The 141,828-nt window shown below is 43.1% G+C and overlaps 9 protein-coding genes and 2 long non-coding RNA genes across 22 annotated transcripts; 5 read left to right on the top strand and 6 right to left on the bottom strand.

Moving 5' to 3' along the window:
- The first annotated feature begins 3,682 nt into the window (after positions 1-3,682).
- Positions 3,683-13,494, top strand: LOC129858426 (myelin proteolipid protein-like). Of its 2 annotated transcripts, none has more exons than XM_055927640.1 (7): positions 3,683-3,847; positions 5,422-5,608; positions 7,187-7,343; positions 8,000-8,168; positions 9,841-9,914; positions 10,121-10,186; positions 12,619-13,494. In XM_055927640.1, exons 1-7 carry the CDS (start codon positions 3,844-3,846, stop codon positions 12,793-12,795), a joined length of 834 nt encoding a protein of 277 aa, XP_055783615.1. In that variant the 5' UTR covers positions 3,683-3,843; the 3' UTR covers positions 12,796-13,494. The 2 variants fall into 2 exon arrangements, with proteins under 2 accessions (XP_055783615.1, XP_055783614.1); XM_055927639.1 differs by lacking the exon at positions 12,619-13,494 and adding an exon at positions 10,595-12,291 and having other exon boundaries at positions 3,698-3,847.
- A 73-nt stretch (positions 13,495-13,567) lies between these two features.
- On the bottom strand, positions 13,568-32,188 carry LOC129858427 (ras-related protein Rab-9B-like). Its single transcript, XM_055927641.1, has 3 exons — positions 31,952-32,188; positions 20,882-21,214; positions 13,568-20,337 (listed from the first exon to the last, which is right to left on the bottom strand). The coding sequence occupies exons 2-3, from the start codon at positions 21,029-21,031 to the stop codon at positions 19,879-19,881; spliced, it is 609 nt and encodes a 202-aa protein (XP_055783616.1). The 5' UTR covers positions 21,032-21,214; positions 31,952-32,188; the 3' UTR covers positions 13,568-19,878.
- A 5,111-nt stretch (positions 32,189-37,299) lies between these two features.
- On the bottom strand, positions 37,300-65,789 carry LOC129858428 (zinc finger protein 185-like). The gene is made up of 20 exons (XM_055927642.1): positions 64,404-65,789; positions 62,476-62,763; positions 62,005-62,122; positions 61,473-61,580; positions 59,969-59,995; positions 59,797-59,859; positions 55,963-56,013; positions 55,733-55,813; positions 54,477-54,557; positions 54,161-54,223; positions 53,444-54,028; positions 53,117-53,167; positions 51,040-51,099; positions 50,843-50,920; positions 46,775-46,840; positions 45,516-45,584; positions 43,824-43,898; positions 43,438-43,569; positions 38,654-38,759; positions 37,300-38,400 (listed from the first exon to the last, which is right to left on the bottom strand). Exons 2-20 carry the CDS (start codon positions 62,483-62,485, stop codon positions 38,302-38,304), a joined length of 1,923 nt encoding a protein of 640 aa, XP_055783617.1. The 5' UTR covers positions 62,486-62,763; positions 64,404-65,789; the 3' UTR covers positions 37,300-38,301.
- A 351-nt stretch (positions 65,790-66,140) lies between these two features.
- On the bottom strand, positions 66,141-75,974 carry LOC129858429 (sterol-4-alpha-carboxylate 3-dehydrogenase, decarboxylating-like). The gene is made up of 8 exons (XM_055927643.1): positions 75,879-75,974; positions 75,629-75,655; positions 75,314-75,475; positions 75,024-75,170; positions 74,694-74,822; positions 69,629-69,771; positions 69,194-69,296; positions 66,141-67,272 (listed from the first exon to the last, which is right to left on the bottom strand). The coding sequence occupies exons 2-8, from the start codon at positions 75,647-75,649 to the stop codon at positions 66,940-66,942; spliced, it is 1,038 nt and encodes a 345-aa protein (XP_055783618.1). The 5' UTR covers positions 75,650-75,655; positions 75,879-75,974; the 3' UTR covers positions 66,141-66,939.
- LOC129858430 (uncharacterized) lies at positions 70,225-74,464 on the bottom strand. 5 transcript variants are annotated; one of them, XR_008760026.1, is made up of 8 exons: positions 74,390-74,464; positions 74,138-74,309; positions 72,903-74,100; positions 72,231-72,865; positions 71,979-72,150; positions 71,646-71,941; positions 70,826-71,264; positions 70,225-70,788 (listed from the first exon to the last, which is right to left on the bottom strand). It is a non-coding gene; the product is annotated as an uncharacterized LOC129858430 (long non-coding RNA). The 5 variants fall into 5 exon arrangements; XR_008760030.1 differs by lacking the exons at positions 74,138-74,309; positions 74,390-74,464 and adding an exon at positions 74,101-74,112 and having other exon boundaries at positions 72,903-73,894; positions 73,977-74,021; XR_008760028.1 differs by lacking the exon at positions 74,138-74,309 and having other exon boundaries at positions 72,903-74,021; positions 74,390-74,458.
- Positions 75,975-76,350: 376 nt separating the features above from the next.
- Positions 76,351-82,943, top strand: LOC129858434 (uncharacterized). The gene is made up of 5 exons (XM_055927651.1): positions 76,351-76,687; positions 77,288-77,449; positions 77,916-78,044; positions 80,966-81,103; positions 82,040-82,943. The coding sequence occupies exons 1-5, from the start codon at positions 76,685-76,687 to the stop codon at positions 82,127-82,129; spliced, it is 522 nt and encodes a 173-aa protein (XP_055783626.1). The 5' UTR covers positions 76,351-76,684; the 3' UTR covers positions 82,130-82,943.
- A 5,791-nt stretch (positions 82,944-88,734) lies between these two features.
- On the bottom strand, positions 88,735-104,993 carry LOC129858432 (germ cell nuclear acidic protein-like). Of its 5 annotated transcripts, none has more exons than XM_055927649.1 (13): positions 104,842-104,993; positions 104,567-104,679; positions 104,249-104,426; positions 103,866-103,932; positions 102,604-102,653; positions 101,147-101,210; positions 100,984-101,063; positions 100,215-100,607; positions 98,280-98,445; positions 96,995-97,145; positions 96,660-96,795; positions 95,594-95,798; positions 88,735-89,806 (listed from the first exon to the last, which is right to left on the bottom strand). In XM_055927649.1, exons 2-13 carry the CDS (start codon positions 104,654-104,656, stop codon positions 89,575-89,577), a joined length of 1,812 nt encoding a protein of 603 aa, XP_055783624.1. In that variant the 5' UTR covers positions 104,657-104,679; positions 104,842-104,993; the 3' UTR covers positions 88,735-89,574. The 5 variants fall into 5 exon arrangements, with proteins under 5 accessions (XP_055783624.1, XP_055783623.1, XP_055783621.1 ...); XM_055927648.1 differs by having other exon boundaries at positions 100,185-100,607; positions 100,984-101,039; positions 104,842-104,992; XM_055927646.1 differs by having other exon boundaries at positions 100,185-100,607; positions 100,984-101,057; positions 104,842-104,992.
- LOC129858433 (gastrula zinc finger protein XlCGF57.1-like) lies at positions 104,975-107,072 on the top strand. The gene is made up of 2 exons (XM_055927650.1): positions 104,975-105,270; positions 105,558-107,072. Exons 1-2 carry the CDS (start codon positions 105,081-105,083, stop codon positions 106,808-106,810), a joined length of 1,443 nt encoding a protein of 480 aa, XP_055783625.1. The 5' UTR covers positions 104,975-105,080; the 3' UTR covers positions 106,811-107,072.
- A 2,101-nt stretch (positions 107,073-109,173) lies between these two features.
- Positions 109,174-117,535, top strand: LOC129858435 (uncharacterized). Of its 3 annotated transcripts, XR_008760032.1 has the most exons (4): positions 109,174-109,894; positions 110,248-110,383; positions 110,701-111,545; positions 116,909-117,535. XR_008760032.1 is itself a non-coding variant. In XM_055927652.1 (3 exons), exons 1-3 carry the CDS (start codon positions 109,702-109,704, stop codon positions 117,173-117,175), a joined length of 1,068 nt encoding a protein of 355 aa, XP_055783627.1. In that variant the 5' UTR covers positions 109,181-109,701; the 3' UTR covers positions 117,176-117,535. The 3 variants fall into 3 exon arrangements, 1 of the variants encoding a protein (XP_055783627.1); XR_008760031.1 differs by having other exon boundaries at positions 110,248-111,545; XM_055927652.1 differs by lacking the exon at positions 110,248-110,383 and having other exon boundaries at positions 109,181-109,894; positions 110,938-111,545.
- Positions 117,536-122,971: 5,436 nt separating this feature from the next.
- LOC129858437 (uncharacterized) lies at positions 122,972-131,974 on the bottom strand. The gene is made up of 3 exons (XR_008760033.1): positions 131,497-131,974; positions 128,405-130,377; positions 122,972-128,301 (listed from the first exon to the last, which is right to left on the bottom strand). It is a non-coding gene; the product is annotated as an uncharacterized LOC129858437 (long non-coding RNA).
- Positions 125,175-139,426, top strand: LOC129858436 (lysine-specific demethylase 2B-like). Its single transcript, XM_055927653.1, has 4 exons — positions 125,175-125,574; positions 132,416-133,020; positions 134,124-134,265; positions 134,726-139,426. Exons 1-4 carry the CDS (start codon positions 125,379-125,381, stop codon positions 134,860-134,862), a joined length of 1,080 nt encoding a protein of 359 aa, XP_055783628.1. The 5' UTR covers positions 125,175-125,378; the 3' UTR covers positions 134,863-139,426.
- The last annotated feature ends 2,402 nt before the right edge of the window (positions 139,427-141,828 follow it).

A 141,828-nucleotide genomic window follows, 5' to 3' on the forward strand; every position in this document is an offset into this window, starting at 1 on the left:
TTCTCACACACAACGGCCTAATGTTCTCACACAGCGGCCTAATGTTCTCACACAGCGGCCTAATGTTCTCACACAGCGGCCTAATGTTCTCTCACACAGCGGCCTAATGTTCTCACACAGCGGCCTAATTTTCTCACACACAGCGGCCTAATGTTCTCACACAACGGCCTAATGTTCTCACACAGCGGCCTAATTTTCTCACACACAACGGCCTAATGTTCTCACACAGCAGCCTAATGTTCTCACACAACGGCCTAATGTTCTCACACAGCAGCCTAATGTTCTCACACAACGGCCTAATGTTCTCACACAGCGGCCTAATGTTCTCACACAGCGGCCTAATGTTCTCACACAGCGGCCTAATGTTCTCACACAACGGCCTAATGTTCTCACACAGCGGCCTAATTTTCTCACACACAGCGGCCTAATGTTCTCACACAACGGCCTAATGTTCTCACACAGCGGCCTAATTTTCTCACACACAACGGCCTAATGTTCTCAAACAGCGGCCTAATGTTCTCACACAGCGGCCTAATGTTCTCACACAGCGGCCTAATGTTCTCTCACACAGCGGCCTAATGTTCTCACACAGCGGCCTAATTTTCTCACACACAGCGGCCTAATGTTCTCACACAACGGCCTAATGTTCTCACACAGCGGCCTAATTTTCTCACACACAACGGCCTAATGTTCTCACACAGCGGCCTAATGTTCTCACACAGCGGCCTAATGTTCTCACACAGCGGCCTAATGTTCTCTCACACAGCGGCCTAATGTTCTCACACAGCGGCCTAATGTTCTCACACAGCGGCCTAATGTTCTCACACAGCGGCCTAATGTTCTCACACAGCGGCCTAATGTTCTCACACAGCGGCCTAATGTTCTCACACAGCGGCCTAATGTTCTCACACAGCGGCCTAATGTTCTCACACAGCGGCCTAATGTTCTCACACAGCGGCCTAATGTTCTCACACAGCGGCCTAATGTTCTCACACAGCGGCCTAATGTTCTCACACAGCGGCCTAATGTTCTCACACAACGGCCTAATGTTCTCACACAGCGGCCTAATGTTCTCACACAGCGGCCTAATGTTCTCACACAGCGGCCTAATGTTCTCACACAGCGGCCTAATGTTCTCACACAGCGGCCTAATGTTCTCTCACACAGCGGCCTAATGTTCTCACACAACGGCCTAATGTTCTCACACAGCGGCCTAATGTTCTCACACAGCGGCCTAATGTTCTCACACAGCGGCCTAATGTTCTCACACAGCGGCCTAATGTTCTCACACAACGGCCTAATGTTCTCACACAGCGGCCTAATGTTCTCACACAACGGCCTAATGTTCTCACACAGCGGCCTAATGTTCTCACACAGCGGCCTAATGTTCTCACACAGCGGCCTAATGTTCTCACACAGCGGCCTAATGTTCTCACACAGCGGCCTAATGTTCTCACACAGCGGCCTAATGTTCTCACACAGCGGCCTAATGTTCTCACACAGCGGCCTAATGTTCTCACACAGCGGCCTAATGTTCTCACACAGCGGCCTAATGTTCTCACACAGCGGCCTAATGTTCTCACACAGCGGCCTAATGTTCTCACACAACGGCCTAATGTTCTCACACAGCGGCCTAATGTTCTCACACAGCGGCCTAATGTTCTCACACAGCGGCCTAATGTTCTCACACAGCGGCCTAATGTTCTCTCACACAGCGGCCTAATGTTCTCACACAACGGCCTAATGTTCTCACACAGCGGCCTAATGTTCTCACACAGCGGCCTAATGTTCTCACACAGCGGCCTAATGTTCTCACACAGCGGCCTAATGTTCTCACACAACGGCCTAATGTTCTCACACAGCGGCCTAATGTTCTCACACAACGGCCTAATGTTCTCACACAGCGGCCTAATGTTCTCACACAGCGGCCTAATGTTCTCACACAGCGGCCTAATGTTCTCACACAGCGGCCTAATGTTCTCACACAGCGGCCTAATGTTCTCTCACACAGCGGCCTAATGTTCTCACACACAACGGCCTAATGTTCTCACACAGCGGCCTAATGTTCTCACACAGCGGCCTAATGTTCTCACACAGCGGCCTAATGTTCTCTCACACAGCGGCCTAATGTTCTCACACACAACGGCCTAATGTTCTCACACAGCGGCCTAATGTTCTCACACAGCGGCCTAATGTTCTCACACAGCGGCCTAATGTTCTCACACAGCGGCCTAATGTTCTCACACAACGGCCTAATGTTCTCACACAGCGGCCTAATGTTCTCACACAGCGGCCTAATGTTCTCACACAACGGCCTAATGTTCTCACACAGCGGCCTAATGTTCTCACACAGCGGCCTAATGTTCTCACACAGCGGCCTAATGTTCTCACACAGCGGCCTAATGTTCTCACACAGCGGCCTAATGTTCTCACACAGCGGCCTAATGTTCTCACACAGCGGCCTAATGTTCTCACACAGCGGCCTAATGTTCTCACACAGCGGCCTAATGTTCTCACACAGCGGCCTAATGTTCTCACACAGCGGCCTAATGTTCTCACACAGCGGCCTAATGTTCTCACACAGCGGCCTAATGTTCTCACACAGCGGCCTAATGTTCTCACACAACGGCCTAATGACAGATATCTGTCAGAGAAAAATCAAGAGGAAACAGAATCTTTCCCGAAAAGTAGACTGATGATGTCACAGTGTATACACTCCCCCCCCCCCCCCCCCCCCCCGTCTCTGTTCTTCAGTCCATATGTTCCAAAACTAAACTTTCCAAACTCCCATCAGCCACTACGTCATCTGGTCAGTCCAGCAATCATGGAGCTAGAAGAGAACCCAAACTGTCATTTTATACAAGATGTCAATAGCCTTTTATAGGCTCCATTCCTGTAGACTGTTAGCCTTGTACGAACCATCCTGATCTCTCAAGCTTACATTCTGTTTCGCTACATATATCCTTATAGCCGAAACAAAATGTATGCTCGCGAGATCAGGGTGGTTCATACAAGGCTAGTAGGCTGTGGCCTATGCCTGTCGATTCACATTGCACAACACAATAATAGGCTATTGTTTTGTTTATTATCCCATGAAACAGTAGGCCTACATCACTACTACTAGGCCTATTAGACTAGGCTACACTTGAAAACGAAAGAAAGAGAGAAAGAGAGAAAGAAAGAAAGAGAAAGACAGGCAGACAGGCAGACAGGCAGACAGACAGACAGACAGACAGACAGACAGACAGACAGACAGACAGACAGACAGACAGACAGACAGACAGACAGACAGACAGACAGACAGACAGAAAGAAAGAAAGAAAGAAAGAAAGAAAGAAAGAAAGAAAGAAAGAAAGAAAGAAAGAAAGAAAGAAAGAAAGAAAGAAAGAAAGAAAGAAAGAAAGAAAAAGAGAAAAATGAAGAAAAATAACATGGAACCTTTTCTGACAAGAAATCTTGGAGATGCTACCAAATGATATGCAAATACACATGGTGCTGCTTACCAACAATGAACTGAAGTAAATTTTTCCAAATTGCTACATTTCCTTTGAATAGTACAGTTAAATATTACATGTTACAATTGACAATACGGCAAGTATAGCCCTTCATAGACCTCCTTCATTATCCTCCGTCTTGAACCGTAGTCCATTGAAAAGCGACCTTGTTTCTTTAAGATTCGACTGTCAGCCATCAACGGGTCTGTCTGTTCATTGTTGAAGAGAGAGCGAGTTGAGGTTGATGTTTTGGGGACTGAGGACAAGTCGTGCATAATATCACCCGAGCAGCTGCGGTGGAAAGCAGCACAGATCGCCTCTGTTGAGCGCACATCCTACCAGAGACAACATGGGTGAGTTATCTAAGTTTGTTAAGGTACCTCTAGTAGGCTATTTATAGCCAACCAACCACAAACAAACGATACGTTTTCTTTGGTATTCTTTGAATGATTTTCGCATTGTAACATATAATATTAGGCAATGGCTGGCATGGAAGGGTAAGATTGCCTATACTCACTGGTGATGCCAGTACTATGTGATTAATTTAATGCTTCTAGAGGCACATACTGGCCTACTTTTCAGAAGTGCCTTGTCGCGTTTGCGTTCACTTACAATTTCTTCATTTTTTACCGAAATACCGTGTTCTAAGTAGTATTTGTTTGAGGAAAGTAGCAAGTGAATTAATTATAGGTCACTTTGCAACAATTTGAACAAAATGGGCTTCGGTTCCTAAAAATGTTAAACTTGCTTCCTCGGGCCTACAGGGCTGTGGTGTAACTGAGAAGTTAATTGAGGTTCCTAATAGGTCCGTATCTTTATTAGGATTGTTGAGGGACTTGAGGTCAGAACGGTGTAAATAGAGACAAGTGGAAACTGTTTAAACTAGAGCGAGAACCCCTGCACCTGTTGCTGGGGGACTATGCTATTTTCCTTCCTATGTGTACAGAGAAGTACTGCTATTTTGTCAAAATAACAAAATTGCTTGAACATAAGTATTGAGACTATACAAGTAAAGTGTTGATTATCAAGTGTTGGTTATCACTGCATGTGATGGCGGTTAGTCAGTGTTCTTTCATTGGCAAACTTTTTAATTGGTTTAAAACTAATTTCCACACTGGTGTTGTTATGCAACCTGGAAGACAGTCTGATCTCTCGCTCACACACACAACCCTGGAGTCGCCGAGTGCATGTGTATGCTTCTCCTTCCTGCCATCTGTGCCGACTGTTATAATGGTACCAGCTCCAGCCAGTCTTCTGAGATCTTTCCCCACTTCCACCACAGACTAGTGGATGTCCCTCTGGTTATCACAAGCCTCCTTCTGCTCCTATAAACCCCAGTGTGGGTGCTGGAGGTGGCTCTGGCTATTGTTTGCATGACATTGGTGGCCCTTGTCTTCCCAAACTGCACCGGGACAAAGAACATTGTCTCTGCAGTCACACAAGCAGCCTCTCTCTTCTTCGTCTCTCTTTCGCTGTCCTCCATCTTTTCTCACTGTCCCCATGGTGTGAGCGGTGATTGGAGCTGGGGTTAGTGTTGGGACAAACAGACAGATCCTCACGTCCTGAGGACCCATTCACAGCACTTGACTCTGGGGAAGAATGCCACGTATCGAGCAGACAGACCAAACACTACTGTACATAGAAAACAGTCCAAGGCCTCAGAGTAACTCAGGGATGAGCTATTTTACGACCACAGCTGGATAGTGTAATAACTGTAGACAGATCCTTCCAGTATACAGTTGTTTATCCATCCATGTAGTCACAGTGACGTTATGTTAACATTAACACTCCCCTGGTGTTGTTATAGCCTGTCTTGGTTGTTGTGACTGCTGTAGTAAGTGCCTGGGAGGATTGCCCTATGCTTCTCTCGAGGTAAGCCATACGTAACCCTACATTAACCCCTATGTCGTTCTGTCCTGTCCTATAGGTTGTTATGACTGCTGTATGAAGTGCCTGGGAGGAGTACCATATTGCTCGCTGGTGGCCACTCTGCTGTGTTTCTCAGGGATAGCTCTGTTCTGTGGCTGTGGTCACCAGGCCCTCACTGAGACGGAGAGACTCATCGAGACATACTTCGCCCGTAACCTACAGGACTACATTACCCTGGCCTACCTGTGAGTGGCTCAAAAGCTATTGCTTTACCCCCCCCCCCCCCCCCCCCAAGGAATATCTGTAACTGATTAGAAAATGGGTGGCCAAGACTTAAAGCTGGGCTGGAACAAAAACCTCAATTGTTTTGGTGATCGGCCACCTCTGGTTTAGATGTCCCCTAGGTCTACTGTATAAGTATTTTAAACTAAATGGTAGACCTACTGTTAATGGTAGACCTACTGACCTCTGTACTGATGTCCTAATACTTTTTTCCCTCCTCTTCTCCCCCTGCCCCGCCGCCTCTTGGTTCTCCCCCTGCCCCGCCGCCTCTTGGTTCTCCCCCTGCCCCGCCGCCTCTTGGTTCTCCCCCTGCCCCGCCGCCTCTCGGTTCTCCCCCTGCCCCGCCGCCTCTCGGTTCTCCCCCCTGCCCCGCCGCCTCTCGGTTCTCCCCCTGCCCCGCCGCCTCTCGGTTCTCCCCCCTGCCCCGCCGCCGCTCGGTTCTCCCCCCTGCCCCGCCGCCTCTCGGTTCTCCCCCCTGCCCCGCCGCCTCTCGGTTCTCCCCCCTGCCCCGCCGCCTCTCGGTTCTCCCCCTGCCCCGCCGCCTCTCGGTTCTCCCCCTGCCCCGCCGCCTCTCGGTTCTCCCCCTGCCCCGCCGCCTCTCGGTTCTCCCCCCTGCCCCGCCGCCTCTCGGTTCTCCCCCCTGCCCCGCCGCCTCTCGGTTCTCCCCCCTGCCCCGCCGCCTCTCCCCCCTGCCCCGCCGCCTCTCGGTTCTCCCCCCTGCCCCGCCGCCTCTCCCCCCTGCCCCGCCGCCTCTCGGTTCTCCCCCCTGCCCCGCCGCCTCTCGGTTCTCCCCCCTGCCCCGCCGCCTCTCGGTTCTCCCCCCTGCCCCGCCGCCTCTCGGTTCTCCCCCCTGCCCCGCCGCCTCTCGGTTCTCCCCCCTGCCCCGCCGCCTCTCGGTTCTCCCCCCTGCCCCGCCGCCTCTCGGTTCTCCCCCCTGCCCCGCCGCCTCTCGGTTCTCCCCCTGCCCCGCCGCCTCTCGGTTCTCCCCCCTGCCCCGCCGCCTCTCGGTTCTCCCCCTGCCCCGCCGCCTCTCGGTTCTCCCCCTGCCCCGCCGCCTCTCGGTTCTCCCCCTGCCCCGCCGCCTCTCGGTTCTCCCCCCTGCCCCGCCGCCTCTCGGTTCTCCCCCCTGCCCCGCCGCCTCTCGGTTCTCCCCCCTGCCCCGCCGCCTCTCGGTTCTCCCCCCTGCCCCGCCGCCTCTCGGTTCTCCCCCCTGCCCCGCCGCCTCTCGGTTCTCCCCCCTGCCCCGCCGCCTCTCGGTTCTCCCCCCTGCCCCGCCGCCTCTCGGTTCTCCCCCTGCCCCGCCGCCTCTCGGTTCTCCCCCTGCCCCGCCGCCTCTCGGTTCTCCCCCTGCCCCGCCGCCTCTCGGTTATCCCCCCTGCCCCGCCGCCTCTCGGTTCTCCCCCTGCCCCGCCGCCTCTCGGTTCTCCCCCTGCCCCGCCGCCTCTCGGTTCTCCCCCTGCCCCGCCGCCTCTCGGTTCTCCCCCTGCCCCGCCGCCTCTCGGTTCTCCCCCTGCCCCTCCTCTTCTTCTCTTCCTACATAGTATCCAGTATTTCCAGTATGTTATCTATGGCTTGGCTTCATTCTTCTTCCTCTACTGCATCGTACTGCTGGCGGAGGGATTCTACACCACCAGCGCCACCAAGCAGACCTTCGGAGAGTTCAGGAGCACCCTGTGTGGACGCTGTCTTAGTAGCACGGTGAGAGAGTGGGGGAAATGGTGGAGAGGAGGTGTGACGGTAACAGGGTGGGGTGTGACGGTAACAGGGTGGGGTGTGACGGTAACTGGGTGGGGTGTGACGGGGTGGGGCGGAGGCGTAACGGGGCGGAGGCGTGGCGGAGGCGTGACGGTAACGGGGCGGAGGCGTAACGGGGCGGAGGCGTGACGGTAACGGGGCGGAGGCGTGACGGGGCGGAGGCGTGACGGGGCGGAGGCGGGGCGGAGGCGTGACGGGGCGGAGGCGTGACGGGGCGGAGGCGTGACGGGGCGGAGGCGTGACGGGGCGGAGACGGGGCGGAGGCGTGACGGGGCGGAGGCGTGACGGGGCGTGACGGTAACGGGGCGGAGGCGTGACGGTAACGGGGTGGGGCGGAGGTAAGAAGATAGTTGAGAGGATAGGGTGGAGGTGTGACGGTAACAGGGTGGGGGTGTGACGGTAACAAGGTGGGGCAGAGGTAAGAAGATAGTTGAGAGGATAGGGTGGAGGTAGAGTGGGGGCTGAGGCTAGTGGGGTAGAGGTAATAGAGTGAGGGTTAGTTTGAGGGTGGAGATGAGAGCTCAACAAAACTGATTCATTTCTGGCCTGTTATGATTCATAATACCTAAACATCCATTTCTCTCTCCCTTCATCTCCAGTTTATATTGATAACGTACCTGTTGGTGGTGGTGTGGCTGTTGGTGTTTGCCTTCTCTGCCTTACCTGTCTACTTCTTCTACAACATGGACACTACCTGCCACACCATTACCGTCCTGACTGAGACCCCAGCTAGCATCAACCAGCTCTGTATTGACGCCAGGCAGTACGGTAAGGACATCAAACATAAAGAACTATAGTGAGGTGATATCATCCATTATGTTCATCTATATGGTAACATGTAAACCTTACCTCACTGTAGTTCTCTACACGACCTAATCATCTATATGGTAACATGTAAACCTTACCTCACTGTAGTTCTCTATACGACCTAATCATCTATGGTGACATGTAAACCTTACCTCACTGTAGTTCTCTATACGACCTAATCATCTATATGGTAACATGTAAACCTTACCTCACTGTAGTTCTCTATATGACGTTACCATATAGATGATTAGATGTAAACCTTACCTCACTGTAGTTCTCTATATGACGTTACCATATAGATGATTAGATGTAAACCTTACCTCACTGTAGTTCTATACGACCTAATCATCTATATGGTGACATGTAAACCTTACCTCACTGTAGTTCTCTATACGACCTAATCATCTATGGTGACATGTAAACCTTACCTCACTGTAGTTCTCTATACTACCTAATCATCTATATTGTAACATGTAAACCTTACCTCACTGTAGTTCTCTATATGACCTAATCATCTATGGTGACATGTAAACCTTACCTCACTGTAGTTCTCTATACTACCTAATCATCTATGGTGACATGTAAACCTTACCTCACTGTAGTTCTCTATATGACCTAATCATCTATGGTGACATGTAAACCTTACCTCACTGTAGTTCTCTATATGACCTAATCATCTATGGTGACATGTAAACCTTACCTCACTGTAGTTCTCTATATGACCTAATCATCTATGGTGACATGTAAACCTTACCTCACTGTAGTTCTCTATATGACCTAATCATCTATGGTGACATGTAAACCTTACCTCACTGTAGTTCTCTATACTACCTAATCATCTATATTGTAACATGTAAACCTTACCTCACTGTAGTTCTCTATACTACCTAATCATCTATATTGTAACATGTAAACCTTACCTCACTGTAGTTCTCTATACGACCTAATCATCTATGGTGACATGTAAACCTTACCTCACTGTAGTTCTCTATACTACCTAATCATCTATATTGTAACATGTAAACCTTACCTCACTGTAGTTCTCTATACGACCTAATCATCTATATGGTGACATGTAAACCTTACCTCACTGTAGTTCTCTATATGACCTAATCATCTATATGGTAACATGTAAACCTTACCTCACTGTAGTTCTCTATACAACCTAATCATCTATATGGTAACATGTAAACCTTACCTCACTGTAGTTCTCTATATGACCTAATCATCTATATGGTGACATGTAAACCTTACCTCACTGTAGTTCTCTATATGACCTAATCATCTATATGGTAACATGTAAACCTTATCTCACTGTAGTTCTCTATATGACCTAATCATCTATATGGTGACATGTAAACCTTACCTCACTGTAGTTCTATATGACCTAATCATCTATATTGTAACATGTAAACCTTACCTCACTGTAGTTCTCTATACGACCTAATCATCTATATGGTAACATGTAAACCTTACCTCGCTGTAGTTCTCTATACGACCTAATCATTCATGTGGATTCCGAGTGCTCTATTCATTAAAATCTACTCTGTTGAAATTTGGAGTGACATTTCCAACTACAAAAGCTGAAAGTTTACAGCAGAGAATCAAAAGTATTTTTTTCCATTTCTTTCAGGGCTTCTACCATGGAATGCGATGCCAGGCAAAGCTTGTGGAATGACACTGTCCACTGTCTGCAAAACCAGAGAGGTTAGTAATACGGTTTCTCTCATGATGAAACTTGACAGACACGAGGAAACAAAGCGTGTCTCGAACGTCTACGTGTTTGTCGAACGTCTACGTGTTTCTCGAACGTCTACGTGTTTGTCGAACGTCTACGTGTTTGTCGAACGTCTACGTGTGTCTAGAATTGACTTATGATTACTCTGACTCATCTCTGATTTGTTCTTTTACAGTTCCGTCTGACCTACGACCTGTACATCGCAACGTTTGCCGGGGCTGGCATCACACTCTTGGCGCTGGTGAGTGACCCTGCCCTAATCTCTTAACTGGGAGCAGATTGGCTACAACTTTACAATAGAGTTGGGTCTCATGTGACAGAGTCAGTGTAGGTGTTCAGGAATGTCAGGCCTCCATGGCTGAGTCGCACTGTCGCTCTCTGTTCTTTCACTTCTCAGCCGATTCTGATCATAGAAACACTGTAATCATGTCATAACGGCTGGTACTTTTCCTGCTGGGAAGATCCCATAGTTACATTGCCATATCAGTACACTGTTAATGTAGCCTACTGTAGCTGCTTAGAATTACACTGAGATTGTCATGGACCTTGATGAACATAATAAGTGTGAAATGGTGCTCAATTCTGTATTTTTTTGTCTTTCCTTCTGTTCAATGCTCTCCTTTCTTTCCCTCTCTCCATGTCTCTCTAGCTCACCTACATGGTGTCCACCACCTATAACTTTGCGTTGCTGCGGTACCTGGGGAGAAAGGGTATAGGCACACGGTGTTAGACTCTCCTCCTCCCCTCCTGTCTCTCCATCCGACAGACACCCAGAGGGGACACTATGACTCTCTAACAACCCTCTACCTATCTTCAACACCACCGGTGGTTGATTCTTTGAACTTAAATGATTGTTACCTTGAGTGAATCCTATTCTGTCCATTTTCCCTTCAAGACCCACCAGCCTTTCCCTGTACTGTGTCATTGCACAACGGGTGGTTTAGTGGATGTGTTGTTGAGAAACCCAGACGTATACTACCTTTTTCTACTGCTTTGTCACTGTCTTTCTCATGTTACATTTAGTATTTTTGTTATTCTCCATGTGTATTTTTGTCTTGTGTCACCAAATGTTTGTAAAGATTGACGTAATCTTCTTCATATACTGAGGTTAGTGTACATGGCATATACTCCTCCATGTTTTATCTTTCCTCACTCAAAGAAATTGCATGTAAAACCTAACTAATCATTTTGGTAACATAACAAAATGTATATTTGACATATCTTCAGTTATAAATGTCACACTGACTCTCATGGTTAGGGACTACTTGCCTAGTTTAGGCTATGGGATTCTAATCTGTTACTATGGGTACCATCCCTCACATCTGGTTGCCATGGTGCCAGACAAGCGTGCATTTGCAGTTCTTCTCTCTGACCTCAGGTCCTTTTCTCACGGGCAGCAGAAAGGCCTCAACAATGGAGGCCGCCCCCCTTAGGACTTCTTAGAAAACTAACCAATCAGAGGGGGTTCCTATGGTCCACCGGCCCTGGGTGGAATGGGGGGGGGGTCTGTGTGACAAGGCCCCTTTGTTACTATAGGGACCTTAGTCTGTGGCAAGGGTCATATTGAATGTCAGAGGGAGAAGGTCTTCATGACAAAGACAAGGAAAAAGGCTGAAGTCTTCTCTCAATGGCCTGAATACAACCCTTCTGTGACGGACCCACTGCTGCACGACAACCCATCTGTTGGAGGTGATGGACCCTGTGAAGGGACTTAGAAAGAAAAGGGTTAACGTTTGTTTGAATTTAGGGATATCTCATCTGAGAAAAGGGACAGCATTTTTAGTGAGTTTGTGTCATAGACTTCTGGTTGGTACAGATGTAGAGAAGTCCTTCATTTCTCAGTTTTTTTAATGTTAAGATGGTAAAGTTGTTACAGCTGCTTATTTTTTTTAGCAACCTTATGTTATTTAGAAGATTTAAACCTCTCAAGATGCTTTACTCTGTATGGCACTACATTGAGGGGATTTTATTATTGCTCTCCCTTCTGGCGGTATTGATGGTATCGTTTGCAAGGGATGAGGTTCCGTTATAGAGGCAAAACGATGCAGTTTGGTCTCTGTAGCTGTCTAGAACATATTAGTAGTTATTGTATAACACCCTACTACTTACTGTAGGTAAATGTACTAATCTTAATTCCAATTTACACTTTGTTTTAAACAAAAGACGGCTTCTTTAACTAACAAAATATCTTGTAACATACTGTGAGTATAGGTTATCCAATTGGATGGAAGCTTTATCCAGCAGCAGAGGTTGGTTTTGTGAATTGACAGCTGGCTTATTCGTTTCTGTGTTTTATGAAACTATGTTGGTTTGGTAATAAAAGATGGCCTCTCCTTTTTTAAAGAAGTTATTCTCTCTCTTTTTGTTACGACCGGGTATCAAACCCATGATGTCCATGCTACTCTTAAGGCTACTACCATGTGTGCCCTGCCAGCACCTCGATGTGGCATTTATTTATTAACATTTATGTAAAGTCTGCCACGGGAAACTAGGCTGCTCATCACACAAACGTAGCTCACTGAAGCAACTCTGTTACACCTCTATCAGTAAATGTGTTGTGAGAAAAGCCTGTTTTTGTGCCTTGCTATTGTTGATTGGCTTGATGCTACTGTAGGCCATGTCCTCCTGGGGCTGGTGTTCTCTGTTTCTCTTATCGCTTCTCTTCCCCCACAGATCCACTGCTCCCTCCAGCTGGCAGTCAGACAGGTGGACCTAAAGGAAGAGCGGAGGCAGGAGAAAGAGAAGAGGAAAAGCTATGAGCTGTACGGTAGACTGCAGAAGGACATAGGAGGGACAATGCTCTCCCCTTATGCCCCCCACATCATATCTGATAGTCTACCGCCTGACTGACTGACCCCCCCCCCTCAATCCTCCATGGTAACCCCTGAGAACGATCAGCTGGAGAGCTGACTCCCTAAACTTGAAGTTTCCCGTACCCAGATTTAAACCTAATCCTGGATTTAACAGCACTTTTTCAGTGGAGAATCTCCATTGAGCATGCTTTTTAATCCAGGACTAAACCTACTAATCTGAGTCTGGGAAACTGTCCCGTGAAAGGTTCCTCCCTAATATTGAATAGAATAATTAGTTTTATATCCTTAGTCTTTAAACCCACACACATTTATTATTGTCTTATCCCAGTGGGTGGTTAAGTTTGGAGAGCTGTTGAGATTCCTGCAGAGTTTACTTCTACTTTGGATCTAGTAGCCGTTTTAGAACCAGGCCAGATCCATTGTCAGGATATTATTCCATGTTAAAAAATATATTCTTTATGTATTTATGTACAGATTATCTGACACTAGCCCATACATGGGCTCTGAAGTCCTATGAAGTTAAGTGTGTTAATTTTGGAGGTTTACATGACTTGCGTTCCACCTTAAATTCCCAGTTAGACTGAGTTGTACACAGTGGTGATATGTTGGACAAAGACAACCCTATTAGGGCCCTGCTTTTTTTTTTCTTCTTTTCTTTGAGGGGCCGAATATGAAAGGTTACCATATCAAATGTGTTTTGCTTTTCTTTTGGCCAAATAAAGAAGATATGCAATAATTACTGTGATCGGATTCTAACAATGCACTTTCCAAAGAATCATGTACTCAAAAGAACCCCAAAACCACATAAGTCAGTTCCTGTATTTGGTATGTTGCATGTTTTTGGTTTTATTAGTTGTCGTACATTATTGGATAGTATTCACACCTACATCAGTCTTTCTGCATCCCATATGGCAACCTATTCCCTATATAGTGCCATCATTCTGACCAGGGGCCACAGGGCTGATTCCCTATATAGTGCCATCATTCTGACCAGGGGCCACAGGGCTGATTCCCTATATAGTGCCATCATTCTGACCAGGGGCCACAGGGCTGATTCCCTATATAGTGCCATCATTCTGAACAGGGGCCATAGGGCTCTGATAGAGCTGTGCACTATATACTGTATTAATAGGGTGCCATTTGGGACGCCGCTCTGTAAAGGGACAGTCTTAACCTCCATAGAGCAATGAAGAGGTTAAGGTTTGATATTGGAGTTACAAGCAAAACAACAGGTATACAGTTATATTCCTATATCAACTCTGACAGTTCTACACCTCAGCTCAAAGCAGGCTAACAAACACTTAGGTGAGGTTAAAAATGCTATTTTAGTCAGTTTGTACAGTAGTATTGAGGATTTCAGATATTGTACAGTTATTTCAGGAATGAAACGAATGCCCTTTTACAATGTACGTGTAGTCATGTCTTTGTGCACTGTGGCAAGCCCAAAGTAAACATTACTGTGTACATTTTTCTTATTCAACATATAGATTAAAAACAAAACAGGTCATCAATATTGGTTAGTGGGAGTGAGACGAGATGGTGAGGAGACGAGAACTGTATGTTAAGAGTATGACAGGTGGAATACATTCTCAGGAATGTAGTTGACATAGCAGTGGAATGTGATGTCTCGTAATAGACGTCCAGCCCTCTTTCCATTGGGTAAAATACATTGTGTGTAGTTTTTCTTCTTCTGGTAATACTTTGTTACATACCATAACCTAGAACATTCCAAATGTACTTGTTATACTGTTTTCCTAAATACCACAGGTTGAGTAAATTGACAAATCAACATCTTCAATAGATACAGGTGTACCACGATATCAGTCAACATAACACAGTGCTAAAGTTTCAGTGAACGGCTGGCTCTTTCACAGTGAACCCCTCTGCTGTACCAGACAGTCATTTCATTTGAATTGAGAGGCAGATTACTTATACCTTCCTTTAGATTGGTACAACACACAAACATCACTTTAAAAGATATATAAAGACATGGAACTTGAATCAGTGAATTTCACATGCATGCAGATAAAATAACAAAGTATTGTAGTAGTAGAGCAACGCCACAATGGTTGATTCATCTGGTAGGCATAGCAACAGTACCGTGTTGACTAGGTAAAATACTGGAAACAGACAACTGAAGTGTCAACTGTGGCTTCAGGCATCAGAAGTATTGTATAACATCAGTAATGCTATTTTCCTTCAAATAATGACCAAATAAAGGTCCTCAAAAAATGTTTCAAACTGATCCTTTGATTTAGGCTACATCATTCAAAATCCAGTGAGGGCAGGAGATCCCTTTCATTTTTTTAGTCGGTCTCTCTTGACACCAATGATAGGGATATAATGTTGTTAATCAATAGTCCTTATAGATGTGACCGTTTTTTAGTTTGGCTTATGGCAGATCTCTTCTTTTCAGAGGTTAATTTAGGTTCTGATATTTACTGTGGGTTTTCTACCATCTACAGTGGCTTGTGAAAGTATTCACACACCCCCCCCCACTCCCTCTCTATTCCATTTGCACAACACCATGTGAAATTTATAGTCAATCAGTGTTGCTTCCTAAGTGGACAGTTTGATTTCACAGAAGTGTTATTGACTTGGAGTTACATTGTGTTGTTTAAGTGTTCCCTTTATTTTTTTGAGCAGTGTATAAGCTTTTATCTAGAACCTAGAATGTTCCAGAACTGTCAGTGTTCTAGAGCAGGGCCATGCAGTAGACAGGCAAGGCAATAGGGCTGGGAAACAAACCATCCCTCTTCCTTAGTGACACACCAACCCAAACATAAGTTACAGTGCCTTGCAAAAGTATTCATCCCCCTTGGCGTTTTTACTATTTTGCTGCATTACAACCTGTAATGTAAATAGATTTGGATTTGATGTAATGGACATACACAAAATAGTCCAAATTGGTGAAGTGAAATTTAAAAAATAACTTGTTTAAACAAATTGCAAAAAAAATGTAACAGAAAAGTGGTGCGTGCATATGTATTCACCCCCTTTGCTATGAAGCCCCTAAATAAGGTCTGGTGCAACCAATTACCTTCAAAAGTCACATAATTTGTTAAATAAAGTTCACCTGTGTGCAATCTAAGTGTCACATGATCTCAGTACATACACACCTGTTCCAAAAGGCCCCAGAGTCTGCAACACAACTACGCAAGGGGCACCACCAAGCAAGCGGCACCATGAAGAGGTCAGGGACAAAGTTATGGAGAAGTACAGATCAGGGTTGGGTTATAAAAAAATATCAGACACTTTGAACATCCCACAGAACACCATTAAATCCATTTTTTTTTTACATGGAAAGAATATGGCACCACAACAAACCTGCCCTAAGAGGGCCACCCACCAAAACTCATGGACCAGGCAAGTAGGGCAATAATCAGAGGCAACAAAGAGACCAAAGATAACCCTGAAGGAGCTGCAAAGCTCCACAGCGGAGATTGGAGTATCTGTCCATAGGACCACTTTAAGCCGTACACTCCACAAAGCTGGGCTTTATGGAAGACTGATCAGAAAAAAATAAGCAAACACTTCTGGTGTTCGCCAAAAGGCATGTGGGAGACTCCCAAAACATTTGGAAGAAGGTGCTCTGGTCAGATTAGACTAAAATGTTGCTTTTTGGCCATTAAGGAAAACACTATGTCTGGCGCAAACCTAACATCTCTCATCACCCCAAGAACATCATCCCAACAGTGAAGCATGGTGGTGGCAGCATCATGCTGTGGGTATGTTTTTCATCGGCAGGGACTGGGAAACTGGTCAGAATTAAAGGAATGATGGATGGCGCTAAATACAAGGAAATTCTTGAGGGAAACCTGTTTCAGTAATCATACTGCTAAAGCAACACTTGAGTTGTTTAAGGGGAAACATTTAAATGTCTTGGAATGGCCTAGTCAAAGCCCAAACCTCAATCCAATTGAGAATCTGTGGTATGACTTAAAGATTGCTGTACACCAGTGGAACCCATCCAACTTGAAGGAGCTGGAGCAGTTTTGCCTTGAAGAATGGGCAAAAATCCCAGTGGCTAGGTGTGCCAAGCTTATAGACACATACCCATAGAGACTTGCAGCTGTAATTGCTGCAAAAGGTGGCTCTACAAAGTATTGACTTTGGGAGGGGTGAATAGTTATGCACGCTCAAGTTTTCTGTTTTGTCTTATTTCTTGTTTGTTTCACAAAAAAGTATTTTGCATCTTTAAAAAATGATAGGCATGTTGGGTAAATAAAATGATAAAACCCCTCAAAAAAAATCATTTTTAATTCCAGGTTGTAAGGCAACAAAATAGGAAAAATGCCAAGGGGGGGGGGGGGTGAATACTTTCACAAGCCACTGTAGATGGTAGAAAACCCACAGTAAATATCAGAACCTAAATTAACCTCTGAAAAGAAGAGATCTGCCATAAGACAAACTAAAAAACTGTCACATCTATAAGGAATACACTATTGATTCACAACATTATATCCCTATCATTGGTGTCAAGAGAGACCGACTAAAAAAATGAAAGGGATTTCACAAAAAAAGGTATGTACCGTAGTAGGTAAAAGTTTGTCAAGAAGAAATTTGTAGAGTGGTTGAAACACTTAGGTTGGAGTCATTAAAACTAGTTTATGAAAACTTCCGACTTCAACTGTACGTACCGTAGTAGGTAAGGGATGAAATTAAAACAGGCGTCTCCTGCAACTCTCACACGTAGACCTAACACTTCTGATTCAGACCTAGAAAGCCTAAAGGACGAGAAACTGTAGCATCTGGTATAGATACAAACTACCTCAAGTAGATATGTACCCACTGTTAACTGATATGACAGAACAGAAACTCAAATAGATATGTACCCAGTGTTAACTGATATGACAGAACAGAAACTCAAATAGATATGTACCCAGTGTTAACAGATATGACAGAACAGAAACTCAAATAGATATGTACCCAGTGTTAACAGATATGACAGAACAGAAACTCAAATAGATATGTACCCAGTGTTAACAGATATGACAGAACAGAAACTCAAATAGATATGTACCCAGTGTTAACAGATATGACAGAACAGAAACTCAAATAGATATGTACCCAGTGTTAACAGATATGACAGAACAGAAACATCTTTCCCTTTGGAGAAAATCAAACAAATAAAATCTAATTCCTCTTTTGTGCAGTAAACATTTGTCCTGGTACAGTAATGTGTGCAATCAATGTTGTCAGTTCTTAAATAAGATGTGTGACTGGATAAAGTCCAGCTTCATGTAGAGGTCTATGTCAGTGTATTAAATTACATTCCCCCAGTCAGCCAACACACCATGTCTATGTATTATATTAAATTATATTCCCCCAGTCAGCCAACACACCATGTCTATGTATTATATTAAATTATATTCCCCCAGTCAGACAACACACCATGTCTATGTATTATATTAAATGATATTCCACCAGTCAGACAACACACCATGTCTATGTATTATATTACATGATATTCCACCACTCAGTCAACACACCATGTCTATGTATTATATTAAATGATATTCCACCAGTCACACCATGTCTATGTATTATATTAAATGATATTCCACCAGTCACACCATGTCTATGTATTATATTAAATGATATTCCACCAGTCACACCATGTCTATGTATTATATTAAATGATATTCCACCAGTCAGACAACACACCATGTCTATGTATTATATTAAATGATATTCCACCAGTCACACCATGTCTATGTATTATATTAAATGATATTCCACCAGTCAGTCAACACACCATGTCTATGTATTATATTAAATGATATTCCCCCAGTCAGTCAACACACCATGTCTATGTATTATATTAAATGATATTCCACCAGTCAGCTAACACACCATGTCTATGTATTATATTAAATGATATTCCACCAGTCACACCATGTCTATGTATCATATTAAATGATATTCCACCAGTCACACCATGTCTATGTATTATATTAAATGATATTCCACCAGTCAGTCAACACACCATGTCTATGTATTATATTAAATGATATTCCACCAGTCAGCCAACACACCATGTCTATGTATTATATTAAATGATATTCCACCAGTCAGACAACACACCATGTCTATGTATTATATTAAATGATATTCCACCAGTCACACCATGTCTATGTATTATATTAAATTATATTCCACCAGTCACACCATGTCTATGTATTATATTAAATGATATTCCACCAGTCAGCCATCACACCATGGCTATGTATTATATTAAATGATATTCCACCAGTCAGTCAACACACCATGTCTATGTATTATATTAAATGATATTCCACCAGTCAGTCAACACACCATGTCTATGTATTATATTAAATGATATTCCACCAGTCAGTCAACACACCATGTCTATGTATTATATTAAATGATATTCCCCCAGTCAGCCAACACACCATGTCTATGTATTATATTAAATGATATTCCACCAGTCACACCATGTCTATGTATTATATTAAATGATATTCCACCAGTCACACCATGTCTATGTATTATATTAAATGATATTCCACCGGTCAGTCAGCCAACCACTGTCATGAGACCTGACAGTGTGATAGAATCGTGTTCTGGTCAAAGTACCTATGAGACCTTAGCAGACTTAGCAGACAGACAGATAAAGAGATGAATGAGAACGTTGCTGTGCCACAAGCAGCCTGTGCTCTTGGAGAGGAGAACAGAAAGGACACATGAATATTATCAGATTAAAATGACTGTTCTGTAAGAGGGCTAGGCCTATATGCTGAAAACATTACACAGGGCAGGTACATGAATCTGGCTGGCTGGATGTAGAGAGCAGTTTTGTGCTATACTGCTGAAAGCAGACCGAGTTGAACAACATGGTGTACCTGTTACATTGTACCTCATTGATAAACTTTAAAAATCAGATGTGTTGATACTGACAATCCAACACTCTTTAAAATCAGCTGCATTGATAGCCTGATTCTCTTCTTATCAGCTGTATTGATACCCGATCATCAGTCTCAGCAGCTTGTACCTGCATCAGGTAAGTAACCATAGAGATCAGTGGAGAGCAGAACAGCTCTCTAGCCCTCAGGATGCTACAGGCTGGACGGAGAGAGAAACCAGTCCTTTCAACCAATCAGCAGCAAGAAGAGCGCGGTACTTTACGGTTGCCGTGGAGATCGATAGTGCTACTCAACAGCGTGTGGTCGATCTGATCCTCTGCCGCCAGAACCTCCCGTACCGCCGCCTCGAACGCCACTCCCACGTTAGTATCGTCCTTAGCACTGGTCTCGAAGTAGGGACAACAGCCGTTCTCCTCGCACCAGGCCCGAGCCTCGTCCTCCCCCACCTCCCTCCCCTCTTTGTCCACCTTGTTGCCCAGGACAACGAAGGGGAACCTCTCTGGGTCTCGTACGTCAGAGTAACACATGAACTCTTTCTTCCAGCTGGCCAGGTTCTGGAAGCTGTGCAGGTCGTCTACAGCGAAGGTGAGGAGGCAGCAGTCGGCGCCACGGTAGAAAGGCGTCCTCAGGGACTTGAAGCGCTCCTGACCAGCCGTGTCCCAGATCTGAAGGGTCACCAGGCGTCCGTCCACCTGGAGGGAGGAAGTGAATGAAAACATGAATTGTACCGAAGAGAAACCTTTATTGCCCCCAAAGACAATTAGATTTGTACATAATATATACAGCCATCATAAAGATATAAAACAGTAGAGTCAATGACAGTAGTACAGCAAAACAATACCTTTATGAAAACACATTTTGTGGGGTCAAAAAGTAATCCACTGCACTAGCCTAAATAGAGAACAGAACAAATTACTGCTCAACATGCCCCCCCAGGAATTTGAATTTACAAACCGAATTACGAACTGTATCCACTGTCCACTGTAATTACTGCATGTACTTATGTATTTATGCACTCACGTGCGGATGCTCTGGTTTGTTGAGATGCAAGACACATTATAATTATTATTATTCAATTCCAGACAGACCTTGGCTCTATCTCCTCGCCGCCTCCTCAATCTTATTGGAGAAGGTCCAAGGTCCCTCCCCTTATTTTACATTTTGAGAAGAAGGCAAGGGGATATAATGCCACCACGAATGAAGAAAAGATTCATTCAGAAAGGGCTCTAATCTGACCTCCAGGTCTCTGTTGAGGAACTCCACCCCGATGGTGTGGAAGGACTGGGCGTCGAAGCGGTCCGTCACGTAGCGGTTCATTAAGGAAGACTTCCCCACGCCACCGTCCCCCAGCAGGATCACCTTTAACAGCAGGCTCTTCCCGCTCATCACAACCCCCCCGCCGCTGCTTGTCTCCGCAGCTCACCAGGCCGTTCCGTGGCAAGGCCCTCTCCCTCCGCTGGCAGGCTGGCTAGCCTGGAGCCAAGCCTCCTAGCTGGGTTACTGACCGCTGTGATCCAGCCTCCACCTCGTGCTAGGCTACTGGGGTAGTACTATCAGGGTCAATGCAACCTGAAGGATGAGCAGAGAGATTTTTAAAAACTATCAAATCAAATGTTATTGTTTATGTTGTTGTTATTGTTGTTGTTATTCACGTACACATATTTGCCAGATTATCGCGAGTGTAGCGAAATGCTTATGTTCCTAGCTCCAACAGTGCAGTAATACCTAACAATATAAAACATGCAAATCCCAAATATTTTAAGAAAATCATTAAGAAAAATATAAATATTAGAATGTCAGAGTCCGGAATATACAGTTGAAGTCGCAAGTTTACATACATTTCGGTTGGAGTCATTAAAACTCATTTTTCAACCACTCCACAAATTTCTTGTTAACAAACTATAGTTTTGGAAAGTCGGTTAGGACATCTACTTTGTGCATGACACAAGTCATTTTTACAACAATTGTTTACAGACAGATTATTTCACTTATAATTCACTGTATCACAATTCCAGTGGGTCAAAAGTTTACATACACTAAGTTGACTGTGGCTTTAAAACAGCTTGGAAAATTCCAGAAAAGTATGTCATGGCTTTAAAACCTGTTTGGGATAGGGAGCAGCATTTTCACTTTTGCATGAAATGCGTGCCCAGAGTAAACTGCCTGCTACTCTGTCCTAGATGCTAATATATGCACATTATTAGTAGTATTGGATAAAAAAGCACTCTGAAGTTTCTAAAACTGTTTGAATGATGTCTGTGAGTATAACAGAACTCATATGGCAGGTGAAAACCTGAGAAAAATCCAACCAGGAAGTGGGAAATCTGAGGTTTGTAGTTTTTCAAAGCTTGGCCTACCAAGCAGTGTCTATGGGGTTAAGTTGCACTTCCTAAGGCTTCCACTAGATGTCAACCGTCTTTAGAAACTTGTTTCAGGCTTCTGCTATAAAGGAGGGGGGAATGGGAGCTGAATGAGTCAGTGGTCTGGCAGAGTGTCTCACGCTCGTGACGTGCGCTCCCGACAGAGGTAGCTCTCGTTCCAGTGCTTTGCTACAGACTATGAAATTCTCCGGTTGGAACATTATTGATGATTTAAGTTAAAAACATCCTAAAGATTGATTTCATACATCGTTTGATATGTTCCTACGACCTGTAACGGAACTTTGAGTTTTTGTCTGGACCTAGTGCTCATGAAGATGGATTACTGGGCTGAACAAGCTAACAACTAGTGGCTATTTGGACATAAATTATGGACTTTATGGAACAAATCAGTCATTTATTGTTGAACTGGGATTCCTGGGAGTGCATTCTGATGGAGATCATCAAAGGTAAGTGAATATTTATCATGTTATTTCTAACTTCTGTTGACTCCAACATGGCAGAAATTTCTTTGGCTGGATTTGGTTGGATTGGGCTCTGAGCGCCGTACTCAGATTATGCTTTTACCGCAAAGTTTTTTTGAAATTTGACACAGCGGTTGCATTAAGGAGAAGTCTATCTTTAATTCTGTGAATAACACTTCTATCTTTTATCGATGTGTATTATGACTATTTCTGGGATTTCTGTGGCTATCTGCAAGATCACCGGATGTTTTGGAAACAAAACATTACTGCACTTAACGCGCCAATGTAAACTGAGATTTTTGGATATAAATATGCACATTATCGAACAAAACATACATGTATTGTGTAACATGATGTCCTATGAGTGTCATCTGATGAAGATCATCAAAGATTAGTGATTCATTTTATCTATATTTCTGCTTTTTGTGACTCCTATCTTTGGCTGGAAAAAGGCTGTGTGTTTTTTTGACTTGGCTCTGAACTAACATAATCATATATGTTGTGCTTTTGCTGTAAAGCCTTTTTGAAATTGGACACGATGGGTAGATTAACATATTGGACTTGTTAATGGTTGAAAGTTATATATTTAAAAAAAAAAAATTAAAAATGAATTTCCTATTCAGCGGAATGTTGACGAGGGGTTCCGCTAGCGGAACGCCTGCGCTAGAAAGGTGAAAAGCTTCTGATAGGCTAATTGACATAACTGTACCTTAGAGACTTATTTATAACTTCTCAGCAATGTCCAGGTCAACGATCTGATCGTGGACTTCAGGAGATAGCACGCCCCGGGACCGCAGTGGGCACGATGGGACCGACGTGGAGAGGGTGAGAAGCTTCAAGTTCCTCAGTGTGCACATCACTGACAACCTGAAATGGTCTATCCACACAGACAGTTTGGTGAAGAAGGTGCATCAGCAACCTCTTCAACCTCAGGAGGCTGAAGAAATTCAGATGCACCATTGACAGCATTCTGTCGGGCTGTATCACCGCCTGGTACGGCAACGGCACCGTCTGCAACCTCATGGCTCTCCAGAGGGTGGTGCGGTCAGCCCAACACATCACCAGGGGCACACTGCCTGCCCTCCAGGACATCTACATTACCCGGTGTCACAGGAAGGCCAAGAGGATCATCAAGGACCTCAGCCACCCAATCCACTGCCTGTTCACCCCGCTACCATCTACAAGGTGGAGACTGTACAGGTGCATCAAAGCTGGGACCAAGAGACGGAAAAACTGCTTCCATCTCCAAACATCAGACTGTTAACTAGTAAATCACTAGCTGGCCTCCGCCCAGTACCCTGCCCTTTTGGAGCAGTGGCTTCTTCCTTGCTGATAGGCCTTTCAAGTTATGTCGATATAGGACTCGTTTTACTGTGGATATAGATACTTTTGTACCTGTTTCCTCCAGCATCTTCACAAGGTCCTTTGCTGTTGTTCTGGGATTGATTTGCACTTTTCGCACCAAAGTACGTTCATCTCTATGAGACAGAACGCGTCTCCTTCCTGAGCGGTATGATGGCTGCGTGGTCCCATGGTGTTTATACTTGCGTACTATTGTTTGTACAGATGAACGTGGTACCTTCAGGCATTTGGGAATTGCTCCCAAGGATGAACCAGACTTGTGGAGCTCTACAATTTTTTTTCTGAGGTCTTGGCTGATTTCTTTTGATTTTCCCATGATGTCAAGCAAAGAGGCACTGAGTTTAAAGGTAGGCCTTGAAATACATCCACAGGTACATCTCCAATTGACTCAAATGATGTCAATTAGCCTATCAGAAGCTTTTAAAGCCATGACATTATTTTCTGGAATTTTCTAAGCTGTTTTAAAGGCACAGTCAACTTAGTGTATGTAAACTTTTGACCCACTGGAATTGTGATACAGTGAATTAAAAGTGAAATAATCTGTCTGTAAACTATTGTTGGAAAAATGACTTGTGTCATGCACACAGTAGATGTCCTAACCGACTTTCCAAAAATGTGTGGTGGTTGAAAAACGAGTTTTAATGATTCCAACCTAAGTGTATGTAAACTTCCGACTTCAACTGTATTTAATGACTAACATGACAAGAGGACAAGAGGAACAGATGCACTAACCAATTTTGAAATTGCACCTTACGCATTCTACTATTACAACTTAAGAGTAAGATTCAGTTCCTTTAAAAAAAACTGCAACCCCCCCCCCCCGGCCGACCCCCCACGTCCCCTCTAAGGGGCGCACCCCACAGTTTGGGGCCCACTGATTTAGTTCAGTTACCTTCGCCTTTGTGGGTGCAGAAACAATGGTGGACATCTTGAAGAGAGTGGGGATAAGAGACTGGGATAGTTTTAATATGTCCATAATCATTCCAGCCAGCTGGTCTGGGCCAGCAGCCTTGCAAGGGTTAAAATGCTTAAATGTCTTACTCATGTCATCAGTGGGAACAACATTCTCTATGCACTTCCTGATGAATTCAGTCACCGAGTCAGTGTATAAGTCAATGATATTCTCTGAGAGAACTCGGAACATATCCTAGTCCGCATGATCAAAACAATCCTGAAGCATAGAATCCGATTGGTCAGACCAACATTGAACAGTCCTTACAACGGGTACTTCCTGTTTCAGTTTCTGCCTATAGGAAGGGAGGCGTGATCTGATTTGATGAAAGAAGGGCGGATGGAGGGCTTGGAGCCGTCCTGGAAGGGGGGAGTAACAATGGTCAATAATTCTTGATGAGCAAGTAGGGCAGGCGATGTGTTTATAAAACTTTGGTTTTCCTTAGGATTTGCTCTATTAACCTTTTATGGCTGCAGGGCGGTGCCAGTACACTTATGACAACAGCCCGTCCAAGTGCAGGGCGCGAAATTCAAAAGATATTTTTTAGAAATATTTAACTTTCACACATTAACAAGTCCAATACAGCAAATGAAAGATACACATCTTGTGAATCCAGCCAACATGTCCGATTTTTTAAATGTTTTACAGCGAAAACACCACGTATATTTATGTTAGCTCACCACCAAATACAAAAAAGCACAGACATTTTTCACAGCACAGGTAGCTTGCACAAAACCAACCTAACTAACCAAGAACCAACCAAACTAACCAAGAAACAACTTCATCAGATGACAATCTTATAACAAGTTCTACAATAAATCTATGTTTTGTTCGAAAAATGTGCATATTTGAGGTATAAATCATAGTTTTACATTGCAGCTACAATCGGAAATAGCACCGAAGCAGCTAGAACAATTACAGAGACCAAATTGAAATACCTAAATACTCATCATAAAACATTTATGAAAAATACATGGTGTACAGCAAATTAAAGACAAACGTCTTGTGAATCCAGCCAATATTTCCGATTCTTTAAGTGTTTTACAGCGAAAACACAATATAGCATTATATTAGCTTACTACAATAGCCAACCACACAACAGCATTGATTCGTTAGGCACGTTAGCGATAGCGACAAAACCAGCAAAAGATATTAATTATTTCACTAACCTTCTCAAACTTCATCAGATGACAGTCCTATAACATCATATTTTTATTTTATTTTTTATTTTTAATTTTTTTATCCCATTTTCTCCCCAATTTTCGTGGTATCCAATCGCTAGTAATTACTACCTTGTCTCATCGCTACAACTCCCGTACGGGCTCGGGAGAGACGAAGGTCGAAAGCCATGCGTCCTCCGAAGCACAACCCAACCAGCCGTACTGCTTCTTAACACAGCGCGCCTCCAACCCGGAAGCCAGCCGCACCAATGTGTCGGAGGAAACACCGTGTACCTGGCCCCCTTGGTTGGCGCGCACTGCGCCCGGCCCGCCACAGGAGTCGCTGGAGCGCGATGAGACAAGGATATCCCTACCGGCCAAACCCTCCCTACCCCGGACGACGCTATGCCAATTGTGCGTCGCCCCACGGACCTCCCGGTCGCGGCCGGCTGCGACAGAGCCTGGGCGCGAACCCAGAGACTCTGGTGGCGCAGTTAGCACTGCGATGCAGTGCCCTAGACCACTGCGCCACCCGGGAGCCCCCTATAACATCATATTACACAATACATATATGGTTTGTTCGAAAATGTGCATATTTAGCGGCACAAATCGTGGTTATACATTGGGAAAACTTAGCATCTTTTTCCCAGAATGTCCGGATATATTTCTGACACTCACCTATTCTAATCAAATAACTATTCATAGACTTTACTAAAAAATACATGTTGGACAGCAAATTAAAGATAGCTTAGTTCTTAATGCAATCGCCGTGTTAGAATTCTAAAAATAACTTCATTACGACATGCAGCTTACGTTATGGCGAGAGAGCGCCCAAAATCTGGGCACAAACTAATAGTACACATGTTCGACAGATATATGAAATAACCTCATAAATGGGTCCTACTTTTGCTGATCTTCCATCAGAATGTTGTACAAGGGGTCCTTCGTCCAGAACAATCGTTGTGTGGTTTTAGAACGGCCTTTTTCCCTCTCGATTTAGCAAGCAAAACTTGCCAAGTGGCGCGAAGCTCTCCATCGTCAACAAACTCAGAGAACGGAACAAGCCAAAACTCCCGAAAAAATTTCAATAATCTGATTAAATTATATTGAAAAAACATACTTTACGATGATATTGTCACATTTATCAAATAAAGTCAAAGCCGGAGCTATTAGCCGTCTATAACAACAGCTTTTCAGAAGCCAATCCGGAAGTCCTTTCCGCCTCTTCCTGAGCAAAGGAAATTGGGGTCCTGTCATTCCAAGCGCTCACTTTTGACCATAGAAAGAGCTAGAGACCCCATTTTACCTCTCACAGCCTATTGACATATAGTGGAAGGCGTATGAAGTGCATGTATACTAATATATATTAAGCAAAAGATTAGGTAGGCCCTGGAACACTTTCTGACAGGAAGTTTGCTGCAAAATGAGTTCTGCTTTACTCACAGATATAATTCAAACGGTTTTAGAAACTTGAGAGTGTTTTCTATCCAATAGTAATAATAATATGCATATTGTAAGAGCAAGAATTGACTACGAGGCCGTTTGAAATGGGCACCTTTCATCCAAGCTACTCAATACTGCCCCTGCAGCCCAAAGAAGTTAAAGTACCCAGCTACAATAAATTAGGCCTAGGATATGCGGTTCCAGTTTGCACAAAGTCCAGTGTAGTTCCACGAGAGCCATAACAGTGTCAGCTTGAGGGGGAATATACACGGCCTAGACAATGACCAAAAATAATTCTCTCTGGAGGTAATGCGGTCGGCATTTGATAGTGAAGTATTCCAGATCGGGAGAACAAAAGGACTTTAATTCCTGTACGCTACCACAATCACACCATGAGTACTTAATCATGAAACATACACCTCTGCCTTTCTTTTTCCCGAAGAGTTCTTTCTTCCTGTCCGCGCAATGTACAGAGAACCCTGCTGGCTGTATGGATGGGGACAATATATCTGCAAAGAGCCATGATGTTACAGTCCCTGATGTCTCTCTGGAAGGAGATCCTCGCCCTGAATTCGTCTACTTTATTGTCCAGCGACTGGACATTTGAGAGTAATATACTCGGAAGCGGTGGATGGTGTGCACGCCTCCTGAGTCAGACTAAATGCCCACTCCTTATTCCTCTTCTCCGTCAGCGGCGTTTTGGAGCAGCCCCTGGGATGAGTGGAAATGCTTCTGGGGGTACAAACAAAGGATCCAATTCATGAAAGTCTAATTTCTGGTCGAAAATGTTGGTGAGTGACCGCTGATCTAATATCCAAAACGTATTTTTATCAGTAAGTAATAATGCAATAAACTTTCTGAACAATTAATATAAAGAAATAACACAAACATTTGAAATACTGCAAAGTTGACCAGGAGCTAGGAATAGGGCGACCCTGTCTATTGGCACCATCTTGTACCTTTCAGTTAACAGCAGCATTACAAACTATATAAAATCACAGACCACACTCATTGACAAGCATTGGCTTTATGTTCATGAAAGGCCAAAGACCTAACAGCAACCTGAGAGATACATGCTGGTAGACACTGACAATGAGCAACACAACTTAGGCCTAGACAGAAAACATCACGTGGCTGTCTTTCACCCAGGAGAAGTGGAGAGAGAGAGTAGCTAGAGACAGAACCACATCAAGTGGCTGTCTTTCACCAGGAGAAGTGGAGAGAGAGTAGCTAGAGACAGAACCACATCACGTGGCTGTCTTTCACCAGGAGGAGAAGTGGAGAGAGAGAGTAGCTAGAGACAGAACCACATCAAGTGGCTGTCTTTCACCAGGAGGTGAAGTGGAGAGAGAGAGTAGCTAGAGACAGAACCACATCAAGTGGCTGTCTTTCACCAGGAGGAGAAGTGGAGAGAGAGAGTAGCTAGAGACAGAACAAGAGAGAGTGGTTACTAAAATGTACAAACTAAAATAGCAGCAGCCTTAAAAATGGTAACAATACTGATACAACAACAATCTCTTCTCACACCCACTGTATCTGGAGCTATTTGCAAGTGATGCCCCTCCTGTATGAGATATGCTGGGTATAGAGATGTGTAAGATCACCGGGGTGGTTGTCCTTAGGGACACCTGATAGGGGTGAATGACCCAGAGAAACTCCCCCTCTAACAAACCCAGGGATTGGTTGAGCTGGAGATTGGAAAGTCGTAAAATGTACTACTGATGAGCTAAAGTTACTCTGCTGTACATCACGATGCCCATGTTGTTGATAACAATGTATAGGAAGCAACCCTGAACCCGTGTACAGTATGGTTGAAAATCACATGGGAGAAATACGTATTAATGCTGCAAGTGACATGGTTGTTGATTTACAATACGGCTTTAGTAAACCGCTTCTTATTATGCCACATATCTGAAATGTGGATGAGAGATCCCAAGAATAGATAGTTAGCTAACTCACAACAACTCAGAATGTACTCTTCACTACCAGAGATTTCCATTACAACAACGATGAGTCAGGAAGATAAGCACACGACTGACTCAGGTACACCTGACACTGAGCCTGCGTTGCTCCATGACTGCACAAGCTTGCTGTCAAAAGGTGTTTCATTGGGTGATTCTCAACAAACATGACAAAAAAAATAAACATTTTCCACCACAATTCCTCTTGGATCACTAATATTAGGATCTGTATTAATCTATTTCATAATTATTTTTATGTTTATTGATCATATATTATGCATTTTACCACAATTACAAACGCAAAAATTACTGCAATAGTTTATGTCCAAGTCCAAAAAAGCTAAACAAATCAATTTCTAATATATATATTTTTTTTTTACATTCCTCACCTAATAAAAAGGCCATGACACTGAAAAAAAATATTTAAAAATGTATTAACATTTATTTAGCCATTTCTCACTACCGCAACACAAAACATTTTCTGAATCTTGTTTTTGTCATAATTACTTGTGTATACATGTTGTTGTTTTTTTATGTACACATTTGTATAAAGAACAAAATCCACACTATCAGATTAAGCCAAAATTACTAAAGTAGACATTTTATTTTCCTAAATATCGGTGCAATAAGGTAATGATAAGCAGGTTTCGGAGATGAGAATGCATGTTTCGTTAATGAGGGTTTTATAGTTTGAAAAACTGTACTGAGCTCTATTAGAGATTCAGTAACCCAATACATCCAACTGTGTCAGTTGACAATCCCAAATGATTTGCATAAAACTAAAATCAAGGATCAAAATGCAATTGACTAAAATACCCCTTATTTTATCCTCAGTATAAGGACTGTAATTACATACATGTATCTTCAAAAGTCAAAAATGGACTTAAGCATTAAAAAAAGTTACTTAAATGTAACATTTCCAAGGTCTTTCCAGGTAATATTGCCGTATTAGTACACGGATGTGTGTGGTTCTTTAGATGTATTTGTAAATTGAATGGGATGGCATAACATGATATGCCTAAAGTATCTACATATGTGAGATATGGACCAAAAACTGTCTTGGGATATCAAACAACAGTATAAGTAAGTGCTAAAACAGGTAGACTTGTCAAAATGGGGAATAACCTCCTTTAAGTGGCGGTTTCTCTTTGCTGAAAAACAAACTCTAGATTGTAAGTAAATGAAATGAGGTTTATAAACCTATATTTCTTGACTACCACCTACCTAATCAAATAACTGTTTTACAAATAATAAATACAATAGGTGCAAGCAATGGTACTAGTAAATAATGACAGCTACCAGCACAGCACACCCATTGATTATACATTAGAATGAGTTTATTATTACTACAGAAATTAAAAATCTCACCTAAAAATGATGAAGTAATGAGAAATGTGTGTTTGGTAATCAAATAAAATGTTATGTGTCACATGTGCCGAATACAAACAGGTGTAGACCTTACAGTGAAATGCTTACTTAATTACAAGCCAACAATGTAGTTTTAAGAAAAATACCTAAAAATTAAAAAGTAACAAATAATTAAAGAGCAGCAGTAAAATAACAAGAGGGGCCCTTAGCTCAATCTTCAAGTAATAGGAGACGGCCATTATGAATCAGCAAATAATTGACCACATCAGTAAAGCCCATTCATGCCTCCATGATGGTAAGGTAAAGGTTCTTCAAGTTTATCCCAATTTTAACATTTTAGTCATTTCGGTAATGAGAAAGGTGAGTATTGTAAAGAGGGTGTTTGAGAATACGATCCTCATTCTGAAGGTATATAAACTCATTTAACGACTGCTCCTCTAGTCTAGATGATGTATCATGGGTGAATAACACTTTATTTTAAGAAATATCTTTTTTTTTATATCTTTTTTTTTACAGCAACTTGAAAAAGTGTTATGGTAATGATTGTTTTTATATAATACATAGTATAGTTTAATGTAAACTTATATTCATGTAAAAAATATATATAATTTATGTTGGAGTGTGCCCCTGGTTCTCCGCAAATAAGAAAACAATAAAATGGTGCCGTCTGGTTTGTTTAATATAGGGACATTTAAATTATTTATACTTTTACTTTCGACACTGTGTCATAAACTAGGCATCTTAGTCTTCAGAAAGATAGAAAACCATGATGCATCTGCAACAAACTAACTCAATTTGCTACTGCCATATGACTAAAACTGGTTTCATGATTATCACCGAATTGATTAGAGGCTAACCAACTACTGTACCTATTAACGTTATATTGTTGTTCTGATGCAATTTTATTGTAGAGAATGAAATCGGAGGGTTCCCATTTCGTAAATGCAGCTAGATATTACACAGGGCATCTAGCTAGATATAGGGATGAATAGCTGGCAAATGAAATGGCGATGATGATAACAAAATGCCAAACAGTAGCCAGCTAGCCTGTTACCGTTAGCTAGCTATCTACTGGGATGGGTTGTGTTGTTGACATCAATTGTTCTGAATTATTAAACCAAACTACGAATAAATAGACCGGTTTGAGCAAACACGCACCATATTCAATATTATTACATGTGACTGCATTCATTTAAGGCGTAAAATCGTTTTCGTTACCTCATTTTGTACGGTGTTATAAATCGTAGCTTGCCCAGTTTTGCATCTGAGATTTGACGTACTGTGAACACTTGCTTGTTGAGGCGTCCCCAGTATTTTCCAGTCCAGGGTAATAATTAGTACAAACGGTTGCAAACAGTTTCATTTTGCAACAAACCCGAAATGGTATATTAGACAAATTCAAGGTAGGTCGCTCCCCGTTTCATTCCGTTTGCTTCCGGTTAAGAAACGTTTTGCAACAGAATTGGCGTAATGAATACACCCCTGAGTCCAGTCGCGACGCTTGGTCCTAAAGCCCGCGTGATCCTGCCCATGACTGGTCCATCTATTTATTTTGCTGTCAAATTTGGTCCATGCTCTGTGAGTCTGGATACTTCGACATGTTCAAATAGTCCTGATTTGATTGTATATATTCTCAATTATTTTTTTCTTCTTTTTACGTTTTATCGTTGAAGAAAATAATGTGAAATTGCACAGTCAGTGTGTGATTCCACTCCAGAACTGTAGATGGTAGTAATGCAGCAAGAGTTTTTCTAATAAATAAAAAGAAAGTGAAATTCATTCATGATTATCCATAATCATGGTAGCATCCACATTAATATAATAATGTTAATTGAAGATCAAGATAAAAAACTTGAGTTTTTGAAAACTCGTGTTTTTAGCTTGACCTTCAATTAATGATTTTATCATTGTTTTAGACATCCTTTGTGTTTTATTATTTGATTAATCTCTTATACAATAGGAATTGAATGGTGAATAATGTACTGTGTCATTTTGGAGTCACTTTTATTTTAATTAAGAATAGAAGATGTTTCTTAACACTATAACATTCGTGTGGATGCGACCATGATTATGGATAATCATGAATTCATTGTGAATAATGATTAGTGAAAAAGTTACAGAGGAGCAAAGATCATACCCCCAAAAAAATGATAACCTTGTCACACCCTGATCTGGTTCACCTGTCTTTTGTCAAGCCTACCAGTGGGATTCCCTCTGTTCCTGTCGCTTGATTGTGCCTGGTTTCTAGTTTTCCCGGTTTTGACCTTTCTGCCTGCCCTGAGCCTGCCTGCCGTTCTGTGCCTTTGTCCAACCTATCTGGATTACTGACCTCTGCCTGCCCTTGACCTGCCTTTTGCCCTCCCCTGTTGGATTAATAAACTGTTGTTACTTCAACATTGTCTGCATCTTGGTCTCACCTGAAACGTGATAAACCTCCCCTGTTATTGATAAAGGTGAGAGGTTAGCATTTTTTGGGGGGTATGAACTTTGTTCCTCTGTAACTTTCTCCCTCATCATTATGCCAAATAAAACGTGACATTCTGTACTCTTGCCTCATATAAAACATTTTATCTCTAATACAAAATACTGGAGAATAGAGTCACATTTAAAATATGGAGGGGAGTGTATATAAAATTTGATTTGTTTGTGGATGAATTTACTTCTACCGGATGAAGACTATTGCACTACGAATTTGAGCTTTGAAGATCCATTCAAAAACGTTTTCAAAAATGTAAAAAACTACAAGGGTGAGGGGGTAGTCACTTCCTGCTTACTTTCATAGCATATTTCATTTCATCGTTTTTGTCTCTTTCATTTCATTGTTGTAAAGTATGAATTTTAAATTCACTTTAAATAAAGTTGGATTTAATTTGATTTGATTTCCTCCAGGACTACATGACAGAGAAGCGATGGCGCCCTCTCCACCAGGGCTGTGTACCAGTCTACCGTAGCTCCTCGTCAGTAGCCGACTGGTTGCCCATCCACCGCGCTGTCATCCTTATCAATGACTTCCCATCACCTCAGGACCTAGCCAAGTTCCCCAAGCCGCTGGATGAGAACGATGAAGAGTACGCTAAGTATTTAGTTTAAGTAGCCGAGCCACGTTGCCAACGTTGGTCTGATGGAGGCTCTGGAGAGCAGGGAGTGGGGCGTGAACGACATGAGCAAACCCAACTACCTCAACGGCTTTGAGTGCTATGTTCTTGACCAGGAGAATACCAGACTGGCAGCTGAACGGGCTTATAGGAAAGCACCAGAGAAGAGCCCACCCCCCCAGCCTAAGCTGGCCAATAATTCTCATAGAGGATGTCCTCTACCCAGCCCAGGATTTTGAGACCGTCAGGACCGACACACCAATGACAGGTAGGCACCACCAGCCTCTGAAACAAAGGGCTTTATCTTTTTGTAAATTGTAGGCTTGACCCTTATAGTACTGTATGACAGTGTACTGTTTGCAGTGAGAGGTATTCCTCCATTGAGTGAGTGTCTTAAAATACACACACGTGTTTTTTTTCTCCTAACATTTCAAATAAACTGCTGTGCTTATTAGCCTGACTTATTTGTGTGTTTTTCCAGCTTGGTCCAGATGTGGCCGCAGGACTACAGGCAGAGCCTAGGTCAGGCTGAAGGATTGGAGTCTCCTATCAGACATAACGAGTCGGAACCTGCACTGCTCTGGCATCACATCCAGGAGATGTCTATGAGGAGGGCCAAAGGAGGACAAGCATAACTGCTGAGGAACCACATACAGGATGAGAGCCAGAGGTAACTGAGAAAGTCCCTTATTGACAGTATCTTTTGACAGGAAGAGGACAAGGAAAGACATGTACAGTTGAAGTCAGAAGTTTACATACACCTTAGCCAAATACATTTAAACTCAGTTTTTCACAATTCCTGACATTTAATCCTAGTAAAAATTCCCTGTCTGAGGTCAGTTAGGAACACCACTTTATTTTAAGAATGTGAAATGTCAGAATAATAGTAGAGATAATGATTTATTTCAGCTTTTATTTCTTTCATCACATTCCCAGTGGGTCAGAAGTTTACATACACTCAATTAGTATTTGGTAGCATTGCCTTTAAATTGTTTAACTTGGGTCAAACGTTTCAGGTAGCCTTCCACAAGCTTCCCACAAAAAGTTGGGTGAATTTTGGCCCATTCCTCCTGACAGAGCTGGTGTAACTGAAACAAGTTTTTAGGCCTCCTTGCTCGCACACGCTTTTTCAGGTCTGCCCACAGATTTTCTATAGGATTGAGGTCAGGGCTTTGTGATGGCCACTCCAATATGACTTTGTTGTGCGTAAGCCATTTTGCCATAACTCTGGAAGTTTTCTTGGGGTCATTGTCCATTTGGAAGACCCATTTGCGACCAAGCTGACTGATGTCTTGAGATGTTGCTTCAATGTATCCACATAATTTTCCTGCCTCATGATGCCATCTATTTTGTGAGGTGCACCAGTCCTTCCTGCAGCAAAGCACCCCCACAACATGATGCTGCCACCCCTGTTCTTCACGGTTGGGATGGTGTTCTTCGGCTTGCAAACCTCCCCCTTTATCCTCCAAACATATCGATGGTCATTATGGCCAAACAGTTCTATATTTGTTTCATCAGACCAGAAAACATTTCTCCAAAAAGTACAATCTTTGTCCCCATGTGCAGTTGCAAACCGTGTCTGGCTTTTTTATGGCGGTTTTGGAGCAGTGGCTTCTTCCTTGCTGATAGGCCTTTCAGGTTACGTCAATATAGGGCTTGTTTAACTGTGGATATAGATACTTTCGTACCTGTTTCCTCCAGCATCTTCACAAGGTCCTTTGCTGTTGTTCTGGGATTGATTTGCACTTTTCATACCAAAGTACGTTCATCTCTAGGAGACAGAACACGTTTGAAGTTAGGCCTTGAAATACATCCACACCTCCAATTGACTCAAATTATGTCAATTAGCATACCAGAAGCTTCTAAAGCCATGACATCATTTTCTGGAATTTTCCAAGCTGTTTAAAGGCACAGTCAACTTAGTGTATGTAAACTTCTGACCCACTGGAATTGTGATACAGTTAATTATAAGTGAAACAATCTGTCTGTAAACAATTGTTGGAAAAATGACTTGTGTCATGCACAAAGTAGATGTCCTAACCGACTTGCCAAAACTATAGTTTGTTAACAAGAAATGTGTGGAGTCACTGAAAAACGAGTTTTAATGACTCCAACCTAAGTGTATGTAAACTTCAGACTTCAACTGTATTTGGACATGTCAAGAGACTTGCACCCCTAAACCAGTGAGTGGGGAAAACCAGAGAGATGTGGACCAGCAATGCTTGGAGAATCTACCACAATGTTAATGAACTGTTACTGAACTAGAGAAGATCAACTGTTACTGAACTAGAGAAGATCAACTGTTACTGAACTGGAGAAGATTCAACTGTTACTGAACTAGAGAAAATCAACTGTTACTGAACTAGAGAAAATCAACTGTTACTGAACTGGAGAAGATTCAACTGTTACTGAACTAGAGAAGATCAACTGTTACTGAACTGGAGAAGATTCAACTGTTACTGAACTAGAGAAGATCAACTGTTATTGAACTAGAGAAAATCAACTGTTACTGAACTGGAGAAAATCAACTGTTACTGAACTAGAGAAGATCAACTGTTACTGAACTAGAGAAAATCAACTGTTACTGAACTGGAGAAGATTCAACTGTTACTGAACTGGAGAAGATTCAACTGTTACTGAACTAGAGAAGATCAACTGTTACTGAACTGGAGAAGATTCAACTGTTACTGAACTGGAGAAGATTCAACTGTTACTGAACTAGAGAAGATCAACTGTTACTGAACTGGAGAAGATTCAACTGTTACTGAACTAGAGAAGATCAACTGTTATTGAACTAGAGAAAATCAACTGTTACTGAACTGGAGAAGATTCAACTGTTACTGAACTAGAGAAGATCAACTGTTATTGAACTAGAGAAAATCAACTGTTACTGAACTGGAGAAGATTCAACTGTTATTGAACTAGAGAAGATCAACTGTTATTGAACTAGAGAAAATCAACTGTTACTGAACTGGAGAAGATTCAACTGTTACTGAACTAGAGAAGATCAACTGTTATTGAACTAGAGAAAATCAACTGTTACTGAACTGGAGAAAATCAACTGTTATTGAACTGGAGAAGATTCAACTGTTACTGAACTAGAGAAGATCAACTGTTATTGAACTAGAGAAAATCAACTGTTATTGAACTGGAGAAGATTAAACTGTTACTGAACTAGAGAAGATCAACTGTTATTGAACTAGAGAAAATCAACTGTTACTGAACTGGAGAAAAATAATAATACAGTATAGTTTTTATGCCATCCACTTGAGGTGTTTGGTAGCCGCATCTGTGGCACCCAAGGGCCTAATGTATCTCCAAGTAACAGTTGATCATTATTTTTTACCCCTCTCTGCAATGAAACACTTTGTGCAATATATTTGATATTGTTCTACAGGTCTCAAACTTGTCGCCATAACTGCTCTTTTCGACAATATTTTCAACACTCAATCATTTACAAAAATATGCTATACTCTATATCATGTTTATGTGAATCTGTTATTATTGTTTATTGTGAGGAAAAGGCATCAGACAATTAAAAATGAAAATTTGAAAACGAATATAGAGTTATTTACTTTGCACAGTCAAGCCTGAAATTGGGAAATTGTACCCAACTGCTAATCTACATAGCCAGTTCCCAGTTAAATCGTGTCCTTACATAATAATATTTAGAGACTTTTACATACAGTTCCTTCATATTTCACAATAAATTCACAAAGTTACGACATTAAAGGTCCAATGCAGCCGCTTTTATCTCAATATCAAACCATTTCTGGGTAATTAATTACCTCGCTAAAATTGTCAAAAAGAAACAAAAATAGCTTCTAAGCAAAGAGCAATTTCTCTAAAAACTATTTTTGTAGGCCTGAGTGAGAGTCCTAACTGGACGAGCCTAATGGGAAGGATATGTAAGATGAAAACCTGTTGTTATTCGTATACCACCTGGTGATGACGCCAGGCTGGCCAAAACTCCTCCCACTAAAACAAGCAGACATTTCTGGCGTTTTTTTTTTCCAAACAGAGCTTACACATTTAAAGAGAATTATCATAATTTTCCCAATTTCGCAGTATTATTCCCGACCTCATAGCATGGAAATACAGTATATGTAAAACATAGGAAATCACGTTTTTTGACTGCACTGGGCCTTTAAGGAGAAAAAAAGACAAAAAAAGTGGTCATTCAAATGGACGGAAGACAATATCAGTAATTTTATCATATTATTCTCTTTAAACCATAAAATAACTGCCATAGAGTTCCAGTGTTAACCTCATGCAATTCAGTAGGATCCATACAAAGGTATGAAAACAAAATCTCACACATGGAAATTCATGTCAAACCCAAGGTGCAGTGTCCCTGTCTGTTAGCAGACGACAGGTCTTGATGGGAAAGAGCAGTTATATCAGCCATCCAGTCTTGTCACCTCTCAGTGGCCATGAAGGAAAAGAGATGAGGAGACAAGGAAAGGAAGCATCCTACAAGACGTTGGCATAGCAGCTCTCACAGTGGACTTTCCCTTTGTGCAGGAACATGTTGGACAGAAAGTCTCCCATTGGCTTACTGCAAACACCACACTGCAACAACAACAACAGCATATTGTTAATGTAACACAGCCAAGACTATATGAAGGCTTCAGCTTACTTCTAGTCTTCAATAACTAACCTGCTGGCAACACAGCTGCTATACCACTGAAACAAACACTTTTACCACTACCGCAGCCACCACAGCTGATACAGGCTCAAAGTGTACAACCAATAACATGAGTGTAACCAGAGTATAACATGTTTATAACCAGAGTATAACATGTTAATAACCAGGTGTAGTTACCTTGAAGCATGCCGGGTGGCAGGAGATGTTGAGGTGCTCGATGGTGATCTTGGCATCGTTGCCCACCTGCTCTCCACAGTATGTACAGGCAGACGTCATGGTAGACCTAGAGGGGGGAGAGGTGTTGAGCATGGGACACAGCTCTAATCGATCAAAGCCTGTATCTACAAGTTTCCAGCCAAGGCATGACAAAATGGTATGTGTGTTGATCAAGGTTATTATAGTTTTGTGATTTAATATTTGTTTTTATTTCTATTTGTATTTTTTTTTTAAATAGAACATCCGGTTTAGTTTCAGTTAGTGTTCAGACTTGATTTACTCGTCTTTATTTAGTTTCAGTTTGATAAAAAAAATGCTATATTATTTCGTTTTAGTCAGGGCCAGTCCTTGTCGTTCTGCTGCTCTAGGAGACCAAAGAATGCAGCCCCCGCAAAACTAGAACACACCCAGTAAGCACAATGACGTTGAAAGACGTGTAAAATACGTATTTTCCGGACGTTGAAATCAAGTTCATTTTCGGTTCTGCATGAAAGTTGAATACTTCTTTTCTGGATATTTAAAATATGTATTTTCCTGATGTTGAAATCAGGCTCATTTTTGGTTCTGAATGAAAGTTGAAAAGATGTAATTTATAGATGTCTATGTTTGGGCCAGATAACGGCTGGTCCAGACCGGACAAAATCTGAACCAAAAATAGACGTCTATGATTGGTTCAGATTTTGTCTGGACCGGACAAAAAACCAATGCCCCAAAAAATATTTTCAAAAGGCATTGGTCAGCTCGTGCTTACTGAGGTATAGCCTACAGTGTTGCCTGAAACTGAATTTTATGAATGCCCATTTATGAATGGTGGGCCTACCTATGTAGTAGGCCCACCATTTGTAAAACATTGGCTTTATTAGTCCTGATTCCTGTGACTTATCAATTTGGCTATTTAAGCTCTGAATATCAGATACTCAACTTTATCAGGAGTTATCGTGAGCCTATTTGCAATGTGTTTACACAGCAGGAAATGCAGAAGTATTTTATTTTTGTCTATGATCAGCTTGTCAAAAATGTATAGATACAAACTTGAAACCACTGATCATGACAATTAAGTGAAACTCCTAGACAACAGTTGACTGTCCCATTCCATATTGTCCATTTTACTTTGACCTGTCCTGTTTTTAGAATATGTTGTTTGTTAACATGACATCGCATTTGTTTATTTGATTGGGCGCTATTTAGGTTAGGCTATTCATTTCGATCGGAGAAACCTGCATGATGTAAAAAGTGTCTCATTACATTCGTCATCCATTTTATCTCCAGCCTGTAGGCTACAGAAAAGGCCACATACTTATTCTATCATATCCTATATCTGCTACATGATTTATGTTCATTTATTTTGACGTAATGTTGGGGGAGAACCGCAGCGATGCATCTCTCCAGCAGCACCCTGGAGAAACGAGCCGGGAATGAACAAGATAAATGTTGCGCTCCTGCCTTTGACAAAGTGGGCACTGTTTATAACAGGGCGGCATCAGCGCTCACCTAAAAAGCCCATATGCCACTGGTTGAGAGAAATTGTCATTGGGTATACTTATGTTTGGTTTTATGTGTTGTTGGAGGTGCATCTTGGTCAGTTTAGCTGAGAAAATGCCGCCCTTGTCAGTCTGCCTCAACAGGCGGCCGCCTAATCCTGCCTAATGAGCAGGCCGGCCGGGGTTTTAGTGGGAGGCTAGGAGCCATGTATGTGTCACTTCCTGCCACTGGGGGCAGTAATACATAAGATGATGGGCCAGGACCATAGACTTAGATAGACATAACATCTCTGTATCTCTGTCATGATGGTGTCTGCGAGGGCATGGGCAGCACAATTGAGGCCATCTCCATCTTGAAATAGTCCATTTTCTAGTTCAAAAAGTAAAATTAATTTGCTGATCCCGCCTGATGACCCGGCTGTCACGACTCCAACCGGGTCATCAGGTCATGCCAACCGGGTCATCAGGTCATGCCAACCGGGTCATCAGGTCATGCCAACCGGGTCATCAGGTCATGCCAACCGGGTCATCAGGTCATGCCAACCGGGTCATCAGGAGGGATCAACTAATGAAGTTGGAAGTCCCGCCCAGTTGACTAAATCAACATTTAGAAAATACTCAATGGCGCAGCCCATGCTAACACTGGCTTTTGGCCACCACAGGACTCCATACAACTCCACGGCCAGGACATAGGATTGGTTAGGTTTAAATATTAAAACAATCCTAATGTGACTTGGATTTAAAGGACAAACGGCTAGACTGGCGCAAAAAATATGGTGGAAGGAAAGGCTCTTGCCAATGTTTACACCAATCCAATGCTTTTTAACTTTAGTAGTAGATGTAAGAAAATCAAGTACCTTGATATTTATCTGACAGTAAGTGAGAGAGGAAAAAACAACTAATTAAATCTTGGCACATTTGACATGATGTAATATATCATGTATCACTGACTAACCCCTTCCAATAGGTTTAATACAAACAGCTGCAAGCAACAGCAGCAAAAACATAAGCAATACAACACTTCTTCACAAATCTATACGCTCACAGCCAGCCTGTGTGTGTGTATCAGTTCACAGCCAGCCTGTGTGTGTGTGTATCAGTTCACAGCCAGCCTGTGTGTGTGTATCAGTTCACAGCCAGCCTGTGTGTGTGTGTATCAGTTCACAGCCAGCCTGTGTGTGTGTGTATCAGTTCACAGCCAGCCTGTGTGTGTGTGTATCAGTTCACAGCCAGCCTGTGTGTGTGTATCAGTTCACAGCCAGCCTGTGTGTGTGTATCAGTTCACAGCCAGCCTGTGTGTGTATCAGTTCACAGCCAGCCTGTGTGTGTATCAGTTCACAGCCAGCCTGTGTGTGTGTATCAGTTCACAGCCAGCCTGTGTGTGTGTGTATCAGTTCACAGCCAGCCTGTGTGTGTGTATCAGTTCACAGCCAGCCTGTGTGTGTGTATCAGTTCACAGCCAGCCTGTGTGTGTGTATCAGTTCACAGCCAGCCTGTGTGTGTGTATCAGTTCACAGCCAGCCTGTGTGTGTGTATCAGTTCACAGCCAGCCTGTGTGTGTATCAGTTCACAGCCAGCCTGTGTGTGTGTATCAGTTCACAGCCAGCCTGTGTGTGTGTATCAGTTCACAGCCAGCCTGTGTGTGTGTATCAGTTCACAGCCAGCCTGTGTGTGTGTATCAGTTCACAGCCAGCCTGTGTGTGTGTATCAGTTCACAGCCAGCCTGTGTGTGTGTATCAGTTCACAGCCAGCCTGTGTGTGTGTATCAGTTCACAGCCAGCCTGTGTGTGTGTATCAGTTCACAGCCAGCCTGTGTGTGTGTATCAGTTTACAGCCAGCCTGTGTGTGTGTATCAGTTTACAGCCAGCCTGTGTGTGTGTATCAGTTTACAGCCAGCCTGTGTGTGTGTATCAGTTCACAGCCAGCCTGTGTGTGTGTATCAGTTTACAGCCAGCCTGTGTGTGTGTATCAGTTCACAGCCAGCCTGTGTGTGTGTATCAGTTCACAGCCAGCCTGTGTGTGTGTATCAGTTCACAGCCAGCCTGATTGCGTGGGTGTTTTATTTTTTTCTTCTTTTCAACCAAACAAGATGTTTTGGTTTAGAAAGCTTGGGATGCAGGGGCAGAAACCAGATCCAGTCCCACAGGGCACAGCTTTGGATAAACAAACACCCTTGCCTCTGTAAACATGCCCTCCTTTACCTCTTCCAGATATTTCCACACCTCACACAAGGCATTTAATGCCCTGCCAGGTTGATCCTCCAGCTGGACAGTGACCTCAGACACAGTCTTCAATGCGAGGAAGCTATTGTTCTGATGCACTGTGGTCGAGATGCTTGCTGAATTCATTTTGCTGGGATCTTACTGGGGTCGTGCTGCTCCACGGCTGTACTCTCTGATTTGCTGAAGTACAAAAGACTCTGCTTCCCTTATCAGCGGCTTCATCTCTGTTGAGCGAAGTGCCAGAGACACTCTTGGGTCCATCAGGCAAGCTGCTGCAGGGGCTGGATTGAAGTTGGCTGCCAGAGGACTCAGTATGCATGCGAAGTGCTCACGCAGTGACTTCAGGAGGACCTGTGCCAACTGTTTTGCACCAGTAGTGACTGCAAGTGTGCCTCAAGGTTGAAAAGACACAACACCACATCAGACAGCGACTGGCTGTCAGTTTGAAGTTGGTCGGTGTGGACGGCTCCAGCAACTTCACAAGCTGCTCTAGCTTGGCCGAGTCATCCCTGTTAGCTAGTGATAGTGATGCACAAGCTAGGCCTATTTGAAACATCGGCATCTACTGGAAGCTTTTGCCCGCAAGATTCAGAAGCTCGGAAATCCCATTAGGAAAAAAAGCTTGAAAACCTTATTGGATTTTTTCACAAGGTTAAGATGAAAACCACTAAACCAAAACATCATTTGATGGTTTTTATTACATTTTTGCAGTCAAAGATAGTTTGTTTTTCAAATGTTTTTCGTTAAAAAATGTATTTCAGTTTACTAAATCGTTTTCCCAACTATAGTTTTATATTAGTTTCAGTTTTTGTTGACTATAATAACCTTGGTGTCCATACCACTTGGTGTTTGCCAATCTGAAGGAACCAGATATGCGTAAGCAATAAAGTTTGATTTGAATATGATGATGATGATCCCACTCCACCCAGCTAACCTTGTAGCTTCCTTCTGCCGTGTTGATTACACCTATCTGGGTTCCTTCAGATTTCAACAAGGGCCTAGGGGTTGTTTTCAAACTGGGGCTTGGACAAAGTATTGTTACCTGGTGTAAGAGGAGGGACTACTGTAGGAATGGCTGGTAGAACTAGACGTTACATAGTCAGGATCATTGTCTCTAGTGTTGTGCTTGGTTAGATCTGTAACGTCCACGTACTCCTTCAGATACACAAAACACCTGAGGGAGGAGAGAGAGGCAATGAAAGAGAGAGAGGCAATGAAAGAGAGAGAGGGAATGCAAGAGAGAGAGAGGCAATGAAAGAGAGAGGAGGGGTAGAGGGTCGAGAGAGACTTAATTTATTGTAACCATCACAAATAGTAACCATCACATGATAGTAACCATCACATAGTAACCATCACTACTAGGCTAATGGTTATAACTAACTGTACTTCCAAAGTTATACCCCCACATCCTTCTCATGATTCACTCACTTCTTGGACTCAGTGTCTGGTGACTTGGGTCTCTGGTTGGCAGAACTGTCCAAGGTCCTGGAGTAGGATCTAGAGCTAGAGGAAATAATACTGTATATCAGACAGTGTGTCATTATGGGGTGAAATAGAACATAGCAGAGAAATAGAATGGGACAGAAAAACACAGGACAGGCTATACTGGTATGTCTATGAGTAGTACCAGAGAGGATTGATACAGAGGACAGGCTAGCTACTATGACCCTCACAGTTTTTCCTGATTAACCTGGATGTACTATGACCCTCACAGTTTCTCCTGATTAACCTGGATGTACTATGACCCTCACAGTTTCTCCTGGATAGTCTGGATGTACTATGACCCTCACAGTTTCTCCTGATTAACCTGGATGTACTATGACCCTCACAGTTTCTCCTGATTAGCCTGGATGTACTATGACCCTCACAGTTTCTCCTGATTAACCTGGATGTACTATGACCCTCACAGTTTCTCCTGATTAACCTGGATGTACTATGACCCTCACAGTTTCTCCTGATTAACCTGGATGTACTATGACCCTCACAGTTTCTCCTGATTAACCTGGATGTACTATGACCCTCACAGTTTCTCCTGATTAACCTGGATGTACTATGACCCTCACAGTTTCTCCTGGATAGTCTGGATGTACTATGACCCTCACAGTCTCTCCTGATTAACCTGGATGTACCGTGACCCTCACAGTTTCTCCTGGATAACCTGGATGTACCATGACCCTCACAGTTTCTCCTGGATAACCTGTATGTACTATGACCCTCACAGTTTCTCCTGATTAACCTGGATGTACTATGACCCTCACAGTTTCTCCTGGATAACCTGATGTACTATGACCCTCACAGTTTCTCCTGATTAACCTGTATGTACCTTGACCCTCAGTTTCTCCTGGATAACCTGGATGTACTATGACCCTCACAGTTTCTCCTGGATAACCTGGATGTACTATGACCCTCACAGTTTCTCCTGGATAACCTGGATGTACTATGACCCTCACAGTTTCTCCTGGATAACCTGGATGTACTATGACCCTCACAGTTTCTCCAGGATAACCTGGATGTACCATGACCCTCACAGTTTCTCCTGGATAACCTGGATGTACCATGACCCTCACAGTTTCTCCTGGATAACCTGGATGTACTATGACCCTCACAGTTTCTCCTGATTAACCTGGATGTACTATGACCCTCTTCTTTCTCTTCTTCTCTTCTCTTCTTCTTCTTCTTCTTCTAACTTGTCACTTCTTCTTTTTCTTCTTCTAACTTGTCACTTCTTCTTCTTCTAACTTGTCACTTCTTCTAAATTGTCACTTCTTTTTCTTCTACTAACTTGGGGATTCGCTTTCTCTGGCTGCTCTACTGGCTAAGAAAGGTGTGGTCTGAAACTTCTTCACTATATTGTTACCTTCCCTGACGACCTCTCCTCTCCTCCCATTTTAGTCATACTGCAGTTAACCATTACCTCACTCACTCTTCCATCTCTCATTCTCAGTCTCTCTCTCATTATCACTCTCTCTGGTATTTTTCCCTCTCTCTCCTTCCTCTCTCTCTCTCTGACATGCTTCTAACATTATGTTAGTCAATGATTAAAGACATTGTGTTGTAGTATAAAGACGTCAATAGGACTAAATAGTCCTATAGGGGTTGTCATATAGTATAGGTACATACCTGTCCTCCTTCTCTTTATAGACAGTTGGTGCACTCCATCTATCCCATGGTGAATCACTGTCAGATGACCTACAACACACATCATTAAGACATCATACATACCACTCCCATAGGAAGACACAGTAACATCATGTACTTATGTAAGGAGATCAGTGAACTAGAGATGAAAGGAAAAGTGGTAACGGGTATATATCTGACCTATAACCTATATACAGCATCAACCGCTAAGCCTGTGTTCTGGTTCACTGGGCTGAGGGTGTTACTAATGGAGGATATAGACAGAGGCTGAGGGTGTTACTAATGGAGGATATAGACAGAGGCTGAGGGTGTTACTAATGGAGGTTATACTGTAGACAGAGGCTGTTACTAATGGAGGATATAGACAGAGGCTGAGGGTGTTACTAATGGAGGATATAGACAGAGGCTGAGGGTGTTACTAATGGAGGATATAGACAGAGGCTGAGGCTGTTACTAATGGAGGATATAGACAGAGGCTGAGGGTGTTACTAATGGAGGATATAGACAGAGGCTGAGGGTCTTACTAATGGAGGATATAGACAGAGGCTGAGGGTGTTACTAATGGAGGATATAGACAGAGGCTGAGGGTGTTACTAATGGAGGATATAGACAGAGGCTGAGGGTGTTACTAATGGAGGATACAGACAGACAGACAGACAGACAGACAGACAGACAGACAGACAGACAGACAGACAGACAGACAGACAGACAGACAGACAGACAGACAGACAGACAGACAGACAGACAGACAGACAGACAGACAGACAGACAGACAGACAGACAGACAGACAGACAGACAGACAGACAGACAGACAGACAGACAGACAGACAGACAGACAGACAGACAGACAGACAGACAGACAGACAGACAGACAGACAGACAGACAGACAGACAGACAGACAGACAGACAGACAGACAGACAGACAGACAGACAGACAGACAGACAGACAGACAGACAGACAGACAGACAGACAGACAGACAGACAGACAGACAGACAGACAGACAGACAGACAGACAGACAGACAGACAGACAGACAGACAGACAGACAGACAGACAGACAGACAGACAGACAGACAGACAGACAGACAGACAGACAGACAGACAGACAGACAGACAGATATATATATATATATATAATCTGGAGACAGAGCTTAGTTCTACATTGGAAGAGGTAGGGATGCTGCAAATCTACACTAGTATAGGATGCACACAGTGAAAACAGACTAACATTAAAATACCTTGATTTGTTTGTGTCGATAGGGATACCGTCGTCTGCAAGTGCCTCCAACACATTTTCATTCACACTGTAAAACAGAAAACAGATTTAAACAGATCATTTAAAACTCTGACTCATGAGCAGTGTGGATACAAGTGTAAAAAAAAAAGTGTTATCCAAAACGTCAAAGAATTTACAAGCACAATGTCTCTCAGTAGACCAGTACAGTATATCTAACAGGTGGTCTCTCTCAGTAGACAGGTACAGTATATCTCACCTGGAGTCAGTACTAGGGGTCGAACTGTCAGGTGTCTAAGTGTCACATGATCTCAGAATATAAACACCTGTTCCGAAAGGCCCCAGAGTCTGCAACACCACTAAGCAAGGGGCACCACCAAGCAAGCGGCACCATGAAGACCAAGGAGCTCTCCAAATAGGTCAGGGACAAAGTTGTGGAGAAGTACAAATCAGGGTTGGGGTATAAAAAAATATCCTTAACTTTGAACATCCCACGGAGCACCATTAAATCCATTATTAAAAAATTGAAAGAATATGGCACCACAACAAACCTGCCTTTAGAGGGCCGTCCACCAAAACTCACGGACCAGGCAAGTAGGGCATTAATCAGAGAGGCAACAAAGAGACCAAAGATAACCCTGAAGGAGCTGCAAAGCTCCACAGCGGAGATTGGCGTATCTGTCCATAGGACCACTTTAAGCCGTACACTCCACAGAGCTGAGCTTTACGGAAGAGTGGCCAGAAAAAAAGCCATTGCTTAAAGAAAAAAATATGCCAACACGTTTGGTGTTTGCCAAAAGGCATGTGGGAGACTCCCCAAACATATGGAAGAAGGTACTCTGGTCAGATGAGACTAAAAGTTAGCTTTTTGGCCATCAAGGAAAACGCTATGTCTGGCGCAAACCCAACACCTCTCATCACCCCGAGAATACCATCCCCACAGTGAAGCATGGTGGTGGCAGCATCGTGCTGTGGGGATGTTTTTCATAGGCAGGGACTGGGAAACTGGTCAGAATTGAAGGAATGATGGATATCGCTTAAATACAGGGAAATTCATGAGGGAAACCTGTTTCAGTCTTCCAGAGATTTGAGACTGGGACAGAGATTCACCTTCCAGCAGAACAATGACCCTAAGCACACTGCTAAAGTAACACTCGAGTGGTGTGAGGGGTAACATTTAAATGTCTTGGAATGGCCTAGTCAAAGCCCAGACCTCAATCGAATTGAGAATCTGTGGTATGACTTAAAGATAGCTGTACACCAGCGGAACCCATCCAAGGAGCTGGGGCAGTTTTGCCTTGAAGAATGGGCAAAAATCCCAGTGGCTAAATGTGCCAAGCTCATAGACACATGCCCAAGAGACTTGCAGCTGTAATTGATGCAAAAGGTGGCTCTAAAAAATATTGACTTTGGGGGGGTGAATATTAATGCACGGTCAAGTTTTCTGTTTTGTTGTGTTATTTCTTGTTTGTTTCACAAAAAAATATATGTTGCCTCCTCAAAGTGGTAGGCATGTTGTGTAAATCAAATTATACAAATGCCCCAAAAATTATATTTTAATTCCAGGTTGCAAGGCAACAAAATAGGAAAAATGCCAAGGGGGTTGAATACTTTCGCAAGCCACTGTAGTAGTAGTAGATTTAGTAGTGGCAGGTAGTAGTAGTAGATTTAGATTTAGTAGTAGCAGGTAAAAGTAGTAGTAGTAGTAGTTGTAATATATTTAGATTTAGTAGTAGCAGGTAGTAGTAGTAGATTTAGATTTAGTAGTAGCAGGTGGTAGTAGTAGTAGTAGTAGTAGATGTTGTTGTGACAGGTAGTAGTAGTAGTTGATTTAGTAGTGGCAGATAGTAGTAGTAGATTTAGATGTAGTAGTAGATTTAGTTGTGACAGGTAGTAGTAGTAGTAGATTTAGTAGTGTCAAGTAGTAGTAGTAGTTTTAGATTTAGTAGTGGCAGGTAGTAGTAGTAGTAAATTTAGTTGTGACAGGTAGTAGTAGTAGTACTAGTAGTAGTAGTAGTAGATTTAGTAGTGGAGGTAGTAGTAGTAGTAGTAGTAGTAGTAGCAGTAGTAGATTTATTTGTGACAGGTAGCAGTAGTAGAATAGTAGTATATTTAGCAGTGGCAGGTAGTAGTGGTAGTACTAGTAGTAGTAGTAGTAGATTTAGTAGTGGAGGTAGTAGTAGTACTAGATTTAGTTGTGACTGGTAGTAGTAGTAGTAGATTTAGGAGTGGAGGTAGTAGTAGTAGTAGTAGTAGTAGATTTAGTTGTGACAGGTAGTAGTAGTAGTACTAGTAGTAGTAGTAGTAGATTTAGTAGTGGAGGTAGTAGTAGTACTAGATTTAGTTGTGAGTGATTGTAGTAGTAGTAGATTTAGGAGTGGAGGTAGTAGTAGTAGTAGTAGCAGTAGTAGATTTATTTGTGACAGGTAGCAGTAGTAGAATAGTAGTATATTTAGCAGTGGCAGGTAGTAGTGGTAGTAGATTCAGTAGTGACAGGTAGTAGTAGTAGTAGATGTAGTAGTAGATTTAGTAATGGCAGGTAGTAGAAGTAAATTTAGATTTAGTAGCGGCAGGTAGTAGTAGTAGATTTAGATTTGGTAGTGGCAGGTAGTAGTAGTATTATTAGTAGTAGATGTAGTAGTGGCAGGTAGTAGTAGCAGTAGATTTAGTAATGACAGGTAGTAGTATATTTAGTAGTGGCAGGTAATAGTAATAGTATATTTAGTAGTGGCAGGTAGTAGTAGATTTAGTAGTGACAGGTAGTAGTAGTAGTATATTTAGTAGTGGCAGGTAATAGTAATAGTAGATTTAGTAGTGACAGGTAGTAGTAGATTTAGTAGTGACAGGTAATAGTAATAGTAGATTTAGTAGTGACAGGTAGTAGTAGATTTAGTAGTGACAGGTAGTAGTAGCAGTATATTTAGTAGTGGCAGGTAATAGTAATAGTAGATTTAGTAGTGACAGGTAGTAGTAGATTTAGTAGTGACAGGTAGTAGTAGTAGTATATTTAGTAGTGGCAGGTAATAGTAATAGTAGATTTAGTAGTGACAGGTAGTAGTAGATTTAGTAGTGACAGGTAGTAGTAGTAGTAGTAGATTTAGTAGTGTCAAGTAGTAGTAGATTTAGATTTAGTAGTGACAGGTAGCAGTAGATTTAGTAGTGGCAGATAGTAGTAGTCGATTTAGTAGTAGTAGTAGTAGTAGTAGATTTAGTACATTTACATTTAAGTCATTTAGCAGACGCTCTTATCCAGAGCGACTTAGAAATTGGTGCATTCACCTTATAGTAGTAGTAGATTTAGTAGTGGCAGGTAGCAGTAGATTTAGTAGTGGCAGATAGTAGTAGTAGTCGATTTGGATTTAGTAGTAGCAGGTAGTAGTAGTAGTAGATTTAGTAGTAGTAGTAGATTTAGTAGTAGCAGGTAGTAGTAGTAGTCGATTTAGATTTAGTAGTAGCAGGTAGTAGTAGTAGTAGATTTAGTAGTAGTAGTAGATTTAGTAGTGGCAGGTAGTAGAGGTAAGAGGTTAGCGGGAGAGGGTAGAGGCTATGGGGAGAAGGTAGAGGCCATGGGGAGAGGGTAGAGGCCATGGGGAGAGGGTAGAGGCCATGGGGAGAGGGTAGAGGCTATGGGGAGAGGGTAGAGGCCATGGGGAGAGGGTAGAGGCTATGGGGAGAGGGAAGAGGCTAGGGGGAGAGGGTAGAGACTATGGGGAGAGGGTAGAGGCTATGGGGAGAGGGTAGAGGCTATGGGGAGAGGGTAGAGGCTAGGGGGAGAGTGTAGAGGCTAGGGGGAGAGGGTATAGGCTAGGGGGAGAGGGAAGAGGCTAGGGGGAGAGGGAAGAGGCTAGGGGGAGAGGGTAGAGACTATGGGGAGAGGGTAGAGGCTATGGGGAGAGTGTAGAGGTTAGAGGCTAGGGGGAGAGACTGAGCATGAGGGAGAGACAACCAGAGACACAGTTGGTCAGTAAGTTTCCCCCTAACCACTGGTCCATCAGAACCAGAGACACAGTTGCACTGTGATGTATGGAGGAATGAATTAGTGTCTTATATAAGGGGTCTCCTCTCTTCCCACCTGTCTGATCCACTGAGAAGCTCCTGACTCCAAGATCCTGGGCTGGGAGGGATGGGCTTTACCAACTCCTCTTCTAGACTACACAGAGGAGAGGAGAGTTGAAATATAATTACAAGGCTTATAGTGTGACATGATACATTGTCGTATTAAATCATTTTATTTGTAAAGAAATTAAAAAAAAAAATGTTGGAACAAACCCGTTAGTGAGAGAGAGGAGATCATCAACCATGAGCTGAGGGATTGGCTCACCATGCAATCTGCAGACAAGACAGAGAGGACTTGAATAGCAGAGCACAACGGTTTACATCTAACAGACTATTATAGCAGCAGCTAACATACTATTATAGCAGCAGGTAACAGACTGTTATAGCAGCAGCTAACAGACTATTATAGCAGCAGGTAACAGACCATTATAGCAGCAGGTAACAGACCATTATAGCAGCAGGTAACAGACTGTTATAGCAGCAGCTAACAGACTATTATAGCAGCAGCTAACAGACTATTATAGCAGCAGCTAACAGACTATTATAGCAGCAACTAACAGACTGTTATAGCAGCAGGTAACAGACTGTTATAGCAGCAGCTAACAGACTATTATAGCAGCAGGTAACAGACTGTTATAGCAGCAGCTAACAGACCATTATAGCAGCAGGTAACAGACTGTTATAGCAGCAGCTAACAGACTATTATAGCAGCAACTAACAGACTGTTATAGCAGCAGGTAACAGACTATTATAGCAGCAGCTAACAGACTATTATAGCAGCAGCTAACAGATTGTTATAGCAGCAGGTAACAGACCATTATAGCAGCAGGTAACAGACTATTATAGCAGCAGCTAACAGACCATTATAGCAGCAACTAACATACCATTATAGCAGCAGCTAACAGATTGTTATAGCAGCAGGTAACAGACCATTATAGCAGCAGGTAACAGACCATTATAGCAGCAGGTAACAGACTGTTATAGCAGCAGCTAACATACTATTATAGCAGCACATAACAGACTATTATAGCAGCAGCTAACATACTATTATAGCAGCAACTAACATACTATTATAGCAGCAACTAACAGACCATTATAGCAGCACATAACAGACTGTTATAGTAACAGATAACAGGCTATTATAGCAGCAGCTGGCTAGCCATCACACTGCACAACAACTGTGTAAAACCACATTTAATTCTGTATCAAAAGTTGTTTGATCACTTCCTCTTGTGGCTCTATTTAAGGAACTTCACCAGCAGGATTGTGTTTTAATATTCACTGAGTGTACAAAACATTAAGAACACCTGCTCTTTCCATGACATAGACTGACCAGGTGCATCCAGCTGAAAGCTATGATCCTTATTGATGTCACTTGTTAAATCCACTTCAATCCGTGTCGATGAAGGGGAGGAGACGGGTTAAAGAAAGATTTTTAAGTCTTCAGACAATTGAGACATGGATTGTGTATGTGTGCCATTCAGAGGGAGAATGGGCAATACACAATATTTAAATGCCTTTGAACGGAGTATGGTAGTAGGTGCCAGGTTCCACCAGTTTGTGTCAAGAACTGCAACGCTGCTGGGTTTTTCACACTGTCACGCCTTGACCGTAGATTGCTTTGTATGGTTCTATTTTTAGTTTGGTCAGGGTGTGATGTGGGTTGGTGATTATTTTCTGTTTAGTGTTTTTCGTCACCTTACAAGACTGTTCGTTTGTCGTTTTTGTTGTTTTGTTCAGTGTTCAGTTGTTTATTAAAAATTTAAACACTTACCACGCTGCACCTTGGTCCTCCTCTTTCTCCAGACGTCAATCGTTACACACACTTAACAGTTTCACGCGTGATTCAAGAATGGTCCACCGCCCAAAGGACATCCAGCCAACTTGACACAACTGTGGGAAGCATTGGAGTCAACATGGGGCAGCATCCTTGTGGAACGCTTTCAACACCTTGTATTGTCCATGCCCCAATGAATTGAGGCTGTTCTGAGGGGGGTGCAACTCAATATTAGGAAGGTGCTCCTCATGTTTTGTTCACTCAGTGTAGAAGTACAGAATGACCGTTGACACCAGGGGTGTATTCACTAGACACCAAACGGAAGCAAACGGCTGAAACTGGGAGGGACTAACCTGAAGGTGTTCAATAAACACTAGTTTTCATTGCAAAACATTTTGGTACGGTTTGGTACGGTGTGCCCTAATGAATACACGTCGTTAGTAACCTACTGTAACCGGTTTCATATCACCCACTGTGGCGTGAATGAGGAAGTGTGTCTCTGTGGTTTCCTACCTGTCCTCTGGCTCTGCTGTCTCTGTCCATACTGGGTCAGGGACTCTGGAGCTATGGGGGACGGGAGATACACTTTGTGTTATTGGACTACAGCTATATGGGATCAAACTGTACAACTGACTAATGGAGGTTCTCTAAAGACAATGGGGTGGACCAACTTTAATAGTCTCACCCAGAGCCCTACCCATAACGTAAATAAAATGGGCTGGTCTCAACACTACACACACTGTGGTGCAACATATCTGATCATTGTTTGGTCAATACATCCAAATGTTTCTGTCTATACTTATTCAAATGAATATATACAGTAATGAATCAATACTGTACCTGGATAAACGTGTGTCGAAGGAGATGAGTGTGTCAGACAGGGCTGTCAGAGTGTCCACTGGGGCAGGATCTGTCTTCACTGGTTTGTATGGGACAGGGGACACTGGGGAAACTACTTTCAGCAGGACACTACTCTCTGGGGACAGCTCAGTGGCCACTTTGGTACGCCCTGGCTTCATGCTCTCATAAGGGTCAATCCCTGCTGGGGTGTCAACTATGACGGGGGTTGAAAGGTGGACGTCTTTCACACATACATGGATGCCCTCCACAGATACAGAAGAGACGTCTTTCACACATACAGAAGGGAAGTCTTTCACAGATACAGGAGAGACGTCTTTCACACATACAGGAGAGACATCTTTCACAGATACAGGAGAGACATCTTTCACCAATACAGGAGAGACGTCTTTCACACATACAGGAGAGACGTCTTTCACACATACAGGAGAGACGTCTTTCACACATACAGGAGAGACATCTTTCACACATACAGGAGGGACGCCTTTCACAGATGGTGCAGCTGGTTCTTTGGGGACAGAGGGAGTCTCAGTGAAGACAGAGTCATCATTGCCTGTGATCACCACCCTTTAGACACACAAGAAACAACATGTCAGAAAAACAAAACATCTCCCGTCAAGCCTTTCCTTTCAGACAAGATCATCATTTCCCATTCGGGACAAAACAAGACAGGACGGTTCTTTGACAGGCATCAATTACCTTTTAGCCACAAAAGATGGAGCATCTGTGGTCAGGGAGGTTTCTGTTGTTTTTTTAGTACAACTGTCAGGTGAACAGGAGAACAGGAGATAAGACACAAACAGAGGAATAGAGAGATGGAGAGAGAGAAAGAAAGAAAGGGACAGAGCGAGCGAGCGAGAGAAAAAGAGAGAGAGAGAGAGAGAGAGAGAGAGAGAGAGAGAGAAAGAAAGAAAGACAGAAAGAAAGAGAGAGAGAGAAAGAGAGAAAGGGAGAGAGAGAAAAATAGAGAGAAAGAAAGAAAGAGAGAGAGAAAGGGAAAGAGAGAGGTACATACTCATATTTATTGGCGGCTGAGAGGACATAGGAGCGTTGTCTGACTGAAGAGGTCTTGAGCACGTTCACGGCTGCTTCCTCCCTGATGGACAGATGGAGAGAGAATGAGGGAGTCAGGGAGGAAAGGGAGAAAGAGAGATAATTACTTGATACATTGGAAATTATTTACAAAAATAGAGAGCAAACTAGAATGCTATTTGGCCCTGAGCAGAGAGTACACAGTGGCAGAACACCTGACCACTGTGACTGACCCAAACTTAAGGAAAGCTTTGACTATGTACAGACTCAGTGAGCATAGCCTTGCTATTGAGAAAGGTCGCTGTAGGCAGACCTGGCTCTCAAGAGAAGACAGGCTATGTGCACACTGCCCACAAAATGAGGTGGAAACTGAGCTGCACTTCCTAACCTCCTGCCAAATGTATGACCATATTAGAGACACATATTTCCCTCAGATTACACAGACTAACAAAGAATTCTAAAAACAAATCCAATTTTGATAAACTCCCATATCTATTAGGTGAAATAACAGTGTACAATCACAGCAGCAAGATGTGTGACCTGTAGCCACAAGAAAAGGTCAACCAGTGAAGAACAAACACCACTGTAAATACAACCCATATTTATGTTGATTTATTTTCCCTTTTGTACTTTAATTATTTGCACATCATTACAACACTGTATAATATGACATAATATGACATTCAACATGTGAGTGTAATGTTTACTATACATTTTTTATGGTTTATTTCACTTTTGTTTATTATCTATTTCACTTGCTTTGGCAATGTTAACACATGTTTCCCATGCCAATAAAGCCCCTTGAATTGAATTGAGAAAGAGAGACAGAGAGACACCGAGAGAGAGACAAAGAGATAGAGAGACAAACACAGAGAGACAAAGAGAGAGACAAAGAGACAGAGAGAGAAACACAGAGAGACAAAGAGACAGAGAGAGAGAGAGAGAGACAGAGAGAAACAAAGAGAGAGACAAATATACAGAGAAAGAGAGACAGAGAGAGAGATAGACATAGAGAGACACAGAGAGATACCAGAAAGACAGAGACAGAGAGAGAGAAGAAAGAGAGTACGTGTTTTTCCTTGACTATTTTCTGAGGTAAAATAAGAGTTTTGTAGGCTGCATCTGAAATGGCACCCTATTCCCTATATATGGCCCTATACAGTATAGGGCCCTGGTCAAAAGTAGACCTCTATAAAGGGAATAGGGTGCATTTTGGGATGCACTTTTTGTGTCTCTCACCGTTTGTCCTTCTCCTCTGGAGAAAGCTGGTCCTCAGTTTGAACTGGGAGGTTTGAGGTGGGACGCACTGTGTGAGGAGCTCTGGAGAGAAGGACACACACACATACAGTACTTATCAAACACATTCCCTTAAGTCACTACAGTTATCTCTGATAATCCTTTACCACACACAGCGGCACACACTCAAACACATTCATTGAGTTTACTCATATGAATTGTATAAGGTTTACATTCTCTTGTAGCTTTCTGAAGGCCTCTTGGTGAAGCTGGATGTTGACCCACTGCAAATAGAAAGACACCATGTAATCAAGCCATCTAACAGGGCATTGGCTGTCTAAATGATAGACTGAGTACACAGAATAGACTCTACTCTATTTAATAGAGTCCCTGCTGCCAGTAGAGCTGTGACATTACCGCTGCCAGTAGAGCTGTGACATTACCGCTGCCAGTAGAGCTCTGACAGTACTGCTGCCAGTAGAGCTGTGACAGTACCGCTGCCAGTAGAGCTGTGACATTACCGCTGCCAGTAGAGCTGTGACATTACCGCTGCCAGTTAGAGCTCTGACATTACCGCTGCCAGTTAGAGCTCTGACATTACCGCTGCCAGTTAGAGCTGTGACATTACCGCTGCCAGTAGAGCTGTGACATTACCGCTGCCAGTAGAGCTCTGACATTACCGCTGCCAGTAGAGCTCTGACATTACCGCTGCCAGTAGAGCTGTGACATTACCGCTGCCAGTAGAGCTGTGACATTACCGCTGCAAGTAGAGCTGTGACATTACCACTGCCAGTAGAGCTGTGACATTACCGCTGCCAGTAGAGCTCTGACATTACCGCTGCCAGTAGAGCTCTGACATTACCGCTGCCAGTAGAGCTCTGACATTACCGCTGCTGTCACGTTCCTGACCTATTTCTGTTAGTTTGTTGTATGTGTTAGTTGGTCAGGACGTGAGTTTGGGTGGGCATTCTATGTTTTCTGTTTCTATGTTGGTTTAAGGGTTGCCTGGTATGGCTCTTAATTAGAGGCAGGTGTTTGGCGTTCCTCTAATTAAGAGTCATATTTAGGTAGGTTGTTTCACAGTGTTCGTTGTGGGTGGTTGTCTCCTGTGTCAGTGTTTGTCGCACCATACGGGACTGTTCAGTTTGTTTGTTCATCGTCATTTATGTGTAGGCTATTTTCCCTGTTCGTGCGTTCTTTGTGTTTATGTGAGTTCGTTGTCCAGGTCTGTCTACACCGTTTGTTGTTTTGTTAGTTTTAGTCAAGTTCGTGTTTTCGTGTTTTCTTTAATAAATTATGTGTTCACAACCCGCTGCGCCTTGGTTCCATCACTACTCCTCCTTTTCGGTTGAAGAGGAGGAGGACCACCGTTACAGAACCACCCACCTAAATGAAGCCAGAACCAAGCAGCGGTGTAATAGGAGGAAGGGACAGCGCAAGAAGGAGGAATGGACATGGGAGGATGTATTGGACGGTAAAGGTTGCTACACATGGGAGGAGATCCTGGCTGGAAGGGATCGCCTCCCATGGGAACAGCTGGAGGCACTGAGGAGAGCAGAGGCAACCGGAGAAGGGAACCAGAGTTATGAGGGGACGCGTCTAGCACGGAAGCCCGAAAAGCCCGTGAGTACCACCCAAAAATTTCTTGGGAGGGGGGGGCTAATAGGTAGTGGGTCAAGGGCAGGTAGGAGACCTGCGCCCACTTACCAGGCTAACCGTGGAGAGCGGGAGTACGGGCAGACACCGTGTTACGCAGTAGAGCGCACGGTGTCCCCTGTACGTGTGCATAGCCCAGTGCGGGTTATTCCACCTCCCCGCACTGGTAGGGCTAGATTGGGCATTGAGCCAAATGTCATGAAGCCGGCCCTACATATCTGGCCACCAGTACGTCTCCTTGGGCCGGCTTACATGGCACCAGCCTTACACATGGTGTCCCCGGTTCGCCTACATAGCCCGGTGCGGGTTATTCCACCTCCCCGCACTGGTCGGGCGACGGGGAGCATTCAACCAGGTAAGGTTGGGCAGGCTCGGTGCTCAAGGGAGCCAGTACGCCTGCATGGTCCGGTATTTCCGGCACTACCTCCCCGCCCCAGCCCAGTACCACCAGTGCCTACACCACGCACCAGGCTTCCAGTGCGTTTCCAGAGCCCTGTTCCTCCTCCACGCACTCTCTCTATGGTGCGTGTCTCCAGCCCGGTGCCTCCAGTTCTGGCACCACGCACCAGGCCTACAGTGCGTCTCAGCCGGCCAGAGTCTGCCGTCTGCCCAACGGCGCATGAACTGCCTGTCTGCCATGAGCCTGCAAAGCTGCCCATCTGCCATGAGCCTGCAAAGCTGCCCGTCTGCCATGAGCCTACAGAGCCTTCCGCCAGACAGGAGCAGCCTGAGCCTTCCGCCAGACAGGAGCAGTCTGAGCCATCCGTCTCCGCAGCGCCATCTGAGCCATCCGTCTCCGCAGCGCCGTCTGAGCCATCCGTCTCCCCAGCGCCGTCTGAGCCATCCGTCTCCCCAGCGCCGTCTGAGCCATCCGTCTGTCCCGAGCCATTAGAGCCACCCGTCTGTTCCGAGCCGTCAGAGCCGATAGTCAGTCAGGAGCCGCTAGAGCCAGTCGTCAGTCAGGATCTGCCAGAGCCGCCAACCAGACAGGATCTGCCAGAGCCGCCAACCAGACAGGATCTGCCAGAGCCGCCAACCAGACAGGATCTGCCAGAGCCGTCAGTGAGCCGTCAGCCAGCCATGAGCGTCCAGAGCCGTCAGCCAGCCATGAGCGTCCAGAGCCGTCAGCCAGCCATGAGCGTCCAGAGCCGTCAGCCAGCCATGAGCGTCCAGAGCCGTCAGCCAGCCATGAGCGTCCAGAGCCGTCAGCCAGCCATGAGCATCCAGAGCCGTCAGCCAGCCATGAGCGTCCAGAGCCGTCAGCCAGCCATGAGCGTCCAGAGCCGTCAGCCAGCCATGAGCGTCCAGAGCCGTCAGCCAGCCATGAGCGTCCAGAGCCGTCAGCCAGCCATGAGCGTCCAGAGCCGTCAGCCAGTCATGAGCTGTCCCTCAGCCCAGAGCGGCTATTTATCCAGAACTGCCCCTCAGTCCAGAGCTGTCTCTCTGTCCGGAGCTGCCTTTCAGTTCGGAGTTGCCCCTCTATCCTGAGCTACCTCTCTATCCTGAGCTACCTCTCTATCCTGAGCTATCCCTCTGTCCTGAGCTATCCCTCTGTCCTGAGATATCCCTCTGTCCTGAGCTATCCCTCTGTCCTGAGCTATCCCTCTGTCCTGAGCTATCCCTCTGTCCCGGTGCTGCCCCTTGTGTCGATGTTACCCAAAAGATTAAGTGGGGGTAATATGAGGGTGGTCATTTGTAGGGGGAGAGGTAAGCTGGGATTGACTATGGTGGGGTGGGGACCTCGCCCTGAGCCTGAGCCACCATCGTGGTCAGATGCCCACCCAGACCCTCCCCTAGACTTTGTGCTGTTGCGCCCGGAGTTCGCACCTTATGGGGGGGGTTATGTCACGTTCCTGACCTATTTCTGTTAGTTTGTTGTATGTGTTAGTTGGTCAGGACGTGAGTTTGGGTGGGCAGTCTATGTTTTCTGTTTCTATGTTGGTTTAAGGGTTGCCTGGTATGGCTCTTAATTAGAGGCAGGTGTTTGGCGTTCCTCTAATTAAGAGTCATATTTAGGTAGGTTGTTTCACAGTGTTCGTTGTGGGTGGTTGTCTCCTGTGTCAGTGTTTGTCGCACCATACGGGACTGTTCGGTTTGTTTGTTCATCGTCATTTATGTGTAGGCTATTTTCCCTGTTCGTGCGTTTTTCGTGTTTATGTGAGTTCGTCGTCCAGGTCTGTCTACACCGTTTGTTGTTTTGTTATTTTTAGTCAAGTTCGTGTTTTCGTGTTTTCTTTAATAAATTATGTGTTCACAACCCGCTGCGCCTTGGTTCCATCACTACTCCTCCTTTTCGGTTGAAGAGGAGGAGGACCACCGTTACAGCTGCCAGTTAGAGCTGTGACATTACCGCTGCCAGTAGAGCTGTGACATTACCGCTGCCAGTAGAGCTGTGACAGTACTTTATTTACCTAAAGCCATTGGATGTAGATGAGTTGGCAGCAGGCTTGGTGTCTGTCTTGGTAAAAATCCCTCTGAAAAAATATATACGATTATTCACCTTTTGGATTATTCACAATTAATGAGTTTATTACATTGAATAAGCAGTTGACCAAGTGATGCAATGGTGGAGGTCTGTTTTACCTGCTGAGGTATCCTGGAGATGGTGCTCTTTATTTAGGAAAGAGAAGTTTGTGGTCAGTTTATGATGAAGAACATGTTTTGTGGTTTGTGTTTTGAGGTGTCAGTGTGTAGTGTTGAGGTGGGGGTCAGTGTGTAGTGTTGAGGTGGGGGTCAGTGTGTAGCGTTGAGGTGGGGGTCAGTGTGTAGTGTTGAGGTGGGGGTCAGTGTGTAGTGTTGAGGTCAGTGTGTAGTGTTGAGGTCAGTGTGTAGTGTTGAGGTGGGTGTGTAGTGTTGAGGTGGGTGTGTAGTGTTGAGGTGGGTGTGTAGTGTTGAGGTGGGTGTGTAGTGTTGAGGTGGGTGTGTAGTGTTGAGGTGGGTGTCAGTGTGTAGTGTTGAGGTGGGGGTGTAGTGTTGAGGTGGGGGTGTAGTGTTGAGGTGGGGGTCAGTGTGTAGTGTTGAGGTGGGGGTCAGTGTGTAGTGTTGAGGTGGGGGTCAGTGTGTAGTGTTGAGGTGGGGGTCAGTGTGTAGTGTTGAGGTGGGTGTCAGTGTGTAGTGTTGAGGTGGGGGTCAGTGTGTAATGTTGAGGTGGGGGTCAGTGTGTAGTGTTGAGGTGGGGGTGTAGTGTTGAGGTGGATGTCAGTGTGTAGTGTTGAGGTGGGTGTCAGTGTGTAGTGTTGAGGTGGGTGTGTAGTGTTGAGGTGGGTGTCAGTGTGTAGTGTTGAGGTGGGTGTCAGTGTGTAGTGTTGAGGTGGGGGTCAGTGTGTAGTGTTGAGGTGGGGGTCAGTGTGTAGTGTTGAGGTGGGTGTCAGTGTGTAGTGTTGAGGTGGGGGTCAGTGTGTAATGTTGAGGTGGGGGTCAGTGTGTAGTGTTGAGGTGGGGGTGTAGTGTTGAGGTGGATGTCAGTGTGTAGTGTTGAGGTGGGTGTCAGTGTGTAGTGTTGAGGTGGGTGTGTAGTGTTGAGGTGGGTGTCAGTGTGTAGTGTTGAGGTGGGTGTCAGTGTGTAGTGTTGAGGTGGGTGTCAGTGTGTAGTGTTGAGGTGGGGGTCAGTGGGTAGTGTTGAGGTGGGTGTCAGTGTGTAGTGTTGAGGTGAGTGTGTAGTGTTGAGGTGGGTGTGTAGTGTTGAGGTGGGGGTCAGTGTGTAGTGTTGAGGTGGGTGTGTAGTGTTGAGGTGGGTGTGTAGTGTTGAGGTGGGTGTGTAGTGTTGAGGTGGGTGTGTAGTGTTGAGGTGGGTGTGTAGTGTTGAGGTGGGTGTCAGTGTGTAGTGTTGAGGTGGGTGTCAGTGTGTAGTGTTGAGGTGGGTGTCAGTGTGTAGTGTTGAGGTGGGTGTGTAGTGTTGAGGTGGGTGTCAGTGTGTAGTGTTGAGGTGGGTGTCAGTGTGTAGTGTTGAGGTGGGTGTCAGTGTGTAGTGTTGAGGTGGGTGTCAGTGTGTAGTGTTGAGGTGGGTGTCAGTGTGTAGTGTTGAGGTGGGTGTGTAGTGTTGAGGTGGGTGTCAGTGTGTAGTGTTGAGGTGGGTGTCAGTGTGTACCCGTCTTCTGCAGGTCTGGTGGGGGGGGGAGGGGTCTTGGATGTGGGAGAGGCTACAGGGCTGGTGTCTATAGGCGCTCCATTCAGTTGATTCACAACTTCTGCCATCCTGTTCAGAGAGGGAGAGGGAGAGAGAGAGAGAGAGAGAGGGAGAGGTAGAGAGAGAGAGAGGGAGGGCGTGAGAGTAGGGAGAGACATTGAATACGGTCCATATGAGTGGAACCTCATCCCCAGTGTTAACTGATACCATGTAGAGAGATCTGGCTGGTAAACTAGACTAATGTGACTAACTTCATTCGACTGACTGACTGACTGACTAACTTCATTCGACTGACTGACTGACTAACTTCATTCGACTGACTGACTGACTGACTGACTAACTTCATTCGACTGACTGACTGACTAACTTCATTCGACTGACTGACTGACTGACTGACTGACTGACTGACTGACTGACTAACTTCATTCGACTGACTGACTGACTGACTTCATTCGACTGACTGACTGACTGACTGACTGACTGACTGTCTTACCATGGTTTCTCCTCCTCTGTTTCAGACTGGGGTTCACTGAGTCTCTGCATCCAGCTGCCATCTCCCTTCAGCTTGGTCCGAACCTTAGTGGTCTTCAACACTGATGCTCTTTCCCCCTCTGAAACACACACAGTACACACGTTAGACAGAAACACACACACACACACACGCACACACACACACACACATACACTAGACAGAAACACACACACACACGTGCACAAATGCACATAATGAAACAATCACACACACACATGCACGCACCATCTGAATAAGAGAAAACAGCGTAATGATACATACTTCACACTGATCCCACCGCAGGAATGGATGGAACTATGGTGCAATAAACATGGTATCCATCACCTCATCCCCTTGGTATGGACCTACTACCACACCTTACAATGGTAGGAAACACACTATCACACACTCATCCTACTGAAATCAGCTCAGTCAGTAAACCTGTCAACTCACCTTTTGACATAGTCGGGTCCTTTGTAATCTGGTTCCTATGATTCCTCCGCTGGCTCCCAATCTGGTTCCTATGATTCCTCCGCTGGCTCCCAATCTGGTTCCTATGATTCCTCCGCTGACTCCCAATCTGGTTCCTATGATTCGTCCGCTGGCTCCCAATCTGGTTCCTATGATTCCTCTGTTGACTCCCAATCTGGTTCCTATGATTCCTCCGCTGGCTCCCAATCTGGTTCCTATGATTCCTCCACTGGCTCCCAATCTGGTTCCTATGATTCCTCCACTGGCTCCCTGAGTACCACAGACAGCAATACAGACACAGGTTAGTAAGAAAGGATGGGTCCAGAAACAAGCCCTAGTCTCTGTCCCACTTGGTCCTTGTGTACATTTGATAAGATTGGACCTCTTGGTGTACAGTAATGGTATAGGTGTTGGACTGACACACTCAGGGTTGCAGGTTAGAGGGTCACAGATGTGAGGCCCATTCGGGGTACCCCTCTAGTTTGTTCTAGAACTGTTAAGTCTCTGTCAAAAGCAGGGTTGGCAGTTTCCCTCTCCTCCTGTAAGGAACAGGAACATGTGATAGACATTCCACAGTCATCCTTTAAATATGCAGGTGAGCCTGTCCTACCACTTTCTGCCAAACGATCAAACATACACTCTGTCAGCCAAAGAGAGATGGACACACACACATACACACGCATGCACACACAAACGCACACACACACACACACACACACACACAAACTGGAGCAAACATAATTCCTCAACTCATGGTTTTAGAAGTAGGGTCTGAGATGTTAATTAAAACCTGGTCTGCTTGCTTTTTCTCACAAATAGTATATTTAAATATTCAATGAAGTGGTTTGATAGAAATGAAAGACAAATATATTACACAATTCACAGGTGTCTTTCTCTTATCCCTAATCAAACACAGGTGTCTTTCTCTTATCCCTAATCAAACACAGGTGTCTTTCTCTTATCCCTAATCAAACAGGTGTCTTTCTCTCATCCCTAATCAAACACAGGTGTCTTTCTCTCATCCCTAATCAAAAACAGGTGTCTTTCTCTTATCCCTAATCAAACACAGGTGTCTTTCTCTTATCCCTAATCAAACACAGGTGTCTTTCTCTTATCCCTAATCAAACACAGGTGTCTTTCTCTCATCCCTAATCAAACAGGTGTCTTTCTCTTATCCCTAATCAAACACAGGTGTCTTTCTCTTATCCCTAATCAAACACAGGTGTCTTTCTCTTATCCCTAATCAAACACAGGTGTCTTTCTCTTATCCCTAATCAAACACAAACGGCTCACTCACATTTCTCCTCAGGAAACTGAAAGCAAGTGGAACTTGTAATAAAACACTGTTAAGATGTTTCCTTATCAAACGACAGGCAAAGTTGACCTTGTGCCAAATAAAATGGAGTGCTGTCAATTTCACTATGCAAATGACCTCCCCAGTGGTAAGTAAACGTCCTGAGGCAGTGGAATGTCTCTTTCTGAATATCTTCTGCCAGTGATGACAGATCACATAGACTGAAGGCCTAGATACTGTATCAATCATACATGATACACACCAGTCTACACACGACACATTTTACAAGATACACACCACCAGCACACACACACATTAAATGATATGGTACGGTAAGGGACCAGTAGGATGGAAAGGCAACTCATACGACAGACAGGCAATCGTGGCAAACAAGGCACAGAGAATAATGGTTCTGAGAGGACAAACAGACTGCCTGACAACCTTCGTAGGTGTCTGTCAGGGTCTGAGTATTTAGCATAACATTAAACAGTTAGCAAAGGATATGATTGATTGTATTCCTGATCTATACTGATTGAAAAAGAGAGGATCCACATTCTAAGCCCTGACAAACATGGCACAAAATAACATAAACAACAGGAGTAAAAAAAGTACCTACTTTCACTAGATACTGTATCCACAGACGGTCTCCCAAACCGTAGACTCCCACACAGGTAGAGTGAGAGCAGGTGAGAGACAAAAGTAGAGGTAAAGATTGCTAGGTCTGTGTGTGAACGGAGAGAGAGAGGGAGTGTGACTAGCTGTGTGACTAGCCGACAGGTGTTTGAACAGATACAGGCGTGGACACAGACTAGCTCAGACAGTCCTAGAGGCTACGCCACCACCCAGGGTGTGTGTGTTTGTGTAAGGGTGAGATCAGGAAGAAGAGAGTTTTGTTTACTGCTAATTTCCCTCTATTTTATCACATACCTGAGAGCCAGGTGAGTAGGAACATACTTGGCATAGCCAGTAGGAGTGCAGAGCATGACCCAAACACACACACAGACACAGACACACAGACACACACACAGACATTGGCTCCTATAAAACTGTTTCTCTCATGTTTACTGGACAGGGAGACATCAGAAAGAGACAGAGACATTAACAAATCTGAGAACAGTGACTGTAGATATTCTCTAACAATTGGGTCACACTTTAAAGCCTAGGTGTTGTCCAAACACCAGGACTGCTATTTGCTTTGTAATGTTACGAGTTCAATAAGCCTCTCTATTTCTCTTCCAAACTAGAGACAATTATGATGTAGCCCCATTAAAACATGCCTCATCTCGATACGGTGTGTTTAAGTTAATAGCAGTCTGTTGTAAGACAGACCTGGGTAACTGCCAGTCGGCTGACCTATGAATAGTTAAACCATGGGACCATGAGGTGTAGATGTAGGCAGAACAGGGTGTTAGCTCACAGATGAGTGTGTGTGGACACTTTCTCAGAACACCTGCGTCCTCCAACATCTACTCCAAAGCACAGTTGTCAATAGCAACATAATAAATGAACACGGTTGTCAATAGCAACATAATAGGTTAACTCTCGAAATGAATGTCCACACCAGATAGTGTTTACAGTACACAACCCTACCCTTATTTAGCTACAGAAACAATCCCAGACATCCCATGCATACTCACCCAGCCTTATTCAAATGGTATAGGGTGGAGACTTGGGAGGGATGTTAATTTACACATTGCCTCTTTACTCAGTCATACAGGTTCACTGTAGTAGTGAGTTTAAGGATGAGGAAACTATTTGGGTTTTAGTGCCAAGGTTTCACTTCAGCTCATAGTCAGTGTAAACTGAAGTCTATTGTACCTGCTTGCCCTTTTCTCATCCCCCTCTCTCTCTCCTACACTCCGAGGGCTAAACCAGTTGAACAGCTCAGCCTAGCAGCAGTGAGTCTCACCATGGCTCATTATACTAGAAGGAATGTCAGGCATTTCAACCTAAAACCCTGGACTCCCTCTCCCCCGCCCTTTAAGTGATATCACAACTGAACCACCCGCTCTCCCACTCCCGCTCCCCCGCCCGCCCTCACACCTAAACCACACTGATGAGTTTTAATAAGTGATACATGTGTTTATGAGAGGAAGTCATGTCATTGAGACAGTAAGACAGCTGGAATGTAGAAAAGGGGAGGATGACAGAGAGAAGTGGCCCATCCCTTTCTCTGTGAACTATTGTTAACTATTGTGACATAACTATTAACTATTGTGACATGCATTGAAATACAGTTTGTCTGTCTTAAAATGTACATCAAATTAACATTAATCCTGTGATATCGGCTTTGGAAAAACAAAGGGTGGTGGGTGCCTGAGTTATGGTGGATAGATGCAAACAGACTGCCAACTATTTTCTAATGAGGGTGAACAAACTTTATTATGTGTTGACTCCTATACAAACACATTCTATGTTAGCGTTTTAATTAATAAACTGTACAATGTTTAGATTAAGGGAATGTAAGGCATAACATATTTTATTTGAAATGAACTGCATGCGATTTAAATGAACATACTGCATGATGGCTTGTGATTTGTATAAGAGACTAGAAACAAGATGGCTGTAGAGGGAAAACAGTCACAGTAAACGCATCATCACTCATACATCAAAATGAGTGCTCATGAATAATGGCAAGAGGAAGTGCTGGAAACACCATGTTAGATTGTGTATCCACATTGAGAAGATGTGTGCTGCTCTCTATTGGTGAAGAGAGGTACTGAAGACAGGCAAAAATGGAGTACTGACTATCCCAGGAAAGGTGTGAGTTCGCAGATCCTCATATAGGTCTACAGACATGAGAGAAAGCACTCATTTCAAAGGCTTATACCCCCAGTTATTATTATGGGCTCACAAATATATCAGAGTTCAAAAAGAAAAGTTGTTTACCTAAAGAACAAGACACTGGTGAGAGTATGAAACAGTCCGTCCCTTCCGGTTGAATCTTAACTTGATAACTGTACACAACACCCAGCTTAAAATGTTTTTCTCCCATTGACAGCAGTGATTAATGTGCATAGATCTCAAGTTCGGACTCAGAAGTGAGGTTCCATACCACTAGCCTGGAATCCAAACTGATACAATCCATTTCACCATTGTTACACGGAGCATATCAGTTTGGTTTCCAGGCTACCATATTGCAGACATAGCCATCAGGCTCCATGTCGTAGATGAGGATAGCTCTCCACCGTGCGTCTGATCCCATCCTTCAGACCGACCACAGGTTTGTACCCCATGTCCTGCTTGGCTCTGGAGCAGCTGTAGAAGTGATGTGTACCTGCCAGGGCCACCCTCATGGGGGTGAAGGTGGGTTTGAAGGCCACTAGGGGGCGTAGTAACAGAGACAGCAGCCACAGCAGCAGAGCCAGCCCGTAGACTAGCGTGTAGGGAAGGTGGTAGCGTGGAGCAGCGTAGCCCAGACCAACTAGAATATCTGACATGAAGTCCCAGAACCGGACAGGCTCGTCATTAGTGATGTGGTACGCCTGGAGGAAGGGGGGAGATGAGAAAGACCAGGCAATATGGATTGAGAAAAATGTTAAATGTTGACAGAGTTAGAGAAAGACATTTCATTGGTTAGATCCCAATATTGTCCACCAGTTGGCTCTTTTCGTTTTTGGACCCGTCTGGTTTCACAGCGCCTCAGAAAGGGACTTGAATGGAGCCTATGACAGGAGCGGGAAGAAAATCCAACGGTTTATTGGCTGAACTCTCAGTCCATCAACATCTAGCACAGGAATGGGCAACTTTGATAGGTTTTGGGCCACAACAAATCAGAACTCATGAGGGGCCTGCCGTTGCTCTAAGGCTCTGCATCTCAGTGCTAGAGGCGTCACTACAGACCCCCTGGTGCAGCAGTCTAAGGCTCTGCATCTCAGTGCTAGAGGCGTCACTACAGACCCCCTGGTGCAGCAGTCTAAGGCTCTGCATCTCAGTGCTAGAGGTGTCACTACAGACCCCCTGGTGCAGCAGTCATAGGCACTGCATCTCAGTGCTAGAGGCGTCACTACAGACACCCTGGTTCGAATCCAGACTATCACAACCGGCCGTGATTGGGAGTCCCATAGAGCGGCGGACAATTGGCCCAGCGTCATCCGGGTTTGGCCGGTGTAGGCCGTCATTGTAAATAAGAATTTGTTCTTAACTGACTTGCCTAGCTAAATAAAAAGGTTAAAGAAAAACTAGTTTTCACATAAACTTTATATGCCCAAACTTCGAATCAATTGGGCTTCCCAAAAATAACACTAACCCCAAAACAATATGGCCGCTGTGATGGAACATTCATTTGAACTGACGATTTGTCTTTTTTAAGTCCCATCTAATTGAGCTGTAGCAGGCTCTCTCCCGCCTCCATTTTAACCCACGCCCCTTTCAAGTACCACTTTGTTGCACAGTATTTCCAGGCTCTATATCGGGAGCTTGGGACTACAAAAAGGTTCAATCTGCATTTTTGGTGAAATGTAGTAATTGACAGCCTTGTTCTGTTTAATGTTCTCGACACACACATATTACTCTAAATACCCCAATTCGTGTTAAGTACAAAATAATACAAAATCAAAATTCCAATGAGGGTTGGAACTCCAATTATCACAGAATCATCTTTTAGCAGATAGAACCTTATTAGTCCCCGAGCTCTGAACATGGGAACAACGTTTGTTACAACCAATGTTCCCTCAAAAACAAAATGTCACCAGCGAGCATGGCTAGAAATGCACGTTTTGTGCTCTTGTAGGACGCAACCACTCCCCCATCGCTGACTAGAAATTAACTAGAACTGGGCTAATAACTCACTTACTAGCAAAGGATATTAACAAATGCACACGTGGCTTACATGCAACTCTCGCTTTGATCCCAAAACAAGCGCATCTACTCATGACCGCTCATCCTGTAAACACAGTCCAGTTCAAAGTGAAGGGCACAGATCCATATGGCAATGGCTATTTGCATATAGGCCTATTGCAGTGTTGATTGGAGATTGCTGACACGAGCCTGTCAATGCAATAGAATCCTACTCCAATGCGCTCTGCCTATAAGGAAATGTCTTGCACAGTTAGTCTTGCATAGTATGTTGCATTGAAAGCGGCTAATATCGTGTTGATTAGATAACAATTCCCACAGTAAAGAGAAACATTGACCATGTTAACTAAAGGGGAAAACTCAAGAAAGGTGAGTGAAGTACAATCTTGTGCTTCTCTGCAAGGGCGGATGTTTCTTCTGTGCAGCAGTCCGATTGAGAGATGCGCGCCCAGTTGAGAGAGAACAGGTAGAACCCAACAAATATTTTGCGAGTGCGAAAGGCATCTCTTTCTTCAAACACACTACAGTTGTCCCCATTGGTCATCATCACACAGTTGTACAGTGCAGGCAGGTCTACTGTACGAGCTAGAACATATAGATGGTTCCTACCTTGCCACAAATAGGAGACTCTGGCCTCAGACTCTCAGCTGCCAGGATGAGTCCATGAACCACATTGTCCACAAAGGTGAAATCCACCAGGTTAGAACCATCACTACAGAGACAGAAGACATAGTTGGCAGAGAGAGAGACAACATCAACAAGGACAGTGCCATATGGGGCTGCAGGTAGCCTAGTGGTTAGAGCGTTGGGACAGTAACCGAAAGGTTGCTAGATCGAATCCCCGAGCTGACAAGGTAAAAATCTGTCGTTCTGCCCCTGAACAAGGAAGTTAACCCCCTGTTCCTAGGCCATCATTGTAAATAATAATTTTCTTAACTGACTTTCCTAGTAAAATAAAAAATATCCATAAAACATTAACTTTGGTCAATCCCACTATGTCTAGTGAAGAGTCCATGTTCCATTCCAGTCCTGTGTATGACTGACCCGATGATGAACTTCATCTTGCCCCTGCGTGCCGTGTCGACCAGGATGGGCACCAGCTGGGGGTCCCGGGGGCCGAAGATACCGTGAGGTCGAATGGCCACCGTCAGGAGACCCTTCTCCTTGTCACAGGCCTTCAGAACCAGCTGAGACACCACAGAGAGACAAGATGGAGATAGAGGAGAACATGACTTATTTCACGTGGAGCTGATGTGGAGCATGCTACAGGTCTGGATAGGGCAGCATCAATGTCTAAATGTGCAGACAAGTTCACCCCCATAGCAATGCTCTGGTACCATTAACATAATTATGATAAGGCTATTCTACAAAATAAACAAGCTTCTCTCCCTTCTCCTGTTCTCTCTGGGTGTCTGTGTGTAGCAGTGTCCTCACCTTCTATCTGGGTGTCTGTGTGTAGCAGTGTCCGCACCTTCTCCTGTTCTATCTGGGTCTCTGTGTGTAGTAGTGTCCTCACCTTCTCCTGTTCTATCTGGGTCTCTGTGTGTAGTAGTGTCCTCACCTTCTCCTGTTCTATCTGGGTGTCTGTGTGTAGCAGTGTCCGCACCTTCTCCTGTTCTATCTGGGTCTCTGTGTGTAGTAGTGTCCTCGCCTTCTCCTGTTCTATCTGGGTCTCTGTGTGTAGTAGTGTCCTCACCTTCTCCTGTTCTCTCTGGGTGTAGTAGTGTCCTCACCTTCTATCTGGGTCTCTGTGTGTAGTAGTGTCCTCACCTTCTCCTGTTCTATATTGGTCTCTGTGTGTAGTAGTGTCCTCACCTTCTCCTGTTCTATCTGGGTCTCTGTGTGTAGTAGTGTCCTCACCTTCTCCTGTTCTATCTGGGTCTCTGTGTGTAGTAGTGTCCTCACCTTCTATCTGGGTCTCTGTGTGTAGTAGTGTCCTCACCTTCTCCTGTTCTATCTGGGTCTCTGTGTGTAGTAGTGTCCTCACCTTCTCCTGTTCTCTCTGGGTCTCTGTGTGTAGTAGTGTCCTCACCTTCTCCTGTTCTCTCTGGGTGTCTGTGTGTAGTAGTGTCCTCACCTTCTATCTGGGTCTCTGTGTGTAGTAGTGTCCTCACCTTCTCCTGTTCTATATTGGTCTCTGTGTGTAGTAGTGTCCTCACCTTCTCCTGTTCTCTCTGGGTCTCTGGGTGTAGTAGTGTCCTCACCTTCTATCTGGGTCTCTGTGTGTAGTAGTGTCCTCACCTTCTCCTGTTCTCTCTGGCTGTCTGTGTGTAGTAGTGTCCTCACCTTCTCCTGTTCTCTCTGGGTCTCTGTGTGTAGTAGTGTCCTCACCTTCTCCTGTTCTATCTGGGTCTCTGTGTGTAGTAGTGTCCTCACCTTCTCCTGTTCTATCTGGGTCTCTGTGTGTAGTAGTGTCCTCACCTTCTATCTGGGTCTCTGTGTGTAGTAGTGTCCTCACCTTCTATCTGGGTCTCTGTGTGTAGTAGTGTCCTCACCTTCTATCTGGGTCTCTGTGTGTAGTAGTGTCCTCACCTTCTATCTGGGTCTCTGTGTGTAGTAGTGTCCTCACCTTCTATCTGGGTCTCTGTGTGTAGTAGTGTCCTCACCTTCTATCTGGGTCTCTGTGTGTAGTAGTGTCCTCACCTTCTATCTGGGTCTCTGTGTGTAGTAGTGTCCTCACCTTCTATCTGGGTCTCTGTGTGTAGTAGTGTCCTCACCTTCTCCTGTTCTATCTGGGTCTCTGTGTGTAGTAGTGTCCTCACCTTCTATCTGGGTCTCTGTGTGTAGTAGTGTCCTCACTTTCTCCTGTTCTATCTGGGTCTCTGTGTGTAGTAGTGTCCTCACCTTCTATCTGGGTCTCTGTGTGTAGTAGTGTCCTCACTTTCTCCTGTTCTATCTGGGTCTCTGTGTGTAGTAGTGTCCTCACCTTCTCCTGTTCTATATTGGTCTCTGTGTGTAGTAGTGTCCTCACTTTCTCCTGTTCTATCTGGGTCTCTGTGTGTAGTAGTGTCCTCACCTTCTCCTGTTCTCTCTGGCTGTCTGTGTGTAGTAGTGTCCTCACCTTCTCCTGTTCTCTCTGGGTCTCTGTGTGTAGTAGTGTCCTCACTTTCTCCTGTTCTCTCTGGGTCTCTGTGTGTAGTAGTGTCCTCACCTTCTATCTTGGTCTCTGTGTGTAGTAGTGTCCTCACCTTCTCCTGTTCTATCTGGGTCTCTGTGTGTAGTAGTGTCCTCACCTTCTCCTGTTCTATCTGGGTGTCTGTGTGTAGTAGTGTCCTCACCTATCTTGGTCTCTGTGTGTAGTAGTGTCCTCACCTTCTCCTGTTCTCTCTGGGTGTCTGTGTGTAGTAGTGTCCTCACCTTCTATCTTGGTCTCTGTGTGTAGTAGTGTCCTCACCTTCTCCTGTTCTATCTGGGTCTCTGTGTGTAGTAGTGTCCTCACCTTCTATCTTGGTCTCTGTGTGTAGTAGTGTCCTCACCTTCTCCTGTTCTATCTGGGTCTCTGTGTGTAGTAGTGTCCTCACCTTCTCCTGTTCTATCTGGGTCTCTGTGTGTAGTAGTGTCCTCACCTTCTATCTTGGTCTCTGTGTGTAGTAGTGTCCTCGCCTTCTCCTGTTCTATCTTGGTCTCTGTGTAGCAGTGTCCTCACCTTCTCCTGTTCTATCTTGGTCTCTGTGTGTAGTAGTGTCCTCACCTTCTCCTGTTCTATCTGTGTGTAGTAGTGTCCTCGCCTTCTCCTGTTCTATCTGGGTCTCTGTGTGTAGTAGTGTCCTCACCTTCTCCTGTTCTCTCTGGGTGTAGTAGTGTCCTCACCTTCTATCTGGGTCTCTGTGTGTAGTAGTGTCCTCACCTTCTCCTGTTCTATATTGGTCTCTGTGTGTAGTAGTGTCCTCACCTTCTCCTGTTCTATCTGGGTCTCTGTGTGTAGTAGTGTCCTCACCTTCTCCTGTTCTATCTGGGTCTCTGTGTGTAGTAGTGTCCTCACCTTCTATCTGGGTCTCTGTGTGTAGTAGTGTCCTCACCTTCTCCTGTTCTATCTGGGTCTCTGTGTGTAGTAGTGTCCTCACCTTCTCCTGTTCTCTCTGGGTCTCTGTGTGTAGTAGTGTCCTCACCTTCTCCTGTTCTCTCTGGGTGTCTGTGTGTAGTAGTGTCCTCACCTTCTATCTGGGTCTCTGTGTGTAGTAGTGTCCTCACCTTCTCCTGTTCTATATTGGTCTCTGTGTGTAGTAGTGTCCTCACCTTCTCCTGTTCTCTCTGGGTCTCTGGGTGTAGTAGTGTCCTCACCTTCTATCTGGGTCTCTGTGTGTAGTAGTGTCCTCACCTTCTCCTGTTCTCTCTGGCTGTCTGTGTGTAGTAGTGTCCTCACCTTCTCCTGTTCTCTCTGGGTCTCTGTGTGTAGTAGTGTCCTCACCTTCTCCTGTTCTATCTGGGTCTCTGTGTGTAGTAGTGTCCTCACCTTCTCCTGTTCTATCTGGGTCTCTGTGTGTAGTAGTGTCCTCACCTTCTATCTGGGTCTCTGTGTGTAGTAGTGTCCTCACCTTCTATCTGGGTCTCTGTGTGTAGTAGTGTCCTCACCTTCTATCTGGGTCTCTGTGTGTAGTAGTGTCCTCACCTTCTATCTGGGTCTCTGTGTGTAGTAGTGTCCTCACCTTCTATCTGGGTCTCTGTGTGTAGTAGTGTCCTCACCTTCTATCTGGGTCTCTGTGTGTAGTAGTGTCCTCACCTTCTATCTGGGTCTCTGTGTGTAGTAGTGTCCTCACCTTCTATCTGGGTCTCTGTGTGTAGTAGTGTCCTCACCTTCTCCTGTTCTATCTGGGTCTCTGTGTGTAGTAGTGTCCTCACCTTCTATCTGGGTCTCTGTGTGTAGTAGTGTCCTCACCTTCTATCTGGGTCTCTGTGTGTAGTAGTGTCCTCACCTTCTCCTGTTCTATCTTGGTCTCTGTGTGTAGTAGTGTCCTCACTTTCTCCTGTTCTATCTGGGTCTCTGTGTGTAGTAGTGTCCTCACCTTCTATCTGGGTCTCTGTGTGTAGTAGTGTCCTCACTTTCTCCTGTTCTATCTGGGTCTCTGTGTGTAGTAGTGTCCTCACCTTCTCCTGTTCTATATTGGTCTCTGTGTGTAGTAGTGTCCTCACTTTCTCCTGTTCTATCTGGGTCTCTGTGTGTAGTAGTGTCCTCACCTTCTCCTGTTCTCTCTGGCTGTCTGTGTGTAGTAGTGTCCTCACCTTCTCCTGTTCTCTCTGGGTCTCTGTGTGTAGTAGTGTCCTCACTTTCTCCTGTTCTCTCTGGGTCTCTGTGTGTAGTAGTGTCCTCACCTTCTATCTTGGTCTCTGTGTGTAGTAGTGTCCTCACCTTCTCCTGTTCTATCTGGGTCTCTGTGTGTAGTAGTGTCCTCACCTTCTCCTGTTCTATCTGGGTGTCTGTGTGTAGTAGTGTCCTCACCTATCTTGGTCTCTGTGTGTAGTAGTGTCCTCACCTTCTCCTGTTCTCTCTGGGTGTCTGTGTGTAGTAGTGTCCTCACCTTCTATCTTGGTCTCTGTGTGTAGTAGTGTCCTCACCTTCTCCTGTTCTATCTGGGTCTCTGTGTGTAGTAGTGTCCTCACCTTCTATCTTGGTCTCTGTGTGTAGTAGTGTCCTCACCTTCTCCTGTTCTATCTGGGTCTCTGTGTGTAGTAGTGTCCTCACCTTCTCCTGTTCTATCTGGGTCTCTGTGTGTAGTAGTGTCCTCACCTTCTATCTTGGTCTCTGTGTGTAGTAGTGTCCTCGCCTTCTCCTGTTCTATCTTGGTCTCTGTGTAGCAGTGTCCTCACCTTCTCCTGTTCTATCTTGGTCTCTGTGTGTAGTAGTGTCCTCACCTTCTCCTGTTCTATCTGTGTGTAGTAGTGTCCTCACCTTCTCCTGTTCTATCTGGGTCTCTGTGTGGTAGTAGTGTCCTCACCTTCTCCTGTTCTATCTGGGTCTCTGTGTGTAGTAGTGTCCTCGCCTTCTCCTGTTCTATCTGGGTCTCTGTGTGTAGTAGTGTCCTCACCTTCTCCTGTTCTATCTTGGTCTCTGTGTAGTAGTGTCCTCACCTTCTCCTGTTCTATCTTGGTCTCTGTGTAGCAGTGTCCTCACCTTCTCCTGTTCTATCTTGGTCTCTGTGTAGTAGTCGATGGGCTTCTTGGCGTAGGGAAGGTCTTCTCTCCCATCCTTGATGTCTGTTCCTTCAAACACCACACTGGCACTGCTGGTCAGTACCACTTTCTATAGCAGACAGGCAGAAAAACATCTCAACTTTTAGGCAGTATAGCAGACCATCTATCCACTAGATCAGTAATTACATTAAATTATGGAGAATGTACAAGTATTTTAACAGAGCATTTATTTCATTGAATTTAGTTTGTCTTTGTAACATATTGTATGACAGGCCTATCTGTTCAACAGTAACCATATACTGCCCCCTACCTGTACTCCAACCTCAGTGCAGACCTGTAGGACAGTCTGTGTCCCCTGGATGTTGACTCTCTGGAACAGAGCCTTATCATCACTGGCTGGGGCTGGAGAGGCACAGTGGAACACCAGGGAGACCCCTTGGAGGGCTGTTAGGAGAGCCTGGGATAGGGCCACACACACAATGACACCCAAATGCAGACACACACAGACAAACACAGACCTAACATGTACACATGAGGCACAAAGGCCATAACAAGGTCATATAGCTGGCCCCAACCAGCTCAGTAGACAGACAGACTCACCTGTTTGTCACAGAGGTCTCCCTGGTGGAAGGTGACTCCTGGTAGTTCATAGCTTTGTCTGATGTCAAACACAGACACCGTGTAGCCTTTATCCAACAGCTTCTCTACCAGGTGTCTACCCAGGAACCCAGAGCCTCCTATCACTGCACACCTCTTACTGCTCTGTAGCAGATAGAGCGACAACATTCAGTAAAGACAGACTATGATACAATGAAACGGACACACAGGAGACATATGAGAAGAACCAATAAATAGCCTGAACGTGTGGCATATAGCTCAGAACTTGATATGTTCTTCAAACTACCGCGCACTCACCGGTCGTATGCGCGTGGCCATGGCAAACTGCAGGAGCGTCGTCGGTGTTGGGAAACAAATTGACAGAGAAATTTGAGTATTTGGTTAAAGTTCCCTCGTTCGAAAACAGTTTGACAAGATCATGTCACACGGACAATTGAATCATGATGAAGACTACAAGCAAACACCTTAAAGCTTATTTCAAGACAAGTTTACAATATAAAGACACTTTAATATGCTATCAAATAAGTGAAAATGTTTATCCTCTCACCTGTTAAATCTGTTTAGCAACAGTATAAATCGACCCGCGCACAATTAATAAACCCTGTATCAGCTGAGCCCGAGAGGCGCTCTCGTTGGGTAGACGGGAGTTTGGGTGTAAAGGCGACAGGCTCGAACAGCCAATGCAGTGGAGCCTACGTCAAAGAACGCCACTGCTCTGACCAACCGGGACATATCCACAGTGAGACCACACCCACAGTGGGTAGCTATAGAAGTGTAAACGCCCCTAAACCTGATCCTGTATCCGTTGTTATATTTCCCACACATAAATTGGCGCACGGAGAATAGATTCTGGATCGGAGCTCCAACCATTAATCCAGCCAATTGCAATATAGAGTTTTATACCACATGTCATCATCAACCAATAATCTTCTTGCCCGACTAGATGCACTCGATTTAGCTTGCTCGGCACGTTCATACGAATTGTTTCCATTCTGAATGTGGCATTTTGTAGACCCGGAGTACAGAAGGAAATAAATCGAGTGCGCATTCACAGGCACAGATCAAAATGATCATAGCACAGACAGAATACTGCGCTCATTGACTGGAAATCTTCATTTTATTAACTTAATTTATTATCCCAAAATTATATTAAGCCTATTATAACATTGAGATATAATAAGTGCATATCTGTTATTGCAGCCCCTGTAATAAACGGTCCGTTTTTCTGTCTATGATCTCATCCCTGCCTAGATGATAGGAGGAGAGAGAGGAGGGACGGAAACATATTAGACAGAGCACTCTTCAGTAAATCTACGGTTCTCTTGTGTCTGTCTTTGCGAGTGATCATCTGAAATGGTGAGTAGGCTAATGCTGGAGCGCAATTAACGGTTTTGCCGTTCTGTTTTGACGCTCCTTGTGCTTCTGCTACAAATAACAAAAGGCCTCGCTACGCTGAGGCTACCACAACCTGTATTAACCCTAACTGGCTGTACGATAGGAATACTGGCTTGCTTATTACTCAATCAATGGAAGCACGAGCATATTATCTGAAAGGGTTAATAATGGGATGTGAATAATCAGAATGAAAAAAGTAGTGATGCATATTTCCCCATGTCTACGCTAGCCTTCTGTTGCCAGCTATCTGTAAATAATCAGCTATAGTGACAGTCATGTTATATTTATTTATTATTACTGAAATTATCGCCCTATTTATGGCATGTTTCCCCTAGGCTATCTGACTTTACATTGAAATGGCCTTTTGCACATACAAGATGACTTGTCTATACATATCATTTGAAATCACTCCCTTCTAAGGCTTCCACTTTCTCTTTATCTCCTGGCTACATCTCAATAATTGAACCTAGCTGGACTGGAGGAGTTTAGAGAAGGAATCTACTTAAGACCATTGAGATACGCCCATCAAGCCTTAATGTGTTTCCTTGTTGCCATCGCTAGGCAACCAGTGTAAAGAGGCCGTCCCTGGGTCCGGTCCCTCCCCCCAGGAAGAAGTCCAACCCCAAGACAGAGCTCACTGAGGAGCTGAAACAGGAGATCAGAGAGGCCTTTGAACTGTTTGACACCGACGCCTCCGGATACATCGATGTCAAGGAGCTAAAGGTCAGGGGTCAGAGGTTAGGGGTTATGCACAGGGACAATATTTGTGTAACATGATGTACTACAGTACCCATAGTACAGTGTCGGTCAACAAAGATCTTCCTGGGGAGCTACAGGGTGCTTTTGTTCCAACTCAACACTAACACACCTGGTTTTAATCAACTCATCTGTTTTGATCTATCTCTCTCAATTCAATTCAATTCAAGGGCTTTATTGGCATGGGAAACATATGTTAACATTGTCAAAGTAAGTGAAGTAGATAATGAACAAAAGTGAAATAAACAATAGAAAGTGAACAGTAAACATTACACTCACAGAAGTTCCAAAATAATAAAGACATTTCAAATGTCATATTATGTCTAAATACAGTGTTGTAATGATGTGCAAATAGTTAAAGTACAAAAGGGAAAATAAAAAACATAATATGGGTTGTATTTACAATGGTGTTTGTTCTTCTGTCTCTCTCTAGGTTGCTATGAGGGCGCTGGGGTTCGAGCCGAAGAAAGAGGAGATTAAGAGGATGATAACAGAGGTGGATAAGGACGAAACAGGAAAGATCTCCTTCTCTGACTTCCTCACCGTCATGACTCAGAAGATGGTAAGAAAAACAACATTGTGAATAAATAATATATTTTTTTGTCAGAAATAATTTAGTGTTTGTAACTTTGTAAGCTATAAAAAATAAAGAGAGTCGTACACTCTACGGGTAAACCACCGTTTCGGCACCACTGTGCCTTCTTCAGGGTGATGTCATAAATACTTGAACCAGGTTATGTAGACAAACTGTGCAATTAGTTCAACCAATGACAATATTGAGGGGTGTGTCGTCATAATTATTAGGGTGATTGGAATAAATTGAGTGAAAAAGTTTAACAGACAAGTGTACAGCATGTTGAATATATTAGGCTATTGTTATCATATGGCAATATAAATAGATATTAGCATCAACGTACATTATTGTTTAATTTAATTTCACATATATGTTTTCAATTTAATATAATTTTTGTCACATGTAATCTTTTGGGTTTTTGGGGGAAAAGTACCCAATTTTTTATATACTTTTAAGGTATCTTTACTTTTACTCGTATGAAAATTGGGTACTTTTTCCACCACTGCTCATGAACAATTCTTGGTTTTTTTGTGAACAAGTCTTATAAATTAATATATTATTTCCCCAGCTTATCAGCGTACACCCAATATGTCCCCTGTTGATGATGCTTACTGTGCATTAGGCTTAAACCAAAATATTACATGTAACAAAAATGATATTTAATTGGAAACAAATATATATGTGAAATTAAATTAAACAATAATGTATGTTGATGCTAATATTATGTACAATATCTATTTATGTTTCCATATGATAACAATAGCCTAATATATTCAACACACCGTAAACTATTGTCTTTTAACAGTTTCTCTGAATTCATTCTAATCAACCTAATAATTATGACACACCCCTTACTATTGTCATTGGTTGAACTAATTGCAGTTTGTCTTCATAACCTGGTTCAAGTATTTATGACATCACCCTGAAGAAGGCACAGAAATTGCAAATCGTTGGTGGTTTACCCAATACATTTCTGGGAGTTTATACACAGAGTGTAACTTTTTATAGCTTACAGTTTATTCACCGTTAGTCAACACCTCGACACTAAATAATTTTCTCTGGGTGTGCGTCAGCTCATGCTTTTGATTAGTGCTTGTACCATTGCAATTTACCAACAAAAAAATGTGACAGGAGTTGTGCATTTTAGTTCCCAACTACAGTGCATTTCGAAAGTATTCAGACCCCTTGACTTTTTCCACATTTTGTTACGTTATAGCCTTATACTAAAATGGATTAAATCGATTTTTCCCCCTCATCAATCTACACACAATACCCCATAATGACATCACAATACCCCATAATGACATCACAATACCCCATAATGACAAAGCGAAAACAGGTTTTTAGAATAAAAAATAAAAAACAGAAATACCTTATTTACATAATTATTCAGATCCTTTGCTATGAGACTTGAAATTGAGCTCGGGTGCATCCTGTTTCCATTGATCATCCTTGAGATGTTTCCACAACTTGAATTGGAGTCCACCTGTGGTGAATTCAATTGATTAGACATTATTTGGAAAGGCACACACCTGTCTATATAAGGTCCCACTGTTGACAGTGCATGTCAGAGAAAAAAAACATGAGGTAGAAGGAATTGTCCATAGAGCTCCGGGACAGGATTGTGTCGAGGCACAGTTCTGTGGAAGGGGACCAAACAATTTCTGCAGCATTGACAGTCCCAAAGAACACAGTGGCCTCCATCATTCTTAAATGGAAGATGTTTGGAACCCCCAAGACTCTTCCTAGAGCTGGCCGCCTGGCCCAACTGAGGAATTGGGGGAGAAGGGCCTTGGTCAGGGAGGTGACCAAGAACCTGATGGTCCCTTTGACAGAGTTCTCCTCTGTGGCGATGGGAAAACCTTCCAGAAGGACAACCATCTCTGCAGCACTCCAACAATGGTACTATGGTACTGGCTAGATGGAAGCCACTCCTCAGTAAAAGGCACATGACTGTCCGCTTGGAGTTTGCCAAAAGGCACCTAAAGACTCTCAGACCATGAGAAACAAGATTCTCTGGTTTGAAGAAACCAAGATTGAACTCTTTGGCCTGAATGCCAAGCGTCACGTCTGGAAGAAACCTGGCACCATCCCTATGGTGAAGCATGGTGGTGGTAGCATCATGCTGTGGAGATGTTTTTCAGTGGCAGGGACTGGGAGACTAGTCAGGATCGAGGGAAAGATGAACAGAGCAAAGTACAGAGAGATCCTTGATGAAAACCTGCTCAGGACCTCAGACTGGAGCAAAGGTTCACCTTCCAGCAGGACAACGACCCTAAGCACACAGTCAAGACAACGCAGGAGTGGCTTCGGGACACGTCTCTGAATGTCCTTGAGTGGCCCAGCCAGATCCCGGACTTGAACCCAGTGGAACATCTCTGGAGAGACCTGAAAATAGTGCATCGACACTCCCCATCCAGCCTGACAGAGCTTGAGAGGATCTGCAGAGAAGAATGGGAGAAACTCCCCAAATACAGATGTAACTAGCTTGTAGCGTCATACCCAAGAAGGATTGAGGCTGTAATTGCTGCCAAAGGTGCTTCAACAAAGTACTGAGTAAAGGGTCTGAATACTTATGTAAATGTGATATTTCCGTTGTTTTATTTTTTATACATTTGCAAAAATTTCTAGAAACCTGTTTTTGATGAGAGGGGGGAAAAACTATTTAATCCATTTTAGAATAAGGCTGTAACTTAACAAAATGTGGAAAAAGTCAAGAGGTCTGATTGCTTTCCGAATGCACTGTATGTATGTGTGTGTGTGTGTGTGTGTGTGTGTGTATGTATGTGTGTGTGTGTGTGTGTATATATATATATATGAATGTTGTATTACAGGGTATTTTATTGATATTGTATCACCATGCATTATTGTGTTGTATTACATTGTGTTGTAACTGTCTACCAACCCAGGCTGAGAAGGATTCTAAGGAGGAGATCCTGAAAGCATTCCGTCTGTTTGATGATGATGAGACGGGGAAGATCTCCTTCAGGAACCTGAAGAGGGTCGCTAAGGAACTGGGAGAGAGCCTGACTGACGAGGAACTGCAGGTGAGGTATACACCTGGACAGCACTGTATACACACACGCACACACTTGGACAGCACCTTTTCCCCAAACCTGTAGAGTACTGTACACACAGCGTGAACATACAGGATGATTTAGGTTAGGATACAAAATTGCTTTAAAAAAAAAAAGTGAAACATACTGGTCTACTGCTAAGGCTACTGTGTAATTGTTTACTGTGAATCTGCTGTCCCCTACTTCCTCTCCTCCCTTTCCATCTCCTGTTTCCTCTCCTCCCTTTCATCCCGTTTCCTCTCCTCCCTTTCCATCCCTTCCCCTGTCCCCTGCTTCCTCTCCTCCCTTTCTGTCCCCTTTCCTCTCCTCCCTTTCTGTCCCGTTTCCTCCCCTCCCTTTTGTCCCGTTTCCTCTCCTCCCTTTCTGTCCCGTTTCCTCTCCTCCCTTTCTGTCCCGTTTCCTCTCCTCCCTTTCGTCCCGTTTCCTCCCCTCCCTTTCGTCCCGTTTCCTCTCCTCCCTTTCGTCCCGTTTCCTCTCCTCCCTTTCTGTCCCGTTTCCTCTCCTCCCTTTCTGTCCCCTGCTTCCTCTCCTCCCTTTCTGTCCCCTGTTTCCTCTCCTCCCTTTCGTCCCGTTTCCTCTCCTCCCTTTCTGTCCCGTTTCCTCCCCTCCCTTTTGTCCCGTTTCCTCTCCTCCCTTTCTGTCCCGTTTCCTCTCCTCCCTTTCTGTCCCGTTTCCTCTCCTCCCTTTCGTCCCGTTTCCTCCCCTCCCTTTCGTCCCGTTTCCTCTCCTCCCTTTCGTCCCGTTTCCTCTCCTCCCTTTCTGTCCCGTTTCCTCTCCTCCCTTTCCGTCCCCTGCTTCCTCTCCTCCCTTTCCGTCCCCTGCTTCCTCTCCTCCCTTTCCGTCCCGTTTCCTCTCCTCCCTTTCCATCCCTCTCCCCCTCATCCCTTCCTACCTCAACTCTTCCAGGAGATGATCGAGGAGGCAGACAGGGATGGAGACGGAGAGGTGAACCAGGGAGAGTTCCTCCGCATCATGAAGAAGACCAGCCTGTACTGAGACTGGACCAGGGTGTTGTGGGGTAGAGGGTGATGTGGTTAGAAGACCAGCCTGTACTGAGACTAGACCAGGGTGTTGTGGGGTAGAGGATGATGTGGTTAGAAGACCAGCCTGTACTGAGACTAGACCAGGGTGTTGTGGGGTAGAGGGTGATGTGGACCAGCCTGTACTGAGACTAGACCAGGGTGTTGTGGGGTAGAGGGTGGTGTTGGGGACATACAGGGGCAGAGGAGACTATGGTTTGGTTTGACATGTTATGTACTAGTCAAGTCATTACTCAGTTATCCAGGCCTGTCCTAGTTTAATTATACAACTTCCTTTCCTCGTCTCCTTCCATATCTCCTTGCTGTCACAACCTTTCATCAGTTAGAGAAGAGCTATAAAGAATATCTTTCTCTTAGTTAGAATGCTGGTGGAGTCCCAAAACAGTGCTTTCATCTATCACTACCCTGTTTCATATTTCATATGTGTCATCGTGAAGGTTAATGGGACAAGGGCAGGAAGCTCTTTAGGACGACTAGGGTCTACCCCTAGACATTCCCTCCCCTCCAACACCCACCTCCTCTACCCCTAGACATTCCCTCCCCTCCAACACCCCCCTCCTCTACCCCTAGACATGCCCTCCAACACCCCCCTCCTCTACCCCAATACATTCCCTCCCCTCCAACACCCACCTCCTCTACCCCTAGACATTCCCTCCCCTCCAACACCCCCCTCCTCTACCCCTAGACATTCCCCCTCCTCCAACACCCCCCTCCTCTACCCCTAGACATTCCCTCCCCTCAAACACCCCCCTCCTCTACCCCTAGTCACCCCCTCGGCAACCCCCCCCCCTCCACCCCCCCCCCCCCCTCGACCCCTTGGCAACCCCTCCCCTCTAACATCCACCTTACTACTCTAATGTAAAGTGAAAGTTGTGACTGTATTTTTCTTCTTCGTATTGTTGTATTTTTGTCTCTTTGAATTATCTACAGTATGATCTCCTGTATTGAATGTTTTGTACATATAAACTGCATGTGCAGATATATATTGATATTTAAGATATTCATTAATGAAATACCTTTTAAGCAGTTTTTTCCCCAGTTTTTTCCCCAGTGTAAGACAAGTTCATGGTGCTGTAACATGTTCTGACCATTTGCATCCATGTACTGTGTCACCATGTTGGAGAAGTCTCTAGAAAGAAAGATTTCCCTGACCAAGATGGCTATCCTACAATCATGTTGCCAGGGTACCCGTGTCCATTCTAGTGTTACACATGTCCATGTTTAATCTCTAGTCTAACGTTAGTACAATATTGCTAAGATTGCTAAGACTCATTCTAAGATTAATTTAGGGCCCCTATTCACAAAGCATCTCATCCCAAAGTAGGAGTGCTGGTCTAGGATCAGCCCCTCACTGACCATATAATCTTATTCATTATCATCTATAAAGGGACAACTGATCCTAGATCAGCACCCTTCCCCTGAGATGCTTTTAACAAAGGCCCTGAACATGGTTAGACCTATGGGTAACAGATGCTGTAAATGTTTCTATATTCCCCCAACGCCAGTCCTTTATGTGCTATCAGACACACATTGACAGCCAGGGATGAGTCCCAAATGGCATCCTATTCCCTATATAGTGCACATTTTTTGGCCTTAGCCCTATGGGTCCTGGTCCAAAGTAGTGCACTATATAGGGAATAGGGTGCCATTTGGGACTCTTCACCAGACTCCACTCCTGCAGAGAGACAGCAGAGCTGTGAATATGATCATGTAATATTTGATAGCAGCAACAAACTACTGGCTCAGTGGTATTTGTGATGTGCTTTAGGGACAGGGTACTGCAGTGAGTGTTCACTTGGTGTGAGAGAGAGAGAAAGAGAGGGAGAGAAAGAGAGAGGGATATGGGTCGGTTGCTCCCAGCATATGACGAGATATCATCTCATTGGAAACATAAGGAACCTGACTGAAACCTGAAATGAGATTGATATAAGATTGCAGAATTGGCATGTCGATTTGGAAGCAATTAACAATCTGATAACCTAAAGAAGAGTGAAAACAGTCAGACACCTGAAGGTGAGTGACCACAGTGAGACAGCTGAAGGTGATTGACCACAGTGAGACAGCTGAAGGTGAGTGACCACAGTGAGACAGCTGAAGGTGATTGACCACGGTGCGACAGCTGAAGGTGAGTGACCACAGTGAGACAGCTGAAGGTACTTGACCACAGTGAGACAGCTGAAGGTGAGTGGCCACGGTGAGACAGCTGAAGGTGAGTGACCACATCGAGACAGCTGAAGGTGATTGACCACAGTCAGACAGCTGAAGGTGATTGACCACGGTGAGACAGCTGAAGGTGAGTGACCACAGTCAGACAGCTGAAGGTGAGTGACCACAGTCAGATAGCTGAAGGTGAGTGACCACAGTCAGATAGCTGAAGGTGAGTGACCACAGTCAGACAGCTGAAGGTGAGTGACCACAGTCAGACAGCTGAAGGTGAGTGACCACAGTCAGACAGCTGAAGGTGAGTGACCACAGTCAGATAGCTGAAGGTGAGTGACCACAGTCAGACAGCTGAAGGTGAGTGACCACAGTGAGACAGCTGAAGGTGAGTGACCACAGTGAGACAGCTGAAGGTGAGTGACCACAGTGAGACAGCTGAAGGTGAGTGACCACAGTGAGACAGCTGAAGGTGAGTGACCACAGTGAGACAGCTGAAGGTGAGTGACCACAGTGAGACAGCTGAAGGTGAGTGACCACAGTGAGACAGCTGAAGGTGAGTGACCACAGTGAGACAGCTGAAGGTGAGTGACCACAGTGAGACAGCTGAAGGTGAGTGACCACAGTGAGACAGCTGAAGGTGAGTGACCACAGTGAGACAGCTGAAGGTGAGTGACCACAGTGAGACAGCTGAAGGTGAGTGACCACAGTGAGACAGCTGAAGGTGAGTGACCACAGTGAGACAGCTGAAGGTGAGTGACCACAGTGAGACAGCTGAAGGTGAGTGACCACAGTGAGACAGCTGAAGGTGAGTGACCACAGTGAGACAGCTGAAGGTGAGTGACCACAGTGAGACAGCTGAAGGTGAGTGACCACAGTGAGACAGCTGAAGGTGAGTGACCACAGTGAGACAGCTGAAGGTGAGTGACCACAGTGAGACAGCTGAAGGTGAGTGACCACAGTGAGACAGCTGAAGGTGAGTGACCACAGTGAGACAGCTGAAGGTGAGTGACCACAGTGAGACAGCTGAAGGTGAGTGACCACAGTGAGACAGCTGAAGGTGAGTGACCACGGTGAGACAGCTGAAGGTGATTGACAACAGTCAGATAGCTGAAGGTGAGTGACCACAGTGAGACAACTGAAGGTGAGTGACTACAGTGAGACACCTGAAGGTGAGTGACTACAGTGAGACAGCTGAAGGTGAGTGACCACAGTGAGACAACTGAAGGTGAGTGAACACTGTGAGACAGCTGAAGGTGAGTGACCACGGTGAGACAGCTGAAGGTGAGTGACCACAGTGAGACAAAAAATAAATATGTTAAAATACTTACAATTGAAGTAATTTATTTGGGCCACATTATTTAAAAATACTCAGATAATAAGTATTTAAATAACAAATACTCAAATACCCATGTATTTGAACTCAGATTGTCGTGGACAATCGGTTCAAATATAACGCTGACAAGAACTTGTGAAATCAAACATGCTTTTAATACAATTGTATAGCAATCTGGAATGTCCCGCGGAACACACACCATTTCCCAGCCCCGCCTCCAGCATTTATACACATACAACATATAAGTCTAACCCACATGCAAATAAGCATACTTCCCCTAATTCTTCCTGTCACCATTACCTTTTTAGTTCAGTGCCTCAGTATGTTCTCTGGTATGTGTATCTCTTAATGGAATCAGCAGACTATATGTCTAGTGGGTCCAGGTGCCCTAAGCACATATTTCTCTGGTATGTGTATCTTTAGTAGAATCAGCAGACTATGTGTCTTTTCTCTTCATGTAGTCTGTTTTTTAATGTTCAGCTGTCCTATGCCTTTATATGTTATCCATGTGTCTCATTTTACTCCTACAAGATCTGCAGTCTTTTGGCTTTATAGTAATTATTTCCATGAACCATGATTAACATTAACATCATTTTAGTATGAGAGAACATGCTAGACAACATGTCAGTAAAGAAGCCATTGAAAATAGAAGTGTTGTGCCCTTCAAAATAGGTATTGTTGCTTTAGTACTGAGGATCTATTTGCAAACTAATCTGTCATATAAACTACCAGCGGTCGACTCGGGTATGAGTATTGCAGGAGTTATCGGTTGCTGATTGTAGGGTACTGTGGATTATTCCATAAATCAATTATGAGTCTGTGCTCTTTGGGTATGTTGCTCCTATTTGGGTGTCAGGAATACAATTCTACTCTCTCACTTCTGAGTTCTGGGGTATTCTCCGTGACATTTCAAGTGAGATCAGGTCAACTTTAGTTCACCACGTTGAGGCATAAAAACATTGGTTATCCCAATAATCTCTCCTTTGCACCAGTGCACTTTGTCGTGTAAAACTCCTTACAGCGTAAATATCCCCACAATTCAACTTCCCTGATGAAAAAGGAAATTAGTTGCTTCTTGAGTGGTGCAGCGGTCTAAGGCATCACTACAGACCTGGGTTTGATCCCAGGCTGTGTCACAACTGCCTGTGACCAGGATTACAATTGGCCCAGTGTCATCCGGGTTAGGGGAAGGTTTGGCCGGGGGTGTTTTTACTTGGATCATTGTGCTCTAGCGACTCCTTGTGGCCGGCCAGGCCCCTGCAGGCTGACTTCGGTCATCAGTTGAGCAGTGTTTCCTCTGACACGTTGATGTGGCTTTCCTTCCGGGTTAAGCGGCTGTTAAGAAGCACTGTTTGGCGGGTCATGTTTCGGAGGACGCATGACTCGACCACCGCCTCTCCTGAGCCCGTTGAAACAAGATTGCAATTGGATATCACAAAATTGGGGAGTAAAAGGGGGTAAAAAAAAGGGAAATGACTGGTATAAGAAATATAGTAGAAACTCCCTCTTGTCCATGCCTCCACCAAAATGATTTAACATTTGTGGGAATCTGGTAAATGAGTGTACACAGGAGAAAGGAGATATTATTGGGACGCACCCATTGATGTTGGGGTGAACTCTTCCAGGTTCAGCAGTGACTGAGTCATGATGGCCTTACAGGGCCTGGAGACCCATATGTGTATGGAGAAGTACCCAGACAGGAGGTTAGGTGTTGATTTGCAATTCAGGGTCTCTTTCTGTTCCAGGAGTCGCTATGGGAACCCCCAACTGTAATGTGATGGCCTTGCAGAACATGATGACCCAGATGGACAGTCACCTCTACCACCTGGCAAAACTGATCTCCTTGTTTGTCGGCTGTACCTTCAACACCCTCCTCAGTATCCCTCTGCTCCTCCCATCCCCAGAGCCCCCTCTGTGCTCAGCCAAACACACTTCTTCAGCCTCACATGTCTCCTCTGCTGCGACAACATAAAGGTCAGAATTGGAATCAGAATTAGCTTGATTCACCAAGTACATTTCCACGTAGTAGGAGTTTGACCTGGTGAAAGAGTGCTGACCACATGAACAGAATGTAGACAGAGAGACTTGCGTAACAGTGATGGCAGGGAATTCTCAGTTGTGACACTCGTGAAAAGCACAGTATCTAGTATTAATGCTCTTTTATAATTTGTAATACTTATCTGGGGACTCTGCAGTAGTGGAAACGCGTAGTTTGGGACTAGGCCCCTTAGTTCCAGTGAAGGGAAATATTAATGCTGCAGCATACAATGACATTCTAGACCATTCTGTTCTTCCAACTTTGTGGAAACAGTTTGGGGAAGGCCCTTTCCTGTTTCAGCATGACAATGCCCCCTTGCACTAAGCGAGGTCCATGCAGAAATAGTTTGTCGAGATCAATGTGGAAGAACTTGACTGGCCTGCACAGAGACCAAAAACCTTTGGGATAAATTGGAAGGCCGACTGCGAGCCAGGCCTATTCGCCCAACATGAGTGCCCAACCTCACTAATGCTCTTGTGGTTGAATGGAAGCAAGTCCCCGCAACAATGTTCCGTTGTTGCTCCTAGACGTTTCAACTTCTTAATAACAGCACTTACACTTACAGCACTTACAGTTGACAACAAACTGACTTGTTGGAAAGGTGGCATCCTATGACGGTGTTACCCTGGCCCTGCATGTTGAACGTCACTGAGCTCTTCAGTAAGGCCATTCTACTGCCAATATTTGTCTATGTAGATTTCATGGCTGTGTGCTCGATACACCTGTCAACAACGGGGGATGCTGAAATACCCGAATCCACTAATTCTGACCATGTAGTGTATATATTGCATGTACAGTATATTGTATGTAAATACTCTTCTCTAGCCTTGACTCAATAGGTAGTGCCCTGTTGAGCTGCCCAACATTTATGAAAGAAATCGTTAACCTGATGTTATCTCTATTCTTCTTCCCCCCTCCTCCCCCCCCTTCTCCTCCAGGTGGATCTTCTCCTCAGCACGGCTCTGGCCCTGGACCAGATATGATGGGGTATCAACAGATATGTTAATATTGCAGAGTTGACACTAACATGTACAACATCAAATCTTTATTTAAAAAAGTAACATTGTCATCAACAAAACATGGAAAAAAACACAAATATTAAGACAAACGTAAAAAAAATTGTACATATATTTCCCTCACATGAATGATAAGTTGCCACATCTGCCTGTTATGCACTGAGGAAAATTTCATGGAACAAAAATAAACCTGAAAATATATTACAATAATGTTCACTGATTTAAAATTTCAAGTAATTCAAAACAGTTTGTCACCATCTCTAAAGCCCCCCAAAAATGATATTTGAATGGTATGAAACCATGTCACAGGCAGGCTTGACACAACAATATACGACTGATTCACGTTGTCTTTAGTCACTGTTCAGTGTGTCTCTTGGCTCACTTCACTGTAACGGTGAGACTCCAGTTACAGAGGTAAGGAATGACAGACTCACCATAGCTGCCTCTGAAAACCTGATATAAACACAGAGGTATTTAAGACAGACCTATCAACTTGAAGATCCCACTCATCTTACACATTAGGATGGTTGAAAGAGAAGGATCCCATCATTGCTTCAAATCAGAGCAGTGGAAACGGTCAAGGAATTAACAGAAGAATGCATGTTCGGCGAGGGCTGTTACGGCTACTCCTGAACAAAAAACACGTCTCATTATTCATATCCTGAGTGCTTTATAGTCCGAGAGAAGCGCAGTGTAGGGCTAATCCAGGTCCTTGTAACCACGCCCTCCAACTGCCTCAGAATGATTCCACCTCTTTCACACCTATCAAATCATGTGAGACCAGTGAAAATCTTCAAGCCAAGGATACAGTTAGTGAAATATAGGGACAGCTGATCTCTCTCTCTCTCTCCCTCTCAGTTCTGGCCGAGTTTGGTCTTGGTGGCAAAGTCAACACTGAGTTTCCTCATTACCTCACCGTGGCTCTGACCCACCAGGTTTTGGCGAACACTGCCATAGTTCTCCTTGACGAAGTTGGCGAAGGCCGTGGGCGCCCGGGGCTTGGCGGGGTTGAGCAGGACCAGCGGACCCGTACAGAGGGCACACACAAACCTCTGGGTGTCCAGAGACTTAGAGTGGCGGCCGAGTCTACAGAGGGCAGGAAGAAGAGAACAGTTTAGCCATCGATAGGTTTAAGAGTTTAGCCATCAGTCATACAAAAGTTATACTTAAATCCAAACTGGTTCTCTAGTAGATTGGTACGAATGTCTCATCCTATGTTCAAGAAGGGCCTTTTTCCCTTTATTCAGATTACACCTGCTCACTTTCGGTTGCTTGAAAAGGAAATAATTTCCAAAATATCTTTATTTTTTAAACAAGCCTTAGAAAGTTGGTTGCAATTTCAGTTTAATCCACCTGAAAGGACGGAACAAATAGTACAACAAATCTTGTGGTTAAAAACCTGTTATGGCTGCACGCTGAATATTGAAAAAACTGGAAAATGTGTGCACATTTTCAAACGGCCTCCTAAGAAACTTTTTATTTTCCAATATGCATATATTTACTACTGTTGGATAGATAACAGTCTGTAGTTTCTAAAAAGGTTTGAATTGTTTCTCTAAGTCGAACAGAAATATTTTTACAGCCATTTTCCCAGCCGAATTGAGTTTCCCAAAATGCGATGTGTCTCTTTAAGACCTTCTCTATAAAAGGCCATTTGACTTAGGACCATAGGGACACGTCAGAGGCGTACCTTAGACTGTAATGCGGAAGTGAGAATTGAAAGGGGTCGAATATCTCGTCCCTGGACTGAATAACAGAACTTCTTGTGAGACATGCGCAGTTAAAATAAAAATCCGGGCGCGAAGGATAATTTGATCTCGGCTTCTGGAACAAGGTAGGTAACTTTGAATATGATGCCTGACTACGATATTATTTGCTACATGTCACAAAATCATCCTAAAGGTTGTTTTTTCAATATACTTTAATTATATTATTGCAATTTATTCTGGACTTTAGATGTGAAACGACGGAAGAATTTTTTGAAGAAACGCTTTCTGGCGCAGCAATGCTACCGTGCTAGCTAACCAAAGAGGGGAATCCTTCGTTCTGGAACCCAACTAAAGACTCTACTGGACATTGGACCCCGTTACAACATTCTGATGGAGTACCAAGAAAGATAAGACCCAATTTGGGATGCTTTTTCATATATATGTCGAACTGTTGAATGCTAACGCTGCTAACTATGCTAGGCTAGCGCTTGACTAGAATCAATGCTGCCTTATGCTAGCTTATGATGTTAGCTAATATAACGATATATTGTGTTTTCGCTGTAAAACACTTCAAAAATCGGAAATGTTGTCTGTATTCACAAGATATCTGTCTTTCATTAGTTATCCACCATATGTTTTTCTGAAATGTTTTATGAGGTGTAATTAGTAGCCGACGTTGGTGTATGTATTTTCTCTGGCTACTCCCGGCTGGATTCAGACTCTAGCTATGTGTTAGCATTTTTGGGTAGCATCAATGTAAAACAGATTTATAGCTAAAATATGCACTTTTTATGAACAAAACATAGATTTATTGTGTAACATGTTATATGACTGTCATCTCAGGTCGTTTTTTCTGGGCTCTTTAGGTTGGTTTTAGTTTATTTCGGTTGGTTGTGCATGCTACTTCAATCATAATTCATACTTCATAATCATAATTCATACGTGTCTGTCCACTTTTGTATTTGGTGGTGAGCTAACATAAATATATGTGGTGTTTTCTCTGTAAAACATTTAAAAAATCGGACATGTTGGCTGGATTGACAAGATGTTTATCTTTCAAATGCTGTATTGGACTTGTTAATGTGTAAAAGTTAAATATTTTTAAAAAATAGATTTTGAATTTCGCGCTCTGCAGCTGTTGTCATTTTTGGTCCGAGGTCGGGCTTGCACCCCAAACAGGTTAAATTCAAATATAGTAATTGATAAAAAAACTGTATTTATCGAAGAAATGTTTAAAAAATGTATAATTTTTGTGAATGATATCATAAATAGGACTGGTGGAGTAATAGTAAGGAACTTGTATGTCGGCCTTATATTAAAGAACATAAATGGTTAAAGAAAAGTGTGAAATAAAAACATATACCAATTTCATTTAAGGACCAAAAAACTTACAGCTGTGCCATATAAATTGCAAAATAGTTGGGAAGAGATTTTCGATGTACCCATTCCATGGCACATGGTTTATGAATTGATACGCAAAACAACGCCGGATTCAAAACTTCACATTTTTCAATATAAATTACTGTACAAAATTCTTGCAACTAATAGAATGTTATATATATGGGGGATACAATCTTCCCAGCTCTGTAGATTCTGCTGTGAGGAGGCAGAGTCATTAGACCATTTATTTTGGTATTGTCCGCATGTAGCTCGTTTTTGGTCACAGGTCCAGGAATGGGTGAAGAATTGCAACATTTGCGTAGAACTAACGCTACAGATAGCAATACTGGGGGATTTGAAAAGCCATAGTCAATCAATCAATAATATAATAATTATTTTAGCAAAAATGTTTATTTTTAATTTACAATCCGTGGAAGCTATGAGAATAGGAAGATTCAAATCTTTTGTGAAGCATCACAGCACAGTTGAAAAATATATGGCAAATAAAAATCCGAAATGGATGATGTTGGAAGATAGATGGGAAAGGTTGAGTGGAGCTGAAGGGTGGGACTAATAACAAGATAAACAATGTAGGGCATACGGGATCTGTGAAATGTGTATAGGTGCGGAGCTATTGTGAAATAGCACAGTTACAAGTGGAAATCAAACTGGATGGACAACAGAAATAGAGGAAGGACTAAGAACAAACAAGAGAGAACTATTATAAAGTAGAGTGTGTCTGTAAAATGTGTATAAGATGTATAAATTGAAGGTAAAAACAGAAATGTTTATCAGTTTACTCCAATTGGGGGATCGGTGGTAGGGTTTGCGGGGAATAATAATAAAGGTATACTCTTTAAAAAAGTATGTATGTCTATGTAGGTATGTGTATGTATATATGTGTATATGTATAAATACGTGAATGGATATATATATTTACCCCAAAAAATATGGGGGATTGGAAATGATGCAGACAATTACATTGGAAGCAACATTCTTTCCGCAATATTAAGCTGATCCACCCCCCCCAAAAAAAAAAAAAAAAAAAAAAAGAGTTTAGCCATCGATAGGTTTAAGAGTTTAGCCATCGATAGGTTTAAAACCTGTTTGGGCTGCAAGCCCGAAATCGGACGAAAATGACAACAGCTGCAGGGCGCGAAATTCAAAATCTATTTTTTTTTAAATATTTAACTTTTACACATTAACAAGTCCAATACAGCATTTGAAAGATAAACATCTTGTCAATCCAGCCAACATGTCCGATTTTTTAAATGTTTTACAGAGAAAACACCACATATATTTATGTTAGCTCACCACCAAATACAAAAGTGGACAGACACGTATGGATATGATTATGAAGTATGAATTATGATTCAAGTAGCATGCACAAGCCAACCGAAATAAACTAAAACCAACCTAAAGAGCCCAGAAAAAACTACCTCAGATGACAGTCATATAACATGTTACACAATAAATCTATGTTTTGTTCATAAAAAGTGCATATTTTAGCTATAAATCAGTTTTACATTGATGCTACCCAAAAATGCTAACACATAGCTAGAGTCTGAATCCAGACGGGAGTAGCCAGAGAAAATACATACACCAACGTCGGCTACTAATTACACCTCATAAAACATTTCAGAAAAACATATGGTGGATAGCTAATGAAAGACAGATATCGTGTGAATAAAGCCAACATTTCCGATTTTTGAAGTGTTTTACAGCGAAAACACAATATATCGTTATATTAGCTAACAACATAAGCTAGCATAAGTCAGCACTAGCATTGGTCAAGCGCTAGCCTAGCACAGTTAGCCCACTTAGCACAGCACAGCTCAACAGATATATGAAAAAGCATCCCAAATTGGGTCTTATCTTTGTTGATATTCCATCAGAATGTTGTAACGGGGTCCAATGTCCAGTAGAGTCTTTAGTTGGGTTCCAGAAGGAATTATTTCCCTCTTTGGTTAGCAAGCACAATAGCATTGCGGCGCTACACAGCGTTTCTTCAAAAAATTCTTCCGTCATATCACATCTAAAGTCCCGAATAAATTGCAATAATATAATTAAAGTATATTGAAAAAACATACTTTAGGATTATTTTGTGACATGTATCAAATAATATCGTAGTCAGACATCATATTCACCGTTATCTACCTTGTTCCAGAAGCCGAGACCAAATTATGCTTCGCGCCCGGAATTTTTTTTTAACTGCGCAGGTCTCACAAGAAGGTGTGTTATTCAGTCCATGGACGAGATATTCGACTCCTTTCAATTCTCACTTCCGCATTACAGTCTGACGAAGGCTTGTGACATGTTCCTATGGTCCCAAGTCAAAGGGCCTTTTATAGAGAAGGTCTTAAAGAGACACATCGCATTTTGGAAATCTCAATTCGGCTGGGAAAATGGCTGTAAAAATATTTCTGTTCGACTTAGAGAAACAATTCAAACCTTTTTAGAAACTATAGACTGTTATCTATCCAACAGTAGTAAATATATGCATATTGGAAAATAAAAAGTTTCTTAGGAGGCCGTTTGAAAATGTGCACACATTTTCCAGTTTTTTCAATATTCAGCTTGCAGCCCAAACAGGTTAAGAGTTTAGCCATCGATAGGTTTAAGAGTTTAGCCATCGATAGGTTTAAGAGTTTAGCCATCGATAGGTTTAAGAGTTTAGCCATCGATAGGTTTAAGAGTTTAGCCATCGATTAGGTTTAAGAGTTTAGCCATCGATAGGTTTAAGAGTTTAGCCATCGATTAGGTTTAAGAGTTTAGCCATCGATAGGTTTAAGAGTTTAGCCATCGATAGGTTTAAGAGTTTAGCCATCGATTAGGTTTAAGAGTTTAGCCATCGATAGGTTTAAGAGTTTAGCCATCGATAGGTTTAAGAGTTTAGCCATCGATAGGTTTAAGAGTTTAGCCATCGATAGGTTTAAGAGTTTAGCCATCGATAGGTTTAAGAGTTTAGCCATCAAGCAAGTCTCTTCTTATTGTTGGTGTCCTTTAGTAGTGGTTTCTTTGCAGTAATTCGACCATGAAGGCCTGATTCACACAGTCTCCTCTAAACAGTTGATGTTGAGATGTGTCTGTTACTTGAACTCTGTGATACATTTATTTGGGCTGCAATCTGAGGTGCAGTTAACTCTAATGAACTTATCCTCTGCAGCAGAGGTAACTCTAATGAACTTATCCTCTGCAGCAGAGGTAACTGTGGGTCTTCCTTTCCTGTGGCAGTCCTCATGAGAGCCAGTGTCATCATAGCGCTTGATGGTTTTTGCGACTGCACTTGAAGAAACTTTCAAAGTTCTTGAAATTTTCCGGATTGACTGACCTTCATGTCTTAAAGTAATAATGGACTGTTGTTCCTCTTTGCTAATTTGAGCTGTTCTTGCCATAATATGGACTTGGTATTTTACCAAATAGGGCTATCTTCTGTATACCACCCCTACCTTGTCACAACACAACTGATTGGCTCAAACACAAATGAACTTAACATGGCATATCTGTTAATTGAAATGAATTGAAATGCATTCCAGGTGACTACCTCAAAGCTGGTTGAGAGAATGCCAAGAGTGTGCAAAGCTGTCATCAAGGCAAAGGGTGGCTACTTTCAAGAATCTAAAAAAATGATATATTTTGATTTGTTTAACACTTTTTTGTTTGGTTACAACATGATTCAATATGTGTCATTTTATAGTTTTGATGTCTTCACTATTATTCTACAATGTAGAAAATAGTAAAATAAAGAACAACCCTGAAATGAAACTTTTGACTGGTACTGTACGTGTTTTTGCAGCAGCTGCACTGGTACTGGTACTTGTAGTTAATGTCGTAGCTGTGGCAGCGGGTGACCATGGGCAGCTCGGGGTGTGCCAGCGTGGCCTTGCGGGCATACAGCTTCCAGAAGGGGCCGTGCCCATCCCTCACACTGTTGATCAACCAGGTGGCAGCGTGGCACATCTCATGGACTAACGTGTCTCGCAGGCGGTCTGCCAAGAGGGAGGATGGAAAGTAACACGGGAGAGAAAAGAAGAGGCAAATGGGGAATGGGAGAGAGAGGGAGAGAGAGGAGAGGGAGTGGGAGAGAGAGGAGGAGAGGAAGGATGGGTAAGAATGAGGGAAGGTGTTAGAGAGAAGAGAGAGGGAGTGGGAGAGCGGTGAGGAAGGATGGGTGGGTGAGAGAGGAGAGGAATGATGGGTAGGAGAGGAAGGATGGGTGAGAAGAGAGAGGGAGTGGGAGAGAGAGGAGAGAGGGAGGGAGTGGGTGAGAGAAGACAGAGGGAGTGGGAGAGAGAGGAGAGGGAGTGGGAGAGAGAGGAGAGGGAGTGGGAGAGAGAGGAGAGGAAGGATGGGTGAGAGAGGAGAGAGGGAGTGGGAGAGAGAGGAGAGGGAGTGGGAGAGAGAGGAGAGGAAGGATGGGTGAGAGAGGAGAGGGAGTGGGAGAGAGAGGAGAGGAAGGATGGGTGGGAGAGAGAGGAGAGGAGAGGAAGGATGGGTGAGAATGAGGGAAGGTGTTAGAGGAGAGGGAGAGAGAGAAGAGGAAGGGTGGGTGAGAATGGGGGAAGGTGTTAGAGGAGAGGGAGAGGGAGAAGAGGAAGGGTGGGTGAGAATGGGGGAAGGTGGGAGAGAGAGGAGAGAGGGAGAGGGAGAGAGAGGAGAGGGAGGATGGGTGAGAATGGGGGAAGGTGGGAGAGAAAGCAGGATACTTTTTACACAGGTTTAATCATACAGACACGAGCTGTTCAAATTCAAGCTTGACTTTAAATTACTTTCACCAGAACCTAATTTCAACGTTATAACAAGATAGATTTAATGTCATGTCATTAGTTCTTCCACCAGTGAAGCCTTACCTGCAGAGTCACAGACTTTCTCAGAGAGCTGGATACGGGCGTATCGGTTCCCTCCTCCTCTCTCCTGCCCTGTGATGCAGTAGCCAGCAGTCTTCCTCATCTTGTTATTCCAGCTCACTGACATGTTACTGGGCAGCTGGGGAACAAAGGAAAGAAGAGGTAAAACATACAAGACAATCCCAGGTCACATGATGTTATGGTGTAGGTCAATGCAAAACATCGTATAATATGGCATCGTCATCACTCTCCAAGTGATATGGAGGAATATGTAGGCTTATAACCTGTGTGTTTAAACCTGTATAGCCTATGCATGCTTAAAGTGTGTGTGTGCGTACCTTGCTGTCGAACACGCTGGTGTTGTACAGGTGATACAGTTTGCTGGTGAGCTCCTCCTTGATCTGCTTGAAGTTACGGCTGTAGCTGGAGCCTGGTCCAGACAGAGACTGGAGGAAACATCCCGGAGTCTGACACCCTGCTGCTGACACACTGAGGAGAGAAACACACCCCGGAGTCTGACACACTGAGGAGAGAAACATTGAGGTACACCCTGCACTAGGCCCTGTTCAGTAGATTATTGAGGTACACCCTGCACTAGGCCCTGTTCAGTAGATTATTGAGGTACACCTTGCACTAGGTCCTGTTCAGTAGATTATTGAGGTACACCCTGCACTAGGGCCTGTTCAGTAGAGTATTGAGGTACAGCCCTAGGCCCTGTTCAGTAGAGTATTGAGGTACACCCTGCACTAGGCCCTGTTCAGTAGAGTATTGAGGTACAGCCCTAGGCCCTGTTCAGTAGGGTATTGAGGTACACCCTGCACTAGGCCCTGTTCAGTAGAGTATTGAGGTACAGCCCTAGGCCCTGTTCAGTAGAGTATTGAGGTACACCCCTAGGCCCTGTTCAGTAGAGTATTGAGGTACACCCTGCACTAGGCCCTGTTCAGTAGAGTATTGAGGTACACCCTGCACTAGGCCCTGTTTAGTAGAGTATTGAGGTACACCCCTAGGCCCTGTTCAGTAGAGTATTGAGGTACAGCCCTAGGCCTTGTTCAGTAGAGTATTGAGGTACACCCTGCCCTAGGCCCTGTTCAGTAGAGTATTGAGGTACACCCCTAGGCCCTGTTTAGTAGAGTATTGAGGTACAGCCCTAGGCCCTGTTTAGTAGAGTATTGAGGTACACCCCTAGGCCTTGTACAGTAGAGTGTTGAGGTACAGCCTTAGGCCCTGTTCAGTAGAGTGTTGAGGTACAGCCTTAGGCCCTGTTCAGTAGAGTGTTGAGGTACAGCCCTAGGCCCTGTTCAGTAGAGTGTTGAGGTACAGCCTTAGGCCCTGTTCAGTAGAGTATTGAGGTACAGCCCTAGGCCCTGTTCAGTAGAGTATTGAGGTACAGCCCCATGCCCTGTTCAGTAGAGTATTGAGGTACAGCCCTAGGCCCTGTTCAGTAGAGTATTGAGGTACAGCCCTAGGCCCTGTTCAGTAGAGTATTGAGGTACAGCCCTAGGCCCTGTTCAGTAGAGTATTGAGGTACAGCCCTAGGCCCTGTTCAGTAGAGTATTGAGGTACAGCCCTAGGCCCTGTTCAGTAGAGTATTGAGGTACAGCCCTAGGCCCTGCTTAATATTACCTGGAGAAGGAAAGGCTGCTGGTCTGGAGTCTGGTCTCTGTGGGTTTAGTGACAAGTAGCCGCGCTGGAGTCTTCAGATCCAATGGTGTTCTCCCTACCGACCGAGGGCACGCCTCTTTCGAGGCTTTGGGCCGTGGAGCTGACAGGGGGGGCTTCTGATTGGGCCCTGGATTCACACACGAGGATGCAGCCAATGAGATGAAATGATACATAAAAAAATTAAAAAATAATACCAATTAAAAACCCCAGCTGGCAGAAGCCTTGTGGGTGGACACTGTCTGAACAGAAATATAGGAGTTAGGCCTCCCGGGTGGCCCAGTGGTCTAGGGCACTGCATCGCAGTGCTAACTGCGCCACCAGAGTCTCTGGGTTCGCCCCCAGGCTCTGTCGCAGCCGGCCGCGACCGGGAGGTCCGTGGGGCGACGCACAATTGGGCTAGCGTCGTCCGGGATAGGGAGGGTTTGGCCGGTAGGGATTTCCTTGTCTCATCGCGCTCCAGCGACTCCTGTGGCGGGCTGGGCGCAGTGCGCGCTGACCAGGGGGGCCAGGTGCACAGTGTTTCCTCCGACACATTGGTGTGGCTGGCTTTCGGGTTGGAGGCGCGCTGTGTTAAAGAAGCAGTGGGGCTTGGTTGGGTTGTGCCTCGGAGGACGCATGGCTTTCGACCTTCGTCTCTCCCGAGCCCGTACGGGAGTTGTAGCGATGAGACAAGATAGTAATTACTAGCGATTGGATACCACGAAAATTGGGGAGAAAAGGGGATAAAATGTAAAAAAAAATATATATAAAAAAATATAAAAAATAAATAAAAAAGAAATATAGGAGTTATATTTAAACACTTTGGGAGCATTATACCATTATACCAGATTTACTTTGTTACGTTACCCTCTCTGATCCAAGTCTTTTTTATTTTAGGTATGTGGAACCCCACTTACTGTTGCCTGTGTCATGTTTAGGTGTTGGGGTGTTGCCCGTGTCGTGTTGGGGTGTTGCCCATGTCATGTTGGGGTGTTGCCCATGTCATGTTTAGGTGTTGGGGTGTTACCCGTGTCGTGTTGGGGTGTTACCCGTGTCATGTTTAGGTGTTGGGGTGTTACCCGTGTCATGTTTAGGTGTTGGGGTGATACCCGTGTCATGTTTAGGTGTTGGGGTGATACCCGTGTCATGTTTAGGTGTTGGGGTGTTGCCCGTGTCGTGTTGGGGTGTTGCCTGTGTCATGTTTAGGTGTTGTGGTGATACCCGTGTCATGTTTAGGTGTTGGGGTGTTGCCCGTGTCGTGTTGGGGTGTTGCCCATGTCATGTTGGGGTGTTGCCCATGTCATGTTTAGGTGTTGGGGTGTTACCCGTGTCGTGTTGGGGTGTCACCCGTGTCATGTTTAGGTGTTGGGGTGTCACCCGTGTCATGTTTAGGTGTTGGGGTGTTACCCGTGTCATGTTTAGGTGTTGGGGTGTTGCCTGTGTCATGTTTAGGTGTTGGGGTGATACCCGTGTCATGTTTAGGTGTTGGGGTGTTGCCTGTGTCATGTTTAGGTGTTGGGGTGTTACCCGTGTCATGTTTAGGTGTTGGGGTGTTGCCTGTGTCATGTTTAGGTGTTGGGGTGATACCCGTGTCATGTTTAGGTGTTGGGGTGATACCCGTGTCATGTTTAGGTGTTGGGGTGATACCCGTGTCATGTTTAGGTGTTGGGGTGTTACCCGTGTCATGTTTAGGTGTTGGGGTGTTACCTGTGTCATGTTTAGGTGTTGGGGTGTTACCTGTGTCATGTTTAGGTGTTGGGGTGTTGCCTGTGTCATGTTTAGGTGTTGGGGTGTTACCCGTGTTATGTTTAGGTGTTGGGGTGTTGCCTGTGTCATGTTTAGGTGTTGGGGTGTTACCTGTGTCATGTTTAGGTGTTGGGGTGTTACCTGTGTCATGTTTAGGTGTTGGGGTGTTACCGGTCTTGTGGTTCTTCTTAATTCTGTCCAGTAAGCTGAGGAACTCCTCCTCTGAGCTGGCTGAGTCCTCCAGCTTCGACGGGGCTGAGTGGGCTCGCTGTGGAAGGGGGGCCGGGGTGGAAGAGGAAGAGTGGAGAGGCGGAGAGCTGGGAGAGGACAGAGAAGGAGGGGAGGGCGAGGGAAAGAGGATGTCCTCCTGGTTACTTTGTGGAACTTTGACCTTGTGTGTCCGAGACGTCGGCGGCTGGCGCACAGGGTGGCGCGTCCTCCATGTGCTCTTCATCACGATACCATCATCTTCACTGTCGCTGAGGAAAACTGGGGAGTCACACTGGGACAGGGGTCTTCTGACTGGGAGCTGGGAGGATGACGGCTTAGAGGTGTTAGAGGTACCTGTAGAAGACAGACACAGTGACCTGTTGTTGGGACTGAATCATAATATCTCCATGAGTTAAACAAAACAGAGAGTGACTGTTGAGTAGGTAACACTGTCGGCCTAACAACCCCCCCTAGCCGTGACAATATATCAAAATAACCAAGGCTTCCTGGGAATTACTTCAACTCTGGCTATGAGAAGAGACGTCACCACAGTTCTGAACTGAGCAGGAAGAACTTCTTTCAAACAGATTTCAGTTCATTACAAGCATGTATGTTGACAGTTAATGGTAGCGTATCAAATAGCACCCTATTGCCTATATAGTCAACTACTTTTGAATAGAGTAGTGCCCTATATAGGGAATAGGTTGCCATTAGGGACACAGAATGTTACCTTTGGAGGTAGGTGTTTTTTTCTTCTTGAGGACAAAGTCATCGTCGGAGGAAAAGCTGTCGACAATAAAGTTTCTGAGGCTGAGGACAAAACAGGAGATAAACCTGAGTATTTAACACACGATAGGGACCATAGTCATGGTAGGAGGTTGAAACCACTGTACCTGTCTACACTGCCACGTTCCGCTTCCTTGGGCTTAGGCTTGGGAGTTTTCACACGGCTCAGGACTTCAGGGGCATCAGAGAAGACACAAGGGAACAGTAAACATGTCATCCCCCATGATGCTGCAGCGCCAGTTATACCTCTTGCTTCGCATCTTCCTCTTCTGCTGTGACTCACACATTTCTGTTAATTACTAAAGCTCCCGTTTTGGGCCAATCAGTGTCATTATGTAAATGCTGTATCTCTATGACAACACGCATCATTCACCAGAGTTTCTGCAAAAGCAGGCCAGTGCTGTCTGAGATATCGCGTGTGACTAATGTATGAACGGACGGAGACCGAGCCACAGTCCCCTCCCCGATTTCATCATGGGGAACAATGACATGAGTAAGGAGACATCGAAGAGACCTGGGCCCGTTTCCCGGTAGCGATGGAACTTACGAGTGTTGTAATGATGCCTCTTTCCTACAACGGACGAAGATGTAACATGTTTCCCAGAACACCACGCAGAGAGAACGTTCACAAGTTGGTGGTTGAGGAAAGTGTCAAACTGATAGGATCAAAAGAAAAGCAATGCTGCTCTCGGATCAGCTATCACCATTCAAATTTTACCTTAAACATTAGAATGATTTCACAATACTGATGACAGATCAGCACCTGAAGAGATATTATCATCTATGGCTGCAAATATTGAGGCGGCTTATTATAACGATTACGCGATAATAATAAACTAACTCACAGATTTGGCATGTTAGGCTACACATTATGGAATATAGAGGCACAAATGACAGACAGTATCCAAATAGCAAGATAAAACAATTGAATTAACATGAAATTGATTTCAATATCATTTAAATATACAAGCCTATAGTCTATACTGTAGGTAGGCTATTCATCTTTTAATGCAGTCATCTCGGTTTTTATTTTAAGATTTGTTTTCAAATCTTTTTATCCTTTGCTTGTTTGTAACAATTGCAAAGACATTGGCAACTATGTATTTGTAGTCAACTTTGTTGTAAAGTTATTGGCGGTCACAGAGAGACTGATACACATCTTGATTCTATGTTTACCGGAGATCGTCTGTGTATAAAGTGATGAATCTAACGACGCACTTTGCTGTTCTACGAGTGGTTTGGGGCAGCCGGTAAATAATTAGCCTTTTCAAGTACGACGTTAGTAACGATGGTTTCGGGAAAAAGCTGTTGAGATTTAATGATGCTCCTACGAAGGTTCTAACAACGAACTTAGCCTTGAGATGCATTTAGGAAACCGGGGCCCTGGACAGTCATAAACAATACTGTTGTTTGACTTAGAAATGACATACACCAAATTAGACATGACAAACACCCATTCAGAAGTGATTTAGAACATTGTTTCAATAAAGAATTCTAAAGCCTCACCCCAACACAAAACATGACTTCACTAATGCAGAAGTCAAGGCACCAGTATGGTACTTACAGTTTTCAAAGCCGTCGTCACTGTCTGAGCTTAATACAAGGACAGGTTCACTAGAGGGGAGAGAATCAGAAAATAAAAAATAACACATTTTGTCCAATTGAATGACCAGATAGAGAAATGGAATTAAGGGCACTATTCAATCTGTATTGCGGAAGTTCAGCATTACAGCGTGATTGAAATGTAAACACAACGTTCCCAGGTTAGTGGGTATTGTGTTCACGGTAAACGCTGCATATGTCTCCTCAATCAGACATTACATTTAGATTTCTATTGGGCAATCTGTAAGGCTTCAGTTATCCAGACTGAATAGAGACTGAAGTCTACAAGGCTATAGGCTGGAAGTAGGGCTGTGACGGTCATGGAATTTTGGATGACTGTAATTAGCCAGCCAAATGACAGCGGTCACCATAATAACATAAACATTTTTATATTACATTTTCTACTCTCCTCTGCTCCTGACTGTATGTGCTGCCATAGAAATTGAATTAATAGAACGGGTGTCCCCATTCAAGTCAATGATGGCATAATGGGTGGACTGGCAGCCATTGCGAGTGTACAAATATGAACAAAGCAGGACGTAAAATATGTGCTGTAATTTGTTGATTCATGTCAACCGACATTACAAAAATGACATTCCATTGCCTGAGCCACATCAGTTAACATCATTTGAATGAACATTCTACATTACCATGGAAATTGCATCACAATACCAGGCAGCCATTTTGAGTGTACCCATGAGTTTACCAGTCAAATTGCCAGAGGTTAGACTTTCCAAGTATGTTCTATTCATTCTATTTCTATGTGTGCTGCTGCTGCATTGTGGGAGGTATAGCCTAGGCAATCGAAGACTTGTTTGCTTGTTTCAGCAAGGAACAAAAAAGTTTCATCACATTGTTACAGCAGAAACGGACAGAGACGGAAGAGGAAGCGAGACACCTCACTCCCTCATTTTTTCTGGTTACATTACAGTCAATGAACTAAGCAGACCAGACCCAACTGCTATTTCATTGGTGTCTGTGGGATAAACACACCATTAAGCAGACCGGAACTGACCACTTTTTTTCTGAGTGAACTATTTTCTTTTATCCACCATCTTTGAAACGTACTAAACCGCACGAATGCCGTCCCATCTTCAGTGAGCTGTTTACTACATGGCAAACACATTTTTTTGAAGGTTATTTTATTTTCACGACAGCCTTCATCCATTACCGTTGGTTACACAGTATTTGTGCCAGCACTAGCTGGGCGAATCACTACCTTACCTGACTTTGTTAGCAGCACTGCAATGTTTCCGAGAAGCAGCTTTGGGTGTAGCCTGCTCCACAAGAACTACAGACAAGAAGAACATGGTGATTCATTCATTCAACTACAGTATTTCAATGCATGGCTATCATGTCATAGACCTACATGTTTGGCACCATGACAACCATAATCAGGAGTTGGCCAATGCTCATACAGCTCTGGACCAGGTGTAAAGGTATCTTCCAGGTGAACAAAAAGAAAGCAGTCGTAGGTCAAGTCAATCAAACATCAATCCAGGTTTAATATAAATTGCAACAAGGAGCCACTCGGCATAGAAGCAGAGAACATGTCTAACAGGCCCTTTAAATTCTAATAGACAAGCAACCCACTGACCCTCACTTACACTGGTCGAAATCATCATCGCTGGACTCTATCAACACCTTGGTCCTGTAACTGTTGCCCTTGGAGACCTGGTCCTCTTCCTCACTGTCTGGCAGATGTAGCCGGACTCGGGGAGGAAGGTCCCTGGAGAAGTGATCGCCTGTGGCCGGACGCCGAGTCTTACTGATGCTCTTAATCAGCTGTAAAGAAGACATGGGATGTGTTTGAAATGGCACCCAGGTCAAATGTAGTGCACTACATATGGAATAGTGTGCAATTGATAACATAATCACTGCTAGTTCTGATTAATGTGACCAAGTTAAGTAAGATAACAACATACCTGTTCTTCTGCTGTTTCCAACCCTCCCTTCTCTGACCAGCCCAGTTTCTGTGAAACTCTTTGAAATAATCTGTGATTGTCGTCATCCATGGTACTTTTCTCTGTCTATCTCTCTGTAAGGGGGACAATATAACTATTATCTGCTCACAACATGCCCAGGTAGCGTACCCACCACTGATAGCTATTGTAGCTCTGCCACTCTATAGCCCTCTTTGGGAAATGCATACAAACAATACATATTTTTTTTATGTTCGCGAATCGTGACATAACGTTACCTTTGAAGATGATGATAAGAACTTTTGTTTTGTGCCCACGTTTCGGACAGCTACTGAAAGCAACCAACGAAAATTCAAAACTGCACACCGGAAGTGTTTTTCTTCTTCCGGAAGTTGTCATTGGCAAAGCGAAAACGAGTAGTAATGACGTGGCTAGATGCGGAACTAGGCCGACGTCAAACAAATGGTTGCTTTGTTCACAATAATAATACGATTTTGTAGAATTTATTCCGCTCAAAATGTCTAAACTACAGTTGCTGAACTCGTATGTTACTGAACGACTAACGGCGGCTGCTACAGATATATCCGTAGCCATAGAGACAACAGTAGTAGAGTTGCATGAAGAAATCTCCCGTTCGACGGAGGAGAATGATCGTCTACGAAGGCTGTTGGATTTGGTTTTCACCCGACAGATAAAGTCACACAGAGGTTTGCATTGACGACTTGCAACTGTATTAACACACGTCAATCATATGGCAACTTGACAAGATAGAAGCTTAAGATACACGATTGCAAATTTACAAGTACAAAAGCAAAGCTGCAATTGTAATGTTGAATCCCACAGCAATATTATATCTGTACCAAAACCAATAAACAAGTCAGCTAGCTAGCTTTTTAACATTTTTTATTTGCAGAAGAAAACTATGCATTTAGACTTAGACAAAATATTTATTGAATTATCAGCAACTTTATATTTCTTATTTTTCATTTATCAGATCCCCACCAGCTCACACACCCCATATCTGAAGAGGAGGTTCCCCCTGAGCAGCAGCACTGTGAGGAGGAGTGGAGCCCCAGTCTGGTTAAGGAGGACCCAAAGCTCACACAGATTAAAGAGGAACAGGAGGAACTCAGGACCAGTCAGGAGGAAGAGCAGCTTCACGGACTGGGGGAGGCTGATCTCATAAAGTTCATATTCACTTCTCCCTGTGTGGAAAGTGACTGTGATCAGGAGAACCCATCTCAGCCCTCACATCTTTACCAAACCCAAACTGTGGAAGAGAGAGAGAGGGACTCTCTACTCACCTACACAATTGATGAGATCAAAAAAGAACCTGATGGAGAGGATTACAGAGTATCAGAACCAGCCAGTGACTCTCAGCCCCTCTCTGCAGTAACTCCAGACTGTTCTGCAGCGTCGAGTGAAAACAGGAAAAGTGATGATGAGGTGGAGAGTGGAGGACTACAATCAGGGTCTAAGACACTCGAATCAAAGAGAAAACAGACAAAGAAAGGAGAAAAGAGGACGGCCACAATGTTGCCCCGTTTGACATCTTCTAGTGTTACTACTCATTATTGCAAGGTGTGTAGGAAGACTTTTCTGTCAAATGGTTTTTTAATCTATCATGTGCGAAAAACACACACAGAGCATAAGGAATGCCAGTGTGGTGTGTGTGGAAAATACTTATGTTCTACAGAAAGTATGACAGGTCACCTACAAACTCATACTGAAGAAAACATTTCTTGTCATGTTTGTGGCAAATGTTTCTCTAAGAATGGTGATCTTAAAACACATATTAGGAGTCATACAGGAGAGAAACCATATCAGTGTACTCAATGTAGTAAATGCTACACACAGAAAGTACACCTTAAAAATCATATGAGAACTCATACAGGGGAGAAACCATTTAGGTGTAAAGAATGTGGGAAATACTTCACACAGAAAAATACCCTGTCCAATCACATGATGATCCACAGAGGGGAGAAACCATATCAGTGCAAAACATGTGGAAAAAGCTTCACTGAAAGTGGAACCCTGAGCAGGCATATGAGAGTTCACACAGGGGAGAAACCTCATCAGTGCCAAGAATGTGGGAAATGCTTCACTGAGCGTGGAAACCTGACTAAACATATAAAGATCCACAGAGGGGAGAAATCCTATTGTTGCAGCTATTGTAGCAGATGCTTTACTGATGAAGCAAATTGTAAAAGACACATGAGGACTGTTCACAACAGTGAGAACATATGACAATGGAGTTAATCCTGAGTAGAGTAAAACCTTCAGATAGAAAATCTAATATATAGAACTGACACGATCCCGTGCCCTGCTCTACGTGACGGATAAAAGTGTCTTTTCCTTACATTTCTTCAGCATGTGGGAGTTTTATACATCATATTTTCATCACTTCTAAAACCCTACTATGTATATGTGGGCATGTCTGTTAAAATGTTTTGTTTCTTTTTCTTGCAAACCTAATTGTGTTTCCATGTGAATTATTGTATAAATAAAGGTTAAATGAAAAAAAGCAATCAGAGTTCCTGCTCTTGTAAGAACATGGAGGAGCTCTTTAAATCACCACTTCATTAAGTCAGGATTCCTATTTGACTCAGCCATGCCTCCTTGCCCTTCCAACATTTTCTCATCTCCCACCCCTTCTAATGCGACTATCCCCGATGCTTCTCCCTCTTTTCCCTCTGCCCCGCTACAAAGTTTCTCCCTGCAGGCTGTCACTGAGTCTGAGGTGCTAAAGGAGCTCCTTAAACTTGACCCTAAAAAAACATCTGGGTCATATGGTTTAGACTCTTTCTTCTTTTAGGTTGTTGCCCCTATCATCACCAAGCCTTTTAAACCTGTCTCCTTTCTGGGGTTCCCATTGCTTGGATGGCAGCCATGATTCGTCCTTTATTTAAAGGGGGAGATCAAGCTGATCCTAACTGTTATAGGCCTATTTCTATTTTGCCCTGTTAATCAAAAGTGTTGAAAAAACTTGCCAATAATCAACTGACTGGCTTTCTTGATGTCTATAGTATTCTCTCTGGTATGCAATCTGGTTTCCACTCAGGTTATGGATGTGTCACTGCAACCTTAAAGGTCCCCAATGATGTCACCATTGCCCTTGATTCTAAGCAATGTTATGCTGCTATTTTTGCAGATGATACAGTCTTATACTCAGCTGGCCCCTCCACGGATTTTGTGATAAACGCTCTACAACAAAGCTTTCTTAGTGTACAACAAGCTTTCTCTACCCTTAGCCTTGTTCTGAACACCTCCAAAACAGAGATCATGTGGTTTGGTAAGAAGAATGCCCCTTTCCCCACAGGTGTGATTACTACCTCTGAGGGTTTAGAGCTTGAGGATGCTTAGATGGTGCACTGTCCTTCTCTCAGCACATATCAAAGCTGCAGGCTAAGGTTAAATCTAGACTTGGTTTCCTCTATCGTAATCGCTTCTCTTTCACCCCAGCTGCCAAACTAACCCTGATTCAGATGACCATCCTACCCATGCTATATTATGGAGACATCATTTATAGATCGGCAGGTAATGGTGCTCTCGAGCGGCTAGATGTTCTTTACCATTCGGCCATCAGATTTGCCACCAATGCTCCTTATAGGACACATCACTGCACTCTATACTCCCCCGTAAACTGGTCATCTCTGTATACCCGTCGCAAGACCCACTGGTTGATGCTTATTTATAAAACCCTCTTAGGCCTCACTCCCCCCTATCTGAGATATCTACTGCAGCCCTCATCCTCCACATACAACACCTGTTCTGCCAGTCACATTCTGTTAAAGGTCCCCAAAGCACACACATCCCTGTGTCGCTCCTCTTTTCAGTTCGCTGCAGCTAGCTACTGGAACGAGCTGCAATTAACACTCAAACTGGACAGTTTTATCTCAATCTTTTCATTCAAAGACTCAATCATGGACACTCTTACTGGCAGTTGTGGCTGCTTTGCGTGATGTATTGTTGTCTCTACATTCTTGCTCTTTGTGCTGTTGTCTGTGCCCAAAGATGTTTGTACCATGTTTTGTGCTGCTACCATGTTGTGTTGCTACCATGTTGTTGTCATGTTGTGTTGCTACCATACTGTGTTGTCATGTGTTGCTGCCTGCTATGTTGTTGTCTTAGGTCTCTATGTAGTGTTGTCTCTCTTGTCGTGATGTGTGTTTTGTCCTATATTTATATTTGATTTATTTTTAATCCCAGCTCCCGCAGGAGGCCTTTTGCCTTTTGGTAGGCCGTCATTGTAAATAAGAATTTGTTCTTAACTGACATGCCCAGTTAAATGAAGTTTAAATAAAATAAAATAATATGTATTGCAGATTGACGAAAATTACATTTCAGTCAGTCAACAGTCTCAACCAAGTTCTGCTTACACTTATTTCATCTTGGGAAGATGTTGGTTAGGCTACATTGCTTATTACCTTTTCAAAAACATGAAAGGTTGGATACAACGTATCTAGCATTAGACGCGTAATACTTTTTTGTTGTTTAGACTTTTACAATAGAGAGACTACTTTTGTGTAGCCACACGATGGCGCCCACGGCCAAAGCCATTCGGTGAAGCGGAAGCTGTCGTTTGCAAAAAGGAAACGTGAGAGATTTGATCTCTCTTCCGGATAATAGTTTTTTAAACGTGTTTTGTAGGATATAATCAAAGAGTTTCTAAACCCAGACGCGTAACATCGCAAGCATACCAGACCTGGATTTTAGAAGTCAATGAGAGAAGTAAAAAGTTATTCCTTAGTTGTTAATTTTCTCGAAATCCAAAGGCATAACCTATATTCGAGCCAAGTAGTTGAACATATTATTACTCCAAACTCGGGAAAGTGACAAACTGACGAGTTTTCATTTTGCTCCCTTTGGAAACGACAGGCTGTGGTCTATCTTGGGTTAGTTATACCCAATGATGTGTTTCTGCGCATGAGCATAGCTAGCCATCGTCGCCATGACATCGCCTACAAGTCTTCATACTGTACTGTCTTTGATATAATATGTATCTCTATATCTATTACTGGTACATAACCATTATACCGTAGAATAAGAAGCTCACTTGCTACATTTTGACTACGTGAAATGTAACGTTACAGGCTGAGCAGAATAATACGGATTTATCGACTTTCATTCCGGTCAAAATGTCTAAACTACAGTTGCTGAACGTGTATGTTACCGAACGACTAACAGCGGCAGTTGCAGAGATATCCGTGGCGGTCGACAGAACGGTAGTAGAGTTGTATGAAGAAATCTCCCGTTCTAAGGAGGAGAATAACCGTCTGCGAAGGCTGTTGGATTTGGTTTTCAACCCGGAGATAAAGTTACACAAAGCAGGTTTGTATTGACTAGCTACTGTATTTGCCAGAATAGATTCCGACCCTACACTCGCTTACAGCTGCATTGGGGGTCGGACCCCATTCATAGTCATAGATGCTAACTGATGCTGCAGCCCAATTGATGATAGAATCTTCTGCTCAGGGGACTTTTGTTAATAAGAGCCCGACTCTCGTTCTTAACATTAAAACGCATCGCTTGCGGTACGGTTTTGGAAACATAAGGAACGTATCCTTCATATCAACAATAAACTATTTCCAAAATGACTATACACCGTAGGATTGGGGTTAGTGTTCCCACGGCCATATCTCCATGTTTACAGCTCTTTGTTTTTGAACGTTTTTTTTTTACAGAAGACAGATGGAAGACATAGTCGGTCACCTGTGCAAATTAGCTATCTAGCGTGGGCCGAACACCTGTATGTATACATAACTGGGGAGGAAGTGTCGTTCGACAACTGGGGGCACACACGGCATATAGATCTGTGCAGTAAGTGTATAATTATTTATTTGAGAGATTATTTATTGCAGATCAGGGGCATTATCTTATGTTTCGAATGTAAGATCCAACTAACTTGGTCATCCGTTAGTGATGGGGGGAAAAGGAGATTTAGTTACATATCAGGAGATTGTTTTCTTATATATCGCATCGTTTTGAAAATTTAGCAATGTATATCTTTTTTTTGCTAGTTCACCAAAACTCCATATCCTTTTCTCCACTTTCTTTTTAAAAAGGGAGACAATTTGTTTTCAGCACATTTATTTCCATGACTGATCAAAACTTGTTTTCCCTCTCTTGTCCCTCAGGAAGCCGGTCTGACCCCAGTGCAGCTGTATAGCAAGTGTAGGGTCGGAACCTATTCAGGCTACCTCTGTATTAGCTCAACTTAAAGGAATCAAACTGATATCAAGTTAATACAAGAATTGAGCTTCTATTGTAATATTGACTCTATAAAGATGTTCTAATCAATAACATGGAAGTGATCAATAGCTAAGTAGCATTTTTAACATTCAATTCTAAGTAACTTTATATTTCTCCATCAGATGCCCAGCAGCTCACTCACCTCATATCTGAAGAGGTTCCCCCTGAACAGCAGCACTGTGAGCAGGAGTGGAGCCCCAGTCTGGTTCAGGAGGACCCAGTGCCCACACAGATTAAAGAGGAACAGGAGGAACTACAGACCAGTCAAGAGGAAGAGCAGCTTCAAGGGCCCTTTGATACCAAAGACTCCATATTCACTTCTCCCTGTGTGGAAAGTGACTGTGATCAGGAGAACCCATCTCAGCCCTCACATCTTTACCAAACCCAAACTGTGGAGGACAGAGAGAGGGGTTCTCTACTCACCAACACATCTATAGAGATCAAAACAGAACCTGATGGAGAGGATTACAGAGTATCAGAACCAGCCAGTGACTCTCAGCCCCTCTCTGCAGTAAATCCAGACTGTTCTGCAGCTCAGAGTGAAAACATGGAAAGTGATGATGAGGTGGAGAGTGGAGGACTACAATCAGGGTCTAAGACACTCGAATCAAAAAGAAAACAGATTGAGAATGGAGAAAGGTTCCATACCAGTGCTGGAGGCAGGACGGCCACTATGTTGCCCCGTTTGACATCTTCTAGTCAAACGTATGCTGCTCCTTATTGTTGCAAGGTGTGTGAAATATTTTTTTTATTTGAGAAAAACACACACAGAGCATAAAGAATGCCAGTGTGGTGTATGTGGAAAAAACATATATATTCTACAGAAAGTATGACAGGTCACCTACAAACTCATACTGAAGAAAACATTTCTTGTCATGATTGTGGCAAATGTTTCTCTTAAGAATAGTGATCACACAATACATAGGAGTCACACAGCAGACAAACCATATTGGTGCAATCAATGTAGGACATACTACACACAGAACGTACACCTTAACCTGTTAACGCCTGGTGTGACATGTCACGGTGTCTCTAAACACCTGGGGCCTCATTCATCAGTGTGTACGCACAAAACATTCTCTAATCCTAGCATGTCACCGTGTCTCTAAACACCTGGGGCCTCATTCATCAGTGTGTACGCACAAAACATTCTCTAAACCTAGCATGTCACGGTGTCTCTAAACACCTGGGGCCTCATTCATCAGTGTGTGGGCACAAAACATTCTCTAAACCTAGCATGTCACGGTGTCTCTAAACACCTGGGGCCTCATTCATCAGTGTGTACGCACAAAACATTCTCTAAACCTAGCATGTCACGGTGTCTCTAAACACCTGGGGCCTCATTCATCAGTGTGTACGCACAAAACATTCTCTAAACCTAACATGTCACGGTGTCTCTAAACACCTGGGGCCTCATTCATCAGTGTGTGGGCACAAAACATTCTCTAAACCTAGCATGTCACGGTGTCTCTAAACACCTGGGGCCTCATTCATCAGTGTGTACGCACAAAACATTCTCTAAACCTAGCATGTCACGGTGTCTCTAAACACCTGGGGCCTCATTCATCAGTGTGTACGCACAAAACATTCTCTAAACCTAGCATGTCACGGTGTCTCTAAACACCTGGGGCCTCATTCATCAGTGTGTGGGCACAAAACATTCTCTAAACCTAGCATGTCACGGTGTCTCTAAACACCTGGGGCCTCATTCATCAGTGTGTACGCACAAAACATTCTCTAAACCTAGCATGTCACGGTGTCTCTAAACACCTGGGGCCTCATTCATCAGTGTGTACGCACAAAACATTCTCTAAACCTAACATGTCACGGTGTCTCTAAACACCTGGGGCCTCATTCATCAGTGTGTGGGCACAAAACATTCTCTAAACCTAGCATGTCACGGTGTCTCTAAACACCTGGGGCCTCATTCATCAGTGTGTACGCACAAAACATTCTCTAAACCTAGCATGTCACGGTGTCTCTAAACACCTGGGGCCTCATTCATCAGTGTGTACGCACAAAACATTCTCTAAACCTAGCATGTCACGGTGTCTCTAAACACCTGGGGCCTCATTCATCAGTGTGTACGCACAAAACATTCTCTAAACCTAGCATGTCACCGTGTCTCTAAACACCTGGGGCCTCATTCATCAGTTTTGAACTTGATAGGAAAGTGTGCGTATCTCCCCCCATGCATATACACAACTCCTAGTGGTTGATCAACTGTATTGCAAGCAAATCTTATTTAGGTGGAAATGGTTTGATGGAAATTATAATAATGGCTAATAAAAAGACAATGTAATCCTTATGATAAAACTGATGCATTTGCCGTTGGTATATCATATATTAATTTTACTTTTACTATTTAAAGTCCTAAATCATAATCACATTACAGGACATGTCTCTATTATTATATAGGACTAAATCATAATCACATTGGAAGACATGTCTCTATTATTATATAGGACTAAATCATAATCACATTACAGGACATGTCTATTATTATATAGGACTAAATCATAATCACATTGGAAGACATGTCTCTATTATTATATAGGACTAAATCATAATCACATTACAGGACATGTCTATTATTATATAGGACTAAATTATAATCACATTGGAAGACATGTCTCTATTATTATATAGGACTAAATCATAATCACATTACAGGACATGTCTATTATTATATAGGACTAAATCATAATCACATTGGAAGACATGTCTCTATTATTATATAGGACTAAATCATAATCACATTACAGGACATGTCTATTATTATATAGGACTAAATCATAATCACATTACAGGACATGTCTCTATTATTATATAGGACTAAATCATAATCACATTACAGGACATGTCTCTATTATTATATAGGACTAAATCATAATCACATTACAGGACATGTCTATTATTATATAGGACTAAATCATAATCACATTACAGGACATGTCTATTATTATATAGGACTAAATCATAATCACATTACAGGACATGTCTCTATTATTATATAGGACTAAATCATAATCATATTACAGGACATGTCTCTATTATATAGGACAAAATCATAATCATATTACAGGACATGTCTATTATTATATAGGACTAAATCATAATCACATTACAGGACATGTCTCTATTATTATATAGGACTAAATCATAATAACATTACAGGACATGTCTATTATTATATAGGACTAAATCATAATCACATTACAGGACATGTCTCTATTATTATATAGGACTAAATCATAATCACATTACAGGACATGTCTCTATTATTATATAGGACTAAATCATAATCACATTACAGGACATGTCTCTATTATTATATAGGACTAAATCATAATCACATTACAGGACATGTCTATTATTATATAGGACTAAATCATAATCACATTACAGGACATGTCTCTATTATTATATAGGACTAAATCATAATCACATTGCAGGACATGTCTTATTATATAGGACTAAATCATAATCACATTGCAGGACATGTCTTATTATATAGGACTAAATCATAATCACATTACAGAACATGTCTCTATTATTATATAGGACTAAATCATAATCACATTACAGGACATGTCTCTATTATTATATAGGACTAAATCATAATCACATTACAGGACATGTCTATTATTATATAGGACTAAATCATAATCACATTACAGGACATGTCTCTATTATTATATAGGACTAAATCATAATCACATTGCAGGACATGTCTTATTATATAGGACTAAATCATAATCACATTGCAGGACATGTCTTATTATATAGGACTAAATCATAATCACATTACAGGACATGTCTATTATTATATAGGACTAAATCATAATCACATTACAGGACATGTCTATTATTATATAGGACTAAATCATAATCACATTGGAGGACATGTCTCTCCTTTTCTGACATGACTAGTTTATTCCTGCTACACAACAGGTCTCACTGCACCACCCTCTGTAGAGCTTTGCGGTCGAGGGCGGTGCTGTTGCCATCCCAAGCAGTGATTCAGCCAGTCAAGATGCTCTTGATGGTGCAGCTGTAGAACTTTTTGAGGAGCCGAGGGTCCATGCAAAATCTTTTCAACGTCCTGAGGGGGAACAGACGCTGTCGTGCCCTCTTCATGGGTGTGGTTGTGTGTGGACCAGAGTTTGTAATTGGAGTTGAGCTGTTGGAAATTCCACTCATCGCTTACGGATCAGTCTTTGCTCACCGCTCCAGCTCGCAACTTCTTTTCCCTCTAAATATCGCTCAGCGCTCACAGGGAAAAAAATACTGCCTTTCCAAATTCACTTCATTCATTTTTTGTTTAAAAATATAATTTAACAAACTCCTCATCTACTTTTGTGACTATGTAACATTTGTTTTTTAAGTAGGCTATCGTAAGAAGCTTCAACATTCCTACAACATGTAGGCTATGATGATATGAGAACGCTGGGTTTAAAAAGACAACTGGCAATTTCTCCAATCTATTGCAGCTCAGATACTTCAGTTGTAACTGGCTCTGTTGCGCTCACATTTTACAGTTGACAGACAACTTTTTCACTGTTACAAACGTAGACTTCTCTTTTTTAACAATAGCCTTTGAAGAAATCAAAACGTCTCCAGTGCTGCTGCATGGGCTTATTGGTTGTCTGGCTATATATATTACACAGGCTGTGACCTGTTTCTTGGTCGACTCATATCAACATCTCTGCGCGTTAGTGGTGGTGTAGGCTAAATAACTACAACAGAACAGTGATGAAGGAAATGGAAAATGCCCAGAGCTCATGGCTGATCGGTATCGGAGCAAAATTGAAATGGGCAGACGCTCCACATTTTTTTTATTTTTTTTATACACTCCACGCTCAAGCCAAATTATTCTCCACTTCCATCCTCTGGTGTGGACCATGTTAAGTCCTTAGTGATGTGGACACTAAGACCCGCCCCACTACAGCCCCGTCGATGTGGATGTTGTGCTCTCCCCTCTTTCTCCTATAGCTCCTTGGTCTTACTGACGTTGAAGGAGAGGTTGTTATCCTTGCACCACCCTGCCAAGTCTCTGACCTGCTCCCTGTCGGCTGCCTCGTCCATGACCAGGCCTACCACCTTCATGCTGTCAGCAAACTTGATGACGGTGTTGGAGTTGTACGTGACCACACAGTCGTGAGGGAACAGGGAGTACAGGAGGGGACTAAGCACACACCCTTGAGGGGCCCCTGTGTTGAGGGTTAGCGTGGCAGAGGTGTTGTTGCCTACCCTGTCCAATCATATCCAGGTGGAGGAGGGCAGTGTAAAGTGCAGTAGAGATTGTGTCATCTATGGATCTGTTGGGGCGGTATGCAAATTGAAGTGGGTCATTCAATAGCCAACAATGCTCGAAAGTAAACAGACCCGTAGCCTATTTAAAATATTTGACGATATGGATATGCTACAGCATTGTTGTGCGATAGGAACGTGACATCATAGCCTTTCATCTCAGAGCCTATACCAAGGCAGGAGATAGAAACACAATCATGTATTGATAAGTTAAATATTGAACAACAATTTGTCTTTTTCATAATAGTGTGGGCTGTAGCATTTTACTTTGAAATTGTTCGAATAGACAATCAATCTTGCAGAATGTGCGGCCAGTGATTGGCACCAGCTATAGGCAGCATGCATTTTTTGATTTGAAAAAAACCTACAGAAATGTGATCAAATTTGCCATTGCGCTTTCTTTTAGAAATTGTCATGGCCCAGTTCCAACATCTCTATATCATACAGCAAAAATAGTTTGTCTCTGATTTATCAATGACAACATGGGTATATGTTGAATGCAACAGTTTTATAAATCCCAATAATTTGTCACGCAATGCATTCTCAGACTGGTTGAACAATAACCATCTCAAAATTAGTGTCTGTGTGTGTGTGTGTGTGTGTGTGCGCACTCTGGCTGGCTGTATTTCATACGTGTTCATCTTTTTTCAGCATCCCACCCAAGAAACGTTCAACTGTTCAAGATGCTTTTGCATTCATCACTATGACGACAGTGATTAACTGCTAATAATAATAGTAACTCATTATGATAATGATGATATTGTTTGATTATTTGGTTAGGTTGCCACAGGCCTGAACCAAGCTAATACAAGAGGACGTCCAGCTGCTGACGCCATACACCCTCCAAAGCCACCCAAAGTGGTCCGTACTGGAGTTACCGATGATGTCCGCACGGATCAAATTGAACACTGGCCAGTGAAATGTGAGACGCGGGGTCGCTGCAAAGTCTGCCAGAAAAATGTAACGAATACCCTCTGTCAGAAATGTGATGTAAGACTGTGTTTCACTTTTGAGAGGAATTGCTACAAGTTGTACCACATGCCTTAGTGCAACATGTTTACAATGCAGAGATAATTACACACTCACAAGATGAACAACTTGTTCAATATATATGATGCTTCTTTTAGAACTTGGATTTCAAAAGTGATGAGTCAGGCTTCATGATGAACGTTTATATTTCAATGGTTTTATGACATTGTATTGCTATTGTTGTATTTAAATGCAATGTTACACATTGATACACACACACACTCTCTTCTGTCTTTATCAGAGTCTAATATGTTATGAATTATTATTGAGATTTTGTGTATTTCTGAAGATTTTTGCCATTTCTTTTGCAATTCAGGACTTAACTCAGGGTTATACTTGGTTCACATTGAAATAAAGCTGTAAGATTTGATAAACTGAGTGGTTTCTGTGTTTTGTATTTAAAAGAGACATATGTTACAGTATATGTAATATGTTATTTGGGTCTCCTAATCACAGTTTCATTTTCATGCGAGGACAACTGGGTCTGGGTAAGGGTTAAATGTCATATGAGAACTCATACAAGGGAGAAATAATTTAGGTGCAAAAAGGTGTAAAATCAAATCAAACTTTTGTCACATGCACCGAATACAACAAGTGTAGACTTTACCGTGAAATGCTTATTTACAAGTCCTTAACCAACAGTGCAGTTCAAGAAGAGTTATGAAGATATTTACCAAGTAGACAAAAGTAAAATGTAATGATAAAAAGTAACACAATAAGAATTACAATAACGAGGCTATATACAGGGGGAACCGGTACCGAGGCAGTGTGCGGGGGTACAGGTTAGTCTAGGTAATTTGTACATGTAGGTGGGGGTGAAGTGACTGCATAGATAATAAACAGCGAGTAGCAGCAGTGTACAAAAGGGAGGGGTCAATGTAAATTGTCCGGTGGCGATTGAATTGTTCAGCAGTCATGGCTTGGGGGTAGAAGCTGTTGAGGAGCCTTGTGGTCCTAGACGTGGCCCTCCGGTACTGCTTGCCGTGCGGTAGCATAGAAAACTAGCTTGGATGACTGGAGACTGACAATTTATGGGCTTTCCTCTGACACCGCCTAAGCGAAGGTATATACTGAACAAAAATATTAATGCAACATGTAAAGTGTTGGTCCCATGTTTCATGATCTGAAATAAAAGATCCCATAAATGTTCCATAAGCACAAAAAGCTTATTTCTCTCAATTGTTGTGCACAAATGTGTTTACATCCCTGTTAGTGAGCATTTCTCCTTTGCCAAGATAATTAATCCACCTGACAGGTGTGGCATATCAAGAAGCTGAATAAACAGCATGATCATTACACAGGTGCAACTTGTGCTGGGGACAGTAAAGGCCACACTAATCTTAATTTTCAAGGTAATGGGTGATTTAAACTTAAGACGGCAATAGACGTCAGGAACTTGGCTGTGAGCTAACCGACCAGAGCTGCATTTGTTCAATTCTATTATCAGAGTGTGCCAGTGGACTGCTGGTTTAGTGAGAAAGTGTTTCTTGTGAGGTTTTCTGTCCTCAGATACAGAGAGCTGTGAAAGCCTGTCTGCAAATGAAGAGGTCCCAATGAAGAGCAGTGGTTCTCAGTCCTGGGGACTCAAAGGGTTGCACATTTTTGTTTTTGCCTTAGCACTGCACAGCTGATTCAGATTATCAACTCATCATCAATCTTCAAGTGGTATTTATGTATTCATATTGATGCTATCCTTGATATGATCCTGCTGTTGTCACATGCTACACATGCACATGTGTGTGCATATCCATCTATCTATCCAATGTTATCATGATTTCATATGAGACATTATACTTTCGTAATCCACAATGACCTGGTGATGTGAAAGTATAATAATGACATTATCTTCCATATTCCTACAAATACCCTTTAAGTGGTAATTCCTTCAAAACAATTTCCTACAGTTACCTTGTAGGGCACTGCACAGTTGGGTGACCAGGACCATCTGGGACTGCCTCCTGGAGGAATTCAGGTGTGTGAAGGCTACCTGTGTCCTGCATAACTTCATGAGGATGGACATGAGGACCAGGAGGTGATCTGAAGCTTGCCGCCGTGTCCCAGAGGAGGAGTCTGCTGCTCTGCAGGATGTTTCAAACATGGGGGCCAACAACGCAGAACAGGAAGCAATCCATGTGTGGGAGATCTTCAACTCCTACTTCTTCGAAGAGGGTGCTGTTCCCTGGCAACACCATAGACTACACTATGCACAACCAAAGATTATTTTAAGAGACATCCACATTGCAATAACAGTATTCTTCCATTTACTTAACTATGTCAACTACAGTTATTCAATTCACAGTTTCTCTCCCTTTGATTTCTACTTCTCAGGCGAGGGTCCTGTTTAGGTAAGGGTGTGATGTCTGTACAAAAACAAAACAGGCTATTTTAAATCACCATGTTGAAAAAGGTAGAACAATTAGACACCCTATAACCCACACCTATACGCTATTGTATCAATCTGATTGATGGATTGTGTTGTGTAGTAAGCAGGCTCAGGTGTATAACTGGGGCTCCTTCCACGTTCAGAGAATAGGCAAGAGGGCCAACCATGGAGAATAGTAAGACACTTCATTATTGATATAACTCTGCCTTATTGTTTGTCCTCGTGTGTCTGTGCATGTTTCTCAGTATAAAGTTCTCTGCAGCCACTTAGTGTGGACACCAGGTGAGGCCACACACAGATTCCTGTTGAACACTGTCACTTTAATTACCGTATTTTCTCAATAACAGTCTCTCTCCTTCACTTCATCCCTCTCCCCCCTTCTCCCTAAATCCTCTAGGGTTATATCAGCTGTGTCGGTAAAACCCTCCAACATCTGAACTGGCTACATAGAGAGCACAGCATGATCAGAGGTGAGAGGTCACTTGGTCGGGTCAACAGGAAGTATTATTAAAGAGATGCTTGACATTGAAATACAGATAGAGATGCAGTAGTCCGAGAGTTAATGATCCAAGGTCAGTTTTACATTTCACCTCCTGATGATTATGATGCCTGACAGTGTTAGAATAAAGACAAAACACAAGGCTTAAACATGCTCTCTTTCTCCATCTGTCTCTCGTCTGCAGGTATGTTTTGATGTGAGAGAGGATGCCAACCCCCAGTCCCGTCATCGCCACCTCACCCGCTCTAGTGGTTAGAGTGTTGGGCCAGTAACCGAAAGGTTGCTGGATCGAATCCCCGAGCTGACAAGGTAAAAATCTGTCGTTCTGCCCGAGCAAAGCAGTTAACCCACTGTTCCCTGGGCACCGAAGACGTGGATGTCGATTAAGGCAGCCCCCCGCACCTCTCTGATTTAGAGGTGTTGGGTTAAATGCGGAAGACACATTTCAGTTAAATGCATTCAGTTGTACAACTGACCAGGTGTCCCTCTTTCCCTTCCCTTCCTAAGATAACCTGACTGGGAGCCCAAGGCTGGTTAGGAGACACCACTAGAGACACTTATGTAATTGTGATGAACTGTTAGGTTCTAATTCTCAGAGTAAAAACTCAACAGACACTATGAAAGCTTAAACCAAGTTTATTCAATCAATCAAGTTTATTTTATATAGCCCTTCGTACATCAGCTAATATCTCGAAGTGCTGTACAGAAACCCAGCCTAAAACACCAAACAGCAAGCAATGCAGGTGTAGAAGCACGGTGGCTAGGAAAAACTCCCTAGAAAGGCAAAAACCTAGGAAGAAACCTAGAGAGGAACCAGGCTATGAGGGGTGGCCAGTCCTCTTCTGGCTGTGCCGGGTGGAGATTATAACAGAACATGGCCAAGATGTTCAAAATGTTCATAAATGACAAGCATGGTCAAATAATAATCAGGAATAAATGTCAGTTTATTCTTCCCAGAGGGTCAATACTACTGCATTAGACAAAGACATTGTTCACACAAGCCCTGATATTTAACCATTTCTCCTAGGCTGAGTCTCCTACACATCTGAACAAACATTGTATCTTTACTGCAATGCCTGCCAGTGGGATCACTTTCCCTGCACTCAGCACATTCCAAGCTTAATTACACACACTATATACCTTCTTCCTACAGATAACCATTAACTTCTGGTGTAGACCCTCTAAACCATAGCACTCAATATTTCAATAGGATACCTGATAATTAACCCTATCCCAAGTTTAGGTGTTAGTACCCAGAATCCATCAGAACTAAGAGAATATTAGGATAGCGCTGTGATTCATTAATCATATGCTGTCTTCCCTGCTTCTCTGTTCTTACCTCTTTCGCTATCTGTCTTTTACAACTCTCTCGCCACCTCCTTCTTCCTCTGTTTTTATAATTCACAACGGATGTGCATTGAAGTACAGATTGAACTGGCATTTATAATATTACAATTATAATATTTATAATGCATGTATTATGTATTTATAACACATGGATAATGAACATCTTTCATTAAAGCGTTTCACATTATCTACTGGTTGAAATGAAGTCTCTCATTTGATGAAATACTACACCTATCCCGTGTTTATCAGATCAATGCAGATAAAAGAAATTAGATATATTAAGATTAACCTGTTTTAGAGTATTTACATGATGCATAGGAAGTGTAGTGTGCTGTTTTCAAATTATATTTCTGTATATTTTAATTACAAATCAGCCTTTAACTAGTAAAATCATGTTTCTAGTCTAATGCATAGTTACAATGTGTAACCATTGATGTCCCAGGACCAAGATTGGTAAACACTGTTGAAGTGTATAATTGTAATACATACATGCAGACACAGCATCATTCAAAGACTGGAATTTGATACTCCTGGTATTGGATATGACTGAAAAATTATCCCAAAGACATTCATACCTGAACTGCACCTTTATTTGCAAGGTAGAGTACATGGTCAGTGAATATATTAAATGTACAGGCTACAATGTGGGGATCTCAAGCATGGTAATAACTACATGTATATACGGCATCTTTGGCACAAAGTTATATTATATTCTACTCAATCCATAGGCTTCATTAATGTCATTGACTGTTTTGAAGTTGATATAACTGGCTATGATAGCTGAGGTTCATAGCTAAGTTCTGAACTAATATGTTGACTGTAATGAAACAGGCATGGAGCAGGTCTCGAACCCTTGTCCTTCTAGCCCGAGGTCCGGCGCGCTATCGACTGTGCCGCAAAAGTATACTCCAGCGGCAGAGTCGATATCCGCGCTTATAAACCCAAGATCGTTACAATACCAAATGTTTTAGGGTCCATAAACAGATCGGTAACATGGCTAGCTACACATCCATAGGTGTAACAGGGTTGGTTATGTTTCCACTTGCCTCTAAAGAAATGTGTATTTGATGTTCAAGCATTCTTATTGGTTAGTTCAACTCTGATGACAATAAGGGGTGTTGTGATTGGCCCCACTTGCAGATAGGGGGAGATCGCGAACGTCAGGTCTTCCCAGTATGAAAATGTGATGCAAGGGGTAGGTCATGTTCTGAATACTGTTTTCTATTTTCTATTTTACAATGTGTACAAGTTTGCTGTACGTTACTGATTTTATACATGTGTGGGTATATGGTACCTGTTAGGGATTGAGGGGCTTTCTGGGATGTGCTTTGGCATATGATTGCTGTAAATAAGTGTGTTAGCTGGCATACACCGATGTCATGGTCACATAAGCCACGGCTAACACAGTTGTCTTCATGCTACAGATTTTGCCATCGACAGCCATCAATACTGTTAAGCCCTGCACAACTAACGTGCTGTTTCCCATTTAACAACAGGTATTTACACATGTTATATTTTGTATTATATTTTGTTCGCCCAGTAGGAAAATGTGATGCAAGGGAAATAAATTATGCTCAACTGGGACCACTGGCCGAAGTGATTTATTATGAGAAAACACAACGCATGGAGAGTACATAAAACATCTGTTACATAGGCATACAGGTATTTTTATCCTCCACTGCACAATAAGCAAGAAAATAGTTAGCTAGCTAACGTTACATTACTTCATCTATCTGCATTGCATGACAAATATCAGCAAAGCAAGCTTACAAAATTGTACATTCAATTTGCAGTAAACTCTTTAGCTAGTTAGATTCTTTATATCCGCTGTTTCACAAGATGACAGCCTGGAATTACAGAATTACAATTTCATACGCATGTCACAATACCCATAAAGCTAGCCAGTGCTAATGTTAGTTAGTCAGCTAGCTTCCTAAATTGTGATTTTCGTAAATTAACTTTATGACAACAAAAAAATATGCATAATCGTTTGTCGCTACATTAACTAACATATTCCTCTCAACTGTAATTTTTTTGCATGATTCGTTATGACGATATAATCACTGCCATTTGCTCCCATCCTAGTATTATTATTATTTATTTTATAGGGGTTATAATATCTCATTACATAAGGACCTTAAGGGATATACATACACTTATAATTCTAACAGCTTTTTTGTTAGTAGAGTATTTAATTGTCTTAAAATACAGTTCAATTTCTTTTTGTAGGGTAAGAACATTAGTTTTTTTTGTTTGTAAATTTACATTTGTAAATATGAAATTTGGCCAAAAGAATAATGAAATTAATTACCCAAAATGTTTCAGTTTATTCCTATCGTAGGTAAAGAATCCAAGCAGTATATGTCTCCACAATAGTGTAAGACCTTCATAAATGTGTTCAATTATACATCTACTGATGTCTTGCCACAGTTTTCTTACATGAATACAATGCCAAAAAAGACGCAACACTGTTTCTGGGTGGTCATTACAAAAGGAGCAATTTGAGTTGATGTTTTCCTTAAACTTCTTCATATAGTGGTTGGCAGGATAATATTTATGAATAATTTTAAAGGAAACGTACTTCATTTTGTTAACAAGTAGGTATGTGTGTGGCAACATCCAAACTTTTCCCCAACAGATATTATCAATAAATCCATTCCAATAAGGCATGACATAAGGTATACAATATCCTGCTGAAACAAGGTTCGTATCGCTCTGTTGTTGAATGGACCAAAAGAGAAACAAATCTTTCCTACTGATGAGTCAACAAGGTCAATAGAAAGTAGGCTCTGAGGGTCTTGACACGTTCCTGAATAATAAAGCAACACCTGAGAGAATGGCATCTAAAACAATTGCAAAATCTTTAGGTGTTACAGGGACCTTGTAAAGTGATAAGAATTCCTTATAACTGAGTAAAAGACCCTCTGCATTTACCAGTTGGCTCACCAATAGGATATTATTTCAGAACCAATATTCTAAAAACAAAGAAGTATTTTTATACAATATATCCCGATTATTCCATATATAATATCTGTGTGGAGAAAAATTATGTTTATAAATTAAGGACAATGACAAGAACCTGCCGATGAAAAGCAGAAAGTTTCACTGGAACTTTGTCAATATTATAATTGCAAAACAACATGAAGTTAAGGCCACCAAAAGTAGAGAAGACATGATGAGGAATAAAATTCCAGATAGAAGTGGGTCGTCTTAGGAATTGTTTTATCCAATTGATCTTAAAAGTATTATTTAAGGTAGTAAAGTCCAGGAAATTCAGCCCACCACTCTCATAAGTGTTCATTACAACAGTTTTCCTAATGTAATGGGTACGGTTTCTCCACAGACGTTGAAAAGTATCTGGTCTCTCTCCTTGCTTATTTTACTGTGAAGATATAAAGATAGAGTGCCATATGTTAGTCTAGAGAAACCTTCAGCCTTGGTTATTAGGACTCTTCTGTTTAAAGATAAGTCCCTCTGTAGGCATTGATTTAGCTTCTTCTGGGTTTTTTTAATATGAGGGTTAAAATGTAGTAAGCCTCTAGACTTCTGATCCTTAGTAATGGTTATGCCTAAATATGTAAGTTCTTCTTTCACTGGAATACCATAATATGAAGGTGTCACATAATCTTTGACAACCATGAGTTCACATTTATTAATGTGGGAATTTATCGTCAGTATCGTCAGCCTTATCATCAGCCTTATCAGGCTTATCATCCTAGTATTTTTGTCAGCCATGTTGGGTCTCAGAGCGTCAAATTCATCACGGGAACCACTCGATATGATTGACTGGTGATTTGCATAAAGTTGGGGAAAGTTTATATTTTTCACCGCCGAAAGGGCCCGCCCTCATTCCATTGAAAATGAATGGGAAGCGGTGTCTTTAGTTTTTCACCCTATTTATATAGGCTATCTCAATTGTAGTTTTTTTTGTCGATATAATGTTACTGGTAGAGTAGAATAATAGGAACACGTCGACTTTCATTCCGCTCAAAATGTCTAAGCTACAGTTGTTGAACTTGTATGCTACTGAACGACCAACAGTGGCTGCTGCTCTAGAGATAGCCGTAGCCAAAGAGACAACCATAGCAGAGTCGCATGAAGAAGTCTACCATTTGAAGGAGGAGAATGGCCGTCTACGAAGACTGTTGGATTTGGTTTTCAAGCCAGAGATAAGGTTACACAGAGCAGGTTTGTATTGCTTAGTTACCGTATTAGCTAGCCAAGTATCTGAACTCCTCCATGGAGTTGAGCTCAGGCTAAGAAAAATGAATGAACCTCGAACTCTGGAGTCTCTGTGCAGTCGATATGTCAAAATGTAAGTTCTTAAACTACGGACGTCAAACATTCAGGCTGCGAAGACTCTATGGGCGGCTGCCCTTGGAAGAGTGGGTATAATTTGTGGAACGATCCAACAGGAATCTGTTACAAAAACTTCGTAAAGACCAAGGTTGTCAACAAACAACGCATACAAAGTAGCATGATCAATTGACCTAGCTAACTAGCTGCCGAATAGGCATCAACTCACCCACGTAGTTTATTCTTAATGTTTGTCATTAGGCTACCAAATCAAATGTTATTTGTCACATACACATGGTTAGCAGATGTTAATGCGAGTGTAGCGAAATGCTTGTGCTTCTAGTTCCGACAATGCAGTAATAACCAACGAGTAATCTAACCTAACAATTTAACAACAACTACCTTATACACACAAGTGTAAAGGGATAAAGAATATGTACATAAAGATATATGAATGAGTGATGGTACAGAACGGCATAGGCAAGATGCAGTAGATGGTATCCAGTACAGTATATACATATGAGATGAGTAATGTAGGGTATGTAAACATTATATTAAGTGGCTAGTGATACATTTTTACATCAATTTTTCCATTATTAAAGTGGCTGGAGTTGAGTCAGTATGTTGGCAGCAGCCACTCAATGTTAGGGATGGCTGTTTAACAGTCTGATGGCCTTGAGATAGAAGCTGTTTTTCAGTCTCTCGGTCCCTGCTTTGATGCACCTGTACTGACTTCGCCTTCTGGATGATAGCGGGGTGAACAGGCAGTGGCTCGGGTGATTGTTGTCCTTGATGATCTTTATGGCCTTTCTGTGACACCGGGTGGTGAAGGTGTCCTGCAGGGCAGGTAGTTTGCCCCCAGAGTGAGGACATACATTTTTCAGAATAAACATAGCGAGTAAAATGTAATTAAATAGCCCACTCCCTACCCGGTATCTTATTCTGCTGCTATACAACTTTGTATGCGTTGTTTGTTGCCAACCTTGTTATTTACCACGTTTTTGGGACAGATTCCTGTTGGAATGTAACACATTATACCCACCTGCCCTTGAATGTTTTGGTACACCTACTGGAGAGCTGCTCTTTGTCTACACCCATTAATCATTGTCCACACCCTCTAGTCTAACAGATTGACCACCCTGCTCGTGTGCGCGAGCATTGCAAAATAAATGTAGAAATCTGTCATTCAATTATTGCACCCACACTGCTCGCGTGCGCCAACAAGCGTCTGCGTTGCCAAGGGCTAAAATAGAAATCAGTTCTATTTCTGACACAGATTGCGCTGCAAGTCCTGCCTCTCCCATCTCCTCATTGGTTTATAGAAGCAGGTACCTACGTGCTATCTCCTCATTGGTTATACCCACATGGGTAACTGAAAGATGAACAAGGTCAGTGGCGGTAATGCACCTAATTTATGAAATTTGCCAATCGCAATATAAAGTCAAGAGAAGAAAAGGCCTGGAAGGAAGAGAGATGACTAGAAACGATTCAGTTGACTGTTTTATGTGTGGATTAATTGACTGAGGAGAGGACCTTGTGCATTTCAGGTAAAATAACAACTCAATGTTTATATCCCAGGACAAATTAGCTAGCAACAGCAAGCTAGCTAAATAGGACAAATTAGCCAGCAAGCTAGCTAGCTAAATTGCCATAAATGTTTAATGCTTTTCGACCTGTCCCCAAATTTAATATAATTGGTTCAGAGTTTGTTTTGATATTTTAACCTGCGTGTCGTGATCGCGTTTGGTGTGGGGGGACGAAATAAATTCATGCACGATGGTTCCGTGTAAAGCCACCCATCTCTTTAAGGATCCACATGAGGTCATGTGCTCAAGGTAAAGACTAAAAGTAGAAGCCTACAATAAGGAAAAATTACAGGTAAAACAAAGAGCCCAGATAAAAAAAAGATTTTATAAATATTAGATGACGCCTTACCCAGACACACTTGTCTAAACTGATGGGTCATGTGAAAGAAATGCTGTAACCACCAGCCACATCTTGCCAAGTGGATGGATCTCTACCGAAGGTGCAAACGGTACAGCCAAATGGTTACTTGCATAGTAGCAATATCAAAAATAGACCATGTCAATAGTGTCAATGCCAGTAGAGAAATAAAATAATATACATTAGTACAAGAATAATATCAATAATGATATCAGTGATAGATGAGTGAGTTCTATGCATACAATCAGGGGCAAAGTGGCTGAGCAGCAGGTTAATAAAATAAAAAATAGTAGCAGCAACGTATTGTGTGTGTTAGGAGAGTCATGTGAATAGAGATATTGCAGATTGTGCTGATGACTGGGAACTCGCCCCCAGTGATAAACGGGTCCGTCCGAACCACGCATGAACAAGGGAATCTATATTTGAAGAGCCTGTTTCTGTCCTGACCTTGACTTTGGTGCAGGGCATGTGATGTCCATAGCCTCTTCATCGCAAAACTCCCTGATCTTCTCAAAAATATACATTTGTCTAGCTGTGTCTTGTCCAGGTGGTGCTTGTACAGGCAGACCATCTATGGGAGGAAGGATGTCAGCGTTGCGCAGCAGTTGAAACCTGGTACTGACTGGGTCCAGAAGCTCCGTGGCGACAACAACACCCGGCTCCAGATCATCGAAGCTGTAAAACAAAAAATGTTGACGACATTACAACCTTGCATAACAACAATTCACCTCCCAAGATTGGATAAGAAGAATAACCTCATACAATACATTATATTCACCTAAAGTACTGGTACTGCTTGATCTGTGGCAGTGGCCTGAAGTATGGAGTCAGGTGTTGTTGCCAGCCATAGCGTTGCACCGTACTATCCTCCAGTCCACCCAGCTGTGGGACGTTGACCCCTGTCACAGTGCTTCACAACACCAGCAATCTCGGAGAAAGTGTTCACTCTGGTCTTTCTGAAGCGCTGCTTGAGGCCGAAGCACCTGTTGGGGGAAAACTTGGTGTGGCCTGTGATCAGGAAGTGAAGGTCCAGACTGTGGTGGAGGTTGTGCCGAGTCCACCAGGCACAATACCAGAGCACAAACTTGTTCTTGTTTTGCCACTGCAGTTATCACAATTCAGGTCCCCACGTGTTTCCCCAACTCCGTAGTTGGTGAGGACACGGTGCACGTAGCTGATGACTGCGCTGCTGCCTTTGATGAAGGCATGTCATCCAGCAATCAAGTAGTTGACTTGTGGTATTCCTTCACAGCAGACACCAAACAAGCCACACTTTTGAGTTAAAAAGTAGATGGGACCTGGCTGCGTAGGGTCAGAAGGATAGTGCACCTGCAAACAACTAACATTAAGAAATTCAACTGAATTGTCTCACCCCTGTCAGTCTGTCTATACACAGCTCAGTGAAAGGCATTTCCCTGTGTCTGTCGTGGAAATATTCAGTCAATAACGTTTCTCAAATACCGGGGGCTGTGAGTTCAAATAGACTTTTATTACAACATAATAAAAGCCGAGCTGGATCATGAAAACAACTAACTTTCCAGCCTTGCCACATACTCTTTATACATTTCTCCTCCTTACGTCACACACAGTAACTCCTCTTAATGACTCATCTCCTCTGGCATTTAGCCACCGTTGTCTTATTGCCTTGCACTCATTTAAATTTGGTTTCATATTAGGGCATGGAAACTTTAATAAACAGTCATGTCCACTCCCCAGACAGGTGCACATCTAATGGTGTCTAATGACCCAGACACACAGTGCACTATTCTTGCTGGCTCCTCTGAAATGAGCACACCTGTTATGGAAAAATCCCAATAGGCATAATCAACCATAGCAACAGTAAATATTAGGCCATAGCACTGGTACAGAAATAAACAGTCATGTCATCCTGCGAACTCCTCTGAAATGAGCTCACATGTTCTGGAAAAATACCAATACTTCCCATATGTAGTTTGTATATATCCCATCTATGTCCTTAATCAGTATAAAGGAGGACATGTTGCTTACTTGTTGAGTAAAGCTGTAATGTATCCTGATGTCTTTGCTTGCTGGTTCAGTAGGGGCCCCCAGAGACAACTACATGTCTTGACAGGTGGTCTTGCAGTCAGCAACCATCTTCTGGTAGACAGACTCACTCTGAACAAGCAGGAGATGATGCTCTTGCTTCTTCAGCTTGGCTGACTTAACAGCTTAGATCTGAAGACCTGATAGTTGTTTCTCTGGTACTGCCAGCGCAGGTCTGTCCTGGACTTAGTGCTTGATGTGGGGCAGAAGTTTTCTCCACAGATTCCTGAAGACAGTCTGATGACACATACCTCTGGAAAATACATAATTTAAGATCTTTAAAGTAGTGGCAAACATGTTGGAGGTAAATTTAAATAATCAAAATGTTATTATGCTTCACACAAGTGTTGTCATCGATTCCTTGTAGAGACGCCACACCGCTGCTTTTGTCATGTGATGGTAGCAGTTTCCACCAGAGTTTGTGTCCTGGGTGGCGTCCTGGTAATACTATGGCATTATCCTCTGGGTGGCGTCCTGGTAATACTATTGCATTATCCTCTGGGTGGCGTCCTGGTAATACTATGGCATTATCCTCTGCGTAGTTGTTGATGAAGTTCACCACTCGCTGCAAGTCCTCATGCTTCAGGTGTAACTTGTGCTTGCTTGGGCCAGCTCTCTTTTTGATGGGAGGCATCAGACCAGTCTCCTTGTATGACTGGTGGAGGAGAGTCTGTTATTCTACTGATGCTGAAAGACAAATTCCAGATACCCGTAATCACCGTCAGACACACCTGGCTAACTTGATGGGTCATGTAATCATCTGGTGAAGTGGATTCTTGTTTAGACGTGTAGCTAACGTAAACTCACCCCATTCCGTACAAATGTGGGCAACCGCAACATTCAAACGAGGCTACAAAGAAAACTAATGGGACTGTAGCAACTGTGTTGACTTCAAAATTGGGGGTGTGAACTAGGTTTCTATTCAAGCATTGATCGACATGGTAATGGCTCTATAGTATTGGAGAAAAGTTGAAAAAATGGACCCTCCGTTACATCTTGACGTGTCATGTCGTAATGTACAGCACGCATAAAGCAACTATTTCTGTCTTACAATCTCTCTCCACCAGGTGTAGCACTTTTCTCATTGTTTAAAAACAAGAAATGGACAGTGACAGGGGTAAGGGGGGATACCTAGTCATTTTTTGAGTCATCATTGCATGCGATCATCATTCTCAAAGCCGCTGTTTACTTCTAAGATAACTTTAGCACCGCCCTAAAAACCCGATTCAAATTCTACAAAAACCTTCAAATAGGTATGTAATGACTTATTATATAAACTCTTTATAGTGTTTTATTTACATTTTAGAGGCGATAAGGTGATAAGTTGGACAGATCGAGTGAAAAAAAAAAAAGCAATTTTCCCACAACATCTCTCCTTATCACACATTAGTTTCGCTTCCCCACCCGCCATTTTTAAAAAGACCTGACGGGGCTCATTGCCTGCTTGAATTATGCAGAAACGGGCAGCGTTTAGGTAATGTAATTGATTCTGTTTGAAAGGGGAGAAATTGTGCTTTACAATGGTATTGACATTACAATTGATCTGGAAGTATTACGTTTTTGGGGAGCTAAAATAAGGGCAATTGTACGGACCAAGGCGATGTACGAGTTTACGTTAGCTAGCTAAACAATGAACCATAATCCCAATCCATAGAGTACTAGCAATACAACCCGGTTGTCATAGCTAGCTAAAGTTAACAAAATAGGTTTGATGTTAGCTAGCTAACATTAAGGCTATAACTAGCAATGAAAACTGCTTTCTGACAATTAAGAAACGTATATCTGAAACTGTAACTAGACTCTTACCCGTTTACGTGGATGAACGCTTCACGGCAGACTTCAACCCCTTTCATTAAACAAGACGTCCTGTGTCGTTTCCGTTCAGTTTGTGCAGCGTGCTTGGCCCGTTGTGTCAAGTCACTCTGGTTGAGAGCAGTTCTCCATGGCTGACGTTATATCTTTAGAAAAAACAGCAGTAGAAAGGATTATCTACACATATCAAGCAGCTCATTTTATAGACCGATGCTACACTGCAGACCAATTCGAAACTCCTCTCTCGGCATGTCCAGCCCATTCATTATGGGGCGGTAGGTAGAGCGTTGGACTAGTAACCGAAAGGTTGCTAGATCGAATCCCCGAGCTGACAAGGTAAAAATCTGTCGTTCTGCCCCTGAACAGGGCAGTTGACCCATTGTTCATTGTAAATAAGAATTTGTTCTTAACTGACTTGCCTAGTTAAATAAAGAATCCCAAGAAGACTCAAGGCTGTAGTCACTGCCAAAGGTGCTTCAACAAAGTCCCGAGTAAAGGGTCTGAATACTTATGTAAATGTGTATTTCTGTTTTACATTTTTAATACATGTTTTTGCTCTGTCATGGGGTTGTGTGTGTGTGTGTGTGTGGATTAATGGGAAAAACTATTTAATCAATTTTACAATAAGGCTGTAATGTAACAATGTGTAAGAAGTCAAGGGGTCTGAATACTTCCTGAATGCACTGTAGTAAAATACGGATCCCCAGAATGCACTGTAACTGCAACTGTATTGTTGAATCAAAGAGCTGTTCTAAATCAAACAGAAATGATAAAATAACTAGGTAGATTATTCAACATTTCATAATTGCATGTTTTATGGCCCAGATAATTGAATTTAGGATTCTGTTTTAGATTGAAAAATGTATAATTATTGAATAATTTGCAACTCTATTTCCTATTTTTCCTCCATCAGATTCCCACCAGCTCACTCACCTCATATCTGAAGAGGTTCCCCCTGAACAGCAGCACTGTGGGCAGGAGTGGAGCCCCAGTCTGATTCAGGAAGACCCAGTGCCCACACAGATTAAAGAGGAACAGGAGGAACTCAGGACCAGTCAAGAGGAAGAGCAGCTTCAAGGGCCCTTTGATACCAAAGACTCCATATTCACTTCTCCCTTTGTGGAAAGTGACTGTGATCAGGAGAACCCATCTCAGCCCTCACATCTTTACCAAACCCAAACTGTGGAGGACAGAGAGAGGGGTTCTCTACTCACCAACACATCTATAGAGATCAAAACAGAACCTGATGGAGAGGATTACAGAGTATCAGAACCAGCCAGTGACTCTCAGCCCCTCTCTGCACTAACTCCAGACTGTTCTGCAGCGCCGACTGAAAACAAGAAAAGTGATGATGAGGTGGAGAGTGGAGGACTACAATCAGGGTCTAAGACACTCGAATCAAAGAGAAAACAGATTGAGAATGGAGAAAGGTTCCATACCAGTGCTGGAGGCAGGACGGCCACTATGCTGCCCAATTTGACATCCTCTAGGCAAACGTATACTGCTCCTAATTGCAAGGTGTGTAGGAAGACTTTTGTCTCAAACATTTTCTTTATATCATATGTATTGAAAACATAAAAAAAGGATAAGGAATGCCTGTGTGGAAAATACTTAAATTCCTCAGAATGTACAGAGTTTCCCCAATATTCATTTAGCAGAGTAGCTTCCACTCTTATGACGTTTTATTACGATTTTTACATTTATTCATATATATTTATATATATATCTTTTGGGTGGGGGCATATATTAGTTCTGCCGAGACACGATTTTTGTATATTTGATGCATTTCGTTGTTTGGGGTAGATGCAGATGCTTGCTTCAGCCTATGTATTCAAAGCAGCTATGCTGCACATGTTATAAGTCTTTTAAAGGGAAAACATTTGAATATGGTGTTAACACTGTTTTTTTATTATTATTTTTTATCCCCAATTTCGTGGTATCCAATTGCTAGTAATTACTATCTTGTCTCATCGCTACAACTCCCGTACGGGCTCGGGAGAGACGAAGGTCAAAAGCCATGCGTCCTCCGAAGCACAACCCAACCAAGCCGCACTGCTTCTTAACACAGCGCGCCTCCAACACGGAAGCCAGCCGCACCAATGTGTCAGAGGAAACACCGTGCACCCGCCCCCCTTGGTTAGCGCGCACTGCGCCTGGCCCGCCACAGGAGTCGCTGGAGCACGATGAGACAAGGATATCCCTACCGGCCAAACCCTCCCTAACCCGGACGACGCTAGGCCAATTGTGCGTCGCCCCACGGACCTCCCGGTCGCGGCCGGCTGCGACAGAGCCTGGTTGCGAACCCAGAGTCTCTGGTGGCACAGCTAGCGCTGCGATGCAGTGTCCTAGACCACTGCGCCACCCGGGAGGCTGGTGTTAACAATTTAATTAGAATTCATTTTGAAGTAGAATGTCCTATTTTAAAGAGTCACCAAGAACATTTTTGAGATCTTGATGTCGGGGGGAATTTGTGTTTTTAAAGCAAATTTCGTGCAATCCTATACGTTCTGACATGGCTAAGTTTACGGTGTCTCTCCATCCCTTTATATATATATATATATGACCTGCCCAAGCCTTTTATATACAGAAAAAACTGCAGTGTGATTCCCATGTGTGTGCAGGTGAAGCATGGGAAGTGTGAGCCATGCAGGAGGACTGAGGACTGTGCTCAGTGTGATTTCTGTAAAGACATGAAGAAGTTTGGAGGACCCAGTAAGACCAGACAGAAGTGCAGACTCAGGCAGTGTGACGTCCACGCTCCGGGTGAGTCCATTCCATGCTCAGTTGACTCCATTTACATTTTGCAGACGCTCTTATCCAGAGCGACTTACAGGGCAATTAGGGTTAAATGCCTTGCTTGAGGGCACATCGACAGATTGTTCACCTAGTTGGCTCTGGGATTCAAACTAGTGACCTTTTCGTTACTGGACCAATGCTCTGTACCTGAGTCCATAGAGAAGGGTGCATTTAGACCATAGTTAGTTTTAGCATGGGCAGCGTCCAAGCAACCACCAAACCTCACCAAAAGGAGGGGGTGCCTTTATTCATTTACAATATTGAAGCATCTGACCATAGCCCAACACCTAGTGACCTCATCAAGAGGTTTGGAGCTCTTTAAGTAATGGCTAAGATGTTGAGTAGACAGTCGCTGGATCCAGGTTCGAGTCTTGGATGTGACTTCAGTATATTTGATGCATCATGTTATCTCTCTCTGTGTGTGTAGAAATGCTGCGTGTGAAGGATGAGGAGTTTGACGTGTCTGGCTTGAGGAGCAGGGAGAGCCTGAGGAGAGGAGGACATCCGTCTGACGACAGTGAGAATGAGATGGAGTGTGATGAAGCTGCACGCCCGTCACTATAAAAATGCACTGAACTAACAGGCATGGTTGTTGATGACTCTGATGTTTAGATGAACAGAATGAAATAGTCTCTGTAATGCACAGCGCTTAACTCAGACAGCTGTTTGTAGCTGTTGGGAAAGTATTTCAAAGCCTAAACTTGATCACTCAGGATGGAACTTTCCAGTGCTACTGTTTTTGCCATGTAATATTTTATTAAAACAAAAATCAGACAAACATATAGTAGAATAGTTGACCTATTTATCTAGTCTGCTTGTTGTGTGTTCTATGTAAGATAAATATTCCTCAAGGTGCATTCAAGTTGTGAGAGCCATAGGAGGGAAACATGTACTCTGACAAGCAGTTAATGCACAACAATTCTTAATGCAATCTTTTGGAAGCAGTTTTGGATTGTCAGAGTACACGTCTGGCCACTCTACCATAAAGACCTGATTGGCGGAGTGCTGCAGAGATGGTTGTCCTTCTGGAAGGTTCTCCCATCTCCACAGGGGAACTCTGGAGCTCTGTCAGAGTGACCCTTGGGTTCTTGGTCACTTCCCTGACCAAGGCCCTTCTCCCCCAATTGCTCAGTTTCGCCGGCTAGTTCTATTTAAGAATGATGGAGGCCAATGTGTTCTTGGGGACCTTCAATGCTGCAGAAATGTTTTGGTACCCTTCCCCACATCTGTGCCTCGACACAATCCTGTCTCGGATTTCCGCGGACAATTCCTTTGACCTCGTGGCCTGGTTTTGACAAGCACTGACGTCAACTGTTAGCCTTATATAGACAGGTGTGTGCCTATCCAAATCATGTCCAATCGATTGAATTTACCACAGGTGAACTCCAATCAAGTTGTAGAAACATCTCAAGGATGATCAATGGAAACAGGATGCAGGAGCTCTATTTTGAGTCTCATAGCAAAGGGGCTGAGTAATTATTTTTTAAACATTTGAAAAAATGTCTAAACCTGTTTTTGCTTTGTCATTATGGGGTATTGTGTGTAGATTGAGGATTTTCTGTTGGTTTAATCCATTTTAGAATAATGCTGTAATGTAACAATGTGGAAAAGGGGTCTGAGTACTTTCCAAATGCACTGTAATTTCTATACAATACATTTCTTATTTACGAGCACATTATGTTTTCTACAATTGACCTGCTGTCACATTGTCATCACATCTTCTATAACCCTACTCTGGATATGCGAGTGCATTTCTGTTTATTTGCAAAATAGATTTATCTCAGTGAGAATAACCTGTATAAATATAGGTTGAATGAAAAATAGCAACCAAAGTTTTTTTTTTTTCATTCATTGCAGATTGAGACAAAGGACATTTCAGCCAGTCATGTCTCTCAACCAAATTGTCTTTGCTTAAAAACATCTACTTAACACCCATCCCGGATCCGGGAGCATCCTCATCAGTAAAAGCTGACTAGCATAGCCTAGCATAGCGCCACAAGTAAATAATAGCATATAAATATCATGAAATCACAAGTCCAATTCAGCAAATGAAAGATAAACATCTTGTGAATCCAGCCATCATTTCTGATTTTTTAAATGTTTTACAGCGAAAACACTATGTATTTCTATTAGCTAACCACAATAGCCAAAGACTCAACCGCATATTTTCACCATGTTTCTACCGCATAGGTAGCTATCACAAAACCGACCAAATAGAGATATAATTAGTCACTAACCAAGAAACAACTTCATCAGATGACAGTCTTATAACATGTTATCCAATAAATGTATGTTTGTTCGAAAATGTGCAAATTTGAGGTATAAATCATAGTTTACATTGCAGCTACCATCAAAAATCTCACAAAAGCAGGCAGAATAATTACAGAGAGCAACGTGAAATACATAAATACTCATCATAAAATATTTATGAAAAATACATGATGTACAGCAAATGAAAGATAAACATCTTGTGAATCCAGCCAATATTTCCGATTTTTTTTAAAGTGTTTTTACAGCGAAAACACAATATAGCATTATATTAGCTTACCACAATAGCCAAACATACAAACGCATTTATTCACCGCAAAGATAGCATTCGCAAAAACCAGCAAAATATATAAAATTAATCACTAACCTTGAACAACTTCATCAGATGACAGTCTTATAACATCAGGTTATACAATACACTTATGTTTTGTTCGAAAATGTGCATATTTAGAGCTGCAAACCGTGGTTATACTTTGTGAATATGTAGCAACATTTCCCCAGAATGTCCGGAACTATTTTGGACACTCACCTAATCTGACCAAAGAGCTCATAAACTTTACTAAAAAATACATGTTGTACAGCAAATGAAAGATACACTGGTTCTTAATGCAACCGCCGTGTTAGATTTTTTTAAAATAACTTTAGTACGACATACAGCATGCATTATTGTGAGGCAGCGCTCACCAAAAAGGCGGCGAATAGGAGTCAGTATTTTACATAGAAATACGAAATAACATAAATGGTTCTTACTTTTGCTGAGCTTCCATCAGAATCTTGTACAAGGAGTCCTAGGTCCAGAATAAATCGTTGTTTGGTTTTTTAGAATGTCCTTTTCTCCTGTCGAATTAGCAACCTTAGCTAGCCATGTGGCGCGAACATGCCCATCTTCTCTTGACGCAAAGAACGGAAAATTCCAAAAGTCCCAATAAACGTTGAATAAACTGATAAAACTCGGTTGGGAAAAAAAATACTTTATGATGTTATCACATGTATCAAATAAAATCAGAGCCGGAGATATTAGCCGTGTATACCGAATGCTTTTCAGAAGCCAATGTCGACGTCCTTCGCGCGCCTGAGAAGACAATGAAATTTCCAGACTTGTCACTCCAAAAGCTCGTATTCGACCTCAGATCAAGCTAGACACCCCATTCCACCTCCCACTGCCTGTTGACATCTAGTGGAAGGCGTATGAAGTGCATGTATATCGATAGAAATAAGGCAATTGAATAGGAAGGCCCTGGAACAAAGCCTCGATTTCAGATTTTTCACTGCAAAATGAGTTCTGTTTTACTCACAGATATAATTCAAACAGTTTTAGAAACTTGAGAGTGTGTTCTATCCAATAGTAATAATAATATGCATATTGTACGATCTAGAATAGAGTAGAATAGAATAGAGAATAGGCAGTTTAATTTGGGCACAATTTTTTCCAAAGTGAAAACAGCGCCCCCCTATTGACAAAAAAGCTTGTTTCATTTTGGGAAGATGTTGGTTAGGCTACAGATTGCTTATTGCCGCTTCAAAACATGAATCTTTATTTTCCAGGTTATGTTAAAAAAAAAAAAAAAAAAAAAGTGAACCTATTCAAGTTTGACTCCTACGTGAATGTGTTGTGATCACTTTATTTTTACTTTGGTACATAAATTACGGCTGTTGCCGTTTCACATGTCAGAGCAGTTTGGCAATCACTACCTGTACACAGCCAATCTGTAAATAGCCCACCCAACTACCTCACCCCCATATTATTACTTACCCTCTTGATCTTTTGCGCATCATCACTCACGCACATCTATCACTCCAGTATTAATGCTAAATTGTAAATACTTCGCCTCCATGGCCTATTTATTACCTACCTCCCTACTCTTCTACATTTGCACACACTGTACACATAGAAAAATCTTTATTCTATTGTGTACGTTTATTTGTTTAACTCTGTTTCTGACGCACTGCTTTGCTTTATCTTGACAAGGTCGCAGTTGTAAATGAGAACTTGTTCTCAACTGGCCTACCTGGTTAATTAAATGTGAAATAATTTAAAAATCAAACAAAAGTTTTAATCTCGCTGTTCATCACTATTTGAAGATTAAATATTTGGTGTTCGAGGTTGGACACAACGTATAGTATTTAGAAAAAGAAACAGCTTTGAGTTTAGACTTTTACAATGATTCTCAGTAGGGAATACTTCAGTTTGGCCACACGGTGGCGCCAACGGACAAAAACATTCGGCAGATTTAAAACTGGCGAAGCGGATGCTGTCTTTTGGCGAAAGGAATCCTCTCCAGCGTGGCTTTTTCAAATTAGCATCACGGAAGAAACATTAAGACTGCCGGTTTTCCGATTTTGCCTTTGAAATTAAAGTCTGCGGTAAAACCCTATGTGAAGGATACGAAATCAATCTTTCTTTGCGGCTTTGCATAGTCGGTGGATAATGTTAAAATGTCACAAAATTATAACTACATCAGGGAACAATTTAAACTAAAGAGAATTACTATTTTATTAAAGATAAGTGAGAAATAGCTATATTTCTAATATTTCATTGCATGTTATGTATATGAGTGGTGCAATGCTTAAAATTGTTTCTTGGTTCTTAAAGATCCTATCACGGTTTAAATGTATTTCCTTGTTACCTGAGATTTGGCCACATGTATATTATCATAGTAACACCCTCTAGTGGCTTATAGTCTCATGTATAGGGAACAAAACTATAAATGCAACATGCAACAATTTTCAAAGATTTTACTGAGTTACAGTTCATATAAGGTAATAAGTCAATTGAAATAAATTCATTAGGCCCTAATCTATGAATTTCACGTGACTGGGAATACAGATATGCATCTGTTGGTTACAGATACCTTAAAAAAAAAAAAAAAAAAAAGCAGGGGCGTGGATCAGAAAACCAGTCAGTATCTGGTGTGACCACCATTTGCCTCATGCAGCGTGAAACATCTCCTTCACATAGAGTTGATCAGGCTGTTGATTGTGGCCTGTGGAACATTGTCTCACTCCTCTTCATTGGCTGTGAGAAGTTGCTGAATATTTGCTCTGTTCACAAAGTTGACAAAAGCAAACCGCTCACCCACACGGGTGTGAGGCCAGTTGAACGTACTGCTAATTCTTTAAAACTACGTTGGAGGCAGCTTATGGTAGATAAATTAACATTCAATTCTCTGGCAACAAATCTGGTCGACATTCCTGCAGTCAGCATGCAAAACTTGAGACATCTGTGGCATTGCAAGCAGCATACCACCCTGCATACCACTGCTGGCTTGCTTCTGAAGCTAACCAGAGTTGGTCCTGGTCAGTCCCTGGATGGGAGACCAGATGCTGCTGGAAGTGGTGTTGGAGGGCCAGTAGGAGGCACTCTTTCCTCTGGTCTAAAAAAAAATATCCCAATGCCCCAGGGCAGTGCCCTGTGTAGGGTGTCGTCTTTCGGATGGGACGTTAAACGGGGTGTCCTGACTCTCTGAGGTCATTAAAGATCCCATGGCACTTATCGTAAGAGTAGGGGTGTTAACCCCGGTGTCCTGGCTAAATTCCCAATCTGGCCCTCAAACCATCATGGTCACCTAATAATCCCCAGTTTACAATTGGCTCATTCATCCCCCTCCTCTCCCCTATAACTATTCCCCAGGTCGTTGCTGCAAATGAGAACGTGTTCTCAGTCAACTTACCTGGTAAAATAATGGATAAATAAAATTGTGTCGTGTGACAAAATTGCAAATGTTTGAATGGCCTTTATTGTCCCCAGCACAAGGTGGAGCTGTGTAAATATCATGCTGTTTAATCATCTTCTTGATATGCCACACCTCAGGTGGATGGGTTATCTTGGCAAAGGAGAAATGCGCACTAACATGGATGTAAACAAATTTGTGCACAACATTTGAGAGAAATAAGCTTTTTGTGCAAATGGGACATTATCCAAGTTCTGTCAAACCATAACGCTATGTGCTGTGCACAGCAGTTGTCTTACTGTCTTTTGCTAATAAATAATAATCATTTGGTTATTCAGAGTTTGACTATTTACCCATGCAACAGACCTATGCAGTACACTGTATATTGAATACATACTGGACTGCAGAGGAAAAAGTTTACTACTTGTCTCAGTTAGTTAGGAGGAAAAGACTCGGTAGGGTGAGTTTCAACCTAAAGCTAAGTCATAGGAAGTGTTGCTGGACTTTTACTGTTGTATAGTAAGTACTGTGTCATCGGATGCATATATTTTCATTACAAAATACCTCATAATGTAAAAGCCAAATATCCTACAATCTCCCTTCTGGTGGACACTTTGGAAAAAATACAACCCATACTATGTGTTTATTCAAGAAGTCAAGAGAGATGCAAGTAAATTTGGTCCAAAGAATCATACTTTATTGGTAACTTATATCAAAAGGAAGTTAATTAGTCAAATGAATCATCAACAGTTACACGAGTTTCAAATTAGTTTAAAGTTCTGTCACATGCACAAGTGAAGTGAAATGCTTACTTGCTAGCTCTTTCCCAACAATGTAGTATTCAATGTCAAATAGTATAAAGTTGTTTTTTTATAAACACGAGAAATAAGAAATTAAGCTATATGCAGGGTCCGTGCCAGTACCAAATGTACAATGTGCAGGGAACCCAGAGGGGTTAAGGTAGAAATGTACATGTACAGTATGCAGCAGTGGCGTGCAGTGGGCCTGGGGCCAGCAGAGAAGGCCTTGCTGGCCCTGACGGCCCACCACTGGTATGCAGGGATAAGGAAACAGTGACTGGTAGCTCCAGAAATTATAATAATGATCAATATAGCAGCAGCATAAGTGGTGGGTGAGTGTGTGTGTCAGTGTAGGCGTGTTTGAGTGTGTGGGTAAAGACCTGTGAGTGGCATGTAGTCAGTGCAGATAGACCGTGGGTGAGGGTGGTCAGATGGACCGTGGGTGAGGGTGGTCAGATGGCCGTGGGTGAGGGTGGTCAGATGGATCGTGGGTGAGGGTGGGCTGCCATTAATTAGCTGTTCGGACGTCTCAGTTCTTGAAGTCTTGGGCTATTCAGAAGTCTTAGTGCTAGCAGCTGTCTCGGAGCCTGTTGGTCAGGGGGGAAATGCTTTTGCTAATTTGCGACCCAGCTTTGCCAGCTCAGTGTAAGAATCCACCACTTATAGTATATAGGAGAGGTCGCAATTTACGCGACAAATTGGTCCATGCCAACTGCCAGCCACAAAAGAAAATGAGCCTGGCTCTTTAGAATGGTAGATATTAAATGCTGAGGTTGCGCACAGTGCATCAA

Source organism: Salvelinus fontinalis, chromosome 6, assembly GCF_029448725.1.
Source record: "Salvelinus fontinalis isolate EN_2023a chromosome 6, ASM2944872v1, whole genome shotgun sequence".
In the NCBI taxonomy this organism is placed as follows: Eukaryota; Metazoa; Chordata; class Actinopteri; order Salmoniformes; family Salmonidae; genus Salvelinus; species Salvelinus fontinalis.

Excerpts from the sequence above, each read along its gene's own strand:
- LOC129858426 (XM_055927640.1), top strand. Across the intron at positions 8,169-9,840 it reads TATTGACGCCAGGCAGTACG|GGCTTCTACCATGGAATGCG; the intron begins GTAAGGACATCA and ends CATTTCTTTCAG. Across the intron at positions 10,187-12,618 it reads GCATCACACTCTTGGCGCTG|ATCCACTGCTCCCTCCAGCT; the intron begins GTGAGTGACCCT and ends CTTCCCCCACAG.
- LOC129858427 (XM_055927641.1), bottom strand. The coding sequence starts at position 21,031 with ATGAGCGGGAAGAGCCTGCTGTTAAAGGTGATCCTGCTGGGGGACGGT. Across the intron at positions 20,338-20,881 it reads TCCTCAACAGAGACCTGGAG|GTGGACGGACGCCTGGTGAC; the intron begins GTCAGATTAGAG and ends TCCTCCCTCCAG.
- LOC129858436 (XM_055927653.1), top strand. The coding sequence starts at position 125,379 with ATGTCTAAGCTACAGTTGTTGAACTTGTATGCTACTGAACGACCAACA. Across the intron at positions 125,575-132,415 it reads GATAAGGTTACACAGAGCAG|ATTCCCACCAGCTCACTCAC; the intron begins GTTTGTATTGCT and ends TTCCTCCATCAG. Across the intron at positions 133,021-134,123 it reads ATACTGCTCCTAATTGCAAG|GTGAAGCATGGGAAGTGTGA; the intron begins GTGTGTAGGAAG and ends ATGTGTGTGCAG.
- LOC129858435 (XM_055927652.1), top strand. The coding sequence starts at position 109,702 with ATGTCTAAACTACAGTTGCTGAACGTGTATGTTACCGAACGACTAACA. Across the intron at positions 109,895-110,937 it reads GATAAAGTTACACAAAGCAG|ATGCCCAGCAGCTCACTCAC; the intron begins GTTTGTATTGAC and ends TTTCTCCATCAG. Across the intron at positions 111,546-116,908 it reads CTGCTCCTTATTGTTGCAAG|GTTGCCACAGGCCTGAACCA; the intron begins GTGTGTGAAATA and ends TTATTTGGTTAG.
- LOC129858428 (XM_055927642.1), bottom strand. Across the intron at positions 54,558-55,732 it reads CCAGAGGAGAAGGACAAACG|GGAGGAAGCAGCCGTGAACG; the intron begins GTGAGAGACACA and ends TCTGTCCATCAG. Across the intron at positions 38,760-43,437 it reads AGTCCCTCCTCTTACACCAG|GTCTACCATGACGTCTGCCT; the intron begins GTAACAATACTT and ends TCCCCCCTCTAG.
- LOC129858432 (XM_055927645.1), bottom strand. The coding sequence starts at position 104,656 with ATGGATGACGACAATCACAGATTATTTCAAAGAGTTTCACAGAAACTG. Across the intron at positions 97,146-98,279 it reads AGCAGCCTTTCCTTCTCCAG|TGTGTCAGCAGCAGGGTGTC; the intron begins GTAATATTAAGC and ends TTCTCTCCTCAG. Across the intron at positions 95,799-96,659 it reads GAAAGTCTGTGACTCTGCAG|ACCGCCTGCGAGACACGTTA; the intron begins GTAAGGCTTCAC and ends CCCTCTTGGCAG.
- LOC129858433 (XM_055927650.1), top strand. The coding sequence starts at position 105,081 with ATGTCTAAACTACAGTTGCTGAACTCGTATGTTACTGAACGACTAACG. Across the intron at positions 105,271-105,557 it reads ACAGATAAAGTCACACAGAG|ATCCCCACCAGCTCACACAC; the intron begins GTTTGCATTGAC and ends TTCATTTATCAG.
- LOC129858434 (XM_055927651.1), top strand. Across the intron at positions 77,450-77,915 it reads TCGATGTCAAGGAGCTAAAG|GTTGCTATGAGGGCGCTGGG; the intron begins GTCAGGGGTCAG and ends GTCTCTCTCTAG. Across the intron at positions 78,045-80,965 it reads CCGTCATGACTCAGAAGATG|GCTGAGAAGGATTCTAAGGA; the intron begins GTAAGAAAAACA and ends CTACCAACCCAG.
- LOC129858429 (XM_055927643.1), bottom strand. The coding sequence starts at position 75,649 with ATGGCCACGCGCATACGACCG. Across the intron at positions 74,823-75,023 it reads GCACTGAGGTTGGAGTACAG|AAAGTGGTACTGACCAGCAG; the intron begins GTAGGGGGCAGT and ends TGTCTGCTATAG. Across the intron at positions 69,297-69,628 it reads AAGATGAAGTTCATCATCGG|TGATGGTTCTAACCTGGTGG; the intron begins GTCAGTCATACA and ends CTGTCTCTGTAG.